The 101,634-nt window shown below is 36.8% G+C and overlaps 7 protein-coding genes across 12 annotated transcripts; 4 read left to right on the top strand and 3 right to left on the bottom strand.

Annotated features, from left to right (window-relative positions):
• Positions 1-10,884: 10,884 nt before the first annotated feature.
• ankrd34bb (ankyrin repeat domain 34Bb) lies at positions 10,885-13,509 on the top strand. Its single transcript, XM_022668249.2, has 2 exons — positions 10,885-11,281; positions 11,960-13,509. The coding sequence occupies exons 1-2, from the start codon at positions 11,079-11,081 to the stop codon at positions 13,467-13,469; spliced, it is 1,713 nt and encodes a 570-aa protein (XP_022523970.2). The 5' UTR covers positions 10,885-11,078; the 3' UTR covers positions 13,470-13,509.
• fam151b (family with sequence similarity 151 member B) lies at positions 13,487-23,378 on the bottom strand. Its single transcript, XM_022668250.2, has 6 exons — positions 23,176-23,378; positions 21,899-22,024; positions 21,648-21,807; positions 19,892-20,109; positions 17,564-17,699; positions 13,487-14,903 (listed from the first exon to the last, which is right to left on the bottom strand). The coding sequence occupies exons 1-6, from the start codon at positions 23,288-23,290 to the stop codon at positions 14,753-14,755; spliced, it is 906 nt and encodes a 301-aa protein (XP_022523971.2). The 5' UTR covers positions 23,291-23,378; the 3' UTR covers positions 13,487-14,752.
• Positions 23,379-24,205: 827 nt separating this feature from the next.
• On the bottom strand, positions 24,206-41,439 carry ccdc125 (coiled-coil domain containing 125). Its single transcript, XM_022668286.2, has 12 exons — positions 41,322-41,439; positions 40,675-40,982; positions 36,062-36,120; positions 34,726-34,812; positions 34,554-34,631; positions 33,600-33,685; positions 32,267-32,349; positions 30,880-30,992; positions 30,481-30,588; positions 29,405-29,558; positions 27,010-27,125; positions 24,206-25,384 (listed from the first exon to the last, which is right to left on the bottom strand). Exons 2-12 carry the CDS (start codon positions 40,904-40,906, stop codon positions 25,049-25,051), a joined length of 1,452 nt encoding a protein of 483 aa, XP_022524007.2. The 5' UTR covers positions 40,907-40,982; positions 41,322-41,439; the 3' UTR covers positions 24,206-25,048.
• Positions 41,440-42,282: 843 nt separating this feature from the next.
• rad17 (RAD17 checkpoint clamp loader component) lies at positions 42,283-56,405 on the bottom strand. 5 transcript variants are annotated; one of them, XM_007237245.4, is made up of 17 exons: positions 56,263-56,405; positions 54,826-54,976; positions 53,427-53,684; positions 53,201-53,284; positions 52,079-52,241; positions 51,056-51,192; positions 50,865-50,917; positions 50,639-50,764; positions 49,184-49,253; positions 48,984-49,095; positions 46,783-46,980; positions 46,596-46,690; positions 46,218-46,364; positions 44,820-44,966; positions 44,593-44,713; positions 43,935-43,992; positions 42,283-43,627 (listed from the first exon to the last, which is right to left on the bottom strand). In XM_007237245.4, exons 2-17 carry the CDS (start codon positions 54,865-54,867, stop codon positions 43,381-43,383), a joined length of 2,058 nt encoding a protein of 685 aa, XP_007237307.3. In that variant the 5' UTR covers positions 54,868-54,976; positions 56,263-56,405; the 3' UTR covers positions 42,283-43,380. The 5 variants fall into 5 exon arrangements, with proteins under 5 accessions (XP_007237307.3, XP_022523980.2, XP_022523979.2 ...); XM_022668259.2 differs by lacking the exon at positions 56,263-56,405 and adding an exon at positions 56,040-56,064; XM_022668258.2 differs by lacking the exon at positions 56,263-56,405 and adding an exon at positions 56,032-56,055.
• Positions 56,406-58,064: 1,659 nt separating this feature from the next.
• Positions 58,065-66,039, top strand: ak6 (adenylate kinase 6). The gene is made up of 5 exons (XM_022668272.2): positions 58,065-58,326; positions 59,929-60,021; positions 60,104-60,162; positions 60,782-60,927; positions 65,603-66,039. The coding sequence occupies exons 1-5, from the start codon at positions 58,290-58,292 to the stop codon at positions 65,790-65,792; spliced, it is 525 nt and encodes a 174-aa protein (XP_022523993.1). The 5' UTR covers positions 58,065-58,289; the 3' UTR covers positions 65,793-66,039.
• A 1,369-nt stretch (positions 66,040-67,408) lies between these two features.
• marveld2b (MARVEL domain containing 2b) lies at positions 67,409-80,287 on the top strand. The gene is made up of 7 exons (XM_007237247.4): positions 67,409-67,556; positions 69,621-70,822; positions 71,783-71,815; positions 71,917-72,092; positions 72,388-72,559; positions 78,282-78,332; positions 79,698-80,287. The coding sequence occupies exons 2-7, from the start codon at positions 69,656-69,658 to the stop codon at positions 79,815-79,817; spliced, it is 1,719 nt and encodes a 572-aa protein (XP_007237309.3). The 5' UTR covers positions 67,409-67,556; positions 69,621-69,655; the 3' UTR covers positions 79,818-80,287.
• A 3,021-nt stretch (positions 80,288-83,308) lies between these two features.
• On the top strand, positions 83,309-101,283 carry oclnb (occludin b). Of its 2 annotated transcripts, XM_022668261.2 has the most exons (10): positions 83,350-83,410; positions 85,309-85,377; positions 85,519-85,629; positions 87,637-88,318; positions 89,121-89,285; positions 91,812-91,930; positions 94,178-94,279; positions 97,534-97,705; positions 97,916-97,957; positions 98,733-101,283. In XM_022668261.2, the coding sequence occupies exons 3-10, from the start codon at positions 85,595-85,597 to the stop codon at positions 98,829-98,831; spliced, it is 1,416 nt and encodes a 471-aa protein (XP_022523982.1). In that variant the 5' UTR covers positions 83,350-83,410; positions 85,309-85,377; positions 85,519-85,594; the 3' UTR covers positions 98,832-101,283. The 2 variants fall into 2 exon arrangements, with proteins under 2 accessions (XP_022523983.1, XP_022523982.1); XM_022668262.2 differs by lacking the exon at positions 85,309-85,377 and having other exon boundaries at positions 83,309-83,410.
• Positions 101,284-101,634: the final 351 nt, after the last annotated feature.

Below are 101,634 nucleotides of genomic sequence, written 5' to 3'. Positions count from 1 at the left end.
TGCTTCTTGGTGGTTAATGCTGACGTTACCCTGGATACCGTGGCTCTTGATGCATCACAAAGACTTGCTGACTTGCTCCAGCAAGACGTGCACCAAAATTTTGTCCTCTTTTGAACTCTGGTATGTCACACATAATGTTGTGTGCATTGCAATATTTAGAGCAGAACTGTGCTCTTACCCTGCTAATTGAACCTTCACACTCTGCTCTTACTGGTGCAATGTGCAATTAATGAAGATTGGGCACCAGGCTGCTCCAATTTAGCCATGAAACCTCCCACACTAAAATGACAGGTTTCATTGTCCAACCCCTGTATGTAGGTATGAATTCATTACTCTTTAGATACATGTATAGATACTAGGGTTTAAAATACTTCTGTAAAAGTTATTAAAAGTGTTAAAGTACTGGTTTTACAACTATTTAAAGTATAAAAGTAAAAGCAATGTCATTATCATCATCATCAGTCAGCTGTAAATATTTTGGGTTTGCAGGTATCAAGACGTTTGTTCCATTCCATCCTGTTTCTTGCTGCAGTTCTAATTTTGACGAGTTTTGTTGGCAGTGTCTCATTGTTGATTAAATTGCTTTTGTATTGTGGGTATAGTAGCTTTGGTCTACCACGCTTTTTTGCCCATGTCTTTCGATTGGTTGGTAGAGAATGTACTTGTTGATTAGCTCATGCTCTGATTTACACAGACAATGACTGACATATCCATGGGGTTTGATGTTGAGCATTACCCTGCAACATTTGGTAGCAAAACTATTAAAGCTCTGTTTAAGTTTTTTTTTTTTTGGTTTGATTACCCAACTTTCGCAACCGTACAGAAGTATAGACAGGCATGCTGCTTGGGAAATATTAGTTTTGAGATTAATAGGAAGGTTCTTTGAGCGAAATATGTCCTTCATTTTCCAAAAGGCTACCCATGCTAGAGCCTTTCTTGCACTGATGTCAGTTTCACTCGACTTGACCATTGATCCCAGGTATTTAAAGTTGTTGACCCACTCAACCTTTTGATTACCTAGCTCCTCTTGTCTTGGCTGGTGAATGCTTCAGTTTTCTTCACATTTACCACGAGCCCAACTTGTTCTGCTTGTTTGGCAGCTTTATTGAGTTGTGATTGAGCTCTTTCTGATTACCTTTCAGTAGTGTGAGATCATCAGCAAAATCGAGATCGAAGACTGCTGGTTCTTGTCGACATTGTCTTGGTTGAGTGACAAAACGTCTTTCACCTGTGTTGATGCCTTGAGTTGTCGCATGATTGAGTTCTGCTGTCTTTAGGACGTAATCGATGACTATGATGAAGAGAGATGGTGCGAGGGTATAGCCTTGAAGGACTCCAGTTGTTATATCAAACTCGTGTGTAAGTTCGCCTTCGACTAGGACTGCGCTTTTGGAATAGTTGTAAATGGTCTTGATTGCCCTGACCAGCTTGTCTGGTATTCCATAATGTTGCAGGATCTCAAACATTTTCTCTCTATCGTTTGAGTCGACCCAAATGCCTTTTAAGATCTTGATGATTGGCTCTCATATTCGATTAAGACGTATTTTGTTGTACACTTTTGTTGCAATTGACATCAAGCTGATTCCTCTATAGCAGGGGTGTCCAAACTTTTTTTGTTGGGGGCCAGAAGGAGAAATATATTTGAAGTCACGGGCCACAGACTCTGTAATAAAACAAATAATGAAATATACCACTTCAAATAATACTTTTTTCCTGATTATTTCATTTACACACCATTTTACTTGACCTACTATCTTTATCTTTGACAGTGTTGCGTAAACTAAGATTTTTCAAATTGATGTTTAATTTCATGATGTCTCTTAATATTAAACTCCTTAATTATGGCAACTTTTAGACACTTTGGCCCGTTTTTCTGCGCTAGAAATGTGCACCCTCTCCGCTTTTAGACTCTTTGGCCCGTTTTTTCTGCGCTAAAACTGCACACTCTCTCCGCTTTTAGACTCTTTGGCCCGTTTTTCTGAGCTAGAAATGCGCACTCTCTTCGCTTTTAGACTCTTTGGCCCGTTTTTCTGCGCTAGAAATGTGCACCCTCTCCGCTTTTAGACTCTTTGGCCCGTTTTTTTCTGCGCTAAAACTGCACACTCTCTCCGCTTTTAGACTCTTTGGCCCGTTTTTCTGCGCTAGAAATGCGCACTCTCTCCGCTTTTAGACTCTTTGGCCCGTTTTTCTTTGCTAGAAATGCGCACCCTCTCCGCTTTTAGACCCTTTGGCCCGTTTTTCTGCTCTAGAAATGTGCACCCTCTCCGCTTTTAGACTCTTTTGCCCCTTTTTCTGCGCTAGAAATGCGCACCCTCTCCGCTTTTAGACTCTTTGGCCCGTTTCTGACACCTAGCGTTCAAACTTTGAATCTCACATTATAAAAACCTGCTTAACAGTGGGCCAACTTTCATTCTATTTCTAAAATACCTTGTGGGACGCTCCAAAAAAGGACACAAGCTGCAAATGTCCCGCGGGCCGTAGTTTGGACACCCCTGCTCTATAGTTTGTCATCAAAGTAATGTAAAGAGAAAAAATGCCATTAAGAACAAAAGCTTAGGCGGCGCCACAGAGTCCTATTGGCTTATACTACCCCCTATACTTTTCATCCAATCACAATCAGATTCACTCTATCTGGATGGAGAGATTTATCTGGATAGGGGTTTTATTGAACGATGAGAAGCCGGAATAAAATCAAGCTAAAATTAATTAGCATTAACGAGGCTGTTTCAAAAATTTAAGGAGTAGAAAGTTCAGATAATTTAGAACCACACTTCCTTCAGTCTGGATTTGATAAGGGTTGCTGGTTGTCGCATTGTAAGTGATGTAAAAGACACAGTTTAGCAACCTTAAGCATCCAGACTGAGATGCATCTGTATAAATCTGATTGTAAATCACCAACAAATATGGATTGGGTCTGATTGCAAAAATCAGATTTCATGTGCTTTCTGACTGTTCACACTATCAAAAATAATCTGGATACAATCTCAATATACGATTTAAATAAGTATGCAAATGCAAATATGCAGATTTGGGCTGGCAGTCTTAACATTCAAAGCCAAAGTCATATTACATCGCCACACCATACTGGGGGTCCACAGGGGCCGGTTATTCAGACTGGTGATACTGTGATGACCTACCATCCTTACTTGAATATTGTGAGGGGTCAAGATATCTGTGCGTTAGCTTTATATACTATGACCTTTTACGAGCGTGCGAGACTGGGGAGGTTCTTTAGCGAGCGATGCTCAACATGCAAAGGCTGCAGCTACTGTTTAATGCCTCTCTCTCTCTCTCTCTCTCTATCTCTCTCTCTCGCTCTCTCTATCTCTCTTTTGCTGTCTTTATCTCTCTGCATCTCCCACACAGCCACTCTACTGAAAGAGGCTGCCTGCCGGTAGACCTGGGAGCTGGCACACCTGCTCTCTTTCTCTCTCTCTCTCTCTCTCTCTCTCACACGCTCTCAGTCTCGTTTATTCCATGCACTTGTTGACTGACTCTTCACTTCTTTTGATCTGCGGCTGCATTGGATAACACTCAGCCTTTTTGAGCGGGTGCAGAGGGGTGGGCTGGCTGAGAGACCCCCTTGAACTGAACCTGTTTGAGGACTTAAACAGAGGGACAGAGGTCTGGAAAACGACAGGTAAGGTTAATCCAAATAGAATTAGCTAAATTATGCATGACATTTTTTCTTATGCTTTTCAAAAAGGTCATTATCTTTGGGGTCGATTTGACCACAGTAATTTAAAGATCGAGAAAATATAAAAACATGTTTAAGTTTATATATCAGGAGTTGTGTAGGTTCCTGTGATTCTTTCATTCCCTCAAGTATTGTGTTGCAGGGTAAGTGGGCCTAAAGCAGAGGGAAGTTTTAAAAAAAATAAGATGAAGATTATAAAATTGCTTGTCATGTTGACCTCAGACATCAGATTTTGCTATAGGGGTGAAGTGTTGACAGCGTATCCAAAAGCATTCCCACATTTTCACATTTTCACGTATCTGTATCTGCAAGGCAAGCTCTTAGGATGAACAGCAGCAGATGTGGACGAGCTTTGTCTTGTTGGATTAGCCCACCAGAGTGTACGTTCAGAAAAGGCCACACATGGGACATATCAAAATTGGGACAGGGGCTAGATTTGCATGCAGCTTGGGACAATGTTGTTGGTGCATCAAAAAACCCAATTCATCAGTATATCTGAAAATGTATATCTGAAATTTGGTCATAGAGCATATATAACACCAAGAATTAGGCATCAGATGAGACTGGTTTCTTGTCCATGTTGCTCATTATGCCCCCAAGGAACAATTGGCTCCTTTATACATAGATATTTTGGGAATGTCCAGGAAATGTTATTAGTACTGTAGAAGAACTAATGGAGGTACAACTGCCAATGGTCTCATCTTTTTTACAGAAAAAAACTTGCAAATTCTGGTTGGAAGAGTTCATTGTAGTTTGGATGGATGGATGGATGGATTATAGAATAGATTATAGATAGATAAATATTGAATTTGGTCAAACTGACCCCAAAGTGTCAATCTTAAGACTCAGTTATAAGACTGAGTTTAGCTCAACAGTTTAAACTTGTTAAAACTGAGCTTTTATTTTATTATTTTATTTTAAAATTGTGAATTTGAATATCTATGATTAATACTAAAGACAAACTATGAAGAAAAACGTGTAATTATTTAGTAAAAGAAAAAGTGTTAAACAAACTAGAATATGCACATCTCTGCTGGATTTTCTCAGTCAGTTTTATGAGGTAGAGTCACCTTGAATTCAGGCTTTCAGTTAACAGCTGTGCTGAACTCATCAAGAGTTAAGAGTTACTTGAATTTCGAGCATCAGTTGTAAAGTAGTGAAGAGGTAGAGTTACAGGTATACAGTAAATAGCTCTATTTGAGTAATGTTACAATCCATATTATGGAAAAAATACTCAACTAAGTAAGAAAAAAAAGACAATATCAGTCAATCTGAAACATTTCAAGAACTTTAAAAGTATCACCAAGTGCACTCACCGCTAAGACCATCAAAAATTGTATAATGATGAAACTGGCACTCATCAGGACCACTCTAGGAAAGAAAGAGCAAGAGTTACCTCTGTTGTACAGGATAAGTTCAAAGTTAACAGCTCCCCAGTTAGTTACTACATGATTCATTATGTGTTCCTTCACAGATATTTACAATAATCCTTTAAATGAAAAAAATGCAATACTTATTTGCATTTTAATTTTACAGCATTTATCATGCAATTTTGACACTGTATTTTTTTCATATAAAAAACTACATTATCTAAAAGAAAAGTGACAAACTGCACAAATGCTCTATTGGTCCATTCATCATAATATATTCAAGCAAAATAAGGATAATTGCTAATGTTAAAAAAAAAAAAAGAAAATACAGAAAACTAAAAATGTACAGTATGATTGGGGGGGTGGGTATTCTGATCTATCACTGATGATAACACTGATCTGTTATCATCTGCTTTACCAGCAGCTATCTCTTTAAACGCTGGTTGTATGTCTTTAGTGGTTAAAGCATCCTCTAAAGTGTTTAACCTTGGAGCTCGACTGCAGCTGAGGTAAACTCCGCTTTCACCTGCGCTTATTACCACCTCTCTACAAACACCACTCAAACACCACACCAACGCTACAAATGTGTAGATAACACTTCAGAATAATTATTTATCTGCACTTTGTGTTAAAAGGTAGCTAAACCTCCTGATTTTTGCTGATTCCACCCTCAGCTCAAATTTGAAAAAGGCAAAAATATAATAGGGGTAGTTTGGGAGGGGCACAGGGTGATGTATGGGTTCAGAGAGTAAATTTGTAATCAAATGTGTCTTTCAAATGTTTAAAAATTCGACATACAAAATGTAGAGATGGCTCCAGGTTGTCCAGCAGACTAAAGCACTTCCACTACAATCAGGGGATCGCTGATTCGAATCCTGATCATGAGGCTTGCCATCAGCTGCCAGAGCCCTGAGGGAGCACAATTGTCTGTGCTCTCTCTGGGTGGGTAGATGGCGCTCTCTCCCCTCATCACGCATTTGTGAGCTGATGTATCGGAACCGAGTCGCTGCGCTTTCCTCCGAGCGTTGGCGTTGTGATGCTACTCGGCTATGCAGCATCAGCAGCAGTTCAAAAAGAGGTGGAGTCTGACTTCACATGTATCGGAGGAGGCATGTGCTAGTCTTCTCCCTTCTCTTGTTGTGGCATCACTTGTGATGGGGGATATACAGATGAATGGGTGGGACCATTAGAAAAAATATAATTTTAGAGATTCATAATATACGATAAGAGTTTAAAACTTTGTTACAGATTAGCTACAGAAAGCTGTTAGTTGTATTTAACTGTTGATTGGTGCTGAGTCTGAGGGGGGCAGGGCCAGTGAGCGGAGACAAGAGGTAGGGAAGGTGAGGAGAAATGCATCTGATTTGTGTTGGAATATATGGTAAATATTAGTGGTGAGTATGATGGTCCAGCCTGAGCACATAAGGGCTGTTAAGGCTGAAGTTTACTCTTGCAGTAAACATAATTAGCAGGACTCAGTAACTATGTAATTGTCCTAAACATACAATCAACAGGTTATTAAATAGGATTTCAACTACAGAACACGTGCACATTTGATGTTATTGTTGGGTTGTGCAATGCTGCATGGCGCTGTGTGTGTAACGCCTGCATTGCCAAGATAGCAATAAACATCTGACTGTTGATGTTTGTCTAGGGTGTATTTAGTCAGTGGTGCATCTGTGTTTCCACTGCCTAGATAGAGAATTTTTTTTTTATGTGCTTGAACACACCTCATTTCCAGACCACCTCACCCATCGGTGTTAATACAGCTCTGGAAAAAATTAAAAGACCACTTCAGTTTCTCTGATTTTATATAGGTTTATTTATAGGTTTGAGTAAAATGAACATTGTTGTTTTATTCTATAAACTACAGACAACATTTCTCCCAAATTTGTTTTTTAGAGCATTTATTTGCAGAAAATGAGAAATGGCTAAAATAACAAAAAAGATGCAGAGCTTTCAGACCTCAAATAATGCAAAGAAAACAAGTTCATATTCAAGTTTTAAGAGTTCAGGAATCAATATTTGGTGAAATAACCCTGTTGGTTTTTAATCACAGTTTTTTTTCATACATCTTGGCATCATGTTCTCCTCCACCAGTCTTACACACTGCTTTTGGATAACTTTATGCTATGATTGGTACAAAATCTAACTAACTAATTACTTTAGCCACTCAATTAACTTTTCTTTTTTTTTCAATCGTTACTTTTACTGGTAACTAGTTACTTTTATAGTGTAGTAACTCAGTTACTTTTTTGAGAAGTAACTAGTAACTATAACTAATTATTTTTTCAAAGTAACGTACCCAACACTGTTCGTTAATCATTTATGGCACCTGGTAACTGTTTTAATCTTTCTTCCGAGTATCATTGTAAATCCAGACGTTCTTCTGGGTGCAACTGTTCTTGTAATTCTTCTGTACTGTAATTTATTTGAAGATGAGTGTAGATATCTAAGCTATATAATATGTAAAATCTATGTAAATATGTAAAAGAATCTATCTATAGGAACTCTTCATTTTAATACAGCTTCAGATGTTGTAAGCAGATGAATATATGCTTCATTATAGCTTCTGGTCTTCTCAGCGAATTAATGACCTTCCAGGGTTTCAAGTATGAATCACTCTGATCAATAAGCACAAAAGAATTAATTACACTGGGGGAATCTGATGAGGGGGGCTATCCACTCCTGGCAGGTGTTGAGGCAGACAGACTCGGGAGAGAAGAGCAGAGAAAATAATGTTGGCCATTGCGATATCTGGCATGAATCATCGATCAGACAGGTGCGTTAAGTGGCCTGTTTGGTGTTCCACTCGAGCGCTTCCCCGGCAACAATCACAAGCCCTGATCTGTGTATGGATGCTTGTTTGTTCTGTGCTCCTCCGAGCTTAGCAAAGAGAGAGAGGGAGAGAGAGAGAGAGAGAGAGAGAGAGAGAGGGAGCGAGGGATAGGTCATTAAGAATTCTCTCTGTTCAGGGCCGATTGAAGGCCAGGTGAGGACCGCACAAAGCGCACTGTGGCTATAAATGCCATCCCAGGGGGCGTGCGGCATTAGCAGTCGGAGTCTAGACGTCCTGCCGGTGGAGTGTGTATACCCAACCAACCACCCCACCCACCACTCACCCAACACACTCACACAAAACTAAACTGTACACCCCCCCCCCCCCTTTACACTCACAAGAACTGAACTTCACCCACACACACACCCAGTCAGCACACAGAGGCTGACATGACTTTATTTGCTGCACTCTTAAAAACTATAAACTCTACCTCAGTAACTGCTGTGATTATATATGTTCTATATGTTACAGTATGTCACACATCTCTGCACCTTATCCTCACTACACACTTTATTATACCGTATCGGTACTGCACTGTCCTGTCTTTAAATTGTCTCGTCCTTTGTATTTATTGTATTTATTGTTATATAGTGTTATAATTTTATAATTTTATGTTGCACTGTCGTCACTCCTGCACTTTATGTTGTCTATTGCTTGTGGTTCTATGTTGCACCATGGTTCCGGAGGAACGTAATTTCATCACACTGTGGACCTGTACTCAGATGTAATGACAATATAAGCCTCTTGACTTGACTCTTGACTTGAGCACATTTTCAATATGACAGACTGGTTAGAATCAAGAAGATGAGCTGAGGATATCATGTTCATATACTATAGTCCTGAATACAGTCTTAGAAATTTCAGTGTCTATATGACAGATCTCTCAAAATCAAGAAGATGAGCTGAGAAAAACATGTTCATTTTCTATATCCCTAAATACAGTCTGAGAAATTTCAGTGTCTATAAGACAGATCTTTTAGAATCAAGAAGATGAGCTGAGAAAAACATGTTCATTTTCTATATCCCTAAATACAGTCTGAGAAATTTCAGTGTCTATAAGACAGATCTTTTAGAATCAAGAAGATGAGCTGAGGAAAACATGTTCATGTACAGTCTGAGACATTTCAGTGTTCAAAAAGAGGAGGAGTCTGACTTCACATGTATCGGAGGAGGCATGTGCTAGTTTTCACCCTCCTGGTGTGTTGGGGCATCACTCGTGATGGGGAGTCCTAATAAGTGGGTTGGGTATTTGGCCGTGTCAATTGGGAAGAAAATGTGAAAAGAAAATTGTGAGGAACATGTATTTGTGGGATAAGAAGCAGAGCTAAGTATATGCTGAGGTTGCACCCATGAAAAATTGGCCAAATCTTCTCTGCCAATGCAGCTTATTTTGCTGTTGCTATTGACACTTGTTCTGAGCTTCTGGTTCCCACAGGTAAGCTAAAACTAAAACACCTGGTTTTAGACCACAATAATTTATTGTGGTGACGGACAGTTCTGGTGGAAACAGGAGCACATTGAATTCTGCCATGATTTCGGCAACCGTGGTTTAATGTTTTTTGGATACAATCCGGGTTAGCACTCTTGCGTCCACAGTTAATCCTGTTGGATGTGGTTGGTCCTTCTTGGTGGTATGTTGATATTACCCTGGATACCGTGGCTTTTAGATGCATCACAAAGACTTGCTGTCTTGGTCACAGATGCTCCAGCAAGACGTGCACCAACAATTTGTCCTCTTTTGAACTCTGGTATGTCACCCATAATGTTATAGTGTGCATTGCAATGTTTAGAGCAGAACTGTGCTCTTACCCTGATAATTGAACCTTCACACTCTTATTGCTCTTACTGGTGCAATGTGCAATTAATGAAGATTCACCACCAGGCTGCTCCAATTTAGCCATGAAACCTCCCACACTAAAATGACAGGTGTTTCAGTTTCATTGTCCAACTCCTGTATGATGTTCCTTACAACTGTGGCTGCATTTAATAGAGAAATTAACAGGCTTTCCAACGATCAAGCCTTATTGACAAGAGTAATTGATACAACAAAGAAATAATATACCAAACACATTTTCTAAGTAATTCTTCTTATAAAATGTTGAAATTACACAATTCCACACATTAGAACAACATTAGGCTACATGTTTATATAATTCACTTTTTCCCTCATAAGCTAAAGTAATTTATCAGTTTCTCTCTCGCTGCAACTAAAATATGACAGACTCTAGAGTTGCATTCAAAGACGAGGGAACAAGGCCACACGCACAATAGACTCCATAAAGAAATGCCGTCATTCAGCCAGCCAAAGGCGGAGGAGTTTTTCAGGCTTTTCAAAAACTCTGTTTTTTTTCTCTCTCTTTTTTCTCTTTCTATCTGGCTCTTAATAAACACAGTCTGACCATGTCTGCCTCTGACTACTATTTTTTTTAGGATTGATTAGAGCTTTACCTGCACTCTATTGGCCAATTTTATTCAGGACACTGCATAGAGCTGGTTATGTACATAACATCACTTTATTTCCCACATAAAAATTCAATTTGGTGAACACAAAGGGAAAGGAAAGAAAAAGTAGAGGAAAAAAAAACAACCTTGCACTGATGGAATCTAATAAAGAGGCTTATGTAATGGGATTAGATAACCAAGGCAGCTCTCTAGCGTCTTGCTTGTCAAGTACCATTTTGACGTGCCACCTACATGGTCATCACAACAAACATCTTCACGTCAGTCTTTGCCTGCCTGTATACGAGGGACAGAGTGTGAATACTGATTTAGGGAATCTGCTTAATTTAGAACGCTAACATGCTAACAATAAACAAAGCCGGTTCTTTCAGAAGGATTCAACCAACAGGATTAACACTTGGTGGGTAGTTAATTCACACTGTCATGGAGTCACTCAGAATGGCAGTGGGTCATCTTCAGTGATGACGAGTTCTTCTTTTGTCTTGGTGGCAACAACCAACAAATCCTTTATCTTTACCTTCCTTCCAAACCGCTTTACAACTTAACTCTCTTGTCTGTTTGCAACTTTTCTTTGGATAATAAGTGTATACTCTTGACCCTCTTTCTTTGCCCTTTGTGTCCCACATACAGATGCCCAAAGCTCATACATCCTCCAGTGACCAATGACCCCCTAAACCAAGGGTCATCAGCCTCTCTGAAACAGCACGTGGTCATGGAGGACTCCACAGAGGTGCGGACTGACGGCAACTCTCTTCTGAAGGCCGTCTATCTTTCCCGTTTGAGGCTGACAAGACTGCTGCTGGAGGGCGGGGCTTATATTAACGAGAGTAATGAGCGTGGAGAGACACCGCTGATGATTGCCTGCAAGACCCACCACACTGATGCTCAGAGTGTGCCCAAACCCAAGATGGTCAGGTATGTCTTGCTCAGTTAGTTCACTAATAGTGCTTTTCCACCGACGTGGAACCGGCACTGTTCTGGTTCGCGAACCTAATTTTGAACCATTCGCCGTGTTTCCACCAACAAAAGTAGTTTCCGGAACCAAGAGCGTTGGTTCACAGTAGGATCCACAGAATACTAGGTTCCTCAGCAGGAACCGTGACATCTGTGGGCGTGTCTGAGAATGCACTGTGTTCTGCTGAGGAAACACAGTATTTACTCTGGATTTGGTTTTCAGGATAAACTTGAAGTGAGAACTAGGAAGAAGAAACTCTACGGTGAACTAGAAGATTTATCTTGGGCAGGATATTTTCGCACGAAAGAGCAAGTGATAAACAAGCTGAAAAAGCTTAGAAGCAGTTGTTAATTGGTTCATTTGCTGGATCAGGGGTCCACTTTTGGTATTGCACTGCCTAGTCCTGGCCTACTTCTGTCTCTAGCTCTGTAGCAGGTTTTTTTTTTTAAAGAATCCTGTTGTCAGCTGAAACCTACCTTATTGTGCCTATTCTACCAAGCTAAGTTTATTAACTGAAGAATTTAATATCCCACTAGCATTTATGAGTAGGGTATTCAAGGACTGAAGAGTGATAACCTGGATCTGAAAGGCTGGCATTCAACCTGACCTGAACTGCTCTATTTCTCTTGTTTCTCCAGGTATCTTTTGGAGAGTGGTGCTGACCCAAATATTCAGGACAAATCTGGTAAGACCGCATTAATGCATGCCTGTATGGAGCGGGCTGGAGAGGAGGTTCTTTCCCTGCTGCTGTCTTGTGGAGCCGACCCAAGTTTGGAGGATCATTCTGGTTCCTCGGCTTTGGTGTACGCTGTTAATGCTGGAGACAAAGAAGCTCTTAGAGTGTTGCTGGATGCCTGTAAGGCCAGAGGCAAGGAGGTCATCATCATCACTACAGACAAACTGCCTTCTGGGAGACAAATGACCAAACAATACCTGAATGTTCCTCCACCACCAGATCTAGAGGATCGCTTGTATTGCGCCCCAGCTGCCTGCATGTCGCCCTCAGAAATTCAGCTGTGCACTCCTCGCGCCTCCCCCTTTTCAAGCCAATCAGAGAATGCCCTTTTGAACCTGATGGAGAACCATGGGATGGGCTCAACCTCTGGTTCAAAACCAGGGTCTCCCACACGCAACCCAAGTCCATTGCGATCCACTGGTGTTGCCAAGCTTCTGCATCTCCAGCGACTCCACTCTGAACCTTGGCTGAAGATCCCTCCATCTCTGTTGCTTCAGCAAAGCAAGGCCTCCTCATTCACTGAGGAGCTCTTGGATATCACTCCAGAAGAAGAGCTCTCGTTTGGCTTCAACAGCCATCAGCCTTTGCCTCATCAAAGAGCTCCACCAGTTGCTCGTCACCAAAGCATTGACGTCAAAGATGCCACAGGTCTACTCCAAGCCTTGGAAGAAGCTGCTGAATCTGAAAGGGAAATGGTGAAGGAAGCAAAATGGCTGAGCCGGAAAATGTCCTACGATGGTGTCTCCCTGCCACACTCCTTCTCGCACCAGAACCTCCTCAAAGAGTCTTCAGCAACTGAACCTGTTCCCGTGGATAAAGACGCCGACAACCTACCCAACCTTGCAGTGTCTAGCCTGCAGAATGTGGTCCGGCGCCGCAACATTGGCATGGACCACTACAGCTCAGACTCTCAGCTTCCTCAGTTTGGGAGCCAGCACTCCGATGAGCCTGGCAAGGCTGGAGCCACAGGTGGAGGCGGAACAGGGGCGACTGAGAAGCGTAAGCTGGTTTCCAGTCGATCCTCCACCCTGTCTGGCTCCAGAGAGTCTCTAGAGACCATCGTCCAGAGGAGAAGCCCTGCCATGATGGAACGCAGGGGCTCTGGGGCTCTTCTGCTGGATCACATCTCTCAGACTCGACCAGGCTACCTGCCGCCATTGAATCCTCACGCACCTATCCCGGATATCAAAGTTAACCCCAACACCACTGGATCGGCTAACGTGGTAACGAAGCCTGGTGCTGCCACTGGAGCTGGGAATATACCCACTGTACCAGGTTCAAGGCATTTTGTGCCTTGTGCCCCAAGCCTTCCCCGAGATCTGAAGGCCAAGAAGACTCTGCTTAGGAGACACTCCATGCAAACAGAGCAGATGAAGCGCCTGGTCAACTTTGGGGAGATTTTTGGACAGTAATCACTGCGAATAACAAATTTTATTTAAAAAATACTTTATTGCACATTTTAATTGTTGTGTGTTGATGTGTAGTAATGCTTTTCCACAGTCTACCTGTCCTATATGATATTTCACAATTAAAAATCAAGACATCAAATAAGTAACATTTTTACTGCCAGTACCTGGTGAGGAAGGTGCTAGTGTGCTTAGACACCTTGATAATCTTAATGTTTGTGTCAAAAACTCAATGTCAAAAAAACTGTTGCACCCAGAAGGAAGTTTCAGATTCCAGTGATATTCAGAAGGAACATAACGTTTATCAGGAACAATCAATTATTAAACCTTTAGACTGATATGGGAAAGTATTTATTCAGCTACACATACTGTACAGAAGTAGTATATATATATATATATATATATATATATATATATATATATATATATATATATATAATACTTAAGGTGTAACTCAACATGCCAGACATCTCAGCATGGAGTTGTAGATGTACCTAATGGAGTCCTGTGATAATCAATCCCATGCAGCTTGAATATTATCATGCTGTTCCTGCAGATATTGCAGTAGAGGTGTTTACAGGAGTGTTGATGATGTGTCCAATGTTCTTTTTCAAAACCCGAGGAAAACCAGCAAAACAACAGTAATCTGCCCTTTAATCAGGCATTTAAATGGCTTTTTTTATTATTAAAATCGTGAATTCAGCTGTAACTGGAAATATCTGCGACCGGACTGAGGTGCACAGCTTTCCACATGTGCGTTTACAAGCACATGCTCAACCATGTGGAGGCCATGCGGTTACCTCGTGTTTACTCCTGCCCACCCCTCGCACTTCTCAGGCAACAGCAGCCTGTCACTTACACAGACACAGAGACAGCGCTGTGTATCTACTTCTTGTGTCAAGAATCAAAACATTGCAACATGACGTGTTTGATTTAATTGCCGTAATGCGCGTGTGCACATCGCGATGACGATGCTTAAACAGTATATTGTGCAGCCCTACCACCAAGTTTCATTCCTGTCAGACTATTCCTTCTGGGTGCAAGACATTTATTATTATTATTAATGATTAGTGTATATCACCATTGTAAAACACTGGATTTACAGTACTTTGTTTAGAACAGTTTGTAGAGTGTATGGTCCATTGTTCTATTAGACACGGTTTCTGGTCCATAAACCGTTAACATACCTGGGCCTTTTCTTCTTCTACTGAGACACAATAACAAAAACATCTTCTATATTTAATGCTCTGAAAAAGAGTTTTTTCAAAAGGAGCCTTGGGAGTGGTATCTCAGGTGTACCCAGGTAGTGTTTTAAACTTTGCGATCTGGGACTCCAGCAGATCGTAGTAAATCCTAGACTTGCTGAAGTTTTGCCTGTAGGGTAACAAATCCTCCACGTTTAGCACATCACTTTGGCCTGTCCATACGGTCAGTGTGTACCTGAGACAGAGATGGGGAGAGAGAGAGAGAGAGAGAGAGAGAGAGACATAGAAAAGAGGAATATAAAGAGTTATCAGTATGCCATAGCCCATGGACTGAGCACATTAGAAGCATCTACACTTCCAGACAACACTACTGTAAGGTTAATGTGACTTTATGGCTAAAATGTTAAGGAGCAATCTGTATATTTTTTGGTAACTCAAAGTTTAATGATGCACATGTGTGCCTTTGACTCCGCCCACTGCCCTGCCCATTCCCCAGTCCTATTTCCACATGCCAGGTTTTGTACACAATAACAGACAAACACACTGTTCTGCAACATTAGCATCCGTCTAAAAAGCTCTGTGAGCAAAGACAGAGTAAAACACTACTAAATACTGGTAATGCATTTAATAGATGATGACAGCATAGAGCCCAGAAGGACTACAAGACTGATGCAGAGCTGCTAATTTTCTTCCAAACAGGTAAACACTAAGCTTCGGCTAAGGTAGCTGACTATAGCTAGCTACTTTATCAAAACCTCTACAAGGGATTTTAACTTTCGAGTGCTTGCATTCATACTCAGTGGTCTGGGTTAATAATGCAACGAGTATTAGAGATGGGTAAAGTGATTCCGAGATGTGCCAGTCTCAGGAACAGGGGTGGAGCAGATAACTTACTCCAGTGTTTTGAAATTTGATTGCTTGTGACCGTTTAACACACTCGCCGTTTTTTTCTTTTTTTACATATTGTTTCTTTATTATTCCTGTTTTTTTTTGCATTCTCAGATTTTACTTTACTCTTTACTCCATCATGTTTTCTTATGTTTATGATCTAAAGAAAACTTAAACTGTAAATGATAAAATCTATGGTCAGTTGATCAATTTTCATACTAAAATAATGTACATTTTTCATTTTAATGTTTAATTTAACTCAGTATCTGCTTTAACATCACTGGCAGACACATGGTCTCTAATGTAACTATTGTACAGCTGGACAGCAGAGGCTTACAATAACCCTTTTTTGACTTTCACTGAGAATCTACATGACAAGCAGATGTTTTCATCTGTATATATGAGATGCACCAATTTCACATTCAACAGGGTCATGGTGTCTTTAAGTGTCTTATTACTTTGTCACTCTGAATATTTTAAAGCTTATAGCTTACATACCTTGAAGTCTGATAAGTTGGTGCATCTTTAAGTGGGACAGATTACGCAAAACTCACTTTTTGTGTGCTTTTGTATTTCCACTTGGGTCTCAAATGCCCCTATAAAAACTCCAAGCATAAAAAACAAAAATCATCCATCGATTTTCTGTGAATCATCTGCAGTTCAGGAATACCCTGCTGAACTGTCAGACAGTACACAGCAGACTTCGTCTGAGGTGGGGATCTTTACCTACTGTAGTGGCAAGTCAGCAGATGGGAGATGTAATTACTTTCAAATAATGAGTTTTGTGTTTCTATTGCAGTTCATCATGAACTAGCCTGTTCATGTGGTACACCCTCAGTGTAAACATGGTGGGGCAAGCAGCAGCTTATTTGCATAAAAGTGACAGAGTCCTTAAATGGCTCATTCTGAAAGGGACTGAGACTGGATAAGAATAGAGCTGGTAAGATCTCTTTATGGAAGAGTGATTTGGTGCAAAGAACTTCATGAATATGTTTTGTATAGTTCATAGACCTATTCTAACTTGTGTAAAAAGGTAAAGAGGTATACTATATTCCTTTTAACACAGGTTTTCTTTTGCATGTATCTTTGCTTATTTTTTCTTTCCCGTTCTCTGTATTCTTCTTAATGCACAGGGGTTGGACAATGAAACTAAAACACCTGTCATTTTAGTGTGGGAGGTTTCATGGCTAAATTGGAGCAATCTTCATTAATTGCACATTATTGCACCAGTAAGAGCAGAGTGTGAAGGTTCAATTAGCAGGGTAAGAGCACAGTTCTGCTCTAAATATTGCAATGTGCACCTCAACTCTCCTGTTTCCACCAGAACTGTCCGTCGGGACAATAAATTATTGTGGTCTAAAACCAGGTGTTTCAGTTTCATTCTCCAAGCCCTGTACATCTACAATAGTATCCTCTATGACCATTTGATCTGGTGAGCGAATATCAGCACATAAGCTGCACAATAAAAACGTGTTAAATTTCTGTCGCTGCATGAATGTTGTTATTTGTGAAGGGTTTCTCTGAGCTGTGCTTGTCCACAGTAATTTACTCTGAGAGCTGGGAGTAGTGTTCTCTGGCCGGGCCAGCAGCGAAGGACGGCATTAAGTTGCGTGGTCACTTCTAGAGCACGGCTTGAGAGGGAAAACAGGCCGCTGAAGTGCACTAGGTTTGGAGAAGGGGTATTAGAACTAGTCTGGTGTTACGTCTAAGCACTCCCGCCGCCTTACCCAACGCACCACCCTTCGGCTCGACTGAGAGCTTCTATTCCAGTCACAAACAAAATGCATCAGAAGGAGCAGGCACCAAATTATAGCACTAGTGCTCCAAAGGCATTCTGATGAACTGCTTTTGTTACATTACACGAAACCAATCAAGCAGGCAATCAGCGGCTCACCGCTAACAGCCTCTTAGGAGGCAAATGGATGGCGGCGCACGGAAGCTAACCTTAATAGCCTCCGGTACGCTGCATACTGATGGACTACTGCTGAGGTAAATCTAGAGTCCCACCTGTCGGACTGCTGCAGGAGCCACTGTAACTGAGGGAAGGACTGGGGCAGGAGAGCTGCTCGCACTGGGAACGTCACCGGCTGCTTCAGAGGCCTGCAAACCCCCTCCATCTGTTGGACCATCTCCCAGCTGTAACCTGAAACCACAGATAAAGAGATGGAAAATTGGTCCCCCAATACTTGGGTGCCCTTGGGTTTAATACAATTAATATTATGTATTTTCATTCTTTTTTAAATGATTTTTGCACATAACACTAATTGAGATCAGAACAGACCATGAATCAGCCAATTAAAACGTTTGCAAACCAATAAAACAGTAGCTAAGCCCCGCCCACTGCACTTGGAAAAAAAAACAAAAAAAAAACAGCAGCTCAGATATTAGGCATGGTAGCACTATAGAGCAAACGAGGCAAAGTAATAGCTATTTTATGTGATTTTTTTTCCCCTCAGGTTTGTGAAACAAAAAGACCAATTATATAAATATAAAGTAAACATGTTACACAAAGGCTTCCAATGCAATGGACATAAAAACATTTTAGCTAATTGGACTACATTGTTATATAGATTTTATATTAGAATATTATTTTAGTGTGTGAATTACAGACAGAAAACAGCATCATTACATTTTTACATTAAAGGAACATAATAAAAAAAAAATACCATAGTCTCTTTTAATCAAAATTTTCTACTTAATTTGGATGGCTAATTACCCAGTCCCAATTTATACAAACCTTACCCATCACTAACATTGTGCCCCACACTAGGAGAGTGAAGAATTGCACATGTTCCCTCCAATCCACATCAGCATTTTTAAAGAGGAATCGATCACTTGTGCTGCCATCTTGCCAGTGATCCTCATAGCCCTTTCTTTTGAGTGTGCCTTTGAAAAATTTCTGTTTGAAGGTTCATATAACCCTCACACGTATAGCCCCAGTCCCTCAAGCCTAACAAGAATCAGGACGCCAAGAGGTGAAATGGGATTGAGCCATGGTCATGTTTTTCTCAGAGGTTGCTCAAAATTGGATGTAGCTTTCTTAAAAGAAGGTGCCGAATACAGAAATATTTCTATGTCTATGTCTATGTCCTATTTAAAGAAAAACACACTAATAAGATAAGATTTATATAATAACTCAAATTCCAAAAAAGTTGGGACATTGTGTACAATGTAAATCAATATCAATAAATACAGAACGCAGTCATTTGCGAATCTCATAGACCAATATTTTACTCATAGTAGAATACAAAGGCGTAACAGAAAAGGCAGTAAATTATACTAAGATGCTGGTGATCTTCAGGTGGTGCTGCACTAAAAACAGGCTGTATTGATTCTGTACTGGAAATGACTGCATGGGCTCAGAAACATTAACATAAATTACTGTCTGTGAAAACAGTTCCCCTCACAAAACAGACACAAGCCTATAATATCAGTCTATTATCAGTCTTCAGACTATTATTAGACTATTATCATTATCCACAATATTTTCCCAGATATATCTCCTCCCTTTCCAAGAATCTCCTAATATTCCATCTACTGTAAATCAACTAGTTCTAAGTATGTATCATAAATACTTGAGTACACTAATCTTTGACCTTTTTATCTACAGCTCTGGAAAAATTATAAGTTTCTTTGATTTTACCAAATTGAAAATAATCAATTAGAATATGATCAAGAGGAAGATGGATGATCACAAGCCAGCAAACCAAACTGAACTGCTTGAATTTTTGCACCAGGAGTAAAGCAGCATAAAGTTATCCAAAAGCAGTGTGTAAGACTGGTGGAGGAGAACAGGATGCCAAGATGCACAAAAACTGTGATTAAAAACCACCAGGGTTATTCCACCAAATATTGATTTCTGGAGTTTTAAAACTTTATGAAAATATGAACTTGATTTCTTTGCATTATCTGAGGTCCGAAAGCTCTGCATCTTTTTTTTTATTTCAGACATTTTTATTTTATTTTCTGCAAATTAATGCTCTAAATGACAATATTCTCATTTGAAACTTGAGAGAAATGTTGTCTGCAGTTTATAGAATAAAACGAAAATGTTTATTTAACTCAAACATAAACCTATAAATAGCAAAATCAGAGAAACTGATTCAGAAACTGAAAAGGTCTCTTAATTATTCCAGAGCTGTATAATACGAACTTCATACTTTATAATACTTCATTAAAATATTTAGTATCAGTAATTAGTTCACAATTGAGTCGCAACCTAAGATTAACCTTGTAATAATAGCCTTTAATGCCTTTTAAATAGGCTTTAAGGTTTTTTTTTGTTAGATATACAGTACATAAGGATTTCCATCACAGCGCACAGGGACATGTTACCTGGGTTTTCAGTATCTGGAGACCATCCGGTGGTCCAACCCAAGGAGAGCACATCCCCTTCAGCTCTCAAAGCCACTGCCTGAAGAAAGGCCTGGGCATCCAGGGGGGTCGCTTGGCCCCCAGGCCCTGGAAGAATATCTGCATTGATCCACACGGGGCCTTTCAGCTGATCACGAGCCTCGTCCAGCAGAGCCATGGAGGGAGCCACTGCCACTAGACTGTACAGAGGAAACAGCAGGAGAGGTTCTGTCCCAAATTCAGCTGTTACACACTTTCCCTAGCAACTTATAATGATGAGAGTCTGAGCCATTTTTATAATTATATATTACCAGAATTCTTTCCCCAAAATAACATTGATATGACCATGTTATTCTGTGATATTTGATATATCGAAAGACAATTATATATGATACTTCACAGAGGATAAAATACTCCTAAGTAAGGAAAAAACAGGAATTATGGATTTATTAGTGTCACTTTCACACAATTTAACAACCAATATTCTTCACGCTTCCCCTTTTCATTTAATAAGTGTCACCACATGAAGTAATGAAGCAGTAAATTCAGTAAGTCAAATTGGGGGCAAGTATAGTGTTTAGACTGCAAAATATTTATTTGGCCCCACCCCTTGTGAGTATCAAGCAAAACACTACAAGACAGAACAAATGGTGAACAGATTTGTTCGCCATTTGCCTTAAGTCATGAAAGCTCAAGGCACACCAATGCATATGGAGGGCCCACTTTACAACTTAAAAACATAGTAAAACCATGTTCCAAAGTTTAGGCTGCACTCTATGTAAGAGGGATTCTTGGTAGAAATGTTTTCCATCATTTTTTGTGCTATTTTTTCCCATTGCATTATATTTGTGCAAATAACTGTAGATAACCAGGAAGGATACATCAGCTGCGTCATTGAAATCGCTCTAAATATCAACTGCATTACTTTGCTGTATACAAAAGCCTCTTTTCCACTGTAGAGTGAATGGGTTACTAAGGCTTCTATTAACTTCAGTTCTCTGATTTTGCTATTTATAGGTTTATGTTTGAGTAAAAGTAATATTGTTGTTTTATTCTATAAACTACGGACAACATTTCTCCCAAATTCCAAATAAAAATGTTGTAATTTAGAGCGTTTATTTGTTTTTTAACCACAATATTCACGCATCTTCGCATGTTCTTCTCCACCAGTCTTACACACTGCTTTTGGAGAACTTTATGCCTTTACTCCTGGTGCAAAAATTTGGTTTGATGGCTTGTGATCATCCATCTTTCTCATGATTATGTTTTCAATTTGGTCGAATCAAAGAAACTCATAATTTTTAAGTGGCCTCTTATTTTTTTCCCAGAGCTGTATTATGCAAAACTCACTTTTTGCATTCTTTTGTATTTCCACTTGGGTTTTGGCTGGTCCTATTAACACTCTAGTTCAGTTGAAGAAAAACCTTTTCGGTCTGCTGATAAAAACCGTGCTTTGTCTGAGGGAGGAATCTGTACCTTCTGTCTGAGGCGAGTCAGCAGACAAGTAGTTTTAAACAACGAGTTATTTTTTTTTTATTATTGCAGTTAATTATAAAGTGGCTTGTTCATGTTTTGATATTTAGCACAAGCTAACATACAAAAAAAGAAAAAATGGCTACTGCTGCATTAGTATGGCCAATCCTAGCCAGACAGTTAATCCTAACTCACCATTTTTGATATTAATATTATCTATATCAAAAACCCAAGTACAAACCGAAACCCAGCTGCATTCACAAACCTTTTGAAGTCCAGTTTGATCCCCTTGCCCGAGGTCACCACCGCTTTCAGCCAGTCCTTCAGTGTGATGTCACTGTCTGTGTTAGGAGGGTGCGCCATTATAGGTTCCTCTGGATCTCGACCCCTGAGGAGAACGTCTGCTTCTATCATCTGAGCAGGACCTTTCACACAAACAGTTCACCAACAGAGGTGATTCTCAGAGAACAGAACTTCAGCAAGATCACAACAAACAACAAAATAGCTGCTTCAAACCTTGAAGTGCTTCGCTGATCTTGTTCTGACTGTTGGCTGCATGATACCAGTCAACATGTGCAGCGTCCCTTTCCTGTATCGCACCTTTCTGGAGCAAGTAGTCCAGAGTTTGGTCCTGCATCGACCCTGCAGCAGAGAAAAGTGACTAACTGGTGACTAAATAACAAAATTACAACATATATATATACACGTTACATATACCTTTGTTTATTTAAAAGAAATGGTTGACTGCATGTCCAAATAATTGATATCTACGACAAAAAATCACTACATTTGCATGTGCATTGTAACTGTCTAAAAGGTGCAAAGCTGTAGCAAGAAGCAAGAAAACCCAGACCTGAAATTGATCAAATTTATTATCATGCAATTTATTAAAAATGGATAAATGATGAACCAAACAGAATCAGAAAAAGTGGTTCACATTAATTAATGCTCATATTAACAAATCAATAAACCAGGGGACAATTATTCCTGTTACTGGCACTCATTCCTGTTACTGGAACTCACTCCTGTTATTATTTATGTTATGAGTAACAGGACTGAAAGTAACAGGAATGAGTTTTTCGCATAGAATTATCAAAAACATGAAAGATACCTAAATGGTGGCTATGCTAATAGCATGAGGACACTGAGCACATTCTAGTAATTTTCCCCAAAATTGGATTTAATATGAAAAAAAAATATTATTTGTAAAGCATAGATGGGATTTGGAGTCATACAATAATGCAAAAAAAGTTCTAAACATCTGAAAAATCTCAATATCTGAAAAATGTAAAGTTATAGTTAGAGAGTGTGGAAAGGTAACAAAAAGCAATTTTCAGTGTTTTAAATAGTTTTTATTATTTTTATTTTCATATTTAGTGTTCTATCTGACAGAATGCAATTATTTAGATAGATAGATAGATAGATAGATAGATAGATAGATAGATAGATAGATAGATAGATAGATAGATATTTGCATTCTGTCAGATAGAACACCTGTAATAATAAGGAAATAGCTTAAAAAAGCGTCCTTCAACTTTTCGTTCCTGCTACGCCAGTTAAGGTGGAACGAAAGGTGTGAATAAGATTGTATTAACCTTATATATAGAGGCATTAACTGGCTTAGCAGCTAGCTACATTACAGAGCTGGTATATCTGGCAGAATCCACACATATATGATTATTGCAGCCAAAATTCCTCTTAAATACGCCCAGTTGTAGTATAATTCACTCACAAATCAGTTAACTTAGTTAGCTAACAGTGTGTTCAGCTGACGGAACTAAACCTAACGTTACCTGAGGCGCCGGGCGGCGAGTTAGACATCAGATAAACGGCGGTCCAGCTCACAGCTACTACTAAAACCCCCGCGCAGATACAGGACACATATAAACTGCGTTTATTTACTCTCATGTGTTTAAAAAGTTTCACAAACACGCTCCTGAGAAGTGTTTACACCCGTACTTTCTACACGGACCGCAATAAGGACGCACTTCCTTTTAGTGGCATTCTGGGAAATGTAGTTTTTTTTTCAAGTAATTTAAGTTCTCTATCAAAAAAGTGTTCTTTAGGCTCCACACTGAAGTAGTAGTGCTAAAGTATTCAACAGTTTTTTTACTTAAGTACTGGATGTAGTTTATTGTAAAATGAAGTACTGAAAGTAAAACTACAGTACTGTGTTATTAGTGTATTTATTACAGCTTCTTATAACTTATGTCTTCTTATAAGATCAGCTTGATTCACTCAGTGATGAGCAGCTTTATCAAATCCGGTGGCAGTTCAGATTATCTAAAGCTCTGACTTTAATGATAATGTGGGTTTATAATAATTCCTTACATTTTTTAACTGTAACAAGTATTGATGCAGCACATAAACAATGTATGAGAGTACAAGTATTAAACTCATCCAAAATATGTAGTGAAGTAAAAGCGAAAGTAGAAAAAAAAATCTATTTTTGATGATTTTTAGTTTACTACAGAATTTAAATGTACACTGAGTCAAAATGTCTTAATGAATGTACCAATAGAAATTATCTAAATGACCTGAAAAAAACTCTTTTTATATTGACTATCATTGAAAGTTAAGAAAATGTAATCAATCATTCTATATTCTATTCTATTCAACCTATAAGGTTGCTGTTCTGGAGATACTTGTTTATTGTTGATATTTGTTTTTCAATGGACAGCAATGATATATACTTAATTAAATAAAGATACAGCATTTTAGTACTTCTTTAGTAGTTCTACTTCATTATTATATCTCTGATGCTTATATATTATATTTTAAGATCAAATAAAATGAAATGTAAAAGGAAAGAAAACACATTCTAAACAAGAGCATTTTATATAAAGGTAAAATGTAAAATATAGCTGTCAAAAAAGAGAAAATCTGCTGTCAGACATGTTCGAATGAGGTTGTTCCTCTTATGTTAAGGTAAACACGGGTAAAACAATCAAATAAAATGTGGGAAATGTATTAAAAAATATAAAGTTCACCTAATTGCTTGGGCACACCTCTTTTCATTCAATGTGTTTTTATACTTTTCATTATTTTTACATTATAAATTTAATATTGAAGACTGTAATAAAGCTCTACAGGGACACATGCAGAATTATTCTGTAAATAAAAAAGTGTTAAACAAACCAGAATATGTTTTATAATTTAGATTTTTCTAAGCAGCACATTTATCTTGAAGGACAGATCTGCAGACTCTTGGTGAGATTTTAATCTCAGTGTCTTCATGAGGGAGAGTCAACTGGAATAGTTTTCTCAGCGTCTTAAAGGAAGGAGTTCCTGGAGGTGCTGAACAATAGTTGCTGCTTTTCTTTCCTTCATGCTGTGAAGCTCCAGCTCATCCCAATTAAATCACCTCAAATCACCTTCTCAGTTCATCAGGTTTAGATCAGGGGATTAATGTGGAGGATATGTGTCCCTTAATTGTTTGTTATGAAAATAAATTAAATAAATAAATTTAGTTTATTGAAACCAGCTACCAGCAAAAATCTGATTGTAAGCTGGATTTTTTATTTTTTATATGTATGTAACATGAGATACTATAACAGTGTTAAGATTTCAGCAAACTACTAAATGTCTGTATTCAAAGCAGCTCAGTTCATTGTAAAACAAACCAAGCCTAGGTATTTTTCTTTTTTAAAAAGTGCACAGATCCATTTACTCCTGCTCTTCAGTTGGTTCTGTGTGTGTCTGGTCTGATGCTGAACTCTGCTCCTCTTCATGGTCCACGACTTCTGCTGTAGAACTCGGCTCATTAAAGGATGAACAGGCCGTGTGGTTGTTGCTACAGTCTGCTGAGCATTTGCAGGCGTTGTCTTCTCCTCGGTCGTGTTTGTCGTATTCAGAAGTGTTTGTGTTTAATCTGGTGTTGGATTTGGAGAGGTCCAGCTCTTTCAGCTGAGCCTGAAGCCGCTTCTCCAGCTCCTCGGAGCTTCGGGCCAGCATGTAGCTCACCTTCCTCTGATGGGCCAAAGCTTCCTCCTTGTCACTCAGCTGAAACAGACAGAGACACGGCTGGTTCATTTACACTCAGATCAGGCATTTAGACCAGTGTTGTCTGAAGTCGGTTTCTGTTAACGTCTTTGTTTTCTTAAGCCTTCCTTGAAAAACTAGTTCTATGGGATAAAAGCCCTGAAAACAGAGCTTAGAATGAGGACCAAGAACTGTGTTACACATGTATTATATATGTATATAGGTACTATTTAAAAAGTACTTTGATTAAAAGAACAATCCATAAGACGGTCCACTAGCACAATGTGCTAATCAGCTAGTTATGCAAATTTTACAATGCATAAAATAGCGCATATACTAGAGACTAGAGCAGGGGTGTCCAAACTACGGCCCGTTGCCTTTTTGGAGCGAGGTATTTTAGAAATAGAATGAAAGTTGCCCCGCTGTTAAGCAGGTTTTTATAATGTGAGATTCAAAGTTTGAACGCTAGATGTCAGAAACGGGCCAAAGAGTCTAAAAGCGGAGAGGGTGCGCATTTCTAGCGCAGAAAAACGGGGCAAAAGAGTCTAAAAGCGGAGAGAGTGCGCATTTCTAGCAGAGAAAAACGGGCCAAAGAGTCTAAAAGTTGCCATAATTAAGGAGTTTAATATTAAGAGACATCATGAAATTAAACATCAATTTGAAAAATCTTAGTTTACACAACACTGTCAAAGATAAAGATAGTAAGTCAAGTAAAATGGTGTGTAAATGAAAGTAATCAGTAAAATGTATTATTTAAAGTGGTATATTTCATTATTTGTTTTATTACAGAGTCTGTGGCCCGTGACTTCAAATATATTTCTCCTTCTGCCCCCCAACAAAAAAAGTTTGGACACCCCTGTACTAGAGCATCTCAATAAATTAGAAGGTCATTGAAAAGTTACTTTGTTTCAGTTATTTAGTTAAAAATGTGAAATTCGTATATAATATACAGATGTATTACACACAGGGTGTTAGCAGAGGGAAGCTGTAAGATATGAAGTGCTGTAAGATTTTGTGGGAAAACAAAACTGCACTGACTTTAGACTCACACAGTGGATCAACACAGTGGATCAACACCAGCAGATGTTGCACATGTCTCTCTAAACCATCACTGATTGGTGGAAACTTCACACTAGACCTCAAGCAGTTTGGACTGTGTGTCTCTCCACTCTTCCTCCAGACTCTGATCCCTTGATTTACTTTAAATGAAATGTAAAATTTACTGATGATCAGTGATGGTTTGGAGAGACATGTCATCTGCTGGTGTTGATCCACTGTGTTTTATTATCAAGTCTAAAGTCAGTGCAGTTTTGTTTTCCCCAAAAATCTTACAGCACTTCATGCTTCCATCTGCTAACACTGCAGAAAGTACCAATTGGGATAATATAATATTCTAATTTCTGATACACTGATTTTTGCATTTAATATAGGAGTTTCACATTTTTTATTGAATTTCTGAAAAAAAGTAACTTTTCAATGATATTCAAATTTTTGACATGCATCTGTATACGCAACTCAGAGTAAACTATTGTGTCTCAAACAGGGTAAGTACTAAATGATTTCTAACCAAATGACACCTGTTAAGAATTGTGCTTTAAATTTGGGGATCCACAGCACATGTGGAAGTGAACAGCGTGCACACATACCAGATCGAGCAGTAACCGTAGGGTTTCTGTGGGGTCAGTGGGCTCCTTTCCCTCTCTGGCAGACGGCAGAAATCTTCTCAACTTCTGAGCCATGCTGGCTGAGCTGCCCTGTTTCCCTGCAAAAGAAAGTATAAAGTGAAAGTATGAAGATAGATATCATACATACTGTGGATGCAGTATACCATAGCACACAGAGCAGAAGTGACATCATTGTAAATTATACCGATTTTATAACTAAGCCTAAAATGAACTCTTTGGTATTACCTGGATTTCTATATTGATTACTAATAAAATGTGATTTAATCCACAGTTGTAGACGATCACACTCTAACTAAACTAATACCACCCAAATAAATGAACTGTTCATGTGATTCATGAAAAACATAAACTACATCAAGATCATCCACAGTGCACGCTAGAAAAAATAAGTGAACTGCTGCATTAATGACGTCTCTGAGAGCTAACTGGTATAAAGTGTTTAAGTTCATAAGATTTTACCTATTAAACAAAGGCACACAAAGTCTGTTCCAATTTAATATAAGGCTACTTTATACAGGGTTTATAAATGCATAAAGCAGTTTATTAATGTTATTAATTGAGTTGTTAAATACTTTCTTTTTAAAAACATTAATAAGCACTTAATAAACAAATAAATAGAAATAAGAATAGTGAAATAGTATAGAAAGTCTTTTTTTTCATTTTATATGTTATTATAATTATAATGAATAAAGTTATTAACAGAAATGTTAATGCTAAGTGATGGAAAAGACAAAGTAAGATAAGTATCTAGTAAAAACTGAGGTTTAACAGTATAAACGAATGTGAAATCACTTGTTTTGGTACATGACAAGCCACTGCTTACCTTTCTATTTATGTGTTGTAACTTTATTAATGGTTTATAACCTAATTAATAACCATTTATAAACTATTTATAAACCTGGTATAAGGAGGCCTTATTTTAAAGTGGTACCGAAACAACATATAGTAATCAATAAAACTCAGCTCACTGGTGTCATGGTGAGCACAGAATTGCAGACACGTGCAGATACTGATAAAACAATTTGTTTATTATAAAAATAAACAGATGTAAGACGTGGTTGATACAGAAAACAGTTAATCACCAGAAACCAGAGCAATGTAGACAAAACCATACCATAAACGAGAGACAGTCCAGAGTTCATACACGAGATATCCAATGTCAGAGGTAATCCAAGAGGCAGTAGTGAAAACACAGTCCAGGTAATACACAAGCAATCCAATATCAGAGGCAAAGGCAATAATCGGCGTCGAGAAAACAAAAGCAAGGTCATACACAAGATAAACTGAGACAAGAGATATAGAACGCTTTGTAAAGAGGAGAACCTACAATACGCGGCGTGGGTGTTTGTGTGGAGTGCTCTTTTATAGTGCCAGTAATCAGTATTCAGGACTTCCTGGAGGAAGCAGGTGAGGTGTCACGTGACCAGGTGAGTGCGTGATGTCAGCGGGTGGTGCATTCTGGGTAATCTAGTTGTTGACCTGAGAACCTCCATTAGAGCTGGGTGTGGAAGGGACAGAGGAGCTAACAGCACCAGACGTGACAACTGGTGTGAATAAATCATTGTATTATTTTAAATCCAGACAATCTGTAACTGTTTAGTTTGTTTGTTTTTTTTTGTTAAGTTTTTATATATTTTATTTATTTCATCCTGTTTTTTATTTTATTTTACATTTTAGCTTTTATTTTACCATTTACTTTTTCTTATAATCATAGTGTTTTTTTAAAGTTAGTTTATTTTTTTTAGTTTGTGTTTGTGTTAATTATTTATGTCTTAATTTGATTGCTTTTTATTTTAGCATGTCCATTTATCCATTTGTCCATATATTTTATTTTTATTTCTCATTTTAATGCTTTTTCCATTTAATTTATCTTGTTTTGTTTTTGTTTAGGAAGTTCATAATTTTAGTTTAACCTGATTAAAAACTTGATTTTTATTTAATTTTAATTTATTTTCAATGTATAACCGAGTAAAAATAAAGGTTGACTGATTAATCGATGCAAACAACTTCCTAAAGACATCAGACGATGTGTTACGGAGGTGCAAGAAGCATCCTGTTTAGATTACTTTAAAACAGCTACTAAAAAATATATAAAGAGCTACAGAGCTCTCTACAAACTGCAAAACCTTAATGTTAATGTGTCCAGTTTTACAAAAAAACTGAACATAAATAATGTTAATAAAAGGACATTAAAAAGGAATTAACCTGCACTGTGACTGTTCACACAATATACATCAATACTGGCCACAATTAAACGTTTCAGTGTGTAACATCAAAATACCAGGGTTTTTTAATTACTGTGTAAAACATAATGATTCTGCCTTTATTACTGGACTGTCCACATTAATCACTGTACCTCTCACTGGTTTTGAATGGCGTGGCGCTTGTCTGTCGTTTTCAGCCAACTGCAGCACCTTCTCGCTCCCTCTCTTCAGCTGCTGCTCAAAGGCGATGCGGAAAGCGTCCACCATCACATACGCCTCCTCCTTCCTCCTCCTCTGCACCTCCAACTGATGCAAATACACATTATTATGGTATTATATATGATATCAGCAGAGGTGGAAAGTAATGAATTACATTTACTCAAGTTACTGTAATTGAGTAGATTTTATGAGTAATTTAGGTATAGGTAATTTTACTCAAGTACATTTTGACACAAGTAATTTACTTCTCTACATTGGGAAAACTCCCCGTTACTGAGAAAAAATAAAATGCTGGGAAAAAAACAATTGTCTGAATAAAAAAAAATTATAATTGGCGCGGATGCGCCGGTGCACAGATGCTCGCAAGTGGAAATACGAGGCAATAACGTCCTCATGCGATACAAAATGTGCCCCGCCGGACAGAGCTGCCAGCTCTCCATACTTCCACATCAAACCTGAGAAAGCATGTGGTGATAAGTAATTTTATCATTAAACAATCAGCTTAAATGTTAAAAGAAACATGTAAATAGCAGTTAAAGCACAGCAATGGGAAGTTAAAAAATAATAATGACCTGTAAAACGATAAAAATACAGTTTATAGTCACATCTATGACCATAACTTTTTAACAGTAAAGAAAAAAAATGGATCATTAAACCTATACCACTTGTTCTTAAAAATGTTTTATGGGGGGGTCTGAACAAATACTGCCTGAAAGGTCCAAATTATTATGTGGAATAATAGTTCATTAAAAACAATTTAATAAATGATTTGTTTTACTTTTTTACATCAAATAATTAAAAGTAACTATGTAACTTTTACTCAAAGTAAATTTTTAATTGAGTAATTTTTACTTTTACTCAAGTAGATTTTTAGATGGGTACTTTTACTTGAGTAGAATTTTAGCAAAGTAAAGGTACTTTTACTTAATTACAATTTTTTTTTACTTTTCCACCTCTGGATATCAGTATGGTAAATTTGTATTATTCCTGTACTAAAACGGTACAGTACCTCCTGTTTGAGCTGGAGAACCTGCATGCGGCTTGAAGCAGCACTTTTAGCACAAGGACACGGCTCACCCCCACTGGAGGTACAGTGGCAAGCTCCATACACTGCAAGCTAGAACACAAAAAAAAATTATCTCACTGTCTATTTATTCATTTATTTTTAAATCCAGCCAAATGACTTATTGCTTGTTGCTCTGTTACCTGCTAATGTGAACACAGGATAATAAGCCCACCTCGAGACAGGGACTCTTGCAAGAAATCAATTAATTAATGTATGTATTTACTATTTATTTTTTTACTTCACCAGTCAGTGTTTTACTGTTATGGCCGATGGGTGTATATTTAAAATTCAAGAGCAACGCAAGTGTGTTGCAAAAAAGCCATCAGACACTGTTCAGTCTACCTCCAGTGCGTATCCCTCTCTCCCATGTTTGCTCGGGGGCTGAGTCTTCTGGAAATCTCTCCTTTCCTGAGCACTCAGCAATCCCAGCAGCTCCAAACACTGCTGACTCAGTGCTGTTACACACACACACACACACACACACCACATGCAATTAGAAAAATCATTAAGATTTAATCAACTTTATTTTCTATTTCTTGTTTAAGTAGCACTGTGAACAGGTGATAGCACTATAAAGTGCTATTGCAATTTAATTTAAACATTTAACAAATAAACAAATAATTTAAAGGGTCTGATTTTTTTTGAGTTTATATATTTGTCCCCTTGTACCTGTTTTAAGGGTCAAACATGTGGGGGGTTTCCGGACCTGTGTGGATGTATAATGACTTTTTAAAATTAATTTAAAAGCTGTCTGAGCACCTCGTGCCCACCCGGCAAGATGTGAACATCCTAGTGTCTGTCCACAAGACTCTGAGCCTGCTAGTGATTTTGGCCATAACTCCCTTATTCTGTCACTTCTGAGTAAAAAGAAACCTTTAAGTTTAACAGAAAGTGATTTGATTTATATCGTGATATATATCGATATCGGCTGAAAAACTGGAAAACTATATCGTGATAAGATTTTTTTCCATATCGCCCAGCCCTAGCTCAACCCCTTACAAAGACATAAAGATTAATGGTAGGTTTAGTTTAACAGAGTGAGAGAGACAGATTATCTACAACAAATCTAAAAAAAAAAAAAAATTAATAAAGGTTCTAAATTAATTCGCAAGTATTAAGTAAGTATTTGATCAACCAGCAAGAATTCTGTTTTCATGAAGCAAAAAAAGAATTAGTCCTGTCTAGAGTTTAAGAGAAGTATTCTTAATCTCACCTCGTTTTGTGTCACATAATCAAACAATCAGTCAAAAACCGTAGAAAATCTTGAATAAAAACCTTCTGGTTTCTGTCAGAACACCGAAGACAGGTCGTGGATGGGTCTTCCAACATGACAATGACCCAAAACATACGGCCAAGGCAACAGGAGAGTGGCTTAAGAAGAAGCACATTAAGATACCTGAGTCTCCAGACATAAAAAAAAAATCCCATGGAAAATCTATGGTGGGAATTCTGTTTGCCAAGTGAAACCCTAAAAACCTTCAGGATTCTCCACCAAGTACCAAGTTTTGCTTGAGAATCAAATATCTATTTCACAATATCAATTCTATTGGTAACATTTTCTTTTTCTTGAAAAATGTCTTTGTAAGGGCTATTACAGTAATTTTCCCCACTGTATAAACTACAAGCCACACATATCAAACTATTTGCCACTTCAGTGGAATCAGCTCCATTGAAAACAAATACAGATAATAAAAATATCATACTCCTTAAAATAAAAAGGTAGACTCACAGGTGTTCTCTGTTCGGAGGTCCTGTAGCTGCTCCAGCTTTTCATTCAGAGCTTTACTCAGGGCCTTGTTTTCTGCACACACCCTGTTTCACAAAGATAAGAAGAGTGTGGTCAGTTTGAGAAAAACGTAACAGCACAGTACTTTAAGCGAGGTGGTGTAGTGGATAATTAGTGTATTTGTGAAGGGAAGGTTAGGTTAGTGTTTGTGTCAAATGTTGCTGATCGGATCATAAATGGCCACAGAAACGAGCTGTTAGGTGGAGGAGGTTACTAGTGCTGTGTAGGTAATAGTGAGTGAGTGGCAGAGCTGGAAAGTAATTAATTACATTTACTCAAGTTACTGTAATTGAGTAGATTTTATGAGTAATTTAAAATAGGTAATTTTACTTTTACTCAAGTACATTTTGACACAAGTAATTTACTTTGCTACATTGGAAAACTCCCAATTACTGAGTGAAAAAAAGGCTTGGGGGGAAAAAACACAATTGTCTGAATAAAACAAAAAAAAGGGGCACAGATGCTCGCGCATGGAATAACGAGGCAATAACGTCCTCATGCAATACAAAATATGCCCCGCCGGACAGAACTGTCAGCTTTCAAAACTTCCACATCAAACCTGAGAAAGCATGTGGTGGTGAGTATTTTTTGTCATTAAACAATCTGCTTAAATGTTAAAAAATGTAAATAGCAGTTAAAGCACAGCAATGGCAAGTTACATAATAATGAATTGTAAAACTATAAAAATATGGTTTATAGTCACCTACATGACCATAATCTTTTAACAGTAAAGAAAAAAAATGGATCATAGAAACCTATACCACTTTTTCTTTAAAATGTTTTATGGGGTGGTCTGAACAAATACTGCCTGAAGGTACAAATTATTATGTGGAATAATAGTTCATTAAAAATGATTTAATTTATTATTAGTTTTTACTTTTTTACATCAAATAATTAAAAGTAACTATGTAACTTTTACTCAAAGTAAATTTTAAATTGAGCACTTTTTTACTTTTACTCGAGTAGATTTGTAGCAAAGTAAATTACTTTTACTTAATTACAATTTTACAGTACTTTTTCCACCTCTGATGAAAAGTAGAGTAGAGTATATGACAATATAATACAATACAATTTTCTTAGTTTCAAAATACATTGAGTAGAAAGACAAATAGTAAATTGCAACTCTACAGCAATAATTATATATACAAATGTACATAATATCAATTCACCATTCACATACCAGTGCATCTGCACTCAATACAACAATACAAAACAACATCAGAGAAATCTGCCAGTTTTCTCTGTAAGTAACCGGTAACATTATCCACTGTCGTACCTGTCGTATTTCAGCCCCCACGCATGTTCTACATTCTTAAACTGGACCTGGTTGAAGGTAATCTCCCACTGCAAAGCATTCACCTCCTGTGTGAATAAAATAGACAGTTTAAGAAGACAGATACTTAGCGCATTAGTGTAGGAATAGGGTTTTCCTTTAGCCCACGGTTATCACTTAAGACTAGGGCATTAGTTTGTGGTTAGTGAATGAGCTTGGAGCTTTAGATCATGGTTAGAGCTTAAGATTAGCAAGATCAGCTTTAGTTTGTGACTAGTGCTTAAGCTTTAGTCTCTTGCCTTAGATCAGAATAAGAATATTTGATCATGATTAATGCTTTGTCAAAAAGTAAGCAGACATATCTGTCTGCAAAAAATAATTTTAGGCCGGCAGCATAAAGGCATAGACTACAACTTTCTTCTTCAACACCACCAGGCCCAGGCCCAGGAAAAAACTATTTAGCTAAGGATAAATGGAGACCAATCAGAAAGCTGTATTTGTCACTCGCTCACTGTGTGTGTGTGTGTGTGTGTGTGTGTGTGTGTGTTCCTCTGTATCTGAGATTCATCAGGTAGCCCCTATTTAAATGTGGGAGACTCCCTGAACTTCCGTGACAGGTGGGACCACTGGGTTATTAGTAATGTTATACTTTTATGAAAAAAAAAAGAGTATATTAATAATACAATAATTTCTAAGCGTTTATAATAAAATCTTCTAGTTAACACATACAATTACTATAATAAATAACTATAATGACTTGAATTAATATTATATAAACAATACAGTATTACAGTATTTCCATTGGTTTTCCACTGCAAGTACAGACATAAGGCACATTTTCAGATACCTCTGATTTTGCCCAATTAATCATGATATATCATTGTATTATACTGAATAAAAGTCTATTTTTGGATTGTTAAACCACAGAAGAAAACTGAAAGCAGGTCATTAACTCACCTTTTCCAAAGCTTTGGTCCGCTCCTCACTCTTCTGAAGCAAACTTTTGGTGTGGGTTGTTGCTTTATCTAATATAGCCTTCAGGAACAAAAAAAGTAAAAGAATATTTAACAGCTAAAATAATTAAAAAATAACCTGTTTTCAAATTGTATATAACACATCATATTATTACCTGGCCTTGTAGGATCCTCAGAGCTTCATGTTTGCCCTCCAAGTGTCGATGGGTGACTTCTAGCTCTGTCCGCAGCAGCTCTACTTCCTGCAGAACAGGATTAGGCATCATATAACCTAATGTGTATTTTAATAAATAGTTTGACAAAAAAAATCATTTTTCGATTGAATGCTAACACCAGATGAAGAGACAAAGTTTCGATAGATTTTTTGCTTATAAAAAGTCATTATAATTAAAAAAAAAAATCTATTTACTCAGGTTATCTTGGTCTGACATTAAAATTTTGTTTTCTAATCTAAAAAATGTAAGTTTGACAAATAAATACTAATTAAGTACTAACCTTAAAAATACACACCAAAGTCAACAGAGTAACTGCAGAGGTGGGTTCAGAACAGGATATGGATAAGACGTGAACAGGTTCCTATAGCTCACGCTTTCATTTTAAGCACAAAAGGGGGAAATGACAAAGTATTGTCAAAGTGTCAAATAAACTAATCCTGACTAAATCCTTCTAATCCTACATCATAAAATAAAGATATCATATTATAATTCCTTTTTTTATCATGTATTATCTATTTAACTTTGCTCATTTATACACAGTTTACTAGCATACGTGTTATGTTTGCTCTGTACAAAGTTAGTTATTGCTTTAGTGTGCTTCCTTTATATTCTGTAGAGTTAATAGATTAATTAATTTTCCCTTATAAAAAGGAATTATAATTTAAAAACATTTTTAACAACATTTTTTTTTCTATTTACTCAGGTTATCTTGGTCTGACATTAAAAATTGGTTTTCTAATCTAAAAAATGTAAGTTTGACAAAAAAATACTAATTAAATACTAACCTAAAAATAAATCTGTATGGAGGTAAACACTTTTTTACATCACTGTACATGCACTGAGAATATGCACTGTTATCCACTACCTGCTCTTTTATATTCTAATTATCTGTGGTTTGGTTTATCTGGCTACCAGTTGCTGCTCGTATTAAATGTAAAGCCCTCATGATTGTCTACAAGGTGATGACATATCAGAACCAGCTCCTTCCTACATGCACTTACTCCTATAGGTCTATATCACCTCCCAGCTGCTGCGCTCCTCCAGTAAACGTCGTCTAGCTTTACCAAAAATCCAGACTGTCCTCATACAGAGTTTCCCCAAAGGTGGAACAAACTACCTTCCACTACCAGATCAGGAGCGTCCCTCATTATCTTTAAGAAGCACGAGAAATGTAATGTAAAGTAATGTAAAGCCACACTGTGAGCTGCTGTACCCTTCAGCTTATAGCTCTCTCTCATAAAACAAGTTTTATTTGTGAAGTTTCTTCATGTCGTACCTCTGTGACCTCCTGCAGTCTTCTCTGCAATGCTTCACTGGAGTCGCCGGCACTGCTGTCTACAACAGAGCAGAGCAATAAACACCACATTGTATACAGACTATTGAGACTGTGGCCTTCAGCCTCTGTACTGCTGTAGTTCACCTTCTCAACACTGACCACAGCCAGCCTGCAACTCTGTCTTACAAACTGGAGCAAGCCTGTTCAAACCTGAAAAGAGCTTTATGGTTTTCAGAGCATACTGATCAACCAGCTGAAGCATAGGGTCTACAAGCATGATTAAACTGGCCAATTGGGTTAGCATGACCATGATGAGCATGACCGAGCAGTTTAATTTTATTTCCATTTTTTTTCCCATTTTCTCCCAATTTAGCTGCTACTTAGCTGTTTTTCCCTATTACTAGTGATGCCACAACACCAGGAGGGTGAAGACTAGCACACGCCTCCTCCGACACATGTGAAGTAAAATCACCACCTCTTTTTAAACTTCTGCTGATGCAGCACTGCTAAGTAGAATCACAGTGCCCTGAGAGAAAAGCACAGCAACTCGGTTCCCATACATCAGCTCACAGACGCAGCCTTGTGCTGATCCACATCACCCTAGTAGAGATGAAGGGAAAGAGCACCAACTACCCATCCAGTTAGAGCAAGACCAATTGTGCTCTCTCAGGGCTCCAGCAGCTGATGGCAAGCTACATGACTTGGATTCAAACCAGTGATCTCCTGATCATAGTAGCAGCGCTTTTGACCATTGGTGCACTTAGCGCCCATGACTTAACTGGTTTACCAGCCTGAACAAGCCTGTCTAGTAAAACCAAGCTGGTTGAACAGTAAGACCAGCAAAAAACATAAACATCTCAAACAGATAAAATATCACGGAATCTAGAATGAGTGGCCCAAGCGACACAGATTTTTTACCCAATCACACGTGGGAAAGAGAGGAAGAGGGAGAGAAAGACGCTTCCCTCATGTGCATATTAATGAAGCACATGCAAAACAGAGAGGGTTCTGATTGGCCTGTTCTCTGATAAGAGTCTGTCCCTCAGCCAATCAGTTTTTAGTGTGGTCGGGCAATGTTTTTTTTCCCTTCCTGGACAGGATGCGTTCAGGACCATGGCTTCCTTTAAAACTCATTTCACCTCTGACTACTCTAAAGTAGGTCTGCAACGATTAGTCGATATAATCGACAATGTCGATTATTTAAATTTGTCGACTATAAATTTCATTGTCGACTAATTGTTCATTTGTAAAAGTACTGCATTACACAAAGTGCTGGGGACAGAAGCGCAATGGGAGATGGGTAAATGGCTCCCTCATACAGTTTAAATTCAACTCAGTTTGTGTCTCTAAAAGTGCACAAACACAACAGATTACATATTTACTTACTAAATTTAGTACTTCCCATGTTTAAACAAAATCTAGACCTTTAAATGCCTTTTAAACCTCATGTTCAGTTGTTTCTATTGTTTTTAGAGATGGAGGACATGGCAGAAATAATCGTTGACTAATCGACTAATCGAAAAAATAATCATCAGAATAGTCGACTACCAATCCATGTCTGGTAAAAGTAAAAAACAATGATTTTTTGCAACTTGGGATGTTTGGCATGACCTAACAGGATTACAGGGTTTGACCAGCAAAACCATGCATGGCCAAAATCCAATTCAGTATATACTGTGCTGGTTAAGAGACTGATGTATGCACACTCATATAAAGATCATTAGCTGGTCAGAAAACTACACTAGACTACAGTGTGTTCAGACTTGCACTGCAGAAAGTGTTGCTACCTCACATACTGTAGCTTTGCAAAACACACCAAAGTCAACAGAGTAACTGCAGAGGTGGGTTCAGAACAGGATATGGATAAGACGTGAACAGGTTCCTATAGCTCACGCTTTCATTTTAAGCGCAAAAGGGGGAAATGACAAAGTATTGTTGACAAACGCCAAATGAACTAATCCTGACTCTTATCCTAAATCCTAAAAAAATTAAGATATCATATTAGAATAGTTTTTTTTTAATCATGTAGTATCTTTTTAACTTTGCTCATTTATACACAGTTTCCTAGCATAAGTATTATGTTAGCCATGTATGAAGTTAGTTATTGCTTTATTGTGCTTACTATATTTTCTGTAGAATTAATATCGTTTGTCATGTTAGCAACATTTATTTATTTGTAACAGCACTGCACAAAGTGCTGGGACAAAACTGCAATGGGGAAAAAGGGATAATGAGTTCATTCACACAGCACACACTCAACCTGGTATGTTTCTACAAAAGTGCCAAAACACAACAGATTACATATTTACTTGATAAATATTATAATTTCCACATTTGAACATGTTTTGGGCTATTAAATTCTCATTCCCAGTTATTCCAGTTATTCTAATTTTTTGAGATGCACCAGTATAATTATGTAATATGTTATAGTCTAACCTTCTGAGACTATATTTAAGTAGGCCTGTTACTGGCAGGTGTCGTAGCTGATGGTTTAAATATATATATATTGGACAGAGTGTCCCTTTAGACCTAGTCTTATCCCTAGTCCAGCAGGTGTAGTAGCTGATGGTTTAAATGTCTTTATATTGGACAGAGTGTCCCTTTAAACCTAGTCTTAGCCCTAGTCCAGCAGGTGTAGTAGCTGATGGTTTAAATGTCTTTATATTGGACAGAGTGTCCCTTTAAACCTAGTCTTAGCCCTAGTCCAGCAGGTGTAGTAGCTGATGGTTTAAATGTCTTTATATTGGACAGATTGTCCCTTTAAACCTAGTCTTAGCCCTAGTCCAGCAGGTGTAGTAGCTGATGGTTTACTTGTCTTTATATTGGACAGATTGTCCCTTTAAACCTAGTCTTAGCCCTAGTCAAGCAGGTGTAGTAGCTGATGGTTTAAATGTCTTTATATTGGACAGAGTGTCCCTTTAAACCTAGTCTTAGCCCTAGTCCAGCAGGTGTAGTAGCTGATGGTTTAAATGTCTTTATATTGGACAGAGTGTCCCTTTAAACTTGGTCTTAGCCCTAGTCCAGCAGGTGTAGTAGCTGATGGTTTAAATGTATTTATATTGGACAAAGTGTCCCTTTAAACCTGGCTTTAGCCCTAGTCCAGCAGGTGTAGTAGGTGATGGTTTAAATGTCTTTATATTAGACAGTGTCCCTTTAGACCTAGTCTTAGCCCTAGTCCAGCAGGTGTAGTAGCTGATGGTTTAAATATCTTTATATTGGACAGATTGTCCCTTTAAACCTAGTCTTAGCCCTAGTCCAGCAGGTGTAGTAGCTGATGGTTTACTTGTCTTTATATTGGACAGAGTGTCCCTTTAAACCTGGTCTTAGCCCTAGTCCAGCAGGTGTAGTAGCTGATGGTTTAAATGTATTTATATTGGACAAAGTGTCCCTTTAAACCTGGCTTTAGCCCTAGTCCAGCAGGTGTAGTAGCTGATGGTTTAAATGTCTTAATATTGGACAAAGTGTCCCTTTAAACCTGGTCTTAGCCCTAGTCCAGCAGGTGTAGTAGCTGATGGTTTAAATGTCTTAATATTGGACAAAGTGTCCCTTTAAACCTGGTCTTAGCCCTAGTCCAGCAGGTGTAGTAGCTGATTGTTTAAATGTCTTTATATTGGACAGAGTGTCCCTTTAAACCTGGTCTTAGCCCTAGTCCAGCAGGTGTAGTAGCTGATGGTTTAAATGTATTTATATTGGACAGAGTGTCCCTTTAGACCTAGTCTTATCCCTAGTCCAGCAGGTGTAGTAGCTGATGGTTTAAATGTCTTAATATTGGACAAAGTGTCCCTTTAAACCTGGTCTTAGCCCTAGTCCAGCAGGTGTAGTAGCTGATGGTTTACTTGTCTTTATATTGGACAGAGTGTCCCTTTAAACCTGGTCTTAGCCCTAGTCCAGCAGGTGTAGTAGCTGATGGTTTAAATGTATTTATATTGGACAAAGTGTCCCTTTAAACCTGGCTTTAGCCCTAGTCCAGCAGGTGTAGTAGCTGATGGTTTAAATGTCTTAATATTGGACAAAGTGTCCCTTTAAACCTGGTCTTAGCCCTAGTCCAGCAGGTGTAGTAGCTGATGGTTTAAATGTCTTAATATTGGACAAAGTGTCCCTTTAAACCTGGTCTTAGCCCTAGTCCAGCAGGTGTAGTAGCTGATTGTTTAAATGTCTTTATATTGGACAGAGTGTCCCTTTAAACCTGGTCTTAGCCCTAGTCCAGCAGGTGTAGTAGCTGATGGTTTAAATGTATTTATATTGGACAGAGTGTCCCTTTAGACCTAGTCTTATCCCTAGTCCAGCAGGTGTAGTAGCTGATGGTTTAAATGTCTTAATATTGGACAAAGTGTCCCTTTAAACCTGGTCTTAGCCCTAGTCCAGCAGGTGTAGTAGCTGATGGTTTAAATGTCTTAATATTGGACAAAGTGTCCCTTTAAACCTGGTCTTAGCCCTAGTCCAGCAGGTGTAGTAGCTGATGGTTTAAATGTCTTTATATTAGACAGTGTCCCTTTAAACCTGGTCTTAGCCCTAGTCCAGCAGGTGTAGTAGCTGATGGTTTAAATGTCTTTATATTGGACAGTGTCCCTTTAAACCTGGTCTTAGCCCTAGTCCAGCAGGTGTAGATGTACCTGAGTCTCTGAGCTCCTCTCTGAAGGCAGTGTACATGGAGCTGCAGGGCGTCCAGGAGAAGGGGCCGCTCCCATCACTGCCCCTCTTACTGAACCTGCTGTGGGCCAGGAGCTCCGGCAGCTCCCCTTTACTCCTCACCCGGGCAGAGGAGCAGCAGGGGGCGACCATGCCATCCCCCAAATCCCCCTCTCTCATATCATCTTCTGAGGGCTGCTCTCCACCTCCCTGCATGATCTCTCTGTTAATCCGCGAGCATGGCTCCAAACCAGCAGAGAAAACACTAAAAAGTGCTGTAGAGGTTCAACATCTGCGGAAAATAGGAAAAAATAAGACATTTTATAAGTAACAGCTGATACAATTTTTCTAACTTTCCGTTCCACCTTAAATCTCGCAGCAGTTCCTTTGTACATTACGGCGCCTCCGCTTTACTGTACTACAACTACAGCAGAATTTAAGGTGGAACGTACAGTTCCAAACAAGCTGGCGAATACGAAGCTAACTGTTCGTTACTTTATCACAATTCGATTTAACGACTCTTAAAACACAAAACACGACAAGACAAAAGAAGGAAACTCCGCTTAAACTTACCTGCTGAGAGTTAACCTATATAACCACAACATACAACACAACTCCAGAGCTTATTTACCTATATGGTTTCGAGTCCGTGAGGCTTCCAGCTGGACAGCAAGAAAAATTCCCCAGGTTTGGACAGAGTGAACAGGTGTGCCCCTTTCCACCTGTAGGCTGGATCTAACTGAAGCAGGTGTGCTGAACAGGTGAGTAGTGGAACTACAGCTGGACTGGGTACCAGGATAGGGATTGGTAATATTATATCAAATATAAAATTATTAATCTAAATAAGCATTGTCCTAAAATTAAAATTAAGAGCACTAAATCAAAACAGGTGAAAATCATGTACCATCAAAATCAAGAAATAGAAGCTAAAACTTAAAAGCCATGAAAAAAGATCATATAAAATTCTGAATTAATTTTTCACATAGCACCTGCAAAGATGACTTATTTATCACGTTTGACAAGTTTTGTAAAGTAAAAAAAAAAAAAAACATTTCCCCCCAACATTTATATTATTTCAGTACATAATGGTAAAATGCAACCAAAAGAAAAGACTCCCACTTGTGCTTATTATTTTTAGCATATATTCCTTTCTTCACAACTGTTGGAAAAATACATATTTTAAATGTACAAAATTACATAATAAGCACAAGTGGGAGTCCTTTCAGTCTTTTCAGACAAACTGACTGAAACTGAAATGGTCTCTTAATGTTTTCCAGAGCTAAACACGTTTTCAGTTAACACATGATTAGGACTTAGAAATAATAAAACAGCCAGGCCTTTCCACATGTATATACTACAGAATATGCACAAGTATGCATACAAAGTTTAAACGAAAATACTTTTTCAACCCCCGAATCAAATATGTAATGTTTTTACAAGCTTTAGATGGCCGTTTAATAAGCAGCCAAAAGAAATGCATGGCATAATGCAAAGCACTAAATCCTGGTACAAGAAGTGCTTGCATTATTATTATTGGATGGCTATTTTTAAAAGCATTAAACCAGTGAAAACAACAGACAAAGCAATTTGCAAAACCTATTTTTTATTGCAGTAACCTCTCCTGCTGAGGTGTGGCACAGAAAAAATATCTACAAATGTCCATCAGAATTATACTACAGTGAAAACAGCTGAAAGTTTGTATGAAAATACAACACAGGTATTCTTTTTATTGGGGAATTTTACAGACTTAACAAAATGTATGCCTAAAGTTTTGTGCAGTTTGGTGTAAAGCTTGGAATTAGGTACAGTGATTGTAAATGTAAGCAGACATCTGAAGAATTTAAATCACTCTACAAACTCAGTTACAGAAAGTTAATGTAGACAATACATTGTTTTATGTTTATTTAAGTTTTGAGAAGGCTTTTAATGAAGATGTCTGGTAAAACTGAATAAAAAAAGAAACATTTTCTTTAGCCACCAAACAATACTATATTTAAACGTATAGGCTCACTGATGACTTTGTATAGGAATGGAATGGACCGTGCTCAGACTACAGAATCAGATCTGTTGAGATGACTGCCCAGACTGTTATTTGCAAGTGTAAAGATTGCATTTGAGAGTCCACACATCAAATCAGACTGTAATTTTAAACCACCACCAAATGTGGTTTTGATCTTGTTTGCAATTGGATTTCACACAGTTTCTGGCTGTTCAGACTAACAATATTAATCTGGATAGAATTAAGATATGCCAAAATGAGATTTGTGCTGGCAATCTCTACAGAGCCACAGTGACCCCTGGGTTATCCATCGTATCTTTATACTGAACCCATTCACATCAAACCCATTTCAAATGGCTTTGCTTTGTATATCTCAGGCCCTGAATTACGCACACATGTTGAAATATCTGTAATATCCCGCTTTAAGAGTTCTATATAAATGACTTAAGCACAACAAAGAGGAACACAAACATCAAGCGAACCTGGACAAAAATGACAGGACAAAACTTTTCCATTTGTGTGGAAGCAAATAAATATTAGAAAATGTCCTAATATTAATAATAATTCACATTATAAAAACAACAACCAAAACCCAGTGTGATTCACAAACACAGAAGACAGCAGAGCCAGGTCTCCTCAAGGCAGCTATGGCAGTGTGAATAAGTCTGGGGAAACTGCAGCATGTGATTGGTCAGTCACTGTCATACTCCTCGATTAGGAGCTCCTCTTCGTCCAGTAAGGCTTCGGTAGTGGTCGGCTGTGGTTGGCTGGCAGGGAGGTCTGTTCCTGGCTCCTGGTTGCTCTGGAGTGCTGGTTCTGCTGTGGGATCCCCAGAGGATGAGCTGGTTCCTGGCTTAATGGTTTGGGTGCTGTCCTCGTTTTCACTGTCAAAATCCAGAGCACCAGGGTCTTTGTCGCCAAGGGCTTCAAGTTTTAATCTGAAAAGAGTCGGATTCAGTTCAGTTTATTACATAAAGCAGCATGAAGTACTGAGAGTGATTGATGGTGATACAGCTGTGGTGATTTGTGGACAGTTCTGATTAAGTGTTTTTTAAGTGTCTATTGTGCAGTGTTGTGTCCAGCTCTGGGAGGATGATGAATGAAAGTTAAACCCAACATATGTTCTCCTATCATTTGTTTTTAAAATGAGCTCATTCTCAATGAGAACAAAAGTCTGAACAGGTTTAAACAGCCTGTATAATAAAGTCCAAGTGTCTGCTTGTTTCAGTTTTTGGCCTTACGTACCTGCCAGGAAATCTCTTGAGAGAGAGACTGCCAACGTCTTGGATGAAGGCTATCTGAGCTAAAAGACAGAGGAAATGAGAGAAGATATAAGTTTATACGGAGAGTGCCAGGGGGAAGTGTGTGTGTGTGTGTGTGTGTGTGTGTGTGTTGAATTTGAATGTTGTTTGCATATTCTTAAAACAAACAGAAGGACAGGTTCGGTCAGAGATGAATGGCTGATTCTTTAGGCAAGCAAAGGCAGGTCTTCACTTAAAATGTCCACAGGACTTTATTATAGTATGCAGTTATTAGAATAGACAGTGTTATATGTACACCTTTGCACCTTTGCCACTGAAGTGTTAAAAGATTATGCCTCATTATGTGCCTTACTGAATAGTTTGTAAATCACTGTCTGCCCCCAATCTTTACATTAACTGCTGATTAAAAATCAATACAATGTTATTGAAAATAGTATTGCAAAACTAAATATCACAATACTTTGATACTTAATCATAACAACAACAACAACAATAATAATGAAAATCCATCTTGGTAAATTACTGCTGTTTAAAAAAATATTTGAAACCTTTATACTTTAACTACTTAAAATGTAATTTTACCACAAAAATAACGGTCGTATTGCACCCTAGCGATCCTGTTGAACCCTACTGTACGGTACCTGGATTCCTCATAGTTTTGCTGAGCTTGGCAAGGTAGGGCACCAGTTCAGTCACAAGGTTGATGGGTGCCAGGCAGAAATTGATGAACAGGGACTGAGCTGATAGATAATTCTCACGGTACTGTATGTGGAAAAACCAAAGCAACAACACATACATTGACAATCCAGCAGAAAGCATTTAACAGTGTATTACTCTGGGAATTAATATTGTGGAACTTCTCCATTACCGTCTTGTTGATTTGGAGCCAGTGGGGTTTGTGAAGGGGCTTAAAGCCCACAGAGGACTGGCTAGTAGCTTGAGCGCGGGAGGAGTTGGAGTGGATAAGGCCCCTGGTGGCCACTGAAGATCCGTACTGCAGCATGGTGGACCTGGACTGGAGGGAGAGTGGACACCATGACTCAATCATGACTAATCACACAAAAAAAACACCTCATATCAAAATCTCAAAGGGTTTGATAATTAGCTGGAGGGAAAATTTAAATATTGCTGTTCTGTTATGCCCATCAGGACAAGAATATACTCATATGTTATTTACAATATTTATGAATCAGTGCAAAGCATGCAGTGTGACATCACACACTTGCCTTAAAATATGGGGGTCTTGTGATGTATGATACAGAAATGTAGTTTGCATAATAGTGGTGGTGATGTTTGGCCTTAAACACATTAACCTTTAAACTCTAGTGCAAAAATAGAGATGCCCAACAACAGTAGTAAAGGAAAAGAACTTCCAGCAGGTAACCCCACAGCTAAAGGGATTACTAAGCAGTAGTGATATGGGTGATATGGCCATAAAAATAATAATATCACAGTGGTTCAGGGTATTTTTTGATAATGACAAAACACTGAACATGAACATATATATATATATATATATATAATTTCAAGAAAAAACTACTGCAACTACTGTTAATAAGTAAAACTAGAAGTCAATGATTCTACATGTCATGATGTTAATTCACTCCATATAATTAGGACTGAAGTAAAATAAATGATAATGGACCTTCTAGTTTTTATATAATGAAAAATTGTTTGAATTTTCGTTTTGCAACAAACCGCAAAAAAAAAAAAAAAAAAAACTCTAATATTTAATAATTTCCTAATATTTCAGGGTATTTTAGGAAAACAATATAAAAAAACTGGGCACTATTGCACACCCCTACTGGGCAAGTGTTTTCCCTTTATTTAAAAAATAAAAATATATATCACAAAATTCTTGCCAAATAAAATTTCTTAGGAATGTTTTCAAATGAATTGTTTGTTTAATGGACTTTTTGAGCTTTATGATGCAACCTTAGGTACAATAATAATAATAATAATAATAATAATAATAATAATAATAATAATAATAATAAAGTGATTGTATAAAAAAAATCCAAATAGGTAAAAAAACATTGACAATATAGATATAAAAGGGCTCTTTTATCAGAATTTGTAGCAATAATGCATCAGAATTGGATTGGAACTAAAAAAAATGTGGATCAGCCCATCACTAATCAGGACATGTTGAATCACTGACTGGTGAAATATGCATGTAGTTCTACCAAATATTTAAGGAGGTTTTGTTAGGTACAGCTGAGCATGCCACTGTGTGTGATTGTTGCACTACTTCTAATTAACTCACACTCCACTCTGCTGTGAAGAAGTCTGCATCTGAGAGATACTCGCTGGCCCGCGCAACATCCTCCACATTCGAGAAGAAGTCCAGGTAGTTCTGGTGCAGGTAGAGGTTGAAAAATTCCCCAGACATGTGGGACCGCTCTATAACAATCTAAAGAGACATAAAAAGGCAGGAACAGGGTTAGAAATTATTTAATTACTTAATTTGACATTAGTTCAAATTTGACAAACTTTGTGGCATGATTTAGGTCTGCAGTTTGGGCAGTGGTAGCATTAGTACACATCAAATATGTCACAACTGATTTAGAAATAAAGAGAAAACTGCACATTTAATTTCAGTTTAAACTGCTTAGTGTGTGTGTGTGTTGGATGTGGTGCTTACTTCTGGGTCAACAAGTAGCCGGTCCCTCTGATGCTCTGCAAGGTGTGCTGGAATTTTGGGAACTTCAGAACCTTCATAACCTTCATAACCTTCACCTGAAATAATAACCACCATTGGTTAAAGTCTTAAAAACGCAACTTTTCATCATGGCATCTCAGCTATAAATAGACTGAAATATAAAACTTACGTTTACAGTAGAGGATCTTCCCCAGAGCTCTGAAGAGAAAGAGCGATGCATCTTTTCCTCCAATCGCAGGGCTGTCCTCTAGTTTGTCAGTAGATTTAGTGGCTCGACTCCTCCCTCTGGCCCTGGTTGGAGCTTTGGCAGCAGATGCAGCGGACTTGCCCTTTTTAGAAGCCCAGAGGCCCTTTTCCAAAGAGTTGTCTGGGAATTATGTCAGATTTACAGTTACCACAAAAACACTGTTTACAGACAGCACAGTCATATCTACATCACAGAACAGCATTTATATGCATTGGACATGTTATGGGTGCAAAACATAAATTGCTAACTGTGTTTATGTGGCTACAATAGCCTACAATCCATTTCTAGGATACCTTAAATAATAAAAAACATTCATTTTATTTACAGACTAAGAAAACACTGCAGACATGTTTTAGTCATTTCTGTAAATGATCAGCCATCTGTCTCATAATTAAAAAAGGATTAGCTTAGCAAATCAGAGGACTTCACCTAGCATGATCGCTAATATTCTTTTTCCATACAGTATACAATTCAATCTGTCTGACTAAAGCTTCGCTTACAGTTAAAACGTTTAGATGAGAATTATGTCAATAAAAACATAAAAGATTTTATACTAGCTAGATAGCTATCTTGTGAAAGTAGCTATCAAGATTGATACACAATGCTTTTGCCGGATTATGCATTTTACAGAATCCTGTGGTGTTGGTTCTAGGGCTCACCTTCTAAGCTAGCCTCTAATACAGATAGGAGTCTTAGTTAGTTAGACAATGTTATCTAACAGACTAACCACCAATACAACATAGCCTGTTAGCTGTTAGCTGTTATTGGTCTGTTATAGGTAACAGCCTAACCACTATCAACAAAGCAAAGACACGGTCCTTGTTTGAAAATAACCCTATTGTAACCTCTTTCGGGTATCATTATATATCTTTCTATCCTAGATGAGCAAATATTTGGGTCTTTAAATTAAGGTCATACAGCAAATAATTTTAATTAGTCTTTAAATCAAGGCATGCTTATGGTTCCTCAAAAAGGTTTTAAAGCATTGCATTTACACTCAAATAAAAAAAACAATTAATAGTACTCATTTCAGCCTCATTTCTTCCAAAACCACTCACAACTAAAGCTGTATGGTTAATTTAAATGAAATTATACTTTTTAAGTATTGTTTTACTGTTGCATTTTTTAATGGGATAATTGAGCTGCCAGACAGAGTCTCAGGAGAGATTTGTGCTTTTGTCATTTTGTGAACTGAAATATTTGAGGTAATTTTTGCATCTTGTTCAAAATAAAAGCTGCTTGTAATGCTGAAGGGAGCTGCTTGATATTCTTTAAAAAAAAAAGCTTGGTTTTAAGTTTAAATGTGCTTGTACGGTTTGGACTCCCTTAAAAATAAATGTAAATGAAACATATAATGTATGTTTTATAGATTTAAATTGTTCTGGTTGTTACTATTTTGGCAGAAATAATAACTGAATAAACTTTTAGATTTATGTAAGAACTATTGCACAACCCTACTTGCAACCTTTACTTTTTATCTAATTCTGGGCAGCATCTAACATTTCTTTTGATAATAGATTGTCGATTATTAATAAAATAAAATAGATTACAAATAGACAATTAAAATGTTTACATGCACAATTACCCCACAGTTACGTATATTTTATTACGATCATTATTTAAGAACACAAAAGTGTATGTAATGTAAATATACACTTGGCTGTGACCTTGAAAAAGGCTTTAACTGCTGCTACCTTTAAGGTGGAACGGAAAACTCACTTAAAGCACTTTGGCAGGCTTCATTTAAAACTGCTGGTCAAGCTACCACAGTTAAGGTGGAAGTGAAAACATGGGGGGAAATGCAAACGCTATCTTTTTCTTTAAACGTGATTGAGAATTTACTAAGAATGAGACATGTCTTTCACCCACGGCTCCAACATGCATCCAGTTTAAAGGTGCTTTACTGCCACGACTTTGGTTGGCTTTCTGTCCCACATTAGGGGGTAGCATCTGTACTTGTGTGTATAAAACCCAAGTAGACCCCATTCTTATTACACTCAAAACAAACTAGAGCCACACAAATCACACTGACATATCAGGTGTGCACTGAAATCAGATCATAAAGATCATTAAAAATAACTGAGGGTACACCGGGTAGACTGAGAGTGAGAATTTATACCCACCAGTGAAAGAAGAAAACTGCAGGCTGTTGATGGCACTGCGGATGTCCCCCGAGCTTCCGGAACACAGCTGGTCCAGCACAGTCTTATCAGGCACAGAGATCCTACCTGCATTCTAAAACATCAAACACGGACAAGGTTAACAGACTGAAGTTTTATACAGAGCTCAAAAAATGATCAGTAAACCCTTCGTTTGTTGTTACCTTGCTCGCTTCGATAGATGCAATACGACTCAGCACCTTCATCATGCTGGTAGGGGCTACAGGGTTAAAGCTGGAAAAGATGGAGGAGGGTTAAAAGAATGAGTCTAAAATTAGATTAAATAGCGAGATAGCTAGCTAGCTAGCTAGCTAGCTAGCTAGCTAGCTAGATAGATAGATAGATAGATAGATAGATAGATAGATAGATAGATAGATAGATAGATAGATAGATAGATAGATAGATAGATAGATAGATAGATAGATAGATAGATAGATAGATAGATAGATAGATAGATAGATAGATAGATAGATAGATAGATAGATAGATAGATAGATAGATAGATAGATAGATAGCGAGATAGATAGATAGATAGATAGCGAGATAGCGAGATAGATAGATAGATAGATAGATAGCGAGATAGATAGCGAGATAGATAGATAGATAGATAGATAGATAGATAGATAGATAGATAGATAGATAGATAGATAGATAGATAGATAGATAGATAGATAGATGAACAGAAACCTTTAAGATAGTAAAATAAATCACACATATGTTATTACTGGAATGCACATATATTTTTAAGTTTAAAAAAAAAAAAAAAAAAAAAACAACCTTTTATGCTTGACAAAATCAAATCAAAATTTAACACTTTAACACTTAGGAAGTTTTGCCCAAAAAACTAAATTGAAAGTCCCTGTAGTGATGTAATAGCAATTACCACAGATAACATGGCTACACTTTTATGTCTAAATGTTTTGTGGACATAGCTTTTAATAAATGTATATAAAAGCTTGAAAGTCATATTTACAACTAAGGTAAGTAAGACTCTTTCTACATTAGGTCCTACCCAACAGCATTAGCTGACATTGGGTCCTATTTAAGAGCACTAGTTAATATTAAGTCCTATGTACCAGCACTAGCTAACATTTCTGGAGAACATTAGGTCCTATCGAACAGCACTAGTTATTAAGTCCTATCTAACTGTACTAGCTCATTTTAGGTCATATCTATCAGCACTAGCAAATATTAGGTCCTAACTAACTGCACTAGCTAACATTTCTAAAGTATATTGCTTTGGCTTTGCTTCTTGTTTGATCATTCTGTTAGGAGTTGGGATTAACTCATTTTTCTTTTACTGGTTTTACAGAGCAAGATTCTGATTGGTTCTACCTGAGCTTGTATGTCTTCCTGCTTATACATATAGAGTCAGTGCAGTGTAGCAAGTGTGGTTTATTTTAATTAGCAGATAAACACAATTAGATATTTTTGTTGTTGGGAACATGTGTTGTAAATTTTCCAGTTATCAAATGTAGTGTCAGTTTAAGTTGTACAGCCAATTAATGCCAATTGTGCCAATTAATGTTTAATACTTTACTAATATATGGAGAGTTTCTCCTAGGTGACATTCTGTCTACACTCATGCTGCAGTTTTATGTAATAATAATGATAATTACCTGATGTGGTGGATGCCCAGCTCCTGCTGTATGTCCTTAGGGAAGAGCAGCCTGGAACTGGTGTCTCCACTTAGACTGTCAGACACGATGAAGACTAACGGACATTTGCCTGTCTTTACAAAACGCCTGCAGGGGAGAGAGAAAGCATATTTCACATGGCCCTGGTTCTTTATCCACTAATCCCTGCTCACCGAAAGAGTTCAGTACTTCTAAATCAACTTCTTACCTGAGAATATCATGCAAACATCCTGGCTGCCTATAGAACTGGTTTGGAAAATCCTGTATGGACACAGATTGAGGAGTTAAAAATAAGAGAAGTAGTGAGATGAAAGACATTTTGACTGATTGTGTTACTCCATTGTTTGGATATATAGTATATACTCATTATTGTTACTGTAAAGGTGTGGGGCAGTATACCTCTACAAGGATGGCCTTTCTGTTTTGTGACTGGGTGTCTCCAGTCATTTGGAGACGGTTGTACTTGTTAGCTCTGAGCAGGAACTCCTGGAAGGCTCCCGTCTGTGAGCTCCCATGGAAGCTGTTAAACCTGGAGGCTGAAAAAGACAGTAACAAACCAAGGCCAAGAATATGAAATATTTATAGAATTTGGAGAAGTTTATAATTGGTCATTAATAATTCTATTATTGATTTTAAAAAATCTAAACGTCATTAAATAATGATATTAAAGTGGTATTGTTACCAGGAAAAGTGACAAAAAAGAAGATAAATGTGTTAATAAGACACTGTAGATTTGGTGGTTACATTTTGTATTGGGTTCACAAATACCTCCTGACCCAGCAGTACCAGATTGAACACAAATGTCTAATTATCCCTAGTTTAACTACATGCCCTCATCAAATGTCTCATCAAATGTCACATCAAATGTTACCACTGATAGCCTTGTAGTCAGCCACTGCCTGTGAGTTTTCCAACAAAATAAACAATTTCATCCACATTGGTCTGGTTCATTCTTTTACAAAGTCACATCAGTGATTTTACAATAATAAATAAAACATTTATTTTTAGTGTTATAAGCACTAAAAGAATCTTTGAAATAAATAAAAAAAATAACAGAACTATAAGGAATTACAAACCTACAAGTCAGTCAGATTTAAACATTGTACTGCCTTGTCCCAAATTTTACAGTAGAATTTATAGTTTGGGTTAAAAGAATAAGACACTTGTTCCATCAAACCATTTTCCATTAAATTGTATGACAATATAGTTAAAGTGGGATACTATTTTATTCTGGAAATATTATCAATTTAGGTGAACCATTAAATGCTGTTAAAGGGTTTAGTTGGGAATCAACCACAAACACACAGAGGAAGATAATACTACTGTACTGACAGCCAGGGGGCTTAAGGACATTGAAATATAGTAAAGAAATTGATAATGAACCAAATTAACCCCTTTGCACTGGAACCATAGCGAGGATACCTGGGTCGAAGCTCTGTCTGAAAGAGTCGTCAGTCCTGTACTCTGAGGCAGTGTTTGGGTTTGACCACTCCTGGATCTGGAAACCCAAATCTTTAGCCAAGACGTGAACTGTGGCCGTCTTTCCACAGCCAGATGGGCCGGTCAGTAACAGAACAGCACCACCCTGTGGAGACATTTGAGCAGCAAAATTACCTGCTATATCATATATATATTCAGAGATGTAAACGTATGTATTCTGTATACTTTGTATATAACTGTACAAAGAGACCACATAAAACCACATACAGCCTCTTAAAAGGAATGATTTTTGAATGTGTATAAATATTTAAAAGTAAAGTACCAGTCAAAAGTTTGGACAGACCTTCTTAACTGTTTTTTTCCCTACATTGTAAATGAATACTCAAGTCATGAAGGGACACCTAAGGGATCATGTAGTAACTTAGTGTTAAACAAACCAAAATCTCTTATCTGAACTGTTACCTTGTGGTTTTTGAGGCTGGTAACACTGATTAACTTATCCTGTGCAACAGAGGGAACTCTTGTTTATCCTTTCTGGCAGTGGTCTATGGGACTGCACTTGAGGATTCATTCAAATACTTGAAAAATTTCAGACCTTCATTTTCATTTCAAGTATTTTTTTTTCTTCATTTAGTTGAGTAGTTCTTGTCATAATATGAATTAGATCATTATTCAAATAGAGCTATTCACTGTATACCTGTAACTCTACCTCTTCACAACTTTACAACTGATGCTCTTAAATACATTAAAAGGCAAGCAATTTAAGTAATGAACTCTTGATGAGTTCAGCACAGCTGTTAACTGAAAGCCAATCTAAGTGACTCTACCTCATAAAGCTGTCTACATCATACCTGTGCAAAGCTGTCACTCTAAGCAAGAGGCGCTATTTTACATAATCTAAAATATAAAACATTCTGGTTTGAATGTTATTAATCTAAAATGAAGAACACTTTTAACTGTATATTTTAAAAATAAGTCTCAAATGGTAAAAGCTTAGTATTTCTAGTGATATTATTCAACTATTGTGTAAACAGTTCAGTCAGATCTGTGTTTTCAAAATAATTAATCAAACAGGATCCTCCTGAATCCAGGCCTCCAACACACCTTGTTTTCACTCCTCAAATCCAACTGAACCCTTAGCCAACTCTCAACTTCCTCGACTTTCTTTTTGTGGACTGCCAGCTCAGCCTGAAGCAGAGGGTAGACAAACATCAGTTAAATAATAAAATATTTAAAAATGACAACTAAGGCACAGAAATTTAACAATCAGTAAAAATAAACAAAGCTTAAAACAATCCAGTTGACTGCTACATACTGTATATTTTCATACCTGAGACTGAGGGACATGCACATCCACCCAGGGTTCATCTTGGTCCTCCTGTGAGGTTTGTCTACTGGAAAAGAACTGTGGTTTGGAAGCTGGAGGATCTCCCTTTCTCTTCCTGGGCCTCTTCCCACTGACAGCCGCACTAGAAGGGCAAGTTTTGGGCTTACTTTCAGCTGCAAGTGCTCCTTTTGTGGAGGAGAAACTGTTCAGTCCAGAGCCCCCCAGAAGATCCCCAAAGGATGGTTGTACCCAGCTGCTTAACTAAAGGAAAAAAAATAAACAGAACACATGACATCAACAGCATAAAATTATCTGTTTGTTTCTTAAGTAGTCATGAGAACTCAGGAGCAGTTAAAGAGGTGACTGCATTGTTTCTGGGAGAATAACTCAAAATACATGGGTAATTTCTGTGGAATTTGTATGCTGAGTTTAGTGAAAAGCTTAATGAGACATGAATAATTTACAACAATGAATTTTATTTGCAAAATGTTAAGAATTGTAGCAAGAAGTATGAATATAGAAAACTTCAATGTTTACAAAAGTGGCTTTTTTGTGTCTTGGGAACAACACCTTGCCCCTGATTGGCCCATTAAACTGTAATACTATATGTAGGTCAGGGAGGTTCATCAAATTAGTGTTTTAATGCAATTTTTATAACTGTACATTTCAGAAGCTGCAAGAGGGAATCCAGTAGATGGATTTTTGCTTCTGTCAAAAAAAAAAAATAATAATAATAATAATAATATTATTGTTATTTTATATATATATATATATATATATATATATATATATATATATATATATATACATATATATATATACATATACATATATATATATATATATATACATATACATATACATATATATATATATATATATATATATATATATATATATATGTATATATATATATATATATATATATATATATATATCGTAAAATATATATATATATATATATATATATATATATATATATATAAAATTGAGACTGTAATTGAGAGGGGCTCATATATTTAATATATAGTTAAATACTTTTGAGTAATGATGCAAGATATCCACTCATCCTGATTCATCAAGTACAGTGCCAATCGTGTATTTTTTCGGCATTGATTTGACCCAATATTTAATAAGATCATCCAATTAAATAACAATTAAACAAATTACAGAATATAAGTTTACATTTGTTTACTGATATTGCAGGAATTATTGCTACTTTGGCTGAAGCTGAAGAGTTAAGAAACCCTTAACAATCAAATGGTAATAAATCTACATTAATTCTACAGAAAGGTGTTAAACTTGCATGCATGCAAAAGGGCACAAGGTAAGACCTTCATGGTTCAGCCAGTTTATCCAGCATGCTCCTTATGTTTAAACAACACTAAGGAGTGAAACATACTTTACTAGAGGAGGCTTTTCCTCTGAGAGACAGTTTTGACATTATCAGCTCTTCCCATTCACACAGCTGAACTACTTAGTACAGCGCTGGCGAAGAAAACCAGAGCATCTCATAATGGACAGCAGCTTCTTTCCACCTCAAACGCACAGTCCTGCAGAGAGACATAGAGTATCAAAAATCAGACGCATTATTACACAGTCTATCAAGTCAAGAGTCAATTTAAGAGGCTTTTATTGTCATTACATCTGAGTATAGGTACACAGTGTAATGAAATTACGTTCCTCCGGAACCATAGTGTAACATGGAACAACAAGCAATAGACAACATAACGTGCAAGAGTGACGACAGTGCAACATAAAACCATTTCCATTTAATCCTAATTAGGCAAAAGGACCTAAAATATTAAGTTGGAAAATAATATTTACAGACATAATTCCTGATTCAATGAGAAGTTAAGATGTGCCAGGCAAAAAACCTCTACATTAACTAGCCAGCTGTACAGAAAATTGGATTTAAAAAAATATTTTTTCCCATTTTTTTTTTGTAATACAGTGTACAAGAAAAGTTTATAATTTTTTTCAATTTTATTTTTTTTATCTCTGCCCCACACAATCAGAATTTTCAATTCATTTTTTTGTATTTTGCCAGTTGTATTATACCATTAGATTTGTGTTACAAGATACAAAAGGGGACAAATCAGAAAATCAAGAAAATAATAAACTTTATAAAATGCTGTATGCAAAAGGCCGAAGTGAAAATTTTTATGAAATTGGATGAAAACCTATTTATTCTTTACTATACTGAATGGAAAAAAAAGTTCTAACTTATACGCAATTTTCTATTTTCAAATTTAGCTTGATACGGTCAAAAAAATAGACTGCAACCTATAAACGTTACACCCACCAGTTAGCTTGTGATTCAATGCGAAGTAAAAGATGTGTCAGGTCTAAAAACCTAGTTAGCTGTGTATCTGTAGCTGTATATTTATGATAAGTTAGTTTAATACATAGTTAGAGTATTATGGGGCGAGTCTACAACTCGAAAGTAAAACTATAACAGTGGGTTAGGTTAGATAAAACAAAAAACAGACTAAGTTAAACAGCTAAAATGAACATTAAAAGGTCGACAGTAGGTTAATTCTTATACAAATTAAACTTAATTAGAAGCTAGAACTATCGTTAGAGTTTGAGAACTGTCAGAAAATACCAATAAACCTCTCTAAAAACTCCATAAAGCAGGCAAACCCCCACTTTCAGCAGCAGCTCTGTTTACACTTGAACCTAAACTCCGCCACTGACCGTTACGAACTCCTACGAGCTACAATATGCTAAGCTAATGCTAAACTAATGCTAAGCTAACCTGTTTTTATAGACTTTTCGGCAAATAAACAGCAAATACACAGCACACACTCAGTTTAAACTAAGGCCCCGATCTCACCTGGGTCATTTCACAGCGAATATATCTCTCCAACGCCGTAGTTTAACCCGCTTCTCTCAGCAAGCGCAACTTTAGCCGCTTAGCTTAGCATTCCCTTTAAAGTGTGCAGCAGCCGAGCCGGTTAATGCAGAGCCTCCCCACTCCATATCCCCCCATTATATCAGCAAAACCGCAGTGGACCGATAGAGGGAGCCCGCCAGTGAGTTTAAAATGAATGGGGGTGAATGGAGCTAAACGGCTAAAACTAAAATTAACAATGCTGTCTTTCTAGTTATATACAATATTACTTTAATTCCGGAAAGCAAAATCGAATATTTAGCTAAAACAGTACAGAAAACGTTTCTGTATTTTTATATTTTTAAACAACAAACTGGTTTTAGGAATCAAAGGCGCTAGCATTACTGCTACAGTGAACTGATTGGTTGATGAGCTGATCATGTTTAAAAGGTTTATAACTGGAGTTAAGAGGTAAAGTTGAAGTGAAGGTAGAGGTAGAGTTGGTATACAGTGAATAGCCCTATTTGAGTAATGTTCTAATCTATATTATCAAATAACAATTATCTCTTCAGTACTAAAACTTTTGTTATTCTTTTATGTTGCGGGATGTATTATAATTTAGAGCACAATTACATATTTAAAACACCACTGACACTTTACCCGCACTGAGACACTTTAACATGTTAGTGCTCTTCATTCACACTTATCTATGCTGCTATAGCCTTTATATTTTATGTATTTATTTTGATATATTTTTTATTTTATTTTATTTTATTTATTTAATTTCGTTTCACCTCATAAAGCACATGTGATGTTAATGACAAGAATGTTTCCTTAAATCCTTAAATTCTTGAAATGAATACAATTTAATGCATACAAATTATACCCAATTATCTGTCAAACCCAAACACATTCTTTATTTATTGGTTTATTTTTCCAAAACAGAAATCACAAGTGCAGAACAAACATATTTTTCACTAAACACCATACTTCAAATAAAGTAAAAGAAAATTACATTAAAAAAGTTAAAAATCAAATATATATATAGTAAACTGAAGAAACAGAAGGTTATATAGGATTTTTAAAAAGTTAATCTATCACAGGTGTTAATAGACATGGCATAGATCAAATTAGAACATATTTTCTAAGCAAAGAAGACAGCTCACAACTGAGAAAAAATGAAAGGAAATACAACCAAATACAATAGGTTCTGTTGTTTCAACATCAGAAACACAAAACATACCTAAAATACCTAAATATTTATTCAAATAAATATTTTACATTTTAATTTTGAAGATCTTTAGCCTTAGCGAAAAGATTCTTAAGTGGGTGTTCTTCTCTCTAGAGCTTGTAAATCAGTCATTATAAATGTTTGATCATTTATATGCTGAAATATTTACTCATTTTCTCAAGACAGAATTATATCAAATGTTTTGGCATTGCAGATTTTTAAAACAGTTATAAAAGTGCTTTGACTGTGACTCCAGTAGCATCAGCTGACCAACCAGTCAATCAGCTCACAGTAGCAGTAATGCTAGCGCATTGACTGTCTAAAACACGTAATATTTATAAACATAGTAACGTAATGGTATGTGTTCTATGATTTTCTAGTGAAATGCTTTATTCTACTTTCTAAAATTAATTGAATATCCTCGAAATTTAGTTTAGTACTAACTTTAATATGAGTTTTAGCCGTACAGCCCCATTCACCCCCATTTATTAAGGACTCACTCGCTGGCTCCCCCTAGCGGTACGCAGTAATTACTGACATAATAGGGCCTATGGGAAGTGAGCATTCTTGCTATAAACCAGCTCTGGACTGTTGTGTGTAGCTAAGCGGGTGGGCGCGATCCTCTGACGCCAGCACGCCGACAGCTCGCTCCACGTGGGCGCGCACGTTTCTGTGTTCAGTGTTAGCAGTGATGTCTAAAGAGGAGGATTAAACTGAGATATAAGCTTATTTTCCGGTTTTAAGTGGTTATATTAGTCCTCTATTCCCTCACTGTGGGCTGAGCAGGAATTTCCTTGCGATGAAAATCATGAAAAGACCAAATATCCTCCTTACAGGTGAGATCTAACCCTAACTTCCCTCTTTTAACCTCGAATTTAATGTTATATAGCGATATAACTCTTTACTACTTCATTTTATTGTGATCTATACATATGCAGATATAGATATACGCTTAGCTTATGTCAGGTTCGCTTAGCATGGTCCTCTGTTAAAAATGGAGAAGTACTAGTCAGTAAGTAAGTTAGTTTCTGATTCTGAATCATCCGTTCCACCTTAAAAAGCTCAGCAGTTACAGTAGTGACGCTCTGACGCTCCTTTAGGTATATGAATGAAACAGCTGCACGATTTAAGGTGGAATGAAGAGTTCGTTGGGCTGGACAATAATTGTGTATGAACATACAGTACCATTCTCATTTTTAAGTGTTTTTTATTGTAAATTAATACTGAAGTCTTCCATACTATGAAATGTAATAATAAAAAAACAGATTTTAAACTATTTTTAAAAAAAATAAACTTCTTAGATATCAGGCAAAACATTAACAAGATTAAATGCAAAATTTATATGAATTATATGAATATGGGGACAGTGTTTTTATATTTAAAATATTTAGCTGACACTTCTATCCAGAGCAACTTATTAAAGTGCTTCATTGATTATATCCAGGGCTAGTGTATAGAGGCTAGAATCAGCAAGATTCCTTAAGCTTTAATAATGTTTTGACACCTAGGAGTCATTTATGTGGAATTAAAATTGACACATTTATCAGATATGATTGTGATACACCTTGTTCAATTCAGTTCGGATGTATTTTTATAGCACTTTTTACAACAAATGTTGTCACAAAGCAACCTTACAGAGATACAGGTTTAAGCCTCTTATGAGTAAGCACTATGATGATGATGGAGGCAAGGTGAAAAATCTTCCTCTCACTAAGAATAAGAAACTTTAGTAGAATATTGTTGCTGTCAGACAAAAACTATGTACCTTTACTTTTGTCATAGTTCACTTTTAAACAGATTTTAAATCAAGGTTGTGTGTGTACACTGGACAAAGAGTAATGTACATGATTCCACTGTCCCCTTAAGTGCAGTTGCAAAGACCATCAGAAATATTATGATGAAACTGGCTCTCATCAGAGCCTCCCCAGGAAAGGAAGAGCAAGAGTTTCTTCTGTTGTACAGGATAAGTTTATCAGCCTCAGAAACTGCAAGTTAACAACAGCTCCCCACATTAAAGCACCTTTTGGTTTGAGTATTTTGGTTTGTTGTTAGTCTGGTTCACTTCACTATTCATTTACAATGTAGGAAAGAAAATAAAAACACTGAATGAGAAGGTGTGTTCAAAATTTGAATCCCGCTCACATGTCCCACAGGTCCGTGCAGAGTACATTAGCTTCTATGAGACATGGCAAAAGTCATGGGACACATAACTAGTTCCTATACTATGTGTTTGAGAGCATCAGTTGTAAAGTTGTGAGGAGGTAGAGTTGGTATACAGTGAATAGTGAATATTTGAGCAATGTTCTAATCCACGTTATGAGAAGCAAGAACTACTCAACTAAGTAAAGAAAAAAAATACTTTAAAAAGTGAAGGTCAGCCAATCTGAACATTTTGAGAACTAGTGTGAAGTTAAAGCTTTCAACTCGTGTTTTTTCAGGAACGCCAGGAGTTGGGAAGACCACACTCGGTAAAGAACTGGCTCAGAGGACGGGGCTGACGTACGTCAATGTTGGAGATTTGGCACAAGAAGGTGAGCAGCAGGAGTTTTTGTTGACTAGAAACAGCAACAGAAACAAGTCTGGTTATCTAACGACTGTACCTTGTGCTGTCAGGTCAGCTGTTTGACGGGTTTGATGACGAGTACCAGTGCCCCATTCTGGATGAAGACAGGGTAGGTGGTTCAGAAGTTTTTCACTGGGCTGTGATTCAGATTTTGTTTACCTAAAGTCATAACTGTCCAATGAAAAAAGTACCATATTTGTCCCACTATAAAGTGTGCTTAAAATCCTTTAATTTTCCCAAAAATCTTCAGTGCGCCTTATAATCCGGTGCACCTTATGTATGAATTTTACCAGTCGGGTATGAAGGAGCAGTAAAGCCACTCCACTGAAGCACAGCGTTATACAGGAGTTTCTGTTTATTTCTCTCTTAGCATTAGCCACTAACCGCTATTTCCCAGTTTAGAGGTGAGTATATCGGCCTGTAGCTTGCTTCTAACCCCGGCTGGCACTGCTGGAGCAGCATTAGCGTTACCCGCTTAGGTTAGATGCAAATGCTAATACTCCAGCCTTAGTGCTGGAGAAATTTGGCACTCTAAGCTTATTGTAAACAAACAAAAGCGCATTACTCGCCCAAATAACCAGTTTTTAGGAGAGAAATCTGTGTAGATTAACATCCAGCACTCCTCAATCTTTTTATAATTACAGTGTTGTTTACTTGACTTTACTTAACTTAGTTAGCTAAAGTCGCTTTTAATCCATAAATACACACTTCATATTTTTTTCTCCCAGGTTGTGGATGAACTGGAGGACCAAATGACCGATGGCGGCGTGGTCGTGGACTACCATGGCTGCGACTTCTTTCCTGAGCGCTGGTTCGACATAGTGTTCGTCCTCCGCACAGACAACACTAACCTCTACAACAGACTGGAGAACAGGTGAGTGATACACCACCTCTGCAAAAATCTACATTAGCATTTTTATCCTAAAACTATATCAGATAATTTTTAGAAATTATTTTGGGTTGTATGAGAGCAGCATCCTAAAATGAGCCAAACAGCATTCCAATACATGTGGAGAAAAATAAACAACTCATGCTTATTATAGAAAACTCTACTTCCTTGGAAATTAAAAATTCTAGCATACATCATCTGTACACTACATCTACTTCATAGAAATGCGAAAAATCAAAATAATGTAGAATTTTATCTGCAAACAACAGCTAATAATTACATTTTATTAAACATTTTTTCTAGTTTCTTTTTATTAAAAAAATTCATATTGATCATTACTTTAAAAAAGAAGTTCACAGGGGTGATAGTGAAAAAAAATCCTGAGCCTGAACTTTTTTTCCTGTTCCAACGGGGTGAGGGGGGCACAACATACTGCATATGCGACGTAATGTAGGCATACATTTTGATACATTATTCAAACATTTAATAGTCTGTGTATGACCTTATTGTCAAGTGACACATTTTAGATGTTTTAATATTTGCCTTATGTCTATAGTGTTATTCACGAAAACAGATAATTTCCATCTTGGTATAGGACTTACGATTGACTGAAAGAAACTGGCCACGTTCGATTCTACCTGTTAAAACGAATACCAGCGTATGCGTTAAAAATGCATTCAAGGCTTGTGATGTTGCAGTATAGTTAGAAATTGAGGTGTGTATTGAACCACAATGCAACATTTCAACACCAGAATGCATTAACTCAAAGCTGCATATGCAGCAGCCATACCAAGACAGGTCAGTAGGGGGCAATACTACTCCAAAGTACAGTAACTACACTCTGTCTAAAATAGAGGAGGTGATTACCAATTAATTAAGCAATACTTTTTTAATGGAATAACATTACCTTTGTTTATAGACGACTATTTATCTGATCAATTCATATAAACCCAAGAGACACTTAACGTACCAGTGCCAAGAGAACAGCTCTACACTGCTGTGCCTCTGTGTGCTAATTCTTCAAGCTACAACTCGGAGATTAGCTTTCAGCTTCAGTTTCTATCCAGTAAATGAAAAGGAAGCACTAAGAGTGCATATATTTTTTTTTAAACATGATTATGCACGTTCTGCCCCCTTATGCCCTGCACACTCATTAAACCAAAATAACAATAATTTACAATTACTTTTCTTCTTCTCTAATATGCTTAACAATGTTTACGAACACACGATTTTTTTTAAGCATATAGATTAATTTAGCCTTTATTTTAAGCTTATAGCACTCTGTGCTTAACACACTCTACGAAGCCGACACACGTGCTGTTTCTATCAACAACTAACTTGAATTAGCTCCATACATCTGACTGTCCTTTGCATTGGACCAAATTTAGCTCACCTTATGTAATGTTCCTCCTCACTTCAGAAGGCTCCATTTTGCGGAGAGGAGGAGCGCATGTGTGAGTTCGGGTCGGAAATCGGGTCAGGCTCCGGCTGACAATCTAAACTCTACTGCTGTGGAAGCTTGAATGATGCGTTGAAAATCATTTATTTTTATTTTTGCAAATCCTGAAGACATCGCGAATAGAAAGCCTCCTGCTGACCGACGTCGGGAAGCGGAGATGCCTCTGTTTACCAGCCAAAAAATATCTTTAAAATGTGCACAGTAACTATTAGTTACTAGCTATATATTTTTAACATTTATAAGGATTTATAGTTATGCTTACTCCACGGACTTACTCCTAGATTAACAAAGGAGATTTGCCGTTTGCGAATTAGACAGATACACGTGATGCTTATTCTCACTCATTCTCTCTCACATCGTGAAAGCGCAGTTTTGGAAATAAAAAATGAGCAGAAAAAAAGCTCTTTGACTGAAGATAAATCTATTTTATTTCACTTCGCTATTATTTAACTGAAATTCGCTTTTATATTTGAAACAATCGGCTGCTCGTTTGGGCAGTTAATCGGACATCCTGCCCCTCTCACACTACACGACAAACGACGCATGATGAAGCTAAAATTCAGCCGATTATGAAATTCAGCAAAGCAAGGAGCATCACAAGCGGTGGCATTGACACTGCTGTATTGTTATAGTTAAATAATACAGTATTTAGATTTTGCGGGCCGTCTCTATCTGCAGCCTCGCCTGTATTGCGCTTCGGCTTCGGGACCCCCCGCCGCGCGATGCTGCGTCGTAAGAGCGCGCGATGCCGAGAGCGCGCATTGGTCCGCGGATGTCGTCAGCTGCTTCACTTCAAGTTATTGCGATCAAAGGAACGTAAATACAATCAGTTCCAGTCATGAATAAATGAAATAAACCTTTTACTGATGCAGGAGGACTGTCTCTGTGTTATCAACTGTAAAGCATTATATGCGTGTTAACCTAGAGTTTTGTTTATTGACTTAGTTCCAACTGTACGCTGTAAAAATGAGGAAAGAAAAAAAATAATAAAAAATATATGTATAATGGAATTAGGGACAGTTATAAATGGCTCACATGAGACCTGCTTTATGATGAATGATGACCTAAATCTGATTTAGATCTGTAACACTATATTAAATTATAATTGCTGGCCTAAAATAAAAATAATACAATGTTTTTAAAATGTTTATTTTAGAAAGGAATTTATATTGCAATTTTGATTAATCCGATCATTTATTCCAATATTAAATGTGTTTTAGATGTGACCAAATGTAATTGTAAGATGTAGGACAAATTATATCATCACTTTATCATCACATCATTTTTATTGAATTCATTTGTAAGCCTAATATAAATTAATGGGAGACTAAAACGGGTGTTTTTGAAAGTAATTTCTTTAAAGCCAGTTATAAAGAAAATATAACTGCTGAGCACCGTGCGCTCTCCCGACTGGACGTGTCTCGATGCGCGTTAAGTCCTACGAGTTATTTAGTTCTGCAATACCCGTCTTTCTTTCGCTTTTTATACAACTAAACTAGCACTGTCTTACAGTCTTTGTTTGGCTTTATATCTTGCTGTATTCTGAGGGAAATATTATAAAAATATTAACGGACATCGCGAGAGTAACTTTTAGCGCCCACTACCAGACGCGTGTGCACGCAAAAGAGAGTCGGATTCTGCCTGGGATTCAAAATTCGGCACACCTGTTATATATAATATGATTTAAATACATTTTAATTAAATTATATATCGCGCTTTTCATCAAACCCGTCCACTCAACTCAGAGCTCCACTTCAAATGCGCGATTCATGCTGGTACGCAGCTGCCCTGTACTAAGCTTTAAGTTTATTTGGGTGAGTAAAGCACGTGTGAAGCTCGTTAGCCCCTTAACAAAAATATATTAGACAAAAAAGCATGTTAACTTTTACTTCAGTAGCATTTTAGCAAAGTAAATGTACTTTTACTTAATTACAATTTGTAGTACTTTTTCCGCCTCTGCTTATTACAGTTAGGAAGTCGTAATGCGCAGAATTTAAGCTGCCACTGATGTATCTGGGCCGTAACCAATTTTTTCAACTAACATGCCCGGAGGACTCGGAGCCCATGAGCGGCCAAGACAAGACCCGCCGGCGTCCTATTTCTGATTGGATGGAAGGCTTGCGTTGAGCTTTAAATGGTCTGCACACGTCAAAAAAAAAAGGGGGGGGGGGGGGCTTTTTCATAGGGGATGGGGAAAGCTTTTTTTTTTTTTTACAGAGCCACGCTACGCCGGATTTCCGGCGCGGCGCCGGAACGCTATCACCCCTGAGTTCATACCCCAGCTCATGCAGCTTTGACATCAAGCTGCCGGTGCTCAGAAGGAGCAAAATTGATGTCTGCAGCACAGGGCGTCTGTGAGCTGATGCATCAGAACTGAGTCGCTGCGTTTTCCTCCGAGCGTTAGCGCTGTGATGCTACTCGGTAATGCTGCATCATCAGCAGCTCGAAAAGAGGCGGAGTCTGACTTCACATGTATCGGAGGAGGCATGTGTTAGTCTTCGCCCTCCTGGTGTGCTGGGGCATCACTAGTGATAGGGGGAGTCCTAATGAGAGTGTTCCTTCTTGATATCAGTTTAATTAGAAATTCAGTCTGGATATTGATTTATTAGAAGTATTCTGGATATTAATTTTATAAGCAATACAATTTGATTATAAAGTTAATTTTAAATTAATTATGGAATTTTATTTTGATTGAGTTTTACCAAAAAATCATAATCTAATATTAATGTAATTAGAAGTTAATTCTGGTTAATTATTTCATCTAACATGTGTCTTGGTTATTCTGTAAGAATATAGATATACATTTTATTATAACGACGTTCTGCATAGTAATATTAATGAAACTTAATTTCCAAATTTCATGCCTTTATTAGAAATGTATTCTGGTTGTTCATTTTAATAAATATACCTTCTAAATGTTCACTTTCTAGAACTTCATACTGGATATTCTTCTAATTAAAATGTATTCAGTATTTTTTTGTGTAACTTAATTATAACTTTATAAGTTTTTTTTTTTTTTACTTAATTCTGGATATGCATTTATTATTAATTCAATATGATTGCATTTTATTTTATTTTTGTATTTTTATGTTTCCCAGAATATTCCTTTTATTAGACTGCTTGTTTGTACAGCTGTGTTTTATTCTAGATGAGTGCTGTTATTTTGCTGCTGTTGATGTTACTCTGCTGTCTCTTGTTCAGGGGTTACTCAGGGAAGAAGCTTCAGGACAATGTTCAGTGTGAGATCTTCCAGACCATCTATGAAGAGGCCATGGGGGCTTATAAAGAGGAGATTGTGCACCAGCTGCCCAGCAACAGCCCTGACGACCTGGAGAAGAACCTGGAGCAGATCATGCAGTGGATCGAGCAGTGGATAAAGGACAATAACTGAACGAGCTCCATCCCGCAGACTCACAAACACTTCCTCCCTCTGTAGAGACGGGTTCTAAAGAGAACCGTAGACTTCGTTTCATATTTGACCATCTTAACGGAGTTATCCAGAGCTCCTGCTGTTACATAGCTCCTCAGAAAGCTTGTGTAGTGCGCTCTCACTGCTCTGATGAATTGTTAAAGGCAGGGGTCTGAAATGAGCTAAACACCATTCCATAACATGGAGAAAATAAATTTTTTCTACTGTTGTTTGATACTCTTTTTATAGAATTTATATAATTACCACTTTGTGTGTTTCCTTTTTATTTAGGGTGTTTTCACACAAAGTCTGAACCAAGGGTTTATTAGGGCTTGGGGGGAAAAAATATATATGTTCTTAGGTGCATCTCTATGTGTTGGTGTGTTGGTAGCACGGACACTAATCCAGCAAGCTACCTATCGAGCCATCTGCTACTTTCCTCCACACTGTCGAAACAATGCGCACACACACAGTGCTGATGGCGTGTTTTCTCTTTCTAAGCTATGTTAGAATATGGAGCAACTTTTAGCACTTTTGGTTTATTTCTTCCATTAAAGCTTTTAGTTAAACTCAGTAACTCAGTACATTACAATATTTTCATTTAAAAAGCATCTAAACTACCCTAAGATAAACAAAAAAGCATAATACTTTATTCACACGCAGATGCAACACATCAGCTACAACTTTAAAACCAGCTCTGTATATAACCTGCCTGATTTAAAAAAGGTCTAATATTTGGTTGGAGCTCCTTTAGCTTTGATTGTGGCATGGATTCACTGTGGCATTGTTTCAATAAGCTTCTGCAATGTTACAAGATTTATTTTAATCCAGTGTTGCATTAATTTTTCATTAAGATCTTGCAGCCCAAAGATTCTCAATGAGGTTAAGATCTGGACTCTGTGGTGAACTCTCTCTCAATCCATGTGTGAAAATGATGATCTCATGCTCCCTGAACCCTGAACTCTTTCACAATTCCAGCCCCATGAATCCTGACATTATCATGTTGGAATATGGCCGTGTTCATCAGAGAAGAAAAAAAATCAATTGATGGAATAACCTGGTCTATATTCAGTATATTCAGGTATTGAGGTCAGCTGACCTCATTCTTTCAGCACATACTGTTGCTGAACCTAAACCTGCAGACCAACTGCAGCATCAACCAACCCCACATCATTTACTTACTTAAATCCAGGTGGAGAATGTTTTTTTTGGCCAGGCTGTTTAAAAATTAAATATTAGATTTTAAAATCGAGTCTAATATTTAGGTATAAAAAAAGTAAAAGAAAGATTATAGTTTCATGAATGTAGATTACTGTCTGTACAAATTGTCACAGTTATGCAAAAACCTTGTATATCAAATTTTCTTGTCTTTTATTTTTACATAATTTGATTCTGCCAGTTGTTCTTTAACATGTGTCTACAATATTTTGTCTTCTTCTTATTATATCTTTTTTAAATGTCTTAATATGTGTCTTTTAGTATTTCGTCTTTCTTAAAACCGCTTTGAAATTAGCCCCGTCCACCTGTCCTAGGATTGGGTGGTGCCTCACGCAAGTGTACTTTACGTCCTCCAATCCCAGCGCGGGGGCGGGGCTTTACGGAATACAGGTGTTAAAAGAAATAACAGACTCCGGGTTTCGCTCGAACAACTGAAAGGGTTACGTCACCGGTATGGGTGAGGTAGATCACGTGACCCAACGCGTTTCACCTGCAGACCGAGAGGCGCAAGACAGGTGTGTTTGCCAGGTAAGTCGTGTTTTCACGTAAATATGTTTAGTTAATAGCGTCAAAACCTCTAAACAAAGCCGAGGTGAGTGTTTGTGAGAGTATTGCTGGTATTCAGTCCTTAGAAATGTATTGATTAATCCGGATCAGACAGTGGAATGAGACAGTGATCTGACAGAAACCAGGCTTTAGTTAGTTCCTCTGTTGCTTTGACTGTAGGAACATGGTTTAAAATGGGCTTCCTGTTTGTTTTATGGGTCCATGGTCCATAGTTTGAATCTACTGGCACAGTAAAATTGATTTTAAGCCAGTTTAAGTCAATGTATGACTATGGTACTGTGTATGTTCATTGGTTTCACCACAAGGAACATTAGCCATAATGCCCAACCCCCCAACTACAGTGGGGGGTTCCTCAGGTTAGGTTTAAGAACAATGGACCCAGTAGTTAATGGTGGTCATATCATGTTTACCTATGAATGTCATTCCATTTGTTTTGTTATGTACGGTGATGTAAAAAAAGGTCTGGGCACCCCTAACATACCTGTCAAGTCTCCCGTTTTGGCCGGGAAACTACCGTATTTTACTCCTCTTTCTCGCCGTCCTCCCGTATTAGTATTTTCCCGTAAATTTCCCGTATTATATTACAATTAAAAATATATATATTATTGAGGAGACAGGGCACTGACCGCTCTGTGTCTCTTAACCAATCGTGGAGGCGGTTCAAGGAGAAAGTCCCGCCTTTCAGGAGAAACAGCCAATCAGCTTGCAAAGGAGGGTGGGGAAGCCCCCCGTCGCTGTGAGTTCAGGCAGCTAGTCGGAGCAGCTGACGTTAAAAAATATCTGGATATGCAGCGATTTTTCTAAAAGAAAGGTAACGGTAGTCTAATCATGTAAACTGTGATGAGATTTTTCTTATAGCTGCTTAAAAATACTCGTCTCCGAAATAAAACACACAGATTAAACCTTTTAAAATAAAATAATTACAGCTTGTGACTCAGTTTAACTAGAAATGTGGCGAGGACCGAAATTAACTAAACTGATCAGGGGTGGAGTGATCAAAAGATTCATTTTGCAGAATTTGTGCACCCTTTGTTCAATTTTAAATCCATTAAATAAATAAAAAATATATCATATAAAAGAGTGCATTTATACCAAAAAGACATGAAATCTTAACTTTTAAAAAAATATATAGAAAGAGGTTTTTAATTTGGCTGTATTAAAAGAATGCCATATGCAGGAATGTCCACAACATTTCAGATTCTGATAATCTAATTGTAGTGTGTAAGTGGTTCACATGTGGTTATTTTAGATTTTTTGTAAACGTGTCTTAAAATGTAAGGGATACCTTACCTTCGTTGGGCTGGTGGGACGGCTTTAAGCGGACAGAGTAAAATATCCCTTATTTTTAAATCTAAAACTTGACAGGTATGACCCCTAATAATCTTTATGATTTACTTTTATAAATCATTGGTTGTTAAATCAGCAATATCAGTTAAATATATCATGTTCTTCCATTTCCTCACTATGTTCCTCACAGTGGAAACTGACAGCTAAATCCCTGAGATTTTGAGCTTTTTGTATTCTTCCCCTAAAACCAATGATGTTGAATAATCTTTATTTTCAGGTCATTTGAGTGTTTTGTTTTGAGGCTCCCATGTTGCTGCTCTTCAGAGAAGATGCTCTAGAGGAGAAAAACTTGCAATTGGCCACCTTAAGCATTTCTCATAATTGGTTTCACCTGTGAGAATGAAGGTGGAGGGGTCAATGAGCTTACCAAATAAATTTTGTGTTTTAATAGTTAGAGCTTAATATATTCAAATTAATAAAATGAAAAGGGTGCCCAAATGTATGCAGCTATGCACCTGCCTAATTTTATACAAAGAATTATTGCACACTTTCTGTAAATCCTATAAACTTCATTTCAGTTCTCAAATATTACTGTGTTCCTCTGCTGTATTATATATTTAACTAAACCAATGATTTATAAAGGAAAATCATGAAGATTATCAGGGGTGCCCAAACTTTTTCATACCACTGTAGTGTTTATATAATTTACACTTTTCCAATCTTTCGGTCTTCCCTCAGGGATCTAGAGGATTCTACAACTAAGACCAAAACCCATGTCAGCAGGAAACGGCTCATCGTACCACTTTGATCGGGTCAGAGAATTACCATACTATGACCAAGTGCCACTGGACGATGGAGTCCCATACCCCTTCGAGGGGTCCATGTCAGCTTTCAGCGATGAACCCTTACCACCCCCTCCACTTCCGGTCCATGCACCTGTGGGGCCAGACCTCTACCCCAGCGACGCAGAGGACCAGCAGGACCAGGCCATGGACATCAAACCGGTGCGCCGCTTCATCCCAGACTCCGTGAAGAACTTCTTTCGGGGAAACAGCTTCCGAAGCAGCAAGAGCCAGAACTCCTTTCCACCACCTCCATCTGAAAAGCTCAACTCCACTACAGGAGGGGTGCCATGCTCCCCTCCCCACTCCCGTCCTTCTTCACCTGGAGCCCCCAGCTCTTATACCGACCCATATGGAGGATCTGGGGGCAGCTACGCATCAAGAAAAGAGCAGGCGGCTCTCCTGGGGGAAGCACTGGAATCGATTTCAGGCCGCTCAGCACAGACCGCCAAGACATACAGCGAGAAGGTGGAAGAGTACAATGAGAGATATGCCTACATGAAGTCATGGGCAGGGCTTCTGCGCATCCTTGGTTGCGTAGAGCTGCTGCTGGGTGCAGCTATTTTTGCTTGCGTCTGTGCCTATGTGCACAAGGATAATGAGTGGTACAACATGTTCGGGTACACCCAACAGACCATCTATGGGGGGGGTTATGGAGGCTCAATGGGAGGGATGTACGGTGGGTATGGGGTCGACTACAATGGGCCCAAGACTCCTTTCATCCTAGTGGTGGCTGGCTTGGCCTGGATCGGAACAGTCATTATGCTTGTCTTGGGCATGACCATGTACTACCGGACTATCTTGCTGGACTCCAGCTGGTGGCCCTTGACAGAGTGCATTATAAATGTGGTGCTGGGAGCTCTGTATCTTGCAGCATCTATCGTATACGTTCGGGACACTCTTCGAGGGGGGCTCTGTTACTACCCGCACTTCAATAACGGCCCCAATGCTGCCTTCTGCCGGACAGAGGCCGGACAGACGGCAGCCATCGTCTTCCTGTTCATCACTACTTTGCTGTACCTGGTGGGAGCTGGGGTGTGTATAAAGCTGTGGCGGCACGAAGCAGCACGTCTTCGGCGGGAGGCACTTGAACAAGAGGTGAGCCTCAGATTAGGGTCTCTTCTGCAATAACCTCATCCAGCATACTAAACTAATTATTTTCAAAAACTCAGAACTAAGGCTAGGGGCTACTCCTCTACTTCCAAAACTTTGTCCTGAAGTTTTTATTTGATTTTTTTTGTGACAGTGGGTCCTCAGGGTTCTGAATAAACTACTCTATTTTAAAGCATTATGGTTCACAGAGTTGTTTGAGGCATTAGCGAAAACAATGCTAGGTTATAAAAGGTCATCACAGTTGATTATCCATTCATATTAATCTCCCTCTCTCTCTCTCTCTCTCTCTATATATGTATATATATATATATATATGGGTCAAGACATATAGTGTCTAATGTATAGATTAAAAAAAGTAGTATTTTTTTTTTTAAACATTAAGAATTTTGAGTACATATACATTTAGATCATTCAGACAAATTGGTTGTGACCTTACAAAATGTCATGTAATGCGACAATGAACTTAAAATCTTAAGATAATTAAGATTTTAAAATAATGTGCTTAATTTATATTTTATTTTATTTGTGCTTAATCATCTGTCTTTTTCAGTTGTTGGAACATTAGAAATGTTGTGCACACACATTCATATTTGTGAATTAACTTTTAGATTAATTGATCATCCAGACAAATTCATTTATCCTTAATATTTTTTTACGTTCATTCTCAGTAGTTATAATGTGTGTGTATAGCATTTATTTAAAATAATGAGCTCATATTTTTATTTTATAAAGGCACAGTCTTCTTTTTAAACTGTATTTAACTTAACTAAGCTGACTTTTCTGTAAATTTTATAAAACTGATGGAAAGTCACAATATTGACCCATTTACACAGACATTGTATTGCAATATTTGGAGCAATAATGTAGCATTGTCTGTATTAAAATATCATAAAGCACCTAAAAAAGCTGCCATTTGTATTAATTAATTCTCTATTTTCTGTTTAGATGAGGACAGTCGTTTCAGTTCCACTGACCATGGTAAGAATTCTCTTGACCTAACTGCCATTTATTGGGATTAATTAATGGTCATCTAATTGTCTTTGCATGTCTCTGTCCTTATGATGTCACTTTCTCTCTAGCTTGAGCAGGGTTCCAGCGTCTCAGGACCTGTCTACAAACCCAAGCTGATGGCCTCTGCAGAGAACCTAGACGGTGCTACACCTGTTCAAATGCCGATGATTGAGCCGGAGTACCTGAGGGGTCACATCCCTGCTGGACACATCCCCAAACCGGTGGTCATCGCAGATTATGTAGCGTAAGTTCAGATATACATTCATTGGCCACTTTTTTATATAAACCATCACTGTTTTTTCTTTATTCACTAGCCTCTGTCACTTTTGGGTGTATGCATGGACAATACTGGTCAGATGCTGTAGGGCACAATTATTACTACTCACAGCACTGTCAGCTGTGAGTGGTAATGTCTTCCATTATGTATTACTAGTATATATGTGACATATATATATGTGGGCTGAGAAATAGATTTATATATTTTTTTTATTTCAGTAATTCAGTTCAAAATGTGAACTTATTTCTTTTTATTTTGGCAGAAAATACCCAACCATTCGTACTGATGAGGAAAAAGACCGGTACAAAGCTGTGTTCAATGACCAGTACGAGGAGTATAAAGAGCTGCACGCTGAAGTTCAGGCACTGGCAAAGAAGTTCGAGGAGATGGACAACATGATGATCAACCTACCGGCTCGCCCGTCCAGTCAAATGGTACACTTATTTACTTAACTTTGAAAGTACAGCTTCCAATATACTGTTTGAGCTTTTTCAACCAATATAGGACTATGCTACACTCGCTGGACACTTTCTTAGAAACACCTTCTTGTAGCTCCACTTCATTACATTACATTACGTTACATTTGGCAGACGCTTTTGTCCAAAGCGACTTACAAAAGTCAAGTACAAAAATAATAGAAGTTACAGGTAAAACATCTTTAGATAGGGCTTAAAGGAGGTCAAAGGGAAATAATAGGATAGAGGAGGGAAGGAGAGGAAAAAGGAAATGAGGTTGGAAGTAGTTAGTGTGTTAGAGGTGGCAGGAGAGTAAGTGCTCTTTGAAGAGCTCTGTCTTTAGGAGTTTATTAAAGATAGTGAGAGATTCTCCTGATCTGGTAGTGGAAGGTAGTTAGTTAGAGGTGTTAGGAGAGTAAGTGCTCTTTGAAGAGCTCTGTCTTCAGGAGTTTATTAAAGATAGTGAGGGAAGCTCCTGATCTGGTAGTAGAAGGTAGTTAGTTAGAGGTGTTAAGAGAGTAAGTGCTGTTTGAAGAGCTCTGTCTTCAGGAGTTTATTAAAGATAGTGAGAGATTCTCCTGATCTGGTAGTAGAAGGTAGTTAGTTAGAGGTGTTAGGAGAGTAAGTGCTGTTTGAAGAGCTCAGTCTTCAGGAGTTTATTAAAGATAGTGAGAGATTCTCCTGATCTGATAGTAGAAGGTAGTTAGTTAGAGGTGTTAGGAGAGTAAGTGCTGTTTGAAGAGCTCTGTCTTCAGGAGTTTATTAAAGATAGTGAGAGATTCTCCTGATCTGGTAGTAGAAGGTAGTTAGTTAGAGGTGTTGGGAGAGTAAGTGCTCTTTGAAGAGCTCTGTCTTCAGGAGTTTATTAAAGATAGTGAGAGATTCTCCTGATCTGGTAGTAGAAGGTAGTTAGTTAGAGGTGTTAGGAGAGTAAGTGCTCTTTGAAGAGCTCTGTCTTCAGGAGTTTATTAAAGATAGTGAGGGAAGCTCCTGATCTGGTAGTAGAAGGTAGTTAGTTAGAGGTGTTAAGAGAGTAAGAGCTCAGTCTTCAGGAGTTTCTTAAAGATGGTGAGAGATTCTCCTGATCTGGTAGTAGAAGGTAGTTAGTTAGAGGTGTTGGGAGAGTAAGTGCTCTTTGAAGAGCTCTGTCTTCAGGAGTTTATTAAAGATAGTGAGAGATTCTCCTGATCTGGTAGTAGAAGGTAGTTTGTTCCACCATTGGGGAACTTCGCTAGTTCACAGTCCATTTATTGACATTTTGTGTTAAATGTCTGAATTAGCAGTCAGTTAGAAACTGCAGAGCTGCAGTTAAATAATTATCACTGCTTTCCAATGAGAAACATGTATCTCTATTTTTTCCTTATATCATTTGAACCCTCTAGCTGTTTTTGACTCCATGTAAATAATTCTGGTAAAATAAGTTACTAGAAAGGCTTTAAAATGATAAGAACATTTATTTTTACCCTTACCTGTAAAGTAATCATTGTGAAAATGTGTTTTCTTCATTGGACAGGAAAGAAATATTTTGGGTGATACACCCACATTCAACCAAGCAGTGGCTTCACACTACTTGATTTGCTTGTACCAGAGGCACACACACCATGAATAGTGGTAAATGGAGGAAATAAAAGCATTTACATAGCATAAAATACACTGAGATGCCAAAAGTCATGGCACAGGAACTAGCATGGCACAGGAAAAACCCATGACTTTTGTCATGTCTCATGGAAGCAAAAGAATGTTACACTGATATGTGTGTATTTAAAGAGCTCAGTCTTCAGGAGTTTCTTAAAGATAGTGAGAGATTCTCCTGATCTGGTAGTAGAAGGTAGTTAGTTAGAGGTGTTGGGAGAGTAAGTGCTGTTTGAAGAGCTCTGTCTTCAGGAGTTTATTAAAGATAGTGAGAGATTCTCCTGATCTGGTAGTAGAAGGTAGTTAGTTAGAGGTGTTAGGAGAGTAAGTGCTGTTTGAAGAGCTCAGTCTTCAGGAGTTTATTAAAGATAGTGAGAGATTCTCCTGATCTGATAGTAGAAGGTAGTTAGTTAGAGGTGTTAGGAGAGTAAGTGCTGTTTGAAGAGCTCTGTCTTCAGGAGTTTATTAAAGATAGTGAGGGAAGCTCCTGATCTGGTAGTAGAAGGTAGTTAGTTAGAGGTGTTAAGAGAGTAAGAGCTCAGTCTTCAGGAGTTTCTTAAAGATGGTGAGAGATTCTCCTGATCTGGTAGTAGAAGGTAGTTAGTTAGAGGTGTTGGGAGAGTAAGTGCTCTTTGAAGAGCTCTGTCTTCAGGAGTTTATTAAAGATAGTGAGAGATTCTCCTGATCTGGTAGTAGAAGGTAGTTTGTTCCACCATTGGGGAACTTCGCTAGTTCACAGTCCATTTATTGACATTTTGTGTTAAATGTCTGAATTAGCAGTCAGTTAGAAACTGCAGAGCTGCAGTTAAATAATTATCACTGCTTTCCAATGAGAAACATGTATCTCTATTTTTTCCTTATATCATTTGAACCCTGTAGCTGTTTTTGACTCCATGTAAATAATTCTGGTAAAATAAGTTACTAGAAAGGCTTTAAAATGATAAGAACATTTATTTTTACCCTTACCTGTAAAGTAATCATTGTGAAAATGCGTTTTCTTCATTGGACAGGAAAGAAATATTTTGGGTGATACACCCACATTCAACCAAGCAGTGGCTTCACACTACTTGATTTGCTTGTACCAGAGGCACACACACCATGAATAGTGGTAAATGGAGGAAATAAAAGCATTTACATAGCATAAAATACACTGAGATGCCAAAAGTCATGGCACAGGAACTAGCATGGCACAGGAAAAACCCATGACTTTTGTCATGTCTCATGGAAGCAAAAGAATGTTACACTGATATGTGTGTATTTAAAGAGCTCAGTCTTCAGGAGTTTCTTAAAGATAGTGAGAGATTCTCCTGATCTGGTAGTAGAAGGTAGTTAGTTAGAGGTGTTGGGAGAGTAAGTGCTGTTTGAAGAGCTCTGTCTTCAGGAGTTTATTAAAGATAGTGAGAGATTCTCCTGATCTGGTAGTAGAAGGTAGTTAGTTAGAGGTGTTAGGAGAGTAAGTGCTGTTTGAAGAGCTCAGTCTTCAGGAGTTTATTAAAGATAGTGAGAGATTCTCCTGATCTGATAGTAGAAGGTAGTTAGTTAGAGGTGTTAGGAGAGTAAGTGCTGTTTGAAGAGCTCTGTCTTCAGGAGTTTATTAAAGATAGTGAGAGATTCTCCTGATCTGGTAGTAGAAGGTAGTTAGTTAGAGGTGTTGGGAGAGTAAGTGCTCTTTGAAGAGCTCTGTCTTCAGGAGTTTATTAAAGATAGTGAGAGATTCTCCTGATCTGGTAGTAGAAGGTAGTTAGTTAGAGGTGTTAGGAGAGTAAGTGCTCTTTGAAGAGCTCTGTCTTCAGGAGTTTATTAAAGATAGTGAGGGAAGCTCCTGATCTGGTAGTAGAAGGTAGTTAGTTAGAGGTGTTAAGAGAGTAAGAGCTCAGTCTTCAGGAGTTTCTTAAAGAAGGTGAGAGATTCTCCTGATCTGGTAGTAGAAGGTAGTTAGTTAGAGGTGTTGGGAGAGTAAGTGCTCTTTGAAGAGCTCTTTCTTCAGGAGTTTATTAAAGATAGTGAGAGATTCTCCTGATCTGGTAGTAGAAGGTAGTTTGTTCCACCATTGGGGAACTTCGCTAGTTCACAGTCCATTTATTGACATTTTGTGTTAAATGTCTGAATTAGCAGTCAGTTAGAAACTGCAGAGCTGCAGTTAAATAATTATCACTGCTTTCCAATGAGAAACATGTATCTCTATTTTTTCCTTATATCATTTGAACCCTCTAGCTGTTTTTGACTCCATGTAAATAATTCTGGTAAAATAAGTTACTAGAAAGGCTTTAAAATGATAAGAACATTTATTTTTACCCTTACCTGTAAAGTAATCATTGTGAAAATGCGTTTTCTTCATTGGACAGGAAAGAAATATTTTGGGTGATACACCCACATTCAACCAAGCAGTGGCTTCACACTACTTGATTTGCTTGTACCAGAGGCACACACACCATGAATAGTGGTAAATGGAGGAAATAAAAGCATTTACATAGCATAAAATACACTGAGATGCCAAAAGTCATGGCACAGGAACTAGCATGGCACAGGAAAAACCCATGACTTTTGTCATGTCTCATGGAAGCAAAAGAATGTTACACTGATATGTGGGGGATATGCTGGATGTGTGAGCGGGACCTCCTGCATTAATTGTGAATGTGATTTCAGCCAGAAGCGCTTGTCTGTTCACGTGGACAATTCTAACCAGATGCAGCCGGTCACGATCTTCTATGACATATTGCCAGTACACATGTGACACTGTGGATGAAGAAATGTTAAATGCACAACCCCACAACTTTAAACAGGGAACATCCCATCCACCTGTCCACATTATCATGCCTTCCTCGACCTCCTGATTAATAATTCACGTTGCCTTGCCATAAGCATGTTAGCTGTGCTTTAAACATCTGGGCATCCACATCAGTGTGGACTTCACGTGGACATTGAACACCACACAGCTGGTCAAAAAGGCTCAACAGTGGCTGTACTTCCTGAGGAGGCTGAGGAAGTTCAGGATGTCTCCCAAGATACTCTACAACTTCTACAGCTGTGTCATTGAGAGCCTTTTGACCAACTGTATCACCGTGTGGTACGGCAACCCTACTGTGAAGGACCGCACACGCCTGCAGAGAGTGGTAAAGGCTGCGGAGAAGATCATCAGAACTCCACTGCCCTCTCTGCAGAGCATCTACCACCAGAGAGTCCTCAGGAGAGCTGCCTCCATCCTCAAAGACTCTACCCACCCCCAGCATGGACTGTTCACTCTTCTGCCTTCAGGCCGGAGGTACAGAAGTGTGAAATGCAAAACCACCAGGCTAAAGAACTGCTTCTTCCCCACTGCTACCAGACTCTTAAACCTACCTCAGAAATAACCAATTCACATTACTCTCTACACGTTTACATGTCAAGGACATTTCTCAGAGGCACATGCTCACTTTACTGCAAAAATTTTATAATTGCACTACTGAACTTTTTGCACTTTTTTTATTTCACTGCTGTAGATAACCATGTACTTACTTGTAAGTAATATCCATAACACATTTAAAACATTTAACACCAATTTAATATTTATTTAGTTAGTTTATTTCTTGCTTTATTATATATTTTCTATATACTTGGCGAGGAGCAAAGTAAGAATTTCATTGTAGGAGGAAACTTGTTTCTTACTGTACTCATGACAATAAAACTTATTAAATCTTGAATCTTTGAATGTAGTGTTCAACCTCGCAAGGTAACATCTCACAACTTTAGTTTAGTACAGGTGTTTGTGTTTCCAAGCTCTCCCTTTTCACGATCAGTTTACTTACAGCTGTCCCATGACTTTTGGCATGTCAGTGTATCTCATATGTTTTTGGTGCTGTGAGTCATTGGTTGATTTACTGACCTATTACCTCTTAGTTATAGCAAATAACTGATCCCAGCTCAGCAGGAAGATCATGTGAAGTTTGATAAATATGGGTCACAGTGTTCATAAACTTTATGGCCTGTTGGATAAAGTTATTGTCTGAGAATAATAAACAGAGCTGTGAGGGAATGTGTTTATATTTTATGGTGTTGCTAAACAAGTATTTTCTCTTTTTTCTCCCTACAGGAACAAGAACGCATCAATAACATTGTGCAGGAGTATCAGAGGAAGAAAAATGTGAGTGTTTCTTAAACTCTATAAATGCCATGTAGAGAAGGGGCAAAATCACAAAAATATATTATTATAATATATTATAAATATATGTTTCTAGCAGGTGAATGTCACATTTTTCCTATAAGTAATAAAATCATATGTAAAAATAATGACTTTTAATCTTAAACAATAATTTTAATTTAAGAAGTTATTTTTTGAGACACTAAGCCAGAGGTAAGTCACTTTTTCTTCACTTTTGTCATTGTTTTAAGAAATTATGTAAAACAAAAAAATTTGAAAATAAGTATTAAATAAAGTAATAAATAAGTCTTTATGTTTATATCATTTTAGAATATTACTTACTTAAAGATAATGCATTATAGTGCAAGATATGTTTTTAACATATGTATTTTAATAATTTTAAACTCAGTCTTTATCAGTTTATTCACGCATCATTTATCCAAATAAACGTAGAATTAGAACTGAAGAGAACTGGAGAGATAAAAGAGAGTCCAAAAGATTTCTCGCTAAAACATTTTCTAAATATTTTTACTCTGTTCTCTAAATATTATGATTTTATTTTACAAATATTGACTATTATAATTTATTTTTACTTTGTTCTCATAATATTATAACTTCATTCTTGAAATATTACTTGAAATATGACTATTAATACAAGAGCTACTGCGACCATGAAGATATCATAATAGAAAACTCATTTACATATCGTTTAATAAAATGAACTGAGAATTAAAACTGAAGAGAGCCGGAGAGATAAAAAAGAGAGAGCAAAAACTCCTTGATAAAATTACTCTGAAAAAAAGACTGCACCACTATGCATGTTTTAGGGTATTTTTAGCATGCTTGGTGCAGTTACAAATTCTCACCAATTACTTGCTGACTGTCACTTTAAGAAAGTGCATTATTATTATTATTATTATTATTTAACAAAATTATTAGAAAAAATATTATAGATATTAGTTCTCAAGAAACTCAACTCAAGAAATGCATTATTATTTCAAAACAATTAAGCAAATATTGAAGAAAATTAGTAAAATTATTATTTTAAGATTTTAAAAAAGTTATATGTTCGAGGAAATAATAATTATTTATAGCTGTTAAATCAAACATTTTGACATACAGCTGCCAGCAACAGAAAAGCTGCTAAATTTGTCTGAAATTGACCAAAAAACATATCAGGGAGTGTGAAGTTTGTTTCACATGGACTCAGACTACACAAATTACACAGTCAGAAAGCTTCCCTTTAGTACTAGATTTAATCTGTGCAGTATAACCGGTTCTGTGAAGCAGAAAAGGGAAGTTCAGAGTTAATTTACATGAAGGAAACATGTTCAACATTCTTTCTTACCTGCTGTTTTTTAATCACAGGACCCGACGTTCCTGGAGAAGAAGGAAAGATGTGAATATCTGAAGAGCAAACTTTCTCACATCAAACAGAAAATCCAGGAATACGACAAAGTGATGGACTGGAATGATGGATATGATTAAAATAGTTAACGTTAGTCTCTAAAACGAACTAAATGAACATTAATGCCATCTAAACCAATGCCCACGTCCCATTATTGAGATATTACTGAAAGAGGATGATTCTGTTTGAAGAACAATCTGATATTTAGATCATGTTCAGTATATAAGTATGATCTGATATTGTTTGTTAAATGTGAATATTTTAGAAGTGTTTAATCCTGTTTATTAATTATATCAAACGAGAGCTCTATGAATATGTATTTAAGTCAAAATAGTGTTTTTTTTTAAATGAAGGTTTTAGCTGAGCGTTTCGGGGTAGTGTGATGTGATGTGTGTTGTAGATTTGTAAAAGAAAAAGAAACTGGTGTAGGTTAGGTTTAAATTGGACGTTCATGTTTTATTGTGCAAAGTGCCTTTTTATATTTCACCTATTTGTCTTTTTTATATTTTGTATGTCACATATCAGAAAAAGTAAAACCAAAACATGTGAACACATGTTGCTGTGAAATCTTTTATATCACATTTTTGCTACTCAAAGATAAACCAATAACACTAAATACCACGTCAAAAATATTGCATCATGTACTGTTGGACAGTCAGACACCTCTAGTAGTTAAACAGGGGACATTAACTCACAGATCTCAGCGATATATGTGCAGAACGCAGGCACATTTGTTGTCTCCTAAAGGAATTTTTCAGCAGGATAATGCTCACTCACACAGAGCGATGGTTTTCCAGGAATATCTCCATAGTTCTTTATCTATTTTCTTCTCAGAATAAAAAAAAAACATTGATCCATGCTTCTAAAAACTTTAAGTTCTGAGTTTGATGATGTAAAGCTTGGATGAAGATGCTCGGCCACAGAAACCCATTCCACAAAGCTCTCTACAATACTGTTGTTGAACTAATTTCGCAAATATTATGTCTTCATACTCTAAAAATTAAGATTTTATTCTCAAAAAATGATTTAATTATCAAAAATATTGTAACATTATTCTCACAATATTTCCACTTAATTACGTTATTCATTTATTCTCTAATTATTTTTACTTTTCTCTACATATTTTGATGTTTTTAATATTTTGAATATTATTACTTTATTCTCAAAATATTTCATTCTTAAAAATGTATTTTAGTATTCTTAGTATTTATTTTGTTGTGAAACTATTTTTACTTTATTCTCTAAATATTTGTACTTTATTCTCAAAAACATTTCAATTTATTCTCAAAAATATTTTTACTTTATTTTCCAAAAAATAAATACTTTGTTGTCTAAATATTTACATTTTGTTCTTTAAATATTTTACTATATTTTCTAAATATTTTCACTTTATTCTCAAAATATTTCCCTTTATTCTATAAATATTTTTTTACTTTATTCTCAACATATTTTTACTTTATTCTCTAAATATTTTCACTTTATTCTCTAAATATTTTTTACTTTATTCTCAAAATATTTTTTACTTAATGTTCTAAATATTTTCACTTTATTCTCAAAATACTTGTTACTTTATATATATATATATATATATATTTACTTAATTTCTAAATATTTTCACTTTATTCTCTATATAATTTTATTTTCTAAATACTTTTGACTTTGTTCTCAAAATATTATGACTTCATTTTTGAAATACTAGACTGTGCAACGTTTGTAGCCTGCTCTACAAAATTCTTAAAATATTTCTACTTTATTTTTTAAATATTATGACTTAATTCTCGAAATAATATACAGAATGACGTTTCTCAGCATAGTATGGCCTAGTTTTTTAAATATTCTCATTTAATTCTTTCATTTTAGTATCAGTGTCTCTGTAGTGCTGTTGTTTGTGTAGAGGTGTTAAGGTGAAATCTCTTGCTCAGACTTCACATCAACAGCTCATTGTTATCGGTGAGGATGCTGTAGGAATTCGAGCCACGTGTAAACTGGTCTGGCCGGATTTGCAGTGAGAGTTTCACCTTTCCAGCCATAATGAGTTTCAGGAGGAGAGCCTGGCCTTCACTCACTTGATGTGTAATCATGAACGTGGGTCACTTTTTAACCTGATGTTTAACAGTACTTCAAATGACTCAGATCCTAAAAATACTTTACTGAACTAAAGTAGAAATCCAAACATACAGATTTGAAAAAAAAAACAAGACATCACTTAAAAATGATGAGTTTCTTAGATTTTACCAAATTGAAAATCTCTGGAATATAATCAAGAGAAAGATGGATGATCACAAGCCATCAAACCACCAAACTGAACTGCTTGAATTTTTTTGCACCAGGAGTAAAGCAGCATAAAGTTATCCAAAAGCAGTGTGTAAGACTGGTGGAGGAGAACATGCAAAGATTCATGAAAACTGTGAATAAATAAACAGGGTTATTCCACCAAATATTGATTTCTGAACTCTTAAAACTTTGTTACTATGAAATATGAAAGCTCTGCATCTTTTCTGTTATTTCAGACATTTATCATTTTCTGCAATTAAATGCTCTAAATAACAATATTTTTATTAGGAATTTGGGAGAAATATTGTCCGTAGTTTATATAATAAAAACACAATGTTCATTTTACTCAAACATAAACCTATAAATAGCAAAACCTATAAATAGCAAAACTGATTCAGTAAATGTGGCTGTCTCTTATTTTTTACAGAGCTGTATAGTAGTGCATCTCCAAAAAAAAAAAAATATTTGAATTCATTTAAATTTGAATTGAAAGCAGATTAAAAAAAAAAAACTGATTGTAGTGGGCTGATCTAAAACTAGTTCCAAGTCCAGCCCTGATCGTGTTTTACAGTATAAAATATATGTTAAAAAATAAAGAAAACGTCATTACTTTTTAATACCCATTTAGAGATATATTACTGAAAAAATGAATTTAGTGTTTTATAATGAATATCAGTTGTCCTGTACTGTTTTTGTTTGCATATATTGTGTGTAAAAGACCTGATTGTATTTTAATTTATGCATTTTAAACTACTTTTATACTACTTTTATATTTTATATGTATACAGTCTAATCTGCGCCCCTGCTGTAGGCGAATGAAGCGCCACCTGCTGGTGAGACAGACGAGTGCAGTTTTTTTTTTTATGTAATCAATTTACATTTATATATAAATTTATATATAAATATATATAAAAGCATATATTGCCTCAAGTACATTTAAACCACACCAACATTTACACACAAACACACAAATTAAAACGAGGGATGGCTTCTTAGGCAGGTAATGCTTATATTATTAGTAGGTTAAAATAAAAAATAGTCATGTTTTATTTTAAGGAGATACTATTAATTTTGCAGCTTTTATTATTGTGTAAAAAAATAAGAGTAAAGTTAAGTGTATGGGTGATGGTGATGCCTTGGTAGAGCTGTAGGCGTTTCCTTTCCTACCTGAGAGAGGGCGGTGTGTGTGTGTGTGGGTGTGTGTGTGTGTGTGTGTGTGTGTGTGTGTAAGAGAGAGAGAGAGAGAGAGAGACAGAGAGGGGGAGAGAGAGAGAGAGAGAGAGAGAGAGAGAGAGAGAGAGAGAGAGAGAGAGAGAGAGAGAGAGAGAGAGAGAGAGAGAGAGAGATATGATCAGTGCCTTGTTTTCAGCAGAGTGGTGTTTGTACTGAAGACAAACAGGTGAGTCTTTCATTTTGGTTACTTATATCTTTACATTTATTTAATGTTTTAATCCCTTTATTCTAAATAACACGACGCAGAATCTCAGTAAGTGTTTATACGTGTTTATATGTTTTATATATAATAAATTATATTAAAATACACACAGTTAGCTTAGATTGCGTTAAATAGTGTGTGTGTGTGTGAATGTAATTCAAAGCGAGAGAAGCTGCTGAGCATATAGGCATTAAAAAACAGGAAGGTTCTTACCAGCTTTAATCAGATAATATATAACACGGGGTCACATGAGTAGACTTACAGATAATTCAGAAAATGTATTTCCATATAATTTCTTTGTTGTACGTAATTTTTGTACCATTTGTTTTTCTAAAACAAGAGCAGTTTTTTAATGCAGTCTTAAACCACGCTGATATATAACTAGCTAAATTTAATGTTTATTTTATTAGTTAAGCTAGCTAAATAACCTACATAACCAGCTAAAAAAATCCACAAATCCACTTCCTTTTCTGTTAAAATTTGGTGTTTTTCACAGCATAGCAGCTGATACTAGTTAACCAGCTAACAGCATTTTCTTCAGGATCCACAGGTATTTTATTTAATAATGTCAGTTTAAATCCAGTTTAAATCCAGTTGTTTTACATTTAATTTCATACAGACATTCTCAGAGCTTACCTGAACACAAAGGTTGTTTCAAACAGATTAAAATTTACGACATAAAATCACTTTTTTTGAGTCTAGTTAGTCTAATGGAACCATTGGACTATTGCTAGTGCTATCTAGTGTTTAGTTGCTAGCGTTTAGTACAATTTGTTGTGATAAAAAATCTAAAAATAAGAAAATGTATAATATTTTTTGTTATCTAGGCCTGTTCCGATCATTATTTTCGTATGGGCTGTATACTATTTAAGATAGTCTCTGTAATGATAATCTGCAACTTAAGTTTACTAAAACAATCACAGGAATAAGTATTTTGGGAAGAAAATGAGGAAATAATAACAACAATTCCAGCACTTCTAATAAGCTTAATAATAATAATATCAATATAATATCAATAATATCAATAATCATAATGTATAATGTATATATCATAATGTGTATATATATATGTGTATATATATGTGTATATATATATATATATATATATATATATATATATATATATGTACCAAAAAAATATTAGCTTATTATTTATATACAGCTCTGGGAAAATTAAGAGACCACTGCAGTTTCTGAATATGTTTAAGTAGGTTTATGTTTGAGTAAAATTGTTGTTTTATTCTATAAACTACGGGCAACATTTCTCCCAAATTTTTTAATAAAAATATTGTCATTTAGAGCTTTTTTTTTTGCATAAAATGAAAAATGGCTGAAATAACAAAAAAGAGTTTTAAGAGTTCAGAAATCAATATTTGGTGGAATAACCCTGGTGTTTTTTAATCACAGTTGTCATGCATCTTGGCATCATGTTCTCCTCCACCAGTCTTACACACTGCTTTTGGATAACTTTATGCTGCTTTACTCCTGGTGCAGAAATTCAAGCAGTTCAGCTTGGTTTGATGGATACCAATTTCGTGTTCTTACTTTTTTGCTTGCTATTTACAAGATCTTGGTTAAATATCTATAAATGTCTTAAACATAGTTATGTATGTTATCAGGATACATAAATTTACATGTTGTGGAAATTGAGTTACTCCAGAACGTCTTTACCTACACGCTTTTAATGAGCAGTGGACTTTTATTTAGTATAATTAAGCATATTTTGGAAGTAAAATTAGATTATTAACTTAAAACAGTTTAAACATAAGTACATTCAACAAAATTTGACACGTTACGCATACATTTCACACAAAGGCAAGTAAAAAAGTATTTATGTAATGTCTATGTATTGTATGTGACAGGCCCAGTGTTAGACGTTCATCTAGAGTATAACTACACCACATTTCACCACCTGAGTCCGGACAGATCAGGTTCTGTAGCATTTTTCCTCAACATACTTGTTAAAATTAGGGGTTGAACATGAATGGGTTAGGCTTGAATGATTTGTTTTCACTTTTTTTCTATAAATATACAATACAATGCTCATTTTATTCTTATTCTGACCCATATAGGAGACCATTTCATTCCTTGAAGTAAACCTGGTGGTTACAGGAGGAAAAGTACAAGCATCTGTCAGAAAACGCTATCATGCCTTCCGCGAAACAAAGCAGCAGTAAGAGGACGTAAGTACTTATAATAAAAATTCTAATAATAGCAATAGTAATATCTTCTCTTTAAAAGGGATTCCACATATTTTTACAAAATGGTGTACATGATTAAATATATAACGGCATACATGAAGGTGTGGTGTGTGATGCTTTATTCTAGTGACAGTAGTTCTCAATGGTGGCAACTTATAAGCAGGCATTAGGAGGAAGTAGGTTTAAAAGCTCCGTCACAGCAATATATTTTATAAACGTTTATGAGTTCGCTGAAGGTTCTTAAGGTTTTGGTCTAAAATGTCTTGGCTTCGACTGTGTAGGGATACATACCGTGTGTTTAGGGGAAAATAGTCCCAAAATAAAACAGTGTTTTACCATCAACAACTAATATAAAACTTGTATGTCACACACATGTTCACAGGTGGTTTCGGCATGGTTTAGGCAGCAACATTAGTCAATAACACCCAGCAGGTTTATGTGACTGAAATATGGGCTAGTTTAAGGTGGGCTTGGGCTCTGAGCAGATTTGTACATGTGTTTTACTGGAACTGTAATCTCAAATGGGTCCCATCTAGACCCCATGTGTAAGAGTACAACCCAGATAGAGTCCATTTTAACCTACTCTGAACCCATTTTTGACTGTAACCACTGACATACATATGTGGGACCAGCAGAGGTGTCAAGTAATAAAGTAGAAATACTTAAATAATACCTTACTGAAATAGAAATGTTGGTTATCTATACTTTACTGTAGTAATTATTTCTTTTTTAAATAAAAAAAAATAGCCTCATTACTCCTATTACCGGCTTCGCATCGTTCAATGATACCCCTATCCAGATAAATCTCTCCTCCATCCAGATAGAGTGACTCCCTATTGGTTTATACTGTGATCCATCACACCTGCACACGTCACTCCACCCCACTCACCACCCCCCCCCCCCCCCCCACACACACACACACACACACTACAGCAAGAACATAGCAGACGCATGTATGATGATCCGTGCAGATACTCAAGAGAACTCCAGACAGATGTCCAGCCAAATTTATCAATTGGATATCTATTGGATCCTGTGGTTCGGCCTAAGCTTTTGTTCTTAATTTTTATTTATTTACCTTATTTTTTCCTTTACCTTTTTTACCTTTAAGTTGTTTTAAAACCAGAACTTTTACACTTTTACTTAAAGAGTAAAAAGCTTAAATTTATACTTCAACATTTACATAAGGATTTCAAACCCTACTATCTATATTTCTACCTACAAAGTAATGAATGGAGATAATTTGGAGGCCAGCATTGAAACCCATTCATTTTAGTTTCTAGTTAGGCCGCTCCTAAAGGTCTCAGATTGACATGATAGCTTTCTGTGAGGGAGATCTCATTGCATTCACAGTGGTGATGGTTAAGAGGGTGCGATTTTCTTAAACTGAGCATTTCATACCAAACAATCTGTGAAACTTTATCAAACCAATATTAAGATCTACAGCTCTGTAAAAAAATGAGAGACCACTTAATATTCCAGAAGTTTTTAATTTGGTAAAATCAAAGTAACTTGCACCAGGAGTGGCATAAAGTTATCCAAAAGCAGTGTGTAAGACTGGTGGAGGAGAACATAATGCCAAGATGCATGACAACTGTGATTAAAACCAGGGTTATTCCACCAAATATTGATTTCTGAACTCTTAAAATCTCTGCTTTTTTTGTTGTTTCAGCCATTTCTCATTTTCTGCAAATGAATGCTCTAAATGGCAATATTTTCATTTGTAATTTGGAAGAAATGTTGTCTGTAGTTTATAGAAAAAAACAACAACGTTCATTTTACTTAAACATAAACCTATAAATAGCAAAATCAGAGAAACTTGTTCAGAAAATAAAGTGCTCTCTTATTTTTTTCCAGAGCTGTATCTTGTATGCTTCTTTTTTTAGATGTAGAAATAGAAATCATACAGACGACAATATGAGATTTCGTCAGACTACTCTGGTACAAACCCTCTTCATTCATTTCTTCCTTTATTTTTTATCTCTCTAGCCAACACCGGTCTTCACGGCACACCTTCTCCGCCGCCTACCCAGACGAACACATGCTGCATTACTACCGCTGGACGTCAGCTCCAGGTGTGATGAAGATCATGTGCATCATCATCATCATCATGTGCGTGGCACTGTTTGTGTGTGTGGCATCCACGCTGGCTTGGGACTACGATATGGAAGCCATGGGGATGGGTGGGCTGGGGATGGGGATGGGCATGGGAGGAGGCTACGGTGGCGGGTCCTACGGTGGCGGGTCCTACGGTGGCGGGGCATACGGAGGCGGAGGGGCGTACGGAGGCAGCGGTGGCTACGGTGGTGGTGGTAGCTATGGAGGCTACTACATGGACCCCTTGACTGGCAAGGGCTTTATTATTGGCATTGCAGCCATCACCTTCATAGCCGTGCTGGTCATCTTCATCCTGGTGGTGTCAAGGCAGAACACAGCTCGCTCGCACAAGTTCTACCTGGCCAGCATTATCATCTGTGCCATCCTGGCCTTGCTGATGCTTATAGCTAGCGTTGTGTACCTGGTGGCCGTTAACCCAAGAGCCCAGTCTTCTGGGTCAATGATGTACAACATGATCTGGCAGATGTGTAGCCAGTACCAGTCCCAATCCCAGGCGACTGGCATCTTCATCAACCAGTATATGTACCATTATTGCGTGGTGGAACCTCAGGAGGTGAGTGGGTGCTCCTGGCCGTTGCTTAGTAATTTTCAGTAATTAAGTTCAAAATAGCTTAGAACCAATGAAAACCCAAAGATCAGTGTCTTAGAAAATTAGAATATTATATAAGATTAATGAGTACTTTCTGCAGTGTGGGCAGTGTGCCAGGTCCTGCTGGAAAATGAGATCTGCATCTCTATTAAAGTTGTCAGCAGCAGAAGGAAGCATGAAATGCTGCAAGAGTTTCTAGGAAAGCGAAACTGCACTGACTTTAGACTTGATAATAAAACACAGTGGATCAACAACAGCAGATGTTGAGACATGTCTCTCCAAACCATCACTGATTGGTGGAAACTTCACACAAGACCTCGAGCAGTTTGAACTGTGTTTCTCTCCACTCTTCCTCCAGACTATGCTCCCTTGATTTTCAATTAAATTGCAAAATTTACTGATGGTCAGTAATGGTTTGGAGAGACATATTATCATTTTGTAATGAGAATTTATGGAGATGAGGATTTCATTTTCCAGCAGGACTTGGCACACTGCCCACACTGTCAAATAAACCAGTTGGTCTTATATAATATTCTTTTTTTCTAACACACTGACTTAAAGTCATAAAATAGATAACTCTGTGTGTATTACAACTATACAATATATAATTTACTGAAATAAATAAATAAATAAGTAACTTTTCAATTATATTCTATTTTATTTTAGATGCACTAGTAAGTTTTTTGGACTGCTCTATTTTTCCTTATGAGGTCTACCCCTTATAGAGACTCATTCTTCATTCTCCTGCCTTTCTCCTCTCTTCCAGGCCATTGCCATCGTTTTAGGCTTCCTGTTGGCGGTGGCACTGATCATTCTGCTGGTGTTCTCTCTGAAGACCCGTCAGGAGATGAGGCGCTACGGCAGGCAGCGTGTTCTCTGGGAGGAACCCAAACTTTTCAACGACACATTTTCTCATGGTGTGGAGAAGTGGGTGAGTGGGCCAAACATCTGTTCCTGTAGACAATGGTCTGGAATTAGACGGTGCTTATTGGTGGGGGTTGGGGGTTGTAGGCCAGGTAGGAAAACAGGTTTCGAGTCCAGTTTCTGGGTGTGTCTGGCGCCCCTCAAGGCGCTAGAATTGGTAAATAATGTGTGGAGTTAAGATAAGCTTTAAATAAAGAAATGAAAAAACAGCAGAGTTAAAGATTGAATAACAGCAAATATGCAATTAAGTGAATTCCAGAGAGTTTGTACAATTCCCTTATGTTTTTGTTTTTGGATAAACAGTATCAGTCAAAAGGACAAAACTTATTATTAAACGACTAATTAACTAATTTTCTACATTGTAATTTCATATTAAAGACATGCAAACAATTTACGGATACATATAGAATTACATAGTAAGCAGTAAAAAAAAGTTTTATTCCTCCACATTAATCCCCTGATCTATACCTGATGAACTGAGATGGTGAGGATTTGAGGTGATTTAATTGGGATGAGCTGGAGCTTCACAGCGTAAAGGAAAGAAAAGCAGCAGCTATTGTTCAGCACCTCCAGGAACTCCTTCCTTTAAGACGCTGAGAAAAATATTCCAGGTGACTCTCCCTCATGAAGACACTGAGATTAAAATCTCACCAGGAGTCTGCAGATCTGTCTTTAAAGATAAATGTGATACTTAGAAGAATCTAAAGTATAAAACATATTCTGGTTTATTTAACACTTTTTGTTTACAGAATAAATGTGCATGTGTTCCTGTATAGCTTTAATATAGTCTTCAATATTAAATTATTATTATAATCATAAAAAAATCATAATCAAAATAGTTGTGTCCAAACCTTTGACTCGTACTGTCAGTAATGTCTGTCTATGGCAATTTAGAAAGACCTTAGGCTGTAAAACCTTTTGATAAGGTGTGCTGTTGTTTTAAATGAAACCAACTTGGTAAAACTGAGAGCTAAGATAGTTTCACCTGCCACCCGTGGATCATATCTGCTGAGGAACAGGGGAAACCGGTTTCTACCTCGGTTGAATGTTTCTGTTTACCATGTAGAGCTGGTTGGTAGAGCTGGAGCTTGTCGCTGGGGCTGTATCTTATATTGAGGTACAAAAAAGTACCTTTCAGTGAAAGTCCTTTTTTGTACCCATGGTTTTTGTGCCAGTAAAGATTATAACAATTATAAACATTATCATCAACTGAATATGGCTCAAAAACTTGATGATCGAAAAGTGTCTGGCTTTCAAATAAAAAATGTGCAATTTAAATATATATTGTTTATTAGTACAGTGATACAGAATACTGAATGTACCTTTTGGCTGGTTAAATGGTACAAATGTGTACTTATTCCTAATAGAATGACTGTACTTCAGAGGGAACAAATCTGACCCTGTAAAGACCAATATTGTACCTTTTGAGGCTACAATTATGAAGAGTGTACCTTTGAGTTAAAAAAAAGTACTCATATCGTACCTCTGTTTTTTAGAGTGTAGGGTTTAAAATACTTCTGTAGAAGATAAAATATCAACTCAAGTTTTTTTACTCTTTAAATAAAAGTGTAGTAAAAGTACTGATTTCAAAACTACTTAAAGTATAAAAGTAAAAGTAATGTAGAAAAATGTAGGCATTAAGAACAAAAGCTTAGGCCGTAATGATTATAATGTCATATTAAAATGTTAATGTTGATAATATAATTTGGGATTTTGCACTAGGCTGTTCCCTGGTGTTTCAGCTGCATATATGTAAATGAATATATTATATACAGTAGAATGTAAATATATTAAAGTTAAAGTTTAGTTGGACTGGAGTTTGTCTGGAGTTCTCTTGAGTCTCTGCATGGATCGTCTTCATACTAGGCTACATACGTCTGCTATGTTGTTGCTGGAGTGTGTGTGTGTGTATGGGGGGGGGGACGTGTGCAGGTGTGATGGATCACAGTATAAACCAATAGGGAGTCGGAACGGTGTATGTTTATACTTCTCTACATCCAATCACAATCAGATTCACTCTATCTGGAAGAAGAGATTTATCTGGATAGGGGTTTTATTGAACGAGCTGAAATGAAATAGGGGTAAAGAGGTTATTTTAGTAGAAATTTTAGATAATTGTGTTCAAATGTAAGAAGTAGAAGCTGAAAAATAATCCTTCCTGTAAAGTATAGTAAATATTCTTTTTAAGTAAGGTAACAAAGTATTTGTACTTACATCTCTATGTCTATTACTTTGCACCTCAGTTTGCTCTTAATACGTTTTTCTTAATACTTATGTCTCACTTTGCAATTATGTTAAAACAATTCTTTACATTTTCTGAAAATGTAACCATTTCATAAGGCCAGAAATATATGTGAAATGTCATTTTTATGCAGAGCTGGGTCTGACCCTGCTAACACTGACTTGTAGCCCAGTTTATATTTTATGAGCTTAATTGATTATATTTTTATGACATGGCACCCAAGCAGAGAAACGTTCCAGCTGCTTTCCAGCAGAAATTAAGTGTATATTGTTAAATCTCTGCTCTCTGCAGGTGGTTGACGTGTCTGGGAAACCAGAGACTTTGGTGAACGACTACAATGACCAGGTCGGAGCATCTCGGATCTATCTCGACCAAAGCTCAGACTATCAGAAACCACTCTATCTCCCTGGGTGAGTTTTGAATTTGTTGATTTTTTTTAGATTTCTGCATAAATTTGACCTAAAACTTCATCAGATTTTTAAACAAGACCTACAAGTAGATAAATGGAACTCACTCAGTGTTTTTTTTTTTTTTTTGGAGAAAAACAATTTTTAAGTATCAAAGGTATGTGAATCTTGCATTCAGTTTCTGGGATTCTTTTCAGATTCAGCTCATGGGATTTGCTTTTATAATTTAGAATTTATTTGTCAATGGTGGCAAGCCATTTTTAGACCTGTCTTAGATGCAACAAAACATAGATGCCCAAATCATGATGCTGCTACTACCACCACCATGTTTTGCAAATGGTACAAGGTTGTTTTTTTAATGTTTTTATGTTTTTCTTTCTCTTGAGATAATGCTTCTTATTTAAAACCAAGATTTTTTGGTCTCATCCAGCCAAAAGGCATTGTTTCAATAGTAGTGTGGCTTTCTCCTTGTAATTCTGCCATACACATCAGTGTTGTTTAGTGTTCTCATAATAATGGGGGCCTTTAGTTGCTTAGAAGTTAAGTTTAATTCTTTTAATTTGTTCACTATAATCTGATTGGTGATTGGTGAGTCTAAACTTTTAATAGATGGTTTTGTAACCTTTTTCAGTCTGGTTAGCATCAACAGATCTTCTTCTGAGGTCCTTAAATATCTAATTTGTCTGTTTATCATGAATTACTTCCACAAACATGTGGTGCGAAGATCAGACTTTAATAGATTGCTGTTCTTTAAATGAAACAGGCTCTGCCCACTCACACCTGACTCTAATATTTAGCTTTAAATGATCTGCTAATCCTGAAGGTTCGCATACATTTAGCACTGACAGATCTGTATTATTGGATCATTTTCCTCAATAAGTAAAGGTGTGAGAGTGTGCAAGAGTGAGAAAGAAACCGGGCACTGTCTGTGTAAAGCAATTGTAATGCTAATAGAGAACAACGTTAAGAATGTTTGCTCTGTGGGACCTTTGGAGGACATTCCTTTGTTTATCATTTGAACTTGAATGTCCTGTTCCACAAGCAGCCGTGACTAACACACTTGACGAATCAACTGAAACTGATCAACTGATGTTGATGAAACTTTGAATCAAAAAAATGGTCATCAGTAAACTATTCTCACTCTGTGGCCATATTGTTCTACATAAAACAACTCCTTTAATAAACTACATAAAAACCATGTAGATATGATTCATCACAGTACCAGTCAAAATTGTAATACCTTAAATTCAGGGTATTGCACATCTTGGCTGTTTTTTCTTGCCTCTTAATAAAATGTGTTTGAGAGCATCAGTTAAAGTAATGTTCTAATCCAGATTATGAGAAGCAAGAACTACTCAACTAAATAAAGAAAAAAATACGGGGTAATTCAATCCGAAACATTTCAAGTACTTTGAAAGTATCCTCAAGTGCTGTCACTAAAAAGACCATTAAAAATGTTATGATGGAACTGGCTCTCATCAGCACAGCCCCAGGAAAGGAAAAGCAAGAGTTTTCTTTGTTGTACAGAATAAATTCATCAGAGTTACCAGCCTCCGAAACCACAGGTTAACAGCTTAACCCCAGATAAGAGCATCTAAATACTTTTAAACAAGTATTTTGGTTTGTTTAACACTTTTAAGTTACTACGTGAATTCTTATGTGTTCCTTCATAATCTAGATCACTTCAGTATTCATTAACAATGTAGGAAAAAAGTAAAGAACATTGATTAAAAAAATATTTGACTGGTACTGTATTTTTATATTAATCATATGTGTATTTAAGCAGCTTTGGGGACAATTATCAAATATTAAATGTTTCTTTTTTCTAAAATCAGTCAGAAATTATATTAAAACCATACAGAATTTGAGATTAAGATTAATCACTACTTTTTGTTTAATATTGTTACGAAAGTTTATGAAAAAGAGAACATGACATAATCACGGAGGAATGGAATGTTGTACAGCAACACAACTATTCAGACAACTGTTGCTGTTGCTGGGGAGAAGTTTATTATTTTAACATTTTACTTTCTTTTCCTCACACAGGTATCTGGTTTGACTAACAAAAAAATATTTTACCTTTTATTCATGCCTTTATAACATGCCTTTATAAATAATGTGCTGTTTGTCTTTATTTGTGTGGCCCAGTCCCAATACCTCTATTACTGTATTAGTCTTTTTTATCTAACCTGTTGTTGCTGTTTTATTTACCAAATCCCTGATTTTAACCACACTTATTCCTCTTCACAGCGGCTCTGATCTAACCAGCATGCTGAGCTCAAAGAGTAAACTGAGAGACTACGATACAGGAGCAGACTCGCCCGACGAACTGGATGACACTGACTACGACAGGTAAGAAAGACAATGAGCGGGACCGGAGCTAGTATTACTTAGTTAATGCAGTGAATTAGGGTAGGTAGGCTAGTAGTTTATTGGTAGTTTAATTATTAAGCATGTTTATAACCAAAGAAAAACAAACACACATTAATACACAAAGCAATCACAGATATTAAGTAAATAAAGAATCACAATAATAAAAAAATATATTTTCAACCTTGTATTAGAGTCTCAATGCTTTAACACCTGCCAAGCTGCTTGCCTATTGTCCTGTAGCCCATCCCAGCCTTGTGCAGGTCTACAATTTTATCCCTGATGTCCCTTACACAGCTCTCTGGTCTTGGGCATTGTGGAGATGCTGGAGTCTGACTGATTGAGTGTGTGGACAGGTGTCTTTTATACAGGTAACGAGTTCAAACAGGAGCAGTTAATACAGGTAATGAGTGGAGAACAGGAGGGCTTCTTAAAGAAGAAGTAACATGTCTGTGAGAGCCAAAATTCTTACTGGTTGATAGATGATCAAATACTTATTTCCCACAATAAAATGGAAATTAATTATTTAAAAATCATACAATGTATTTTTCTGGATTTTTGTTTTAGATTCCATCACTCACAGTTGAAGAGTACCTATGATAAAAATTACAGTCTTCCACATGCTTTGCAAGTGGGAAAACCTGAAAAATCAGCAGTGTATCAAATACTTGTTCTCCCCACTGTATGTATAAAACAATAGGGGTGTTTCGAAAGGTTTGACTCAAAGTTTGTGTACTGAAGTCCATCTGTGTAGATCAGGGGTGTCCAAACTACGGCCCGCGGGCCATTTGCGGCCCGTTTCCTTTTTTGGAGCGGCCCGCGAGGTATTTTACAAATAGAATGAAAGTTGGCCCGCTGTTAAGCAGGTTTTTTATAATGTGAGACTCAAAGTTTGAACGCTAGGTGTCAGAAACGGGCCAAAGAGTCGGAGAGGGTGCTCATTTTTAGCGCAGAAAAACTGGCCAAAGAGTCCAAAAGCGGAGAGAGTGCGCATTTGTAGCGCAGAAAAACGGGGCAAAAGAGTCTAAAAGTGGAGAGAGTGCGCATTTCTAGTGCAGAAAAACAGGGCAAAGAGTCTAAAAGCAGAGAGAGTGCGGATTTCTAGTGCAGATTAACGGGGCAAAGAGTCTAAAAGCGGAGAGAGTGTGCATTTCTAGCGCAGAAAAACGGGACAAAGAGTGTAAAAGTGGAGGGGGTGCACATTTCTAGTGCAGATTAACGGGGCAAAAAGTCTAAAAGTGGAGAGAGTGCGCATTTCTAGCGCAGAAAAACGGGGCAAAGAGTCTAAAAGTTGCCGTAATTAAGATGTTTTATATTAAGAGACATCATGAAATTAAACATCAATTTGAAAAATCTTAGTTTACACAACACTGTCAAAGATAAAGATAGTAAGTCAAGTAAAATGTTGTGTAAATGAAATAATCAGGAAAAAAAGTATTATTTAAAGTGGTATATTTTATTATGTGTTTTATTACAGAGTCTGTGGCCTATGACTTCAAATATATTTCTCCTTTCTCCTTAATAGTCACTAATAAAGGAGTAACCTGCTGATTTTGCTCACACTCTGTCGCTTTTGGAGTTTTCTCAACAGGCCACTGGATCTCAATACAGCTTTCTTAGTTATTATGGATCTGTAAAATTTGTTCAGGCTGTAGTTATTAGTTAGTTGTTGCCACTTGTACGTATGGTTGTGTTTGAGTGTTCCTGGTGTTCACCTCCATCTGCGGAGTCAAATTCCTTACAATGCAGGTACCCACACTGCAGCAGAGCCTACTTTTATTTCATATACGAAAGGAAAAAGTGAAGATGGTTTTTGGATAAGATCTTTTTGGTCTTTTGATTATAACAGAGTTGACGATATTAAGCCTTAAAAAAGTGATGGGCTTGCACATATTATGAGATTTTCTAATCAGACGCAGCACAATCATTACCACCCACTGTGGGTGCTGATGTAAGAAGGGGGATCAGAAGATGAGGTTAGAAGTAGTTAGTTTGTTAAATGGGATTAGGAGAGTAAGAGCTCTTTGAAGAGCTCAGTCTTCAGGAGTTTATTAAAGATAGTGAGAGATTCTCCTGATCTGGTAGTAGAAGGTAGTTAGTTAGAGGTGTTAGGAGAGTAAGTGCTCTTTGAAGAGCTCTGTCTTCAAGGGTTTTATAAACAGGGTTCATACCCCTTTTCAGGCCCTTTCAAGGCCCATTTTCAAGTTTTTCCAGCACATTTCAGCTGTGGTATACTTATGATAACAGTGATATCTCAAAAATGCGATTCAGCAATAATCAATATATCGCAAAACTATTCTCCACACTTCACATCAACTATGCTACTGAAAACAAAATACTTCTAAGTAAGTAAATAGCAGGAATTATGGATTTATTGGTGTCAGTTTCATACAATTAAAAAAACAATGTTCTTCACCGTATGTTTACCCTATTCATTTGATTGAGCAGTTACTGTAATATGTCAGTTGAGAGCATTTATACATACATATACTCAAAATTATTGATTTGCTTTTTGTCACACTGCAAGAGATGGTATTATGTTTACGTAAAAACAACCAGAATTGTTTGTTAATAGCAGAACGAGAAGAAATTAAAGCCTTTTTTATTTTACGATCTGCGAACTTATTTAGTCAGATAGTTATTTACTGTAAATGTATAATTAATAAAGTAAATGTAGTTTTTTTAGCATTTTCAAGTACTTTCTTCAAAATTCCAGCACTGTCCAGGCCTGAAAAAAAAACAGAACGTTAAAATTCAGGCATTTTCCAGGATTTCAAGCACCAATACAAACCATACATAAAGGTAGCGAGGAATGCTCCTGCTCTGGTAGTAGATGGTAGTTTGTTTCACCATTGGGGATGTAGATATAAGAACAGTTGGGTTCGCTTTATGTGATGTTTACTGAAGGAGCACAGCGGCCAGGAGATAATGTAAGCCTTTAGGAGCGAGTTCATTTAGGATGCTGCCATCAGCCTGTAGACAATCGTAAATGCATTATTCTTTGTGCATGCGTAACACAGTGGATGCAACTTCAGAATTAGAATGTTGCAATGTTGCAATGGATGCAACTTCAGAATTAGAATGTTGCAATGTTGCAATGGATGCAACTTCAGAATTAGAATGTTCCACCCACCTGCACCTGTGTATAAATAACAATAATATCTGTGTATAAATAACAATAATGTTAAAAAAAAAAAAAAATCAACAATAAATCAGTAAATCCTTCTCTCACACAGTGAGTTCCCTCCCATCATGAGCGACAGCAAGAGGCACGATTACAAGCGGCAGTTCGACCGGGACCACATGGAGTTCAAGCGGCTGCAGGCCGAGCTGGATGACATCAACGTGGGCCTGGCCGAGGTGGACCGAGAGCTGGACCGTCTGCAGGAGGGAAGCCCACAGTTCCTGGTGAGCGCAAAAACAATTACTCTAAAAAAAAAAAAAAAATCAATTACTAAATAATAAATATATATTAAGTTAAATAATATAGATAAAACTCCTGATTCACTTTAAATATCAGCATACATGTTATTTAAATATTAAAATATTAAAAGTGTGTCAGGACCAAAAAAAAAAGTAGTTTATTAATGAAATATTTACATTTTGCCCAAAAAACAGGATGCCATGGAACAGTACAGCAGATTAAAGAACCTAAAGAGGGTAAGTGACACATTCTCTTTTATCTTACTGTGTAAATATAAGGGATGCATGATACATCTACAGCAAACAGAAAAAACATATTTTTTTATGTTCTCATATACAACTATAAAAAAAATAAGAGAGCACTTAAAAATGATGGGTTTCTTTGATTTCACCAAATTAAAAACCTCTGGAATATAATCATGAGGAAGATGGATGATCACAAGCCATCAAACCAAACTGAACTGCTTGAATTAATTTTTGCACCAGGAGTAAAGCAGCATAAAGTTATCCAAAAGCAGTGTGAAAGACTGGTGGAGGAGAAAATGATGCAAAGATGCATGAAAACTGTGATTAAAAACCAAATCAGGGTTATTCCACCAAATATTGATTTCTGAACTCTTAAAACTTTATGAATATGAACTTGTTTTCTTTGCATTATTTGAGGTCTGAAAGCTCTGCATCTTTTTTTATGTCAGCCATTTCTCGTTTTCTGCAAATAAATACTCCAAATGACAATATTTGTATTTAGAATTTGGGAGAAATGTTGTCTGTAGTTTATAGAATAAAACAACAATGTTCATTTTAGCAAAAACAGAGAAACTAAATCAGAAACTGAAGTGTTCTCTTCATTTTTTCCAGAGCTGCATGACAAAGTAATCTACCAAACACAAATTTCTCTCATTTTTATACTATGTTTAAATATATTTAGATTCATTGCATTTGTTTTGTAATCTGGTCCACTTTCGTTTATGTACATTAACGGCTCTTATCTCATTATCTCTGTCCACTGTAGTCAGCAGATTACCAAATGAAGAAGAAGAGAAGTAAGCAACTGAAAGCCAAGCTGTCCCACATCAAGCGGAGGGTCAGCGATTATGACCGCAGACCGTGAGAAGCCCTGTCTTGGCGTTTTCTCGCCGGGCCTGCTCCCGTTCTTCTCCCTGTTTGGACCTTTTTTCTTTTTCTGCTAATTTTAAGATGTTGCGTTTGAGCCGATATGAACCTAGTATATATTCACTTTTTCAAATCTATTTTCTTTTTTTTTTCTTTTTTTTTACTTTTGTGTCAAACTTTTGTGGTACTCTTTTTTTTCATGCCTGGCTACCTGTCCCTGTTCTGTAGCCTTCCTCTACAGCTTTCTTCTACTGTACTGGGGTCAACATTCGGCTGATGTTGGGCTAAAATAAGGAGCAATGTCTCACTGTTTCAATAGGGTTTGAAGCTCAGTGTACTGCTGATTTTTTTTTTAGGACAGGTACGTATCGTAACGTTTTGTTGACAAAGCCCGAGCTGTGGCTCCTCTAGTTCCACACCCTTATTTCCATACATGTCACGGGGGTACAAAGGGAAAAACACCAGTGTTTGAACAACCCTGCGTTTTTGTTAGGATATAAACGACCAAAACTGACCTAAAATCCACCCTCAGACTCTGAGAAGTTTGGTAAATATGGGCTGTTTCTTAGGGCAGGGTCACCAGCACTGACTATAGCAAAGAGATTGTTCCTTGAGGAACCGGTTTATTGTGAATTTAGAGGCTGGAATAACAGATAACAACATATAGAAGAACAAAACATTAAATGAATACTGTGGTGAAAATATGTGAATAAATTGTCTCTTATAAAAATGTAGCTGATCAGCCATATGTCTGTAAATGTTTCCGGTAGCTAAAAGGTACCAGTAATGGAAAACTACAAAAACCACAAGGCCTAAATATAATAAAAAAGTACATATTCTTCTAAAACCCAGTATAAAGTTCTTAGCTAATCTCTAATAGACTTGCTCATGTGGTTTTTAAGGTTTTATGCCATGCATTTGAATAAAAATCAAATGCTATCAGTCAGCAAAAAGTGCTGAAAGCTATAAAGTTTATAAAGCTATAACATTTTTCTGTATGCTCTGTTTAAATGGTCACATTAAGCTTTATTCACCCTATTTTACAGAATTTTAAAACGTTTTTTTTTAGTTTTGCACTGGAGCTACAAAGCTGATTAGCTATAGTTGTAAATGAGCTAAAGCTGTAGCCACAGTAGCATTGTGTCTATATTATCACACACTCTGCTCACATGTTCATAAATAGGTTGTTTGTATGACATTTCTTACACTATATGACATATTTTTACATCTAAAATTAGCAAATGTGTTTTAGCATAGCTGAAAACAATACTAGCCAGCCTGAAGGCTGAGTTTTGTCTTCAGTTTGGTCCATTCAGGGATTCTAGGTCACTGTTTTAGTGCGTTAAGTAACATTTAACTATTTTTTTCACCTAATTCTTTAAAAATGAAAATTTTTATTCACCTAATTCTTTAAAAATGACCATTATAAATACCTGAAATATTTTTTTTTACTTTTACATATGCAATAAATGAAGCAAAGTCACAATTGTAGTTAGGTAGAATTGCTAATTATGTTTTTGACAGTGTTTGACACTTTTTCCTCGTTTAAAATCGAACAAAAAGAAATGTACCAAAGCTAAAAAACAAAATTAGCCCTTCTAAACGCAGACTTTCTCCTTCTGTTGTGTCAATTCAGTGGGAAACAGGAACTTGTATAAATATTAAGCATTTTAAAGTGCTTTGGCCTTGGTGAATGGCTAATTGTTCATGTGCATGTGACGTGATTTTATTTATAGAAAAGAACCAACTTATATAAGCATGGCTAAAGCCAGCAGTAGCCAGCTTAAGTTTTTCTAATACTTTTGTGTAAATATGATCTATTTGTTTTCTAAACTGTTCATTTAAGCTTTGACTAAGGTGGTAATTTAATCCAGAATTCTACTCCAAAGGAAATGGCAGCACTTTGTAACTGTGACCATTTTAATAAAAGACTATGTTCACATTACAAGCCCCATTAAAGTGACAAAAGATATGATTTACACACGTCCCTAAAAAATCAGATCTCAGGTCTCCTAATATCACTTTGTAATTATTAAAGCATACAGGAAGGAATTGTGAAATAAAGAAATGTATGAAGATTGGTAATTTTAAAGTTTTGTTTTTATTATTACTGTAATTTTGATTTTGTTAATAGCTCATTCTACAAAGCAGTTCAGTCATATTTGAATGATCATGATTTTGTGTATTATTATTATTATTATTATTGTTTTATTTTATTTTACTTTAAGCTGGTGACATTGCTGTCTTGTCTGTTGTCTTTTTTTTACATGTTTGTTCCATCATTCAGAATCTGATATCTAAGACCTTCTCATAGGGTGTGACATTATGATTGAAGTGAACAGTGTATTATTATTTCTTGTATTTTATGTGCATTTGCTGAATGTATGAAGTGAGAGAACTGATATTGAATTTTTACTTTCTTTAATAAATGAGAAAAGAGTGTATGGTAACTGTCTGAGACATGAATTTTATATTTTGGAGGAAAATATTAAGCACAGCTGCTTTATTAGCATTATTTCCCTAACAGATGTGGTCTATCTGTGTATTGTATATAGTTTTAGTAAGTAAATAAAAACATACGTCATTAAATAGGCATATGGATATATGCTTTTCCTTGTATGTAATAATGCACAATCACTTTTAATGACAGGTATTTAAATGTAAACGTAAAAAAAATAATTTAGCAATCTGTGGTATATCTGTAAATATGAATTTACCTTCAAATTAAAATCTCAAATCAACTTCCACATCTTAATTTTATAGAATAAAGACATGTTTTGACAACACCTGTTGTTCAAAGA

The sequence above is a fragment of the Astyanax mexicanus genome, chromosome 22 (assembly GCF_023375975.1).
Source record: "Astyanax mexicanus isolate ESR-SI-001 chromosome 22, AstMex3_surface, whole genome shotgun sequence".
Lineage (NCBI taxonomy): Eukaryota > Metazoa > Chordata > Actinopteri > Characiformes > Acestrorhamphidae > Astyanax > Astyanax mexicanus.
The sequence above is the reverse complement of the archived record's forward strand: the minus strand, read 5'-3'. Positions and strand labels throughout refer to the sequence as shown.

Excerpts from the sequence above, each read along its gene's own strand:
- ccdc125 (XM_022668286.2), bottom strand. The coding sequence starts at position 40,906 with ATGCAGGGAGGTGGAGAGCAGCCCTCAGAAGATGATATGAGAGAGGGG. Across the intron at positions 36,121-40,674 it reads AGAGGAGCTCAGAGACTCAG|ACAGCAGTGCCGGCGACTCC; the intron begins GTACATCTACAC and ends GCTCTGTTGTAG. Across the intron at positions 25,385-27,009 it reads TACGGTTACTGCTCGATCTG|CTGAGTGACAAGGAGGAAGC; the intron begins GTATGTGTGCAC and ends TGTCTGTTTCAG.
- fam151b (XM_022668250.2), bottom strand. The coding sequence starts at position 23,290 with ATGAGAGTAAATAAACGCAGTTTATATGTGTCCTGTATCTGCGCGGGG. Across the intron at positions 22,025-23,175 it reads CTCGCCGCCCGGCGCCTCAG|GGTCGATGCAGGACCAAACT; the intron begins GTAACGTTAGGT and ends TCTCTGCTGCAG. Across the intron at positions 17,700-19,891 it reads TCCAGATACTGAAAACCCAG|GTTACAGCTGGGAGATGGTC; the intron begins GTAACATGTCCC and ends CTGTGGTTTCAG.
- ankrd34bb (XM_022668249.2), top strand. The coding sequence starts at position 11,079 with ATGGAGGACTCCACAGAGGTGCGGACTGACGGCAACTCTCTTCTGAAG. Across the intron at positions 11,282-11,959 it reads CCCAAACCCAAGATGGTCAG|GTATCTTTTGGAGAGTGGTG; the intron begins GTATGTCTTGCT and ends TTGTTTCTCCAG.
- rad17 (XM_007237245.4), bottom strand. The coding sequence starts at position 54,867 with ATGTCAAAACTGTCTCTCAGAGGAAAAGCCTCCTCTAGTAAA. Across the intron at positions 53,685-54,825 it reads GAAAAGCCTCCTCTAGTAAA|TTAAGCAGCTGGGTACAACC; the intron begins GTATGTTTCACT and ends TTTTTCCTTTAG. Across the intron at positions 49,254-50,638 it reads CTGGGCATCCACCACATCAG|CTTTAACCCTGTAGCCCCTA; the intron begins GTAATTATCATT and ends CATCTTTTCCAG.
- oclnb (XM_022668262.2), top strand. The coding sequence starts at position 85,595 with ATGCCTTCCGCGAAACAAAGCAGCAGTAAGAGGAC. Across the intron at positions 88,319-89,120 it reads GCGTGGTGGAACCTCAGGAG|GCCATTGCCATCGTTTTAGG; the intron begins GTGAGTGGGTGC and ends CCTCTCTTCCAG. Across the intron at positions 89,286-91,811 it reads CTCATGGTGTGGAGAAGTGG|GTGGTTGACGTGTCTGGGAA; the intron begins GTGAGTGGGCCA and ends TGCTCTCTGCAG.
- marveld2b (XM_007237247.4), top strand. The coding sequence starts at position 69,656 with ATGTCAGCAGGAAACGGCTCATCGTACCACTTTGATCGGGTCAGAGAA. Across the intron at positions 70,823-71,782 it reads GGGAGGCACTTGAACAAGAG|ATGAGGACAGTCGTTTCAGT; the intron begins GTGAGCCTCAGA and ends TTTTCTGTTTAG. Across the intron at positions 72,560-78,281 it reads CTCGCCCGTCCAGTCAAATG|GAACAAGAACGCATCAATAA; the intron begins GTACACTTATTT and ends TTCTCCCTACAG.
- ak6 (XM_022668272.2), top strand. The coding sequence starts at position 58,290 with ATGAAAATCATGAAAAGACCAAATATCCTCCTTACAG. Across the intron at positions 60,022-60,103 it reads TGGAGATTTGGCACAAGAAG|GTCAGCTGTTTGACGGGTTT; the intron begins GTGAGCAGCAGG and ends TTGTGCTGTCAG. Across the intron at positions 60,928-65,602 it reads TACAACAGACTGGAGAACAG|GGGTTACTCAGGGAAGAAGC; the intron begins GTGAGTGATACA and ends TCTCTTGTTCAG.